This window comes from Amblyomma maculatum, chromosome 4 (genome assembly GCF_055883805.1).
Source record: "Amblyomma maculatum isolate TAMU_Amacu chromosome 4, ASM5588380v1, whole genome shotgun sequence".
Taxonomy (NCBI): domain Eukaryota; kingdom Metazoa; phylum Arthropoda; class Arachnida; order Ixodida; family Ixodidae; genus Amblyomma; species Amblyomma maculatum.
Window position 1 is genome coordinate 144,195,802 of NC_139347.1, and position 144,179 is coordinate 144,339,980.

At 45.3% G+C, this 144,179-nt stretch overlaps 2 protein-coding genes, 1 long non-coding RNA gene and 2 pseudogenes across 3 annotated transcripts; 1 reads left to right on the forward strand and 4 right to left on the reverse strand.

Annotated features, from left to right (window-relative positions):
* Positions 1 to 10,637: 10,637 nt before the first annotated feature.
* LOC146193242 (uncharacterized) lies at positions 10,638 to 15,988 on the forward strand. The gene is made up of 2 exons (XR_014706418.1): positions 10,638 to 10,781; positions 15,638 to 15,988. It is a non-coding gene; the product is annotated as an uncharacterized LOC146193242 (long non-coding RNA).
* A 3,576-nt stretch (positions 15,989 to 19,564) lies between these two features.
* On the reverse strand, positions 19,565 to 96,030 carry LOC146193243 (uncharacterized; annotated as a pseudogene).
* LOC146193244 (uncharacterized) lies at positions 25,199 to 28,294 on the reverse strand. The gene is made up of 3 exons (XM_084602624.1): positions 27,900 to 28,294; positions 26,681 to 26,775; positions 25,199 to 26,069 (listed from the first exon to the last, which is right to left on the reverse strand). The coding sequence occupies exons 1-3, from the start codon at positions 28,038 to 28,040 to the stop codon at positions 25,277 to 25,279; spliced, it is 1,029 nt and encodes a 342-aa protein (XP_084458750.1). The 5' UTR covers positions 28,041 to 28,294; the 3' UTR covers positions 25,199 to 25,276.
* Positions 96,031 to 96,063: 33 nt separating the features above from the next.
* Positions 96,064 to 96,830, reverse strand: LOC146193245 (uncharacterized; annotated as a pseudogene).
* A 32,878-nt stretch (positions 96,831 to 129,708) lies between these two features.
* Positions 129,709 to 130,572, reverse strand: LOC146193246 (uncharacterized). The gene has a single exon (XM_084600508.1). The coding sequence runs from the start codon at positions 130,555 to 130,557 to the stop codon at positions 129,709 to 129,711; it is 849 nt and encodes a 282-aa protein (XP_084456634.1). The 5' UTR covers positions 130,558 to 130,572.
* Between the last annotated feature and the right edge of the window lie 13,607 nt (positions 130,573 to 144,179).

Here is a 144,179-nt window from a genome sequence, read left to right on the forward strand (position 1 = left end):
CATGGACCCCGCGTGGGCTGGATGACATCGTCGCGAAGCATCTCTTTCACTTGGCGGGTGATAGCGGGCATTCAGTCGGATACACTCGGTAAGGTAACTGTCTGAGAGGTGGCACGGTATCATCCGTAATAATGCGATGCTTGAAGAGATCGGTTCTGCCAACACGTGAAGAGTTGGAGAAGGTCGCCCGATAGCACTGGAGAAGCTAGTTCACTTGGCGATGCTTCAGTTGAGAAAACGCAGGGTTAATGTCGAAGCGTAAATCGGTGGTAGGCCTCTCCATCTAGGTCAGTGACATCGTCGCATGTCCAGAGGCTTATCGAACATGCGTGATACCACAAATATGGACCACTAAAGTCCCAGTGCTTAAATGCTGGTGCTCACCGCCAAAATTTGTGAGTAGGACATCTGCTTTGCCGTCTTCGAGGAGAATGACTCCTCTGGCTATAGCAAGACTGCGTTCGAAAAGCAAGATCTGTTTGTTCTCCACGACACCTTCAAAGTTTCGCAGTGTATTCGCAGCCAGAGACGTCATCACACTGGAACGGGGCGGAATAGTGACGGGATAATCAAGGATGTGCAGTGCTCTTGGTCGCTCTGAAGCACTGCGTATTGCGTTCTCAGTCGATAAGGTCACTGACTTAGTCTGCAGGTCGATAACGGCTCCATTCTCTGCTAAGACATCCATGCCAAGGATGACGTCGTGGGAACACTGGACAAGTACGACGAAGGTTGCTAAGTACGTTTCTCCTTGCACTGTTTTCCTAGAAGTGCAGGTACCGGTCGGCGTTATCAAGTGGCCTCCAGCAGTACGAATTTGTTGGCCTGTCCAGGGTGTAGTCACCTTTTTTAGGGTGGTGGCGAAAGGCCCACTAATCACAGAATAATGGGCGCCGGTATCCACGAGCGCTGTCACGTCGGTTCCGTCCACTGAAATGCTCAGGTCGGCGGTTACGGCTGTGGTGTTGCCGGAACGTCGCAGGGTCCAGTCACGGCTGCGGTGTGGTACTAGATCATTTCGTGTCGTCGGAGAACTGGAGCGCCGAGGCAGCGGATCATCGTGGGGCGCGTCGTGTCGTCGTGAAATGGAGTGACCATCCGGTTGCAGCGTGCGAGGAGCTTGAGAATTTCGTCGATGAGCAACCTTCCCTCCAAAGGTTGCCGCTTCTAGTTTTCCCGACAGGGGCTAGGAGAGCGGACCCGCGTCAGGCCGGCATTAACACGTGTCTGTGAGGAGTATTCGCGCGGTGAAGGCGACCGCGAGTAGCCATAGGGCGATCCGGATGCTTCAGCCAAGAACGCGTCAATGGCAGGGGGCCGTTCACCACGCTGCGGCTTTCGCGCCTCGGCGCTAAATCCCGGCAGACCCATTCGTCGGTAATAGCAATCACGGAACAGGTGACCAGCTTCGCCACAGTGGAAGCACAGCGGGCGTCTCTTTTGCGTGGACGCACCTGAGAAATTCGAGCGGGAGGTGCTTGACGAGTGTATGCAGGGGCTGCTTGGTGCTGATTGGGAGGTGGATAGGCACGACGAGTGACTGCGGCGTAGGTCATGGCCTGTTCTGGCATTGTCGGGAGAGGCTCAGGTGAATTGAGTGCCTGGCTGACCTCTTCCCGAACCATCTGAGAAAGGCTGCTGCCGTCGAAAATAGTTTTTGCAGCTCCTCGCGTACGACGGCCCGTATGGTCTCGCGGAGCACGTCAGTGCTACCAGTGTCGGCTATGGCGGCGGAACTAGGGATGGACGGCCGCTTGTAGTGCTTAGATCGCATCTCTAGCGCCTTCTCAATAGTAGTGGCCTCGGTTAGAAATACCCCGAGGGTCTTAGGGGGATATCGCACTAATCCAACGAAGATCTGTTCCTTAATTTCCATCATGAGATAGCGTACTTTTTTTTTCTTCGGACATGTTTGAATCAGCGCGACGAAATAGCATCGTGATGTCCTCGAAGTAAACGAGGACGCTCTCGTTAGGGAGCTGAACTCTCGTTTGTAGGAGCAGCACGGCGCGTTCTTTGCGAAAAGCGGTGGTGAAAGCTTGCAGGAAGTGGTCCTTGAAGGAACTACACGTTATGATAGTAGTCTCATGATTTTCAAACCATGTACGAGCTGCACCGTCGAGCGAAAAAAATAAATGTTGCAGATTCTGGATGTCGCCCCAGCGATTGTACTGGGCTACTCACTGAAATTTATCTAGCCAGTCTTCCGGGTCGTCGCCGGGAAAGGTTTGAAAGAAGGGTGTCTCCCGCGGCTGCTGCAACACGACGGGGGGGGGGGCAGTGGTATCTACCTGCGTCATTATAGGTGGTTGTGTTGTCTCCGGAAGATAGTGGCGGTCTCGCAGTACGAGAAAATTGTAGAGGCGCGAATTCGAGATCAAGACCTCGAGGCCGTCGGCTACTCTGATGGGTAGGCGTAATTAGATGGTAGGAGATCCCTGAGGGCTGGAGTCTCGGCTGGTTGGAGGTGTTCGGAGCATGGGTTGCGTTACCCAGCACCTCCACCAGATGTCACGGTATGAAGTCTGATCAGAAGTCACCGCGGGATGCAGGAGTCACAGAAGTCACAGTGCGGCAGGAAACTAGCAGGCCCGCTTAAATAGAAGAACTTCGGTTTTTGCGCCTTCTAGGTGGCACACGCTCGCGATCAGCGCAGAGGGAAGTCAAAGAATGCGCCGTGTCAATATAATATCTACATATATATAACACATATATAAATAACTAGCTGCGGGGCAGCTGGGTATCTCGTTCCATAATTCGTTCACGAAGGGAAGATGCCGTATGTGGCGAGTTTGGTCGTTGAATATCCGTAGTTTTTGAAAAAAGCATTTATGCAGGTACCAGCGCTGGCGCCGAAAAAATGGTGTGCGATTAAGTATAGGCCCGAGGTGCTCGTGGGGAGCACAAAAGGGTGGCCTAAGGCTACGAGCATCACGTCGTTGCTGTACCAGCTCATGTAATGTGTTGAGCTGAGCATTTTGTTTAAGTGCCACGATCGGTAGGATGCGGGGAAGGCAATTGTTTGTTCCATGGCCTCGCTGTTGACGGTTTCTAAACGATCCCATTGAGCTCTTGTCGAGTGCTTGAACTGTGCTTGATAAATGGGGCGTGGTAGCAGAAAGACTGTCACCGAATGCCGTGCAGTGGGGGAGTTAGTACGAATTTACGGGCAATGTGCCTGGCTAGGCTGAAGGTCTGGAGCGCCTGATTTTTAGCCTTAGAAAGTCAGGTGCCCTCGTTTCCGACTGATGGGTGGAAAACCCCCGAGTTTTCAGTGTCGTGTGGTTTTAGATAGCTGCAGACGGATTGCTGTCGCAGTGCGTTTTCGGTGACAACAGGGGTTGTCGACTGACATAAACGTAGTATTTCCCGTAGCAAGATCAAGGTCGTTAGATTTGACATATGATTGGCAGCAATATCCGAGACACTCAAGGGAGACAGTGTGGCCGCTGCTTGAGTCAACTGGTCATGGTGGGTGCTACAGACCGTAACATCATCAACATAAAGCAACATAAAGCAATAAAGCAAACACAAATAACGTAAATGATGTTGATGTCTGTACCGAGCCTTAGGGTACATCGCAAGCAGGGACAAAGGATCCGATGGTGTAGCTACTAACTCTTATGGCAAATTTTCTTTCTTCAACGGAAGATTTTACGAAACTGCGTACCCTTAGAGGTAAATGCAGCATACCAATATGATTCAGAATGGTAGCATGGCTAATGTTACAATATGCTTTTTCCATATCCACGGCGAGAAAGTTACGTATTTTGAGACTGCAGGTTAACGACACTACTTGCGAGTCCAAGACAGCCAGCCCATTACAGATGGACGGAAGCCAACTTGAGCGGGGTGGCAGAAACCGAGCTGCTCCAGCTGCCCCGACAATCACATGGTTAACTTTTCTGTCACCTTGCACAGTGTTGACGTTACAAAAATAGGCCGGAATTCGCAGAGGGCTGTTGGGGGCAACCCTCGTTTTGGAATAGGGATCAGAATGGCCAATTTCCAGGTTTCAGGCACACAGCTGTCTAGCCGTAGTTTGTTAAAGGTGCCCAAAAGTTAAATGAGCACAGCATTATTCAGGTTCTTATATACTTCACGCTGAATGGCGCGCAGACCGGATGATATCTTCCATTTAGCCTCATCTATTGCCGCATGCAATTCAGATATTGACAAAGGACCGGCAATGCCCAATCGGAAAAAACTACAGAAAATTTTCTGATGTTACGACAGAATTTTTGTGCGGTTTTTGACGGGAAACTTGTTGTGGCAACAGAACATTTTGTAGTGACATCAGAAATTTCTGTAGTTACAACAGAAAAGTGCTACAGAGCTGCAGACAACAGAAACATACTATACAGAAAAACTACAGAACTACAGAAAATTTTGATGGTTGCAACAGAGCTGCGGGATATTTTGTCGTATTTTTGACATAGTTCTGTAGTTTTTTTCGGCTGGTTACCCTTGGTGTAGGCTGCTGATGGCAGTTTATATGCTAGTGCTGAAATCCCTGCAGCGTTTGAAATGGTCGCTGAGAAAGCTTATCCCGCTTTCTCGGCCTGAAAGCGAAACCGGCGAGTTTTTTTAGAGCGGTCGCTTAAGGTTTCTGAGCCAAATCGATTTCAGGTTTCTGAGAGTCTTCATCTCTTTTAACTGGAGACAAGATTTTAAATAGTGAAGCAAATAGACGTTTTTGCCAGTTAGCAAGACAGTGCAATAACACCGATGTTTCGGGCAGTTGGTAATGATCCATATTAAAACCCATTCGCAGCACGAATAAAACAACGACAGGAAAAAAACACACACGACAGGACGAATGCAGCATTCGTCCTGTCGTGTGTGTTTTCTTCCTGTCGTTGTTTTATTCGTGCTGCGAATGGGTTTTAAAATATGTAGCAAGACAGAAGGCTGGCTTAAATGCGCGATTGTGTTTTTAGGTGGCAATATGCTTTGATCACTTCTTTTGCTGTGGTTTTCTGTGTTGTTTTCTTGATTTCGTCCTTTGTCTATTTTTGGGCTGTGCAATCGAAAACTAACCACTTCCAACCTTCACCGCTATCCATCCTTCTTCGCTGAATTATTGCCTATAAACGTATTATTGCACCTTCCCAGGCAGCACAAAGCATTGGGCCAATGTTGTAAGTACGACGGCAAGCAGTGGCCCTACATTGGGCCGGCCTAACCAGCATGCTCCCAACATAGGACATGCCAGTCAACACAATGTCCAACAATGGCCCAGTCTAGCCAGTGCTCTCCCAGTGTTGGCGCTGCCAGTAGCCAACACTGGCTAGCTTGGGCCAGGATGTACAGTGAGTTCCCGATATTGGCACTGCCGTACATACAGAATGTCTATGTTGGACCGAGATTGCCGTTGTTCCTCCAATAATGGTCGCACGGGTTTTAAAACTGGCTATAATGGGCCAAGCTGTCCTGCCTTCCTCCGTCATTGGGTTTTCCGTTTTTTAAAACTGGCTACAATGGACCAAGTTGTCCTGTGTTCTTCCGGCATTGGATGTTCCGGTTTTTAAACATGGCTACAATGGACAATGTTATCCTCTGTTCTTCCAGTATTGGATGTTCAGTTTTTTAAAGATGGCTACAATGGACCAAGTTGTCCTGTGTTCCGCCGTCGTTGGCCGTTCCTTTTTTAAAACTGGCTACAATGGACCATGTTGTCCAGTGTTCTTCCGGCGTTGCCCGTTCAGTTTTTAAAACTGGCTACAATGGACCAAGGTGTCCTGTGTTCTTCCGACGTTGACCGTTCCGTTGTTTTAAACTGGCTGTAAGGGACCATTGCAATTTGTCTTGTGTTTTTCCAGTATTAGCTATCCCTGTATGAAAACTGCCCACGATGGACCACTTTTTCCCCTGATCTCGCAAATGTCATTGCCATCCTAAAAACGCAGCTTTAATGGGCTGCCGAAGTGAATATTTTCCGTTGACCATTCAATCAAAACAAATTCTCCATTTTTATGGTTGAATACACGTGCGCTGGACGCCAAACCGCGGCATTTAATTCCGACAACATTTCAGCCGATCGTTCGGACCTCACCAAGTACCACGTACGGGACGACAATTACTATAACGCATTCAAGCACGTACCGCTGCAACTGTCTGGATTCGTCATATGCGGCGCACCTTTGGGGGTCAGCTATATGTGTTTATGGTTTTAGCCTATTGGCATGCATGCAGATTTCGTCGCAGGCGCATACGTTTGTCGCACAATTATATCTAATGATAGCACGACCGTGCGACCACATATGTATACCCCAGACCGGCTAGCACTCACGACCCAATATGCCTGTATTGGACGCCGATTAAATCCCTGCATCTATACGTAACCTATAGTACAAATCCAGTTGTCAGTGAGAACGCGCATAAAAACGAAATCGTGTCGCCATAGCATGTTCATGTGACATTAAATTAGTGATTAGAAGGTAGCTTTTTCATTGCCGAGAAGGAAAACGTTGCCTCAAGTTGAAGGAACAAATGACCATTTTCTCAGCGATGTTTTTGTTCTAGTGCTTTTGTATTATCCATAAGGAACTACGCGCAGCATCGTCTGTTTACCTGGAGAAAGGACTGAATACGATGTGTGTACTTTCTAGACGCAATCACTGGAAAATGAAAAGCCGGAAGACTCGCGAGGTTACCATTTTAGTTTTGGGCATTCACACGGTGGTAAAAAAAAAATGACAGTTTTTCGTGCAGACTGCGAGCATGAAGGCCCCGGTTATTTTATATGGCGCACAACATATATATCGCCAATAAACAAAAAAAAATAGTTTTTTCCGCCTATTAGTTTAGAGTTTGACCATTCCAACCGCGCTAGGCGGTGGAAAAGGAATAAAAAAAAAACTGTAAAGGAATGAAAATAATGTGCGCTGTCGAGTCATTCGAAAAAACGAATGCAGCCTACAAACACTGTTTTAATGAGGCATGCAGTTTTCCATGCCCTTTTCAATTCTTTCATTCTACTAAAATGATTTGGAATACGTTGCTTGCTCATTGAACGTTATCGTCTTTTTGTGCAATCCGCGTTAAGGTGAAGGTGATTGCGAAAAACGTCTGTGTATTGCCTGATGCCACAGCGCTTCAGGACCTCGACGCGCACAAAATTGATTCTGAATCATTCATGGCTGTGTCTGTCACCGTCGATTTGCGAAGTCGAGACAAAACATGAGCGAAGAAATATTGTTACAGCTGGAGAATGATGAGGACGAAGTGGCGCGCTCGTTTGTGGAAGGTTAAGAAAAAGAAGTGCGTCGAATGGGCGGCCCTCGTAGCCTGGCTCCTTGGCTGTTCCTCAATGTATATATCTTTAATCCTCTTTTGTAAATATATTTCTCCATGTTACAAAATTATATGCCAAAATTTAAAAACCTTGAACAATTCACAAATTCCGTAGAATGTTCAGAACAGCGCGGTGCGCTATAATTGGACAAAGGCTTTATCGATGTGGCCATAATTACTTGCGCAACAAAATTATGCAAGGTGTTTTAATGGTTTTGAAAGCTGAGGTAGTGTAGAATAGGTGGAAAAAGTTCAAACAATGTGAAAACTGTTTTTGTTTTCCTAAAAATTTTCAATGTTCGCTGTTTTCTGTAAATTAGCGCGATCGTATCTCTGTATCCAAATGTCATAAAAATATGAGCTTTAGCTGTTTGCGGATAATTATGCTGAGAACATATTGTGGAATTATTGCTGCTCTACCATGAACCTTTTCTGAAATAAAGGCCTGCAAATTAGGAAAATTTTCGTTTCCTGGGCCGATGTTTAGAATTTTTATAAAAACATCTGCTCATACCCGAAAAGCGAACATTAACTGAATACAAATAAAAACATGTATGTATTTAGTCGGATAATTTTCAGCTAGCTAACTTGAGCATAATTTGTATAATCTATAACCAAAGTTGGCCAGAATAGAAGAGAAGCTCGGAACTCCACCTCTTTGGCATTATTAATCAGTCATCACGCAACAGTATATAATATTTTGAAGTAAATATAAAAGGTCGAACGACCATCCTTTGTTCGATCACAGGTGGCGAAAAGGAGGGGACGCGCGCATTTGTCGATGCACCAGCTGTATGGATTTACGCAAGAATGTGGATGGAGAATGGGGAGGCTTTCTATTTTTTTAGAAAATGTTTGTCCGTGGTTGGCTTGAAGAAACAATGCGTTTGCGAACACACAAAACAAAACTATTTATTAGAACTCGACTCGAGCGGTGCGCGCTGGCGGCCGCTCATCGGCACGGTCCGAAGTCACGGCTGGCCGGTGCAAGCAGAAGAGGGCTGGGTAAAGGAGGAATGGAATGTTGAGAGGGTCGTTGGTCCTTCGTTCCCACGCGCAGCCCTTGCGAACACAACACCGCGGCGGGAATCACGCGCTGGTTGAGCGGGTCGTTGTTCCCCCTCGCCTACGCGTCTACGTGCAAGACACAACAGACAGCATCCCCAGCTGCGCTGCTGTGCGGCCTCCTCCAGAAGCGTTCATTTCAGAGCTTGTTGGAGACGCTACAAGACTTGTGACAGCTTCTTCAACCTTTCTTTAATTTCTTCCCTCATTAATTTTTTTTTTCATTGTGCTGTGCATAATTTTCTCTTGCGCCTATACATGTCCATGTGCTCCGGTTGGTGCTTGCTACATATCAGTGAATAGCTGAGCTGTGAAATGTCGCCGGAGTACGGATTACAGCAACGGCGGGATACCATCGGCATTATCAGACTCAGTGAACGCCGTCATCTTAGACCGTGAGTATATATCTTTGCAGCATGCCATTGCTTCATAATTGGTTCTATATAATCTCCTACCAGTCCCAAATGTTCTCTTTCCTTATTCTCCTCGAAACAACTGCTGCGAAGCATGACTTCAAGAACTAAGCGAATTTTCGTCCGGGTTACGTGCAAGCAATAAGTGCGTGGACTTATTTGCTGGCTGCGATATGAATAGCATTTGCGCCGAAAATAGAGGAGCCGTGCGTAACAGGTGTGTATGCCACCAACACGTGACAGAACACTGCAGGCAGCCATTTGCGCAGTTTTTTGACTGTGCAGCGCGCCGCAATCAATTAGTAACCAGATACTATGCGCCCGGCTTTGTACATATATTTTGGACAGCCTCTCTTCTGCGCGCAGGAAGCCATGTTGACACAGTTTTTGGATTTTGTTAAGAGTTAAGGGCAGTTTTTTGTTTTCAGATGTACAGACGAAGTTTTGAAAACTGTTCGTGCCGTCTGTGCAAGCGGATTTTACAGTGGGGCAGACATGTGCGTGATGCCGCTTGATGACTAGGCTATAATTAAGTCATAATGAACCTCCACTTTTATAATGGTTAATATCATATTGAGGAATTGAAAGCCGTGAACAGCGCAAGTGAGCCCCTTTTCAAAATTTTCTTAATCGACGCCCCCCTTCTGAGCACGTGCCTTCAGGTGAGGGCGTTATCAGAAAGCGGCGACAATAGGAGAGCGATTTCGCAGACGCGCTTCGAGGGCGGGGGAAAATAACAATACAAGCAAAAAGGCACATCAGCCGTGTGTGCACTGCGTCCCTGTCACTGCAAAGTAAACAACGTGCACGCGGGACACAATGTACAAAACATTGACGGCCGGTATGAGGCAACCATATCGTCCGAAATATTGCTCGCGAAGCGCTCGATGACGGCGCGCACTTTCAGGCGAAATGGGACAGGACTTCAGGTCCGCCTGTTCGGCAGTTACAGCTCTTTGTACCTCACGTGCCGTACCGTATGCATGAAGTGCACGCCATAGCCATCGTGCAAGAATGTTGAAACCGAAGCAGCGATCCACGTATTCTAATTCTATAGGAAATCATTTGGGAGTAGAAAAGAGCAACTTAATATGATGTGCATGGTTCTTTAATGAACGATATGTATAAATGGACGGTTGAATAGTTACAGTAATGGAGTGTTCCGCTAGAATTGTTTACGGCCGTGACCGCAATAAACATTACTCATATTGCTCTTAGCTTTAAGCTCTGGCATTGATAAGCCTATCTAAAGAACCGACTGGCAGTGACAGGTTGTTTACAGCTGTTGATCAAAAGGTAGGCCATCATGCTATTATTGCAGGCATATTTGCTTCTTTTTGTACCCCTGTTTACTAAAACTTAATTTTGTTCCCCATTCCTAGGGACGCTGCACCTCTTACAACACTCACTGTTCTGTCACTTTTATTCAAGTATACAAAAAGGAGGAAATGCGCATGCACTCATAGGATAGCCTGTCTTTCCGTTAACAGCTGCAAATAACACGCCACTGCTCCTCGGTACTTTGGATGAAGTTTTCAATGGGGTTACCTGAGATGCCTAGCAATTGCTGTAATATTTATACCAATCACTGCAGTGAAACAGAAAGGTAACACTGCATCACTTTAACTGCTGCATGCACCTATAAACGTGCCTTAATTTATTGCCTATTCTTATAGACGCAGGACCTCTTACTATAGGCTTTGTTCAGTAAGCAACCGTCTTTCATTGCTTCAATTTCTATCTCTCCACCACTTTCTTGTTGCTCTGGGTGTGATCATTTGATTTCATTGTTCAAATCATATTGTTTTATCATGTCTGAATGATTTAGCCTGCACATACATGCTTTCATTTTTTTAGATGCGCATCGGGAGCGTTTTCTACGTAGAAATGGATCGATTGAGTTGTATCACTGGTGCGAAAACCGACAACCCCCCGAAGATATGTGTCCTGTGGTTGGAAGGGCAATAAAGAAGAAGAAAATCAGCGGAAAAGCCTGCCTAAAAAAAGGTAGCACTGCATCACTGTAACTGCTGCATGCACCTTTAAATATGCCTTATTTTTATTGCCTATTCTTATAGACGGTGGACCTCTTGCTATTGGCTTTTTGCAGAAAGCAACCGCCTTTCATTGTTTCAATTCCTATCTCTCCACCACTTTTTTGTTACTTCGAGTGTGATCCTTTGATTTTATTGTTCATATCATATTATTAAATCGCCGGTAAATGATTTCGCCTACACATACATGCTTTCATTTTTTTTTAGGTGCGCATAGAGAGTGTTTTCTACGTATAAATGGATCGATTAAGTTGTATCACTGGTGCGAAAACCAACAGTTCGGTACCCCCAGAAGATTTGTGTCCTGTGGGTGGCAGGGGTATAAAGAAGAGGATAATCAGTGGAAAAGCCTGCCTAAAAACTTACAAAGATGGCGCAAAAGCGAAATGCTGATCAGGGTTAGAGTCTGATTACTTCTGTTATCCCATTTCACTTGCTAGGTGATGTGACATATATGAAGCACCTTAGTATAATTTGTGGTATACTCACTAAAAATTGTGTAGACATAAACTTTTTTCTCGTTCAATTATTTTGAGTGACGCACGAATTGGAATAAAACGAAGTCATCCACACGTCTAATGCCCATAGACATTAGATGCGTGGATGAGCTCATTCATTGTGTTCCTATGTGAGCATGCAATAGTTTGTCGAATATATTAATATGTTAAAAGTTGATTTTTTTACTGTTAACCGGAGTAATACATATGCTCCATATCATAGCATTATTCGCCTGTAGTTTGTATCTGCTCTTTCCTAAATTGTATTCTACAAAGTATACGTTTGTCATCTCGTACGTCTATTTAACTAGCGAACAATTTGCAATCGAATCCCTTTTGTGATGTTTCAGCTACAAATAATGTATGACAGTTGTGACAATATAGGTAGCTTTAGGTATAACATATAGCGCGAAAATCTTTAATATATGCGATGATATCTTTATTCACCGCATTGGCTAAACCAGACTGTTGAAGAGACGAAATGAAAACAAATATGGATGTCTTCGGACAGGAACAGTAATCGTGGTGCCATGACCATTTTTTTAATTAAATTTTCATATGTCGTGGGCTAATGTCTCGACACAAAGGAATGACCCTTAGGTTTGCCAGATGCGGCGTAGTATTCTCGAAAAAAAAAAAAAAAACGCTTATCACTAAAGCTGGAAAACGCCGTTTTTGTCGTTTCAAAAAATTGCACGTTTGGAGGCCGGCTGGTTGCGTAAAATTTTGTCATCCACTGTTTTTTACTCACCGCATTTGGGTAACGTTTACTTGTATAAGAAGTATTAAAAGTGTGTTTCATTGATGCAGTTGATTTAGTAAAAAATCGCAAACTTTGCTTCAAGAACAACGCGCTACAAAAATGTTAATGTTCAACCTTACATACTGGCGTGACGCATTGCGTTGTTTGCACTAAAATATTCTGTGTTTATTACGCAGGTCATATTGTTAATTTAAGGCAGAATTTGGAGCTCTAAGCTGCTATGTGTGTTCTCTGTAACGCCACCAAAAGTATTATGCTGGAAAGCGATTTGCTTAAGATTGTAATTATAAAAATTACACATTGAAAAATCATCTTCAAAAATATAGTATTGTTAGTGGTGGTCAAAGCTGACAAATGGAATAATATATTAATAACCTAGATTGAATACTATTGCACCTAGCAATAAAAAAGAATGCAGGACAGAGAAAAAGTTCAGCCTTCACTTGCGTTCTGCCATGAAATTGACAGAAATAGTGAATTAATACCATTTTAAGCTATATTAAGTATTTGTCCCAGAAGCATAAAAACGGTGTTAAGCGCTGACAATGTTTTAAATTTTACTTAAGGTAAAATGTAACTAAATTAAGCAAATACTAAATTGAAGTTTTGATGCCTATTCCATAAGGGGGAGCCATATAAGCACATCTATAAAACAAAAACAAGCATTTTTATATTTCTAATATTACATTTTGCAGAATTCAATATATTTACTGACTCAAATTAACAAAGTACTTTGCATTGTTTCCACAGATTTTGATAAAAATTGATGTTGCGGCCGTTTCTTCAATTCTAATCAGTTTTTCTTATTTTACCATTTTCTTACTTTTGTCCAATTTCAAAATAATATGCAGATACACACACAAATCTAGAGCTTCAAATTTTTTCAGAAATAAAGAATGGAACCTAGATAATGTAGAAAAATAGTTTCTGTGCCAAGATATTATTGGATCTTGCAAGAATGCAGGCTGAGTTTGGCCATTATCAGCACAAGCACTCGGTTTAATATTTAATGTTATATTTTTAAACAGTATAACGCAACACTTTTTAGTCCGTGATATTTTTGAGGTACTGAAGATTTTTGAGAGGGATTTGAATGAAAATCGAAGATGATCTTTTTTTAATTGCAGCAAATTTGCCCTTTACTGCTGTTTTCGAATTCTGAGCAATTTTGATGCGTTGTGGAGAACACACCTAGTGGTCTGGAGCTCCAGATACTGCCTGGAATTAAGAACATGCGTCAGGAAGTGAAAACATATTTAGTGAAACCAACTTAATGCATCATATGCCAGTACATAAGGTTAAAAATGAATATATTTGCAGCGTATCGCTCCTGAAGAAAATTTTGCGATTTTTTAATAACACAACTGCAAAAACAAAATAGGTTTCTAATAGTGTTTGTAAATATATAACCTGCATATATTTAGTGAGTAAAAAAGAGCAGATGACAAAATCATGGCATCCAAACTTGCAACATTTTGAAATGGCAAAAACAGCGTTTTCTACCTCTAGAGATATACCATACAATTGTTTTTTTTTTCGAGGAAACTACGCGTATCTTGAAAAACTAAGGTTAATTCTTTTGTGTCTAGATACTTGCCCACCACATATAAGAATTTCATTGGAAACGAAAGATGGCCATGGGACCTCGATTATGTTTCTTATCTAAGGCACCCATAATACGCTGTGAGAAAGCCAATATCAAGGGCATTTTTTTAATATGCCATATTTCGAACGGTTGTGCCATCTCAGAAAATTAGAAAGCTAGGCACACCTTAGGTGTAGCCAGCCCTCACTTTCTGTTACAGCTGCATTTGCTAAGCTGAATTAATGCGTTGATTACTTTATTTTAGCCACGAATATAGCGCTATTACGTGTCAATTTTAAAGAAAGGCCGCAGTGACGCGATTGCTGTAAAATTTGTAAGTGAAATCTGTAAACCTTACAAATCTACCCATATATATGATCTCTTGCAGGTTTTACTCAAGCTACATTACACCTGCTGCGCCCCATAGCTTGAGCCAAGTGTTATAAATAAACCATTAGAAACAGACGATGGAAACCGGTGGTGCATTGCTGGCAGCCACTTAGGACAGCGCAGAAAATTTTTATTTTTTTATGTGGGGAAGTGAGGTTATTCGCTTCAAGTACTAAATATTCACTTTAGACAATAAATAGGACTTACAGAGTCGGTGAGCACGTTCGGAAACCCCTGTTTCAATATTTGCGGTTAGAAACCTCATGTGTACCTTTTTTTCCAGCTGTAGATAAATTCCGGGTCATGTAGATACCGAAACCGTTACCAGCCCATTCGCGCACCTCAACTGTGCTGCTCACAACATGATTTTGAGCGGACAAAACAACCTGCCGCTAAGATTGCTAGCCCCATGCATGAGTAAGGGTGATATGCTGGCGATGGTTGCTTCGCGTCGGCCCTTTGGCGCACATGAAGGCTCGAGTTACAATGAGCGCGCTGAACTTTGCAATGCGGATAATGGCTACAAAGCGGTAAGGATATAAATGAGTTTAACAGTATTTTTCAGCTGTAAAATACAAATACAGTCTTGTTGGACGATGTGCTGGCGCGGACGAAGAAACCATAGGCAACTTGTAGGTCTAACGCTACACAGGGCTGTCGAGCCAAGCCAAGTCCTCAATTGTATTGTCCGGGAATCAGATTTCTGTATTTTCGTGGTTTCCTATTGTATCTGGCGTTCAAAATGCAGACGTGAGGGTTCTTTATCACAAATAATCAAACGTGGATTGTGCCGGTACTCTTCAAAGTAGCAACACCATTTATTGTGTAAGTCATTAATCAGTAATTTAGGTAAATAATGTCAATAAGGATTCCAAACAAAACCTTTTCTGTGGCGCTCAAGGTAGCTTCCAGCAATATATATCTGGTTTCCTTTGCCTGGCTCCGAAATGTTTTTTTTTTTATCCCTTGGATCAAATTTGCTTGGACAAGCAGTATATGTGTAAAAATGATGCACCTGTGAGCTACCCGTTTAAGTGAGCTCCCGTTTAAGTGAACTACCCACAAAACCAGTCAAAAGCGTATATCAGCTAACCAGCGGCCAGTGCAGCAGTCGTGGGCTTAGATTGCTTGTGTATATTATATCTAGCCATTTAAAAAAAATGAAAATGGTCGCCGAACATTCTCTTGGTAACGATTATTAGTATAAACTGTTTGCACATCGCAGAAAGCGTAGGAGCGGCAAAAAACTAGCGCGCCAGTCATATGCGGAGACAGCCGATAATCAAGCACTAATTCCTAGCGTGGGATGAAACACTGGCTGTCTCAGCCGTATTGCTGTGGAGGCGATCAAAATGCAACAGGGCACATGCTATGCAATGTATGTGCGTCTTTCATCCTAATAAACCCAAGGCAGCTGAAACTAGTCTGGAACTCATCAGTATAGTGTTTCTCATTGACCATAAATTTCGGTACATGAATCCTGGAATTTTCTACATTTTCCTAAAATAATGCGCGCGATTTTATATGCCTCGTAATAGTGTTGTAAATTTTGTTTCCTCATTGTTTTTGTGCAGGTGCCATTTGCGAAAAAGTTGGGGTGGACGATTTGGAGGCACACGCATTTATTCGCAGGTGGCTGCCTGGTTCCTGTGACAGGGGGGGGGGGGAAGAAAAAGGCGTTATGCTAAAACCTCCCCTGGCGAACCAGGCATGCCACCTGTGAATGCAATTGCAGGGTCAGCCCCCTCACTACGCCTATGAGTGTGCCCTCCAGCTCCCTGGCCCCTTCCACTTCCCGAGAGCCCGCCCTGCCCTGACCAACCCTGCCACTGCCCCGCTAACTGCTGCTGTGTGTGCCCTCAGCGCTGGCTAGTAACAACTGCCGTCTATAGTAACAATTGCAATAAATATTATCTTTTTGTGAACCATGCCCTTGTTTTGTGAATATCTACTGGTTGCTCATGAGCAACAATTTGAATTTATATGGCCACTCCTATTTGAAAGGCCATTATTGTCCCAGCAAGTTCGATGGGCTGTCACGAATATGGCTAGAATGAAAAAGGCTGCATTTTATGGCCTGCACAGGCAGTGCCACATAATGTGTAATCTTGACATCATCAATGGCACATGAATGGAGTAGCCGGTGTACCCATAAACCATTGGATTAATATTGGTATCGACAATATGCGGCATGAATGGAGTAGCCAGTGCACCTGCAATGGCTAACCATTGGTATGATATTGGCATTGACAATGGGCCATCAATGGAATAGCTGGTATTAAACAAATATTGGTAATACAATGATGGTATAATGCTGGACAGTATTGGCAAGAATCATGGTGCATGAATGGAAAGTCTAATATTGTGCCTACATTGGTGGCTCCAGCTTGGTTGAACACTGGACCAATCTTGGAACGAAAGATGGGCCAAGAATGGAGAATGTAGTAAAATGCCCAAATGCCAATATCAGTCCAATATTGATGCCATTCTTTTCCAGTGATGAACCATTGTTGGACCAATGCTGGTGTGCTGCTTGGGTTGCTGTAATTTTCCACATTCCGTAGGGCCACAGTGAAAGTTTTTCGGAGACCAGATTAAGTGCTTTGACGAATTCACACAAATCATACGCGACTTTGCAAAAGTGAGACCGAACAGCAGTGGATTACAGGCGCTCTAGACGGGGTCATTTACAATAAGCTGGACAACTGAAAATTCTTCGATGCGAAACTTAAACATATTGCTCTTTGTTACCTGTAGTCGCGAATGAATCAATTAATTACTGCAATATCTCTGACCTCGTAAGGATGTCGCCGAAGTAAATTCGGTGACATCCTTATAACCCGACGTTTTTTTTTTCTAGTGTTCGCTAAATCTTTAGTATAGAGAACAAGAACCCGCTTAAATTTCATTCCACGGCTTATAATTGTATAAAAACTGAAACGAAACTGTGAATTTCTAGATTACTTTCTTTAATCTGATGAGTAGTCTTCTGCCGATGCCACTGCTGATCTTTGCACAGATGTTCCACTGTGTGATAAAAAAGCGCTTAGGAATGTATATCTTTCCTATGCCTGCTATGAGGCCATTAAGAAAGGTGAGCACTTTGTGACTTGTGTGGAATGCTACCGAAATATGACACAGGGATGTGGGCAGCATGTGGAAATAGGGGTCTTCGAACAAAAGGTGCTGAAGCAAGAAAACGCCTGGAATTCTTGACACCTGTACCAAGGCCTCGCAGTAATTATGGCGGCATACTTTTTTTCTAGCCCCTTAAAACAGCTGTCTGAAAAAACGGTGGCAAGCATCGCAAAAATGCTTAGAATATTTGAACCTTGGAACGTATTGTCGGCAACTTACAATAATAGAGTTACGAATGAAGGCCTTCAAGGACAAACACGATGTCCGATTTGGCTTGTCAGCTTTTGTCAGTCCTCTGAGGCTCTGTCTGCTCCGGACACCAACCAACATCGTCATTCTCCATAGCGCATAGCGACTCATCGTCTTTGCGGCCGTTACAATATGTCAACTTATGTCTTACACATACGATAAATTGCTAGAGCCATCCAGTGAGCATAACAGCGACATTTAAACTCTGAGTGAAAGAGATGCCATCGCGACAAATTGACATGCCCAGAACTCGCAATTGCGCCGTGAGCTGAATAAGCCATCACTAAAGTAGGTGACGAAGTATCAAACTTCGTGGAGTGTATTTTGAAGCTGCAGGAAATCGGTTGTAACCAGTTAATTAGCTTTTGATGAAGCTTTGAGTCTGAGAAGTAACATCGATTGCTTAAACTGCCGTTCTTTTCAAAGGCACACGACGTGTGTAGTCCTAACATATTTCGCGAAACAATTCGGAAGCGCTTGCTGCATTCAAAGCGTAAATGACGTAACAAGTACAATCTCTTTTTCGTTTTTAATGACACGAACACTGATATCAAAAAATTACTGCAACCCGCTAAAGGGAAGGATTGCCATTTATTTGTCTTTTATCCAACAATGCGGATGATTGTGTGTTATATATGATTATTAGCTGTCCGAATGACTGCGATGCATTACAGGATGATTTGAACAAGATTGCTGACTGGGGCAAAAAAAGGGCGATGTGTATTAACATGCCAAATTCTGTAAATTTGTGCGTCAAAATAAAAAAACACGAATTTTTTACGAAATCGATAGAATTCATATTTCTTCGGTATCCAAATACAAATGCTTGGGCGGATACATAACTTCTAATATGAGTTGGTGACGTCAAGTTGGCGACATCATGTGAACTACGTGACTGAAAAAGCTGTCGCTTCTTGCTTGCCTCAGGTGTAACACCAAAGAATTTCCTCCAGACGTCAAAGAATTACTTTTCAAGGCTAACGTCCGTTCAGTTTTGGACTATGCATGTTTGGTGTGAGACCCTTGGCTTAAGGTAGATATGGGCAGACTGAAGAGGGTACAAAGTCTTGATTTGCGATACGTCAGAGACTTCAGTGTTTTAGGTGCAAAGGCTATTTGGGATGGCACTCTCTATAAAAACACCGATATAGGTTGAGCCTAAACTTCTTTCATTGTATTTATCACAGCAAGACTGGCATTAACCGTGATTTGCCTATTCATGCTCCAAACTATGTTTCATTACGGCTTGACCATCCATCAAAGGTCAAGAAAACTAACAGTAAATGTGATACATATAAGTTTTCATTTTTTCCAAGATCGATTGGAGACTAGAATAGGCTGCTCGAGGAAGTAGTTTCAATTATGGCGTGCGAATAATTTGCTGCTACTTTTTAAAAATGCTATTCATGAGTGTACGGCCTGTCGCATTTTCATCGTGTTTTTTTTGTGCATTTTTGGGACATAAATGATGTTTAGTTTCCCCTCCCCTCTGTAATGCCGCTTGTGGCGCTGTGGATATTACAAAGGGATACAATAAATAATAATAAAATAATAAAAAGTTAGTAACTAAATAAAAATAACTTGGAAATGAACGCACTCATGAAGAGCTCACGTCGGACTCCGGACTCAAAGACGAAGCTCGAGTCGGCAGCACCATCCAACGCGGCCATGCCGTGCGGTCTCCTGACATCTCATAACATGTCGACCAGTGAGTGCAAAACTAACCAATCTGAGGCATGCACCTGATTTTTCCCCCTCAATGCCGACGTCGGCAGCACCGGATTTTCAGAAGAACGGGGCTCCATGTTGACGGTATTGCGTCAAATCGTTAAACATTTGCCTATCGCATTGATATTTTGTTGTGTTCACTTTACTTTAGCCACTTATCTGTCAGATAAAACGTATTACCTTCTAATTCTCAATTCAGCTCTACTGCATATGAAAAAGAAACTTTATTATGCTATCAAACCTTCATTACCTGTTCGCTTCCTTTATTAGTTTGTCTTAATGAGCATTTAAGTTGCCTCCCGCTCTCCTAGCAATACGTGCATTTTGGAACACGTACCTATACACTACGTACTACGTACATTATGTAGTACGCGGTGTTGAAAAGAAAACCAAAAATAAATTATTTGTTACAAACATCTTTACTTCATTAAAAGGCATCTCTTGATCTTGGTTACGCATAAACGCAGTTTATCTGCGGTTAGCACCCCACGCTAGCAGGAACTGTCGTCATGCACACAGTTTCGCTTTCGTAACTTGATCCTTCTAATTTCCTACATGTTCCATTTATTGGCACGTCGGGATCATCGAAGTTCTGCGAAAACAAAGAAAAGACATGCGTTTCTGAAAATGTATGGAAACCATTCAGTGTCATTTAAGCAGTTTAATAATATAACCTCTTCAGACCCGCTGTCATGATAGCACTTTCGATAACGCTTGAATGAAAATTGGATTTTTTTTTACGAAGTATAGAAAATGCAGTAGCCCGGAACTATAAGCAGATAATTATGCCTTATAAGGCCCTAGCCCTAAGCAGAAAGCACAAGTGCAGACATACGTTTACAACAGCAACACTGTGGGGCAATCTTTAAAAAAAAGACATTCATCAGTACAAATAGGGAAACCAATGCATCCATCGAAGCATAAAACACGACGCATCGCATGAAACAACACAACAGACAAAACCTGAAACAAAACGAATCGAGCGAATTCATATTGATGAATGTCTTAAAAAAATAGTGGAAACATTTTAACTTTTGACATGAGTGAACAATTTTGAAACTTTGAGATAAGGTTTGATGAATAGGATTTTATTAAGACCGAAACACAATACGAGGTTGTCTGTACACCATACCTGGTTCCAAGGCGAGACGCAATAGTTTATATACAAAGAAGCATATATCATGTTTAATAATTGTTGCACTGAAAGAACTGAGATTTTTTTTCATTTGCTTGTTAAAGAAATTCAGAAGTTGGCAGTGAAATATTGCTGTCCAAGTTAAGTATTTTAGATTTAAAGTACAATTCCGGAGTTTCTTTTTACATTCGAATATTCTAGTAAAAATTTTACTCTAGGTTCTTCCCTCCGTCCTGACAGATTATACAAAATTTGGGCGGGGTACGATATTCCGTTCGTGCGCAACGCGACTTTACACTATGGCGGTTTCATTGCTTAGGTTTAGTGTATTTCTGCGGCCAACACTGAGTTTTTGACGCCACAAACAGTATACCGGCGTTACTGTTCACTTCCCGGGTGAGTCTGAAATTGTCAGGCTAATATTGAACTACCTCAGACATGTTATGCACTGTGTCATGATTCCCATACTTTATTATACCACCCAACGCACGTATGAGTGCTTTTTCTAGTACTGAGTGTGACGTCACCATTTCGTCAACTGGGACGTCGTTTCTCTCGGTGAAAGCAGTTTCGGTTTCAATTTGCTGGTTTTCCTGTTTAAGAATACTTCTAATTGGCACTTCTAAAGACGATTTTTTTTTGTGTTGGAGTCGGGACATGCCGAGGAATGTAATTCAACCAAAAACACAAAATTATGGAGAAAAAAAAACACCCGAGTTGCTCTTTGAGGAACTAAGGCCATGTGTGGACTTGTGCTCCTAAACATCAGGTGGCATCAAACGTCTATTTTTTACAGTGAACAACGAGGTAAGATTTTATAGCTATATTTCGCAGCCTAATCTTTTTAAAGGGAAATGGGGTAAGGATTTATGCTTTTGCAGGTTAGTTTGAATGAATGGAAGTAGACGCGACCTCTTTGAAACAATGTGGCTCAGCATTTTTTTATATTTCTTCGAGGAATCCTCCAACTTTATTGACTGTATTTGCAGTGTCGATATATTGTCATGCTCTAGGCAGCAACTGATGTGAAAAGAGTGGAAGCTACTGTGTGGTTAGAAAAGAAGGCTGATTGGGCACGTCCCGAAGATCCGCTGTTACATGACGCTGGTGTGCTATTGTGCTGTCTTCTCCTTACTGCTGGTTCCTCTCTTGTCTGCTAGCCTGACCATTCGGTGCTTTGAGGCCATTAGACATCGGGGTATTTGTCAGTAGTTGTTTTAAAACAGAAATTAGGGTTAATGTTCAAATAGGTCTATAGTGTCTCAAGCTTCCCCAAATGGGGGTTCGGCATCCTGGTTTGCCAGTCTGCCGGCCCAAAGCTTGGACCTGGCAAATTTTGGAAGGAACGTAGTAAGCATAATGCCGGTGGCATATGTACCAATTGAGGATGGAGCCCTGAATTTGAAAAATCCAAAAATAATCCAGGAGCAGCTAAAGGATGTCACCCCCACTACCTAGAAATCTCTGAGATGCTGCCGTTTGGCAGGAGAGGTATTCTATGTAAGTCCTCGAATATACAATGTGTGTCGTACTTGCTTCGAAGCACAACATTTGCATCACTGCCAGTAGATCATTTTATACCTGAAAAGCTGGCATGTTCAAAAGTTATTATACGCGGCGTGAATTCGTCGGCTTCTCCGCAGGAAATGATCGAGGAATTTAACGAGGCTGACGTCGGCATCATATCACAATTTCGTTGCAACAGAGATGCTCGTGGCTTCAGGGTGTCGACGGAATCAATGGTACCGACGTTTGCCGGGGCTAACGGTCCAACAAAGATTAAGGTATGACCCATTATGTACCGTGTTGATCCCCTTCAGCCTCACCCTTTGCTATGCAAATACTGGCGATTTAGACATAGCAGCGAGGCGTGCAAATCCGCAACACGCTGCAGACTCTGCGGAGGCAATCATTCATCTGACATTTGCACGTCTGCTGTGGTAACTTGCACACTATGTAACGCAGATCACTCTGGTGATGCTGATACTTGCCCAAAACGTGCAGACGAGCAAACTGTTCTTTACATCATCCAGAGCAAAAAGTGTTCTAGGACAGATGCCAATGCACAGCTAGACCAGAAGAGGAATTCATATGCAGATTGTGCAAGTACACTAGGTTTGGATGTGGAAGCAGGCCTGACAAGATCGGTTCTCTGAGCTGTAGAGTAATCACTTGAGGATGTCTTGTAGCGTATGTTAATCACGTTTAAAGAATCTGTGTCACAGGTCATAGCTACGAAAATTGGCTATACCAAAATTGCAGCTTTGCAAGTTGGCAACCCTGTCATAACTGAATGTCATGTACGGTTGCTAGGGGATTCTACCAAGACGACACCTACTTCTTTTCCTTCCATGAAAGTGCAGAGTCAGGTTCCTGCGGATACCCACATGTCCTCCATTTGTCCTTTGGATGTAGAGATGACACGTTCATCCCAGAAGCGCCGCGGTTCTTCCTCTCCCTCAAAATCAGCCAATTCTAACACTGAAAGTCAAAAAGGTTCCCCTAATCTTAAGAATAACACTGATGTCTTAAAGGAGTCTGTTCCAGCCTCCCGGATTTTATATTTATGGCGGGGTTAAAAGTACTACAGTGGAATTGTCGTTCGGTTGCATCTTCGTTTCACGATTTACAGATTCTTATCTCAAAATTCAACCCCGACATAATTTTACTACAAGAAACTTGGCTTTTGCCAAACCGACCATTTTCTCTCATATATTTCAGAACTTTTAGATCAGATCGCACTAGCGGCCGGGGTCGCGGCATGCTAACGTTAATTTCATCCAAAACATTTCATCGGGCGAAGGTGTCGCACAAATTTCTACGACAAGACTGCGAACTGCTTGCAGTTGACATCGCAATTCCACAACGCACTCCTCTCACTATTGCAAATGTCTACTTTCCAGCAGGCGTCCGTATAACATATTGTTTAGGTTTGATCGGTTTGTGGGGTTTAACGTCCCAAAGCAACTCAGGCTATAAGAGACGCCGTAGTGGAGGACTCCGGAAATTTTGACCACCTGGGGTTCTTTACCCTGAGCTGACATCGCGCAGCACACGGACGCCTTGCTTTTCGCCACCATCAAAAAGTGGCTGCCGAGGCCGGAATTCGATCCCGCATCCTTGGCAACAGTAGTCGAGCGCCGTAACCACTGCGCCACACGGGCGGCGCAGATTGTTTAGGTGATGTATTGAGTTCAACCAACAGGGTGCGAGCGATTTTAATTCTCACCATGGTCTTTGGGGTTGCCGTTCAGATATATGTGGGCAACGGCTTTGGAACAAGGGTGTCTGTAAATGATGTACGTTGCTGTAATAGTCCAGGCATAATCTAAATGCGAGCAGCTTCTAGGTCAGTAATTGATTTAACTTTAGTAGCATATAGATTAAGAGTTTCATCATGGGCTACGGAGGATTGTGGTACATCTAGCGACCACTTCCCAGTTACGTTTAATATAGTGTCCGCTCCCTTTAGAATAATTACTAGTGAACAAAAATTTGTCAAGTATGAACTCTTTAAAAAACATGTGAATTCCTCTTTCCCCTTCATAGCATAACTTGAGCATTCTGAACGTGCTCAGCAAGAACTCTCTTCTCTGTTAGATGCGACTGAGCGTTCAGTGTTCACTGTGAAATCGTCGGTCTCTAACAAAATGTTGTTCCGATGGCAGAACGAAGAATTTGAAAAAGCATACCGTCGTAGAAAAGCTGCATGGAAGAGCCTTTCCCATAACAAGTGTCCTCAAAATTGGATAAATTATAAATTTTATGCGGCTTCATTAAAAAAAAGCTATTCGTATAGCTAAGGATGAGTATATTACTAATATGAATGTTTATCTCTCTAATCCAATTATTGAGAAGGCATTGTATAGATTCACGGAACGTAACCAAACTTCATCTCCACCATATGTAACCGAGTCAGAGGTGTTATCAACCCATGAAGCAAAATATAAACGTGAACAGTTTGCGAACGGCCTTGCTATTCGATTCCGTCACTTCGACGGTGGCTGCTCTGAAACCTGCAGCTCCTGGGTGCGACCGTATTACAGTCGCTATGCTGAAAGCTTCAGTTCAAGGCCACAACTCGGAAGTGTTGAATATTGAAAATGTTTTCCTGGAAAATGCTTGGTTACGTGAATACTGGAAAGTTGCTAACATTATACTAATCCTCAAAGATCCGAAAAAAAAGGATTTGATTTAATCATATTCTGCCGATTTCTCTAACTTCAAAATTAGTGAAACTTATTGAACGCATAGTTCACCTGCGCCTCACAAACCATATTACAACTCTGAATCCATTTAGGGATGCACAGATTGTGTTTCGTCAAGGGTGCTCGATTTGGATGGCTCATATAAATTTGGAGAGTAGAATTAGGTTTGCAATGAAAAAGAAGTCTCAGCATTGGTCACTTTGGATATCGCCAAAGCATAAGACAGTGTAGAACATTCTATGCTGTTGAATAAAATAAACGAAGTTAGGCCACCTTTTTCAATTTTTGCTTGGCTAAAAGAATTCTAGAGGAATAGGAGATTGTTCTGCACTACAGGTTCTTTATCTTCTAAAACATATTACGAAGCAGAAGCGTTCCTCAGGGATCGGGGCTATCTCTATTGCTTTTTAATATATTAATGAGGACTATTCCTGTCAATCCAAAAATAGAAGTGTAGATGTGTGCGGATGATAATGCCTTTCCCACTTTTGCACAAGATGTTCATTCTTTATACCGGTTATTGCAAGCCTGCTCGAATGCCCTTGAAGTTCGGGTGGGTAAAGTAAAATTAATTCTTAACGTGGAAGAAATCCTCAGTACTCATTTTCCCAACAGCACACCTCCTTTATATCTCCCTTTCGTATTGCGGTTCACAGTGTATCGGTCGAGACGGCCAGTGAACCAACAGAAGCCTTTATTGCAGAAGGTACAGTGCTTTTATAGCTGAAGGGGGTGTGGCAAACAAGGTGCGTATCTTAATCTTGATGAACATGATAAACGGTCGTGCCAGGCATGGCACGTGCGTCATTCGCGATACATCTTCCCTCCTGTGCAGAATAGATGCGAAGCACTTGGTTGAAATTTCGGTCGTACCGCAGGCGTTGGGGTGGTCTGGTATCTCTGGTGGATCGGCGCAGTGGAGGAGCCTGCGGAGCTGTCGAGCCCACAGACGGTCCAGTCGTTGTCACTTGTGGCGGTGCCTGTGGAGAGGTCCCGGAGCTCACAGACGACTGTCCTGTTGCAACGGGTGTTGTGGGTTGCAGCGCTGCACTTGGTGGTTCGCTCTCCGAGTAGCCACATTCGGTGGCTTCTTGCTGGAACAGCTCGCCAGTTCGAAGTAAATGCTGTCTGTTGCGTCGTAGCACGCGGTGGTCCTCTGTAACTACTTGATAAGACCTCGGTGCAACTGTTCCGGCTACTTGAGCGCGGCGATTCCATGTCCTTTCCCTCACCCTCACGACATCGCCGGTTTTGAGCGGTGGTAGCATTCTGCCTCGAGTGTCTTCCCGAGCTCGTTTGAACACCGGTCTGCTTGGCTGCAGCCGGAAGTCTCGGAGCCGCGTGCGAAGTCTCCTTCCCTGCAGCAGTTCACCAGGGGAGCGGCCATCTTCGAGCGGAGTGGATCTGTAGCCGAGCAACCCGAGCCAGAAGTCCTCCTTTGTCTCATCCGTTTTCTTTAGGATCCTTTTCACTATCTGGACCCCCTTCTCGGCGAGTCCATTCGAGCGCGGGAACTCTGGGCTCGAGGTGACGTGGTCGAAGTCATACCTAGATGCAAAAAGAGCAAATTCGTAAGACGAAAACTGGGGCCCATTGTACGTGTGGACTTCAATTGGAATCCCGTATCTTGAAAAGATGGCGCTCAACTTCTCAATGACTGCACTGGATGTTGTATGAGTCAGCTTTTCTACTTCCGGGAAGTTGGAATAGGCATCAAAAACGGAGAGGTATGACCTTCCTCCATGTTGAAAAATGTCAACGCCTACACGGTACCATGCATGGTCCGGTGTAGGTCTGATCATAAATGGCTCGCTTTGCTGTTTGTAAGCGTATTTTCGGCAAACTGCACAGCTCTGTAACAGCTGTTTTAGATCGGAGTTCAGCCCCGGCCAAAACACTAGGCCTCTGGCTCTTGCTTGGCACTTGTTCAAGCCCATGTGCCCTTCATGAATGCGTTGCAGAACTTCCTTTCTCATTGACTTCGGAACTACAACCTTCGTGCCTTTAAGTACAATTCCTTTAATCAATGACAGCTCGGATGCGAATGGCTTCATTATGCCCAAAATTTCACCTTGACCATTAATATAGCGTATCACCGACTGCAAGTCCGGATCTTTTGCCGTTGCGTCGGCCAGACGGCCCAGCGTTTTTGCGCTTACCAGGTCTGACACGACTCCAACTGCGTGGACTTCAACGTCTTCGGTGTCATTTGGGTAGTCCTTTGTCTCTGCCCTTGGAGCCCTTGATAGCATATCTGCGAGGAAGAATTTCTTGCCTGGTATATACCGAAGGTCAAAGTCATAAGGAAGTAGCCTCAAAAAAAAAAAACGTTGAAGCCTGGGTGACATATTACTGATTCCTTTTGTTGCAACACCAATCAGCGGGCGGTGGTCAGTTTCGATTACAATCTTGCGTCCGTACACGAAGTGATGAAATTTTTCACAGCCGAACGTTATCCCCATCGCTTCCTTTTCAATCTGCGAATACCTCTGCTCTGGGCTGGTCATTACACGCGACGCATAAGCGACCGGACGCCAGTTTTCCCCGTGACGCTGTAAGAGTGCAGCCCCCAAACCATTCTTTGATACATCTGCCACAATTTTAGTTTCCTTGGCTGGGTCAAAAATAGCTAGGAGAGGTGCACTGCTAAGCATGTCGCAGATCGTCCTCCACTCACTAGCGCGATTGTCGGTCCACTCGAACACAGAGTCCTTTTTGATGAGGCTGCGGAGAAGCGTAGTACGTTCCGCTAGATTGGGCAAGTACTTGATGAAATAATTGGCTACTCCTAGCATTCTGTGCACCGCTCCTTTGTCCGTTGGGCACAGAGTCTCCCTCAGTGACTCAGTTAATGCTGGGTTAGGCTTTATTCCATCCTGGCTAATGACATCACCCAGGAATTCAATTTCCGTCACGCCAATCTTGCACTTTTCGGCATTGAAAGTTAAGCCGGCTTTTTCTGCCACCTGCAGCACGTTTCGTAGGCGTGGATCGTGTTCTTCCTTAGATGCGCCCCATATCAGAATGTCATCTATGTATATTCTTACACCTTGGCAGCTGTCAAATATTTCTGTCAGAATTTTCTGGAATACTTCCGGGGCTGATGAGATTCCGAACGGGAGCCTTAAAAATCGGTAGCGGCCGAATGGAGTACCGAACGTGCATATAGTTGCTGTGGCGTCATCTAAAGGTACCTGATGAAACCCAGACTTTGCATCGAGGAGCGAGAAGTACTTAGCTCCGGCTAGCTCAGCTTCTATGTCCTCGCGTCTCGGCATCTGGTAGTGCTCTCGCTGTATACACTCGTTGATGCTTCTAGGGTCCATGCAAACACGTAGTTTCCTGTTTTTTTTTTTTCACGATAAACAAGGGGCTCACCCAATCTGTTGGTTTCTGGATCCTCTCAATGATGCCACTTCGCTCCATGCGCTCCAGCTCCTCCCTCAAAGGCTCCCTCAGCGCCAAGGGCACCCGTCGAGCTGGCTGAACAACAGGCGTCGCATCCTTTCGTAGGACCATTTTGTACTGGCGGCTCACGCAGCCGGTTCCCTGAAAAAGCTGGCGAAATTCATTCAGAACGTCCTCACTGCTGCTGGCGGTGGTGCTTCCTGCTTTTACAGCGTCCACAGCACGCGACACGAGATCGAGGGACTCGCTTGCTAATAGTCCCAGTATGGCTTGGTCGCCCTTTTTCACGACGTAAAAGTTAATGTCTTTAGACCGGCTGTTCACGATCACTGGTATTCTTGCCACACCGAAGTGCCGAATGACACCACCACTCTATGATCGGAGCACCGAAGACCTCGGTTTCAAATCGCCTGCCGTTTTGCACCGTCGGTAGATAGAGTACGGTAGCAGGTTGGCTTGGGACCCCGTGTCCACTTTGAAATGAACTATCTGGTCCGCCACTTTTACCTGCACTACCCAGTCTGCCTTGGCGTCAATGCTCGAGACTGTTACATCGAGAATATCGAAGCTTTCTTCTTCCTCGCCAACTTCTCTGATTTGCGGGCCCTTTTTGCAGCACGCTGCGAAATGGTTAGCACTCCCACACACGAAACAAGTTTTGCCGAACGCTGGACAACTGCCGGGTATCGCGTGAAAACGGTTGCACCTGGCGCATTTTCGAGATTGCTTCTTGGCTAGCGGTCCCTGCTTATCGGACTGTTCCCAGGCTGATGCGTTTTGTACTGCTTGCCTCGCTCTGTGAACCTGCTCGGACTGCTTCTTGACGAGCGCTACATGCTTATCAGGCTGTGGCCCCCAGGCCTTGTTTTGTAGCGAAGCTGCTTCCTCCGCTTTGCAAATCTGCTCAGCCTTGACAAGCGTCAAGTCTTTTTCCTTGAGCAATTTTTCACGCAGTTTCGAGTTGTTAGTACCAAACACTATTTGGTCACGGATGAAAGAATCGGCAAGCCCCAAAAAATTGCAGCTTCTCGCTTGCTTCCTTAGGTCTCGCAAAAAATGCTCAAATGGCTCCCCTTCGCCTTGCACTCTTGTCCGGAATATGTACCGCTCATAAACTTCGTTCTGTTGCTCCTGGCAATAATCCTTGAACTTCTTAACACCGGTAGCGTAGTCTTGCTTATTCTCGCTCTCGAGGAAAGAAAAGTTGTTCAATACCTCCAGTGCGTCGTCTCCGGCAGTGCTGAGCAGCAGTGCTGTTTTGGCAGCTTCGGATCGGGGCTCTTTTCAAGATTCTGTCGCTTGCAAAAAAAGCTCGAATTTCTGCAGGAACAATTCCCAGTTCTTGGCGATATTCCCCGATAGTCGCAATGGTTCAGGAAGCTTCAGCAGTTGTTCCATCGTGGTTTGTCCTCAGGTGGCAGGTTCCCAACGTGATCCCACTTCTGACACCATGTATCGGTCGAGACGGCCAGTGAACCAACAGAAGCCTTTATTGCAGAAGGTACAGTGCTTTTATAGCTGAAGGGGGTGTGGCAAACAAGGTGCGTATCTTAATCTTGATGAACATGATAAACGGTCGTGCCAGGCATGGCACGTGCGTCATTCGCGATACACACAGATCTCACAGGTTGAATCCTTTAAGTATTTGGGCGTATTATACCACTTTCAATTAGGCTAACGGCCTCATATCAAATGCAATTGCCTGAAAGATGAGCGAGCGCTTGGTCGCCTGATTACATTTAGCCATAAGAAATTCGGTATGCGCAGGGATACTGTTTTGTTTCTCTATAAAACGTATGTGAGACCAATTCTGGAGTTCGGCTGTGTTCTTTCCTCGGGCAGTCCTAAATACAATCTACGACCGCTGATGCTACTGGAGAGGCGCGCTTTACGACTATGTTTGGGGTGGCCAAAATCTGTTTCAAATGCAGTCCTCTATTTAGGGGCCCGTGTACGTGACTTGAACTCTCGGTTTGAGCTCCTCACTGTGCGAACCTTTTTACGGGCACTTGAACATCTGTCTGGAGTGGCTTCTCTCATTTTTATTACACACCAAGCTCAGTTTTTATATTATCATTGGCCGCAATATAGCAAGCACAGTTTGTATTTACTCAGTCCTTGCTGTCCAAAATTCTAGTTTCGCTTATTTCAGTAAGACGGGTTGGCATTGTTCAAGCTACTTCCGCACTGTTCTTTGATCAGTCGTTGCCATCAAATGCAAAGAACTTGACTACCACTGTAATAAATGGCAACCTTCAAGATTATCTATTACGGTATCCCAGGCAGCACACCAACATCGCACCAATCCCGGCCCAACGTCGACAAAAATTGGTACCAACATTGGCGTAACACTGGCTTTTTGAGAAATTACTACATTTTTATATATTGGTCCGGCTTATATGCCAACATTGCACCTGTCTTGGCACTGCCAACATAGGTTATCAGCTGGCCGTGCCCCTAGTGTCACGTATTGGCATGCCACTAGTAATCACTGGCACATCTGACATTGGCAATAAACCGGCCGTGCCGCTAGTATCATGGTATTTATTGGCATGCAACAAGTATTCATCGGCACACGTGGCCTGCCACTGTTAAGCCACCTTTAGCCATGCAGTTATTTCACCCTTGCCCTTACTGCTGCCATTTGCTTAACTGTCACTCTGACAATTGTGGTTTTCTTATGCAGTCATTTCCCAATACCACCTTGCATGTCATCTCCCTAAGGAGCCATAAAAACCATGCAATTAAATGAGGCAAGCAAAATATTTTCCGAAAACATTTTATTGAGAGCTCATATACATGTAAATGCCACAAGGACATCAGAGGGCCAAATGCAGTGCAGGAGGCATTCGATACAGGGTTAATATGGGAGAGGCTAGTAGGTGTAATTGGAAACAGGGTATAAGCAGCACATGATCAGGTAGTGCAGGTAGAGGTGATTGGGTGCAGTGTGCATTGGTCATGATGGAAGGGGCTGGACATGTTGAGCAGGGTTGATGCACCATAGCCTTCTAGTGCGAGAGGTGTTGCAGGAATAGGAGGCTGAGCATGGGTGCATTTCAGGGCAGTGTCCACCATGGATGGAAAATGGCAGTGGACTGTGTTGAGCATGATAGTTGGCAGTGAAGGGTCAATGGATCAAGTGATGAGGTTGAGGGGGCGGGGGAAGCACATGGCCCAGGAAGTAAGCTGGGCACCCCGCAGGAAACAACCATTCAGGAACAGTTTGTTGAGGAGATTGGTCCGTGGGTCTTACAAATGACATCTGCACAGAAGACAAGCATATATCACAATAAGATCTAAACTCACCTTCTCAACACTTATCCAAACACATATTTGAAGTCTGGGTGCTCTATACGATTGAGTACAAAATACAGTACCCTGCTATAGTAAAACCCCTGATATAGTAAAGTGAAACTGAAGTCCCAGTTCATTTTCCATAGGCAACTGTACATTTCCCCCCTTTATAATAAAGATGTTTTTGGTAAAAATCGGTTAAAGTGCTTCTGGCCATGGCGACGACTCCCGCGCACTACCTAGAGTCGCAAAGCCAAGACTTTTTGTATTTGAAAACAGAACAATAACCCCGAGTGTTCGTTTAGGTGGCTTTACTACTAGCCATAGCACTAGTCAGATGAGGGAAAGCGCGCAGCGCGAAGAAGAAGAAAGTAAAGCTGTCTACAAACATAGCAAGGAGGCAGCGTGTTCCATTCAGAAAGTAAAGGAGTAAACGTGCAGCAAGAAATAGGGAAGGGAAAGAAATCGGTCAACATACACTGCAATGTGCAGTACAAATCATGAGGCAGTGGTGGCAGAAAGTGGAGGTGCAGTGAGTAAGGTCTTACAGCACTTGAGTGCCATGCGAATTTATCACTTATTGCCTTTTAAAAGACAGAAAGAGCAAAAAGGGACACCATGTTCATGCAAGGCTTTAGTTTTTACGTGAAATCGAACTTGGTTGCATTCGTAATCACGTCTTCATGCTTCAAAGGTAATTCCACAAGATGTAGAGAAATTTTATAATGAAAAAATTACACAAAGAGATGATAAAAGCGAGATGGAAGGTATTTAGGTTTTTTTTTTTCATTAAGCAACAAGACGTGTTCAGTAAGTGCCTATTTAACTACTAGACAGCACTTTCAGGACCATGTCATCACACACCACTGATACAGTAAATGCCATGATATAGTAAATATTTTTGCTGGCCTCAGTTGCTTTACTATAAAGGGGTTCTACTGTATATATTGAAGGCCTATTGCCACACATTCTTCTTTTAGAGCACTTTGCGACAGGTTTCTGGACATGCAAAGGCATGCAGCATCTTATGACGTAGGGATGATAAACCTATATGCAAAATAATATCCATTCCAGATACAAAAGAAAGATATTTGGAAGTAAAAACCTGCTTCCGGCAAACCGATAACTTCAGGTAGATGCTTAGTGCTCATATAGAATTACAGTTCCTGAAAATCTGATGGTTCAGGCTCCAGAACTTTTAATTTTTAAAAAATTCTTAAACATTCCTGCAATAGACAAGATGGATTACTAAGCATGCAAGACTGGATGATATTAAAGAACACATTAAAGAATATTTTTCTGCAGTACACCAGTTACAGGCACGCATACATTACTGCGGCCAGAATAGAGAAATAATTGCCCTGACAGAGTCAATCAAGCTATCTTCAATCAGCTAACTGAGGGAGATGTGTAGATCGCAGATATTCTCAAGGCTGTGTACGCATATAATATTCTCAAGATAACCGTACCATTTCAAGTTCCAGCTTTTTAGTTTTCACAGCTTTATTGCTTGCTGCATTCTACTATAAACAATTGCCTTAATTGTAATGTACCAAGGAATAGTTTTCATACAGTGCTCATTATAAATTAAAGATACCAGAACAACATGCACACAAACAAGAAAAAAAGAACGGGACAGAGCGCCATTCACAACTGATTTATTGTGCAGAATAAAGTACATATATATCTCATTGCCGGCATATGCGCAAAGAACCCATTCAGCATCATGTAGTTTAAGATATGTTCAAGGAGCCCATGCCTCATACCACAGCCTCTTTCTCTGAGAAAGCATTTCTTGAACATAGCTTATGTTAAACTACATGATGCTGAATGTGATGTAGCTGAATGTGTTCCTTGGGCATGTGCCTGCAGTGAGATATATATGTACTCTGTTCTGCACAATAAATCAGTTGTGAGTGGAACTCTGTCCCGTTTTTTTCTTGTGTGCGTGCATTGTTTTGGTGCCTTCAGTTTATAATAAATAAACACGAACAAGCCCAACAAGAAGTTCTAGTAATCATACAGTGCATGCTTGTTCAGCTAAAAGTATTACAGTCAGCCTGCAATGAGCAATTGAGCAAGTACTAGAAATTTACTTTGCATAGGCAGGAAAATGTTATGCTAGATCTGAGTACAATGATATTGTACTTCCTTATCAGCTAGCAGCCTACCAGGTATGCATTTTCCCTCATCACAGCTAATCATATGGCCATACCATCGGCAACCTTCCACGTGCAAGATTATATTCATTTAGGCATACATGGGTGATTTTATGTCCAGGTAACAGGTGTGGTGCTCGGGCATCTGATTTCTTAAAACCAATTCATAGTAGTTGTTGGTATAGAGAATAGTAATCTGCCTGAATATCTGAGGCCAAATATGATTTTCATTGCTTAAGCACACCATAAAATACAATGCTTGATGTGACTATGGGATCATAAAAAAACGATACATCTACCATAACAGTGATTTTTCACTTTCACCCTATCACAATAAGTTCCTTGAAAAACCAGTTTAATCCTGAGCTGAAAAGTTGTTTCGCACACATTTTACATTTCAGTATCTATAAAACGTTGCTATTTTGTGAATATATTTCAAAATCAAAATTTCTTAACAGACTCACAAATTGTTTTTTTTTTTTCAAAAATGGACAATATTTTGTACTCAAATTAAAAATAAGATTGTGTCTGGAGAAATAGTACTGTTTGCAGAACAAAACAGCACATACGCAAGAAAGCACCAATATCACTCAAATTTAATGTGCAATACACGAAATCACCTAAAATTACAAGTACAATAGCCCTGTTTACATGGACTCGACAGCACCGGGTTGAATCATCGTTGAGTAAGCAAGGTCATCATTCTCGACCCGGCTGATGTCTACATGAACTCGCTTTCTAGTGAGTAAGTATCGTAGCAGAGCGTTGCATCGAGATTCGAAGTTATTGTGCAAGTTCTTACTCGTATTTGATCCCATTGCCTTTTACTATCGAGAGCTTCGATTATTTTTTATCGTTGATGAGCGCTAAAAAGCATTCATTTCGAATGACGCTCGTCGCCGCTCCAGAGGCTTTTTCATAGCCCAGAGTTCCCCATAACTAGACTCCCTGACTGGACAGCGTCTACATGCCTTTAGATAAGCGGGTCAAGCGAATTAACCTATCCCCTGCAAGCGAGTTAACGCAACCCGCTCCGCCGCCTATTTTACTCGACCCGACTGTGTATACATGAACCCCACAACTGATTTTTCACTCGACAGATGTACTCGACCCAATACTGCCGAGTTCATGTATACAGGAGTGGAACGCACGTGTAACAAGTAGCAATGCTGCTAAGAATCCAATCTGCTTTCTTCTGGCTCCCCATCCAGTTTTCTAAAAAAATATCTTGTCTGACAAAGGAGGATATTTGGAGTTAAGCAGCTAAGCAACACAAGATCCATATGCTTGCTCTAACGCATGACTCCTCAGTGCACTTACAGTTGCAATTTGCTTGGTCATGTGGCAGTTCACTAAACCGTCTGACTAGACATGACAATCAAAAAAATAATCGGCGGATCATTTCTACTTTTATTAAGACATGCAAAAGCTTTTTGGTTGTTGACATAGCATTCAGAGAATGCGGGAGTTTGGCAGTTTTATACGTCTTATTTCGTTTGGCAGTTGCAAGAAGATGTAGAAGAAATATGAGTAGGGAATATAAGGGGTGACAACATCCCGAAATGAAACTAATGGACTAATGATCTACACTGTGTATCTTAAGTGACGTCACTGGTAACATCAAACACAGAAAATCGTCCTTGAGTATGACAAATTTGAAGCCAAGGAGGTGAGTTGGTTGTGGGCAAGTAATTGGTAAAGGGCAGTCCTCCTGAGAGGTAGGCGGCAAGATCACTGCCACCCATTATGGGGAAAGCCCTGGCAAGCATGCAGGCAAAGGTGCACATATATAAGAGCAATAAATGCACAAGGAATGCACGCCTGAATGAGCAGCTGCACTAATAATTTCCTTTTGTCTTGCAGCCCACCCCTCCTGCACTGTAAGCAAGTCTGCTTTGTTTTCCGAACACAGAAGCATATGCAAAAACAAACAGAATGTCCTCTAAAATTTACAAAATTTGCACGAGTATTGCATGATGATCTCCTTTCTGCAAATGTCTTGCTCTAGGGTTACAGAATAAATTCATTGCAGCTGCGAATAAAGCGAGTTGGGAGCTAATGGCAAATCTCAATGGCTTGGGGAGAGAATTGATTATAATTGTAACTTTGAGCAAATAGCCTGGTTTAGCTCAAAGTAATATTACATCTACAGGACTGAAGCCAGTGTAGGCAACCAGAAATGTACAAGCAGTCAATAACTGCATGTCTGTATGAACAAATACATACAGTGCAGGTAGCAGTAATGAAGGGAGAGTGGAAGGCAAATAACCTGAGCAATACTTAATGGCTTTCTTCTCTGAAACCTCAATACAGGCTTCCTGCGAATTTTTGTAATGCAAGCATAATCAAGTATGCTAAATATTCCATCACTTAAAGCACCTGCTCTCCCGTGTTACGCAAATGACAACTACTTCGTCAGTTCAACAAGCTATGTCTGTTATTGTGCTATTACACCACAGGTTCACTCAATCATGCCTCAACTTGAAATAGCCACATACTGTTGAAATAAAGCAACGAAATATAGCACCAGCTATTAAAGCACTGTCAGGGACATGATGGATATTATTTTCTGCATACTGTGGGCAAGACTTCTGAACAAGTAAGTCTTGAGCTAAAAAGCTAGAAAAAGTCATATAGCATGCAATCATATAGCGAAAAGCCAGCAGAGCCTTTTTTAAAGCCTTTATATAAAGCAAAACAAAGGCAACGTGTCATACCTACCGAGGCAATGCTTCCTTAGACACAGCATGTTTCATGGCAAGGCTCCCACAGTTGTTGACAGGTTATGCAGCCCCAAAATGATGATGATGTTGTCTGCCTCACATTCACGCAGCACTCCTTTGATGGCAGATGATTGCTTGTGCAAAAGCAGTGCGATGATACAAGTGGAGCAGTTGGACTGCGGGCGTTATAGAGCAAAGAGCCCTAAATGCAAGGAATGAAAGTCCATTAAATCGATGCCTCTATATCATGATAAAAGCATACCACGGCTCTTCTCTGTTTAGTTCATCTATAATTTAAATTGAAAGCTGTCTCAAAAAAAGTACTAATTGCAACTCTATGTTACACATGGTATAACATAGCTGTGCCAGGGCGGTGGGGCGATCAGTTAGCATAACGACCGGAAAATGCATACTGATGTTTCATGCATCTTGATGCCAGAGCAAAGTGTCATGGTGCGGAGAACAAAATTAAAAGCATGCACGGGCGCCAAACGTGTGCTACACAACCGACGCGACTAGAGGTGTGCACGGGCATAAATTTTGAGCCCGAGCCGGGCCTCATGCTACAAATCCGAACCCGGCCTGGAACTGAAATTGTCTGAGCCCACCCAGCGCTCACACTGAAGGCTCCCGCCCTGCTGGACATGCTATAACAGACCAGTTGCAAAACCTACAAGTCGGCTTCCCTATGAGGCAGGAATTCATGCACAGTGACGACAGAACCTGATTCAGGGATAATAGTTAGGTGCAGTACATGCATCTACCACAGTCCACGCTGCTTGGGATGCAGTTCCCCACGCACAGGCCATTGTCAGAGAAAGGTTTTCAGACATTCTTAACACTGGAATAAAGGGGGGAGCACTGTCACCCTAGGGGTGAAGAAAGAAAATTTAGAAAAGGGACACTAACCGGAGAGGGTAATAGCGGGGCGACAATGGGCACGCGAATGATACTGTGACGAATGGACAAGAGGTGCGGGAATTACCCTTCCCGTCAGGCGATGTGCTAGTACTGTACCCAACTATTACCCCAAAGTCTATGCCACCATTGTGCAGGAATGTCTGCCGCACCGGGAAGCTGACGTGTAGGTTTTGCAACTCATCTATTGCACCTGAAGCAACGATACAGAAAGAAAAAAATAGGCCACAATTCCTGGCGATGCATCGCGCGACGACGACGATAACGCCTGTCGCTGCCGCTAGTGCACATCGCACAGAGCGAAGGACCTCAGCGACAGAGACGCGTTTTCAGCCTTGCTTTGTTAGCGCCGCCTCTTCGTTTAGTAAATGAGTATAGTTACGCTATATCCAGTTTCTTGCACTAAACAGCAACACTGATGAAATTTCTTGAAAAGCGTCGAGCCCCCCCTCCCCCTTCTCCCCCTCCCCCCCCCCCCCCCCCCCCCCCCCCCGCCCCCCGAAAAAAATGGTCCCAGCGCAGCGGCGTGCTACTATACTGCGATGCAGACATGAATGAAAGCAGTGGCGTTTTTCTGCAACTTTCGAAAATTAGCAATATCTAGCCACACTAGCTTTTTTTGTTTTGCAATACTACCCTACCAAGCTTTTACTAAACCGTCTCGATGCTCTCATATATGCACGGATCAGACGAAATGAGCGTCTGCAGGATTTTCGCTCATACCGGACAAGGGAAACAAACTTTTCATGCAAAAAAAAAAACAAAAAAAAAACAACGAAGGTGAGTACCCCACAGCCTTTTGCGATTGGCTGCCTCGCGAGCTGGTTCCAGCATCATGAGCGATTTCTAAAAACCCAGAACCTGGGCGACAGCGCCGAGCGGCAATGCTTTAGCGGTCCTCAGCTCACTGCGCATAGTGCTGCCGCGCGACTCATGCGGTTAGCGTTTTCTCGCACCAGACACGAAAATATATGCTTTTGCCCGGACTCCACCGACTCCGCCCGAGGTCACCCGAGCGGCCGAGCCAAGCGACGGCTATACGCCGTTCCAGCGAATGTAACGCCGTGAATATCCGAAGTTGGCTTTTAGGGCTACAATGCTACGCAGTTGTTTACTTTAGGAAATCAGTACTCTGCAAAACAGCAACGGTTTAACTTGAAATAAGCTGCAAAATGATCGGAATCAAGTCGCGCATACTTGAGAACCACTTTTGAAAAGTTAACAACGTAAGAAATATGCTAAAAGAAGACAAATCTCCCTAGCACATGGCTTACGCAGCATGCAGCAAAAATGAAATGTAAGACAATGCTTGTAATTTAAAAAATGCTCAATCTAAGAGGCTAATATTTTGCTCCAATATACACAAACGCTTTATAAAACCTGAAGAAAAAATTTGACAACTTACATGGAATATTTCTTGAAGAAAGAAGCATTTTCCGTGCGCGGTGCCACCGAACGTCGAGCCGAGCGAACGAGCGGCCGTTGGAGGGACGAAAGAACGGAGCGCCCTCTTTGAAACAAAATACAACTGCCGCCGTCATGCCGGCTAAGCGATTGTCGCGTCATCCTTCGAGCTTTTTAGTAATCGCTTTTTCAGCAGATCGATGGTCTCGGTTTTGTACCTCCGTTTAGCAAGCGTTTCCTAGATGACAGGACTTGAATCAGCCTTGAACGATGCGCTGCTGTTGCTGCTCATCTATGTAGGGCTCTGTGCCAGCAGCGAAGCGCGTCGTCGCCCTGGAGAGGCGCCTAGCTGTTTTGTTTACAACACCCAAACCTGTTCAAGTTGTATTTTGTGAATGCTGTGTTCTACTACGAATAGTTTGCTCACTTTTAGCATACCAACGAAAATGCTTTCATACAATAGTGCTCAATCGAGTGGAATATTTCAATCACCCTGAAATGAGGATTTGAAGCAAGTTTGTTGAAAATTATTGAGCTAAGCATCTCAGTACCACGACTTGCCACCTCTTTATAAGGTAGTTGCATACCATGCTTACATTTTTTCTCATATATCCGCACCGTCAGCATCATTCTATCTGCTAGATTAGTCGTTTGTTGGCCCGATTCATTAGGCGCTTGTTTCTTTCTCAGTTTAGTTTCTTGCGTATATTTTATTGGCCAAGAAAATGCGGTAAAAGCACATTTCTCTATGCAACCTGTTGTCAGAGCCCGGAAATGTTTGAAAGAAGTCTCCAGTCTGTTAGCGTTTGTCTTTTTATTACTGCGCAATTCCTTCCCCTGGGCGGCGGCCGTCCGCCCCTTGGACCCTGAGTGGTGCGTCGACCCGTCCACCGCTTTGGCGCACCTGCATGGATTTCGACGCGCACATGCAACCTCGGACCTTGCTCGCATCGCATGCGGTGAGAGAGTGCGATCCGGGGAACGACAGGAGTGCGAAGTGCGCGAGGACGGGATTGAGCGGTGCATCAGCATGGAGAGCAGGCGCTGGAAAACTGCGAACGAGCGCGTGCGAAACAAACATGTGTCATTTTAATCCAGTTGTTAATATACCCATTGTACCTTTTCGTGTTTTATTCGTGTTTCCAGTCTTTTCTTTCACATTTAATTTTTCGTTCTAATGCGAACAAGTCAGTTTACATGTGGGTATCTTCTCTCCATACCCAATATTTGTAAAAAAAAAAAAGTACCTTCCCCGCGGACGCCTGTAACTGTTCCACAACGGAGGTAGTTAGAGAATAAATAAGCTTTCATACTGAATTAAGCTTAATTGTAAAACAACGACTGCTTTATTTAGTTTTTGAACTCTACAGTTACTCCTTCTTGCCATATGTAGCGCAAGCATTGTATTGCAGTGAACGACGACGGAATCGCGAAATTGGGGGTGTGAATAAAGGCGGAGAAACGTTACAGACTTCTTTTTTCGCACTTGTGCGAAAGAAAGAACAAACAAACGAGAAATTCTAAAATTATGCTATCCATGCACTTGGCATGGCGTCGAATCAAAGTTGTTCTGCTTAGCTGCCGCTCTTGTATACTGGCCGCTACACGAAGCTATTTTGTGTTCCTATGAAATTCAGTGTGACAAAGCCCCCCGCGGATATAATTCGCGTTTCAAGTTCTTGTGAAATGTGGAAGCCGGCCCGCCGCCGTGCCGCGGGGGACTCTATACCTGGCTCTGCGATCATTTTTGCCACTGCAGTGATTTGAATATTCGCGGCTTGTTTAGCAAATAGCTGGCGTACTCGTTTGCCGAATGAGTGTTTCAAGATAATCATAGAGCATTTACCAGTACCGTATGTGTGCGATATTCCATCAGTGATTATTGCGCCATGGTCATTGTAGCCGTATTTTTGATTTTACACATATGGAATGGTCTACTCTTGCAAAGCCTAAGACGTCAGTTACGCTAGCTGCACGTATGTCAAATAGGTATATGAAAGAAATAGAGCCTTAAAGTATAGCGGCTGACGCACTGCGTCGTAAATTCCCGCCCGGGCGGCGGCCGTGTGCACCTTGAACCACACGTGGAGCGTCAGGGCCTGCGTCTTGGATTGCATCGCGCAGCGTGTAACCCGACAACCCCACCTGCAGAGCGCATCCACTCGGGCAAGTCGGCGCCGCTGTTGCTGGCGCCGTGCCTCAATGTTTTACTTCCTTTGTTTGTGATGTTTTCAATGCACCCTAACAAGCAGCGAACAGAGTGTCCATATTTCGGCGCGAGTGAGTGCCCTCAGTGGACTGGAACAGAAGTGCGCGGTGTGTCGTCAACAACAGCGGACGCTTGAGAAAAAACTAATGTGCGAACGAGTGCGATGAAGAAAAGTGAAACTGTAACCCAGTTATTTGTTTCAGCATAACCTTAATATTATTCATACTGAGATTGTACGTGCAGTGTTTTCTCTCCATTTTTTTCTAATACTTCACTTCTTAGAGCGACAACGAAGCAGGAAGCGTCAGTACGATTTGCCATATGTGGGAACGTTCATGCATGTGCGGACCGACGTTTAATTTACCGCTCAATAACCCAGCTTTAATTTAGATCACCATTGTTGAATCGTTTAAGCGAAAGTATGTGCTGCGATGCATCGTATTCGTATAGCTTGAACGGCCAAGTGTATTTTTAAAGTGTATTTCGATGGAACCGCGCTCGCCATAGTCGATCTGAGTCACGTACGAGCCTTAATAGGCCGACGCTTATCGCTCATTTTTGCATCGCACTGCATGCGTGTCCTGCGGTAACCGTCTGTTTGAAGCCACTGTTGTTAAAACTGATACACTCGGGGGCAAAGAAATTTGCTAAAACTTTTGGAATTCTCTTCACCCAGAGCAGCAGGAATTGCCACGGGAGCAGCCATGGAAGAACCTAGACCATTGCTGAATAGAATACAAAAAATAGCAACCATTGCCTATGCACGATATATGATATGTTTTGATTCTTTCTGATCTCTCGGTCGGCGTGGAGCTATTTATCGCCGCCGCCGCCCGGAGCAGCAAACGGTGGTGAACTTATTTGATGCCGTTGACCGATCGTCGGTCTCATCCAAATTCGTCACAGTATACATGTGGATTGATTACAGTGCCAGCTTAAGTCAATGAAGATCTAGTGTAAAAGAACATGGTGTAATCCCAAGCAACATCAAAAACAGCTAGGTGGAATTAAAGCAAACACGACGGAAACCAGCACCGCGGGACTATAACTATTTAAACACAAGATTTCCGAAGCATTAAAAATTACAAAGGTAACTTGAAAACATCGATTATAACAGCACAGTTAACGACTCCAAGTATTAAATGAGCCTGCCAACCGCAAAAGCACGCTAATGCGGTTTCCCACGGAATATTTCCAGCCACATGCTAATTTGCATCTAATATTGACCAGTAGGTGAAATAGACAAGACAATGTTGACTAAAGTGTATGCCAATGCATCTGGCGGGACATGGTAGCAGAACTAACAGTATTGTCCAGCATATGCCATATAATAGTCAACGTCAGTGGAGTAATGGCTAACGCTGTTCGATATAGCCATCCTTATGAAAGGGCAATGCCAATACTGTTGATATGTAAGGTATGCCAGTGTATATCCGACATTGGCGGGCCATTGTAACAGAGCTGACATTATTGTCCAGCATATGTCGAATATTGGCCAACATCAGTGGACTGACGGCTAATGCTGTCCGTTATAGCCATCCTTATCTCATGGCAGCGCCAACACCGGTGATACGCCGGATATCCAGGCCCATCGTTGCCATCCTTGTATAATGGTACCACCGATATTGTGAGAGCATCGGATATGACGGGCCAATGTTGTTATCATTATAAATAGGTACGAACAATATTGGTTACCAATGGAATCCTCAGGGCCAGTGTTGGACGTGTTATAGAATGGTACAACCAATACCAGCCATAAGATGGCAGCGCTGGGCCTACATAGGGCTGATCTCTGCCAACTCACTGACAATATTAGCCCGGGCTGTTGTGCTGCCTGGGATCCACGACACGTAGCTTTTTTTCCCCAGATGCCTCACAACGGGATGAAAAAGCAGCAATAGGCATTTACTCCCAAGCACTCGATTGTAGTTTTTCTGTATAGATTTCAGATTACACACAAATATTTACTGCTGAATTACTTGCAATTGCCTTGGCACTCCAAAACATTCCCGCTAACGTTACTCACGTAATCATACTCTCTGACTACCTGTCAGTCTTAGCAGCTATACAAATCCCGAAAATGCGTCTTTTGAAACAAACCCTGATGTTTTTCTTCGGTTACATTTACAGGAAGTACGTTTTCGGTGGGTTCCGGGGCACTGCGGCTTTGCTTCTAATATAATGGCTGATTATTAAGCAAATTCAGCTCTCAATGGGCCTCTTGCCGATGTTGTGCCGAATAATATTTTGCTAAATATATCCCGTTTTGATCAGTTTCAAACGTTAAACTCCTTGAGCCATGAGCCACTCGTTGCGACTACAGATTTCAAGCATTTAAATTTCTATTGGAATGTCCGATGTTGTAACACGAGGCAATGTTAGGGCTCCGTGACGTTCATGTGTTGTAAAATTCCTTGCCTCAATCTTTATTTATGTCGCCATGGGTTCACGCCCTCGAATCTTTGTGCGTCATGTGATGACGTGGAATGAATTGAACATTATATCCTCTCCTGCCGAAGCTATGCTACTCACAGAAGAAATTATTTAGAAATACCTCTTGCTCACCTAGGACTGCCATTTACAGTTCCTGTCCTCCTCTCCTTTGGTGCAACCTTCAACGGATATGCCCTAAAACCGGTGTGTGATTACTTCACCATTATAATTTTGCTACCGGAAGATTTGTGTGTTGGCGCTGATCAGTCTGAATGATATATCTCTTTCTTATTATTCTCATTATTTTTAAATTTTAGCTCTTTATTTATTGATTTCTATTCCTATCGCCTCCAAATTCCAAATTACTTCAGCAGCGCTAAATCCTAATGATTACGTTATCTATCATACAGTTAAATCAACACCATGAATTCTAATTTTTCACCTACAATGAATTCTGACCAATCCCCCACTGTGGATATGTGCCATATACACCGAAGGTGAAGAAGGAGAAGAAGAAGAAATGTGAAGGACGTTGGCCTGGCTGCCGTTTCTGCCGCAGTACCATTTACCCATCATCTGCTCTTATCATCTGTGAATAAACGCATCCCGTAACAATATTAATAAATACCAAATTAGGATTTAGTATTCACGTCGCCGGCCTGCTTTTTGCCTACCAGCCTTTCAACCGCTTGTTGCTAACTTCTACTGCAGACTCATTCATGCTTCTTTAATTATTTCTACGCCCTAAGGTGGGGTGAGGAAAATAACTGTGCCCACCATGACACTTGGATAGAAACTGTTACATTACGATATAAGGTGCTTAATTTTTCTACTGATCACACGTAGAAGAAGATTGGTATTCTTGTCTATGCTTTATTGGTAGCTTCGCGTCCTAAGACAACATTATGTGCGTAGCTTCAAAGTGAATACAACTGCATCCTAATGTCTCATAGAGCACTTCCTTCCTAATTTATTTTTCTTGTTTCTATATCCACCTAGAGTGGTTTATTTTTAATTCAATTTATTCGGCTTGCAGTATTCTTTACTCTACCGTCCTGCTTTCCTACATACGTGCTGGTTATTTCCTTGGTCCTTTTCTATCACTACAATTACGTCCATGAACTTGGGGTATAATATTCCCACAGCTTCGCTGCCAGCCTATTTTAACGTAGGAGTGACAATGTCGTAAACTATCAACGTACAGAGTTGTAGGACTAGAATCAGCTCTTTACTTAGCTGATAGCGCCCGCAAAATAGCTAATAATCATGGCGGCGGCGATAGCACCAAGCGTGCTCGGCGGTTGTCGAAAAAAGAATGCCTGTTTCACTCGTCAGCGCTATCTTTAAAATCAGCTAAGAACCATCTAGATAAAAGCGTAAACGGTGACTATCGTAACGTGTAACATTGTAAAAGCGCACGCGCGTGGCTGAAGTCCTTCCGGACGGACACATCTCGGTGCATATTCCGCGACAAAGGAAATGATAATTCGACGTCTCGCAAAACTTGCCTGAACAATCGAAGAGTATATACATAATCGATCAGTGCGCTAAAGTCACAGTGATAAGGCCGCAGGCCGGCGGCCGTTTGAAAAAAAATTAGAAATTTTACCGGTTTGAGGCACTATTCTTGTCCATTTTATTGAGCGGTTCTTCGTATAATATTTTGCTCTGAGCTTTCTATGCTTCGCCAAACACCCACGCCATACTGCCTAGTTTTTAGCTTTGCCCTGAGCTTCACGTAGCCCTCTGATTTATTTTTAACAACGATTAAACGTCTGCGCTCAATACAAAAACAGCTTTCCCGAATGTCCCCACTGCCACTTTTATTGCTTCCCAAATACCCTAGCGCGTTTACTGCGATGTCATCCGTTACTTTTATTTATATGGCATTGAATACCTGATAAAGTTTGAAACCGTCTTATTAGCTGGACCAGGTAAAATTAATCTGAAGATACTAGTGAACACTAAGCATATCACTGCTCAATACTCTTCATGCAGTCACATCAGACAGGTTTGCTACCAGACGATCCGAGGATGGGGTAAGTCGTCTCCGTGCACATATCAGGTGACAAAAATTCCCCTCTCAGCTATCGCTCCATTTTCCTTGCCAGTGTGCCATTGAAACTGGTGGAACATGTTTATTCTTTTCTTATGTATTTCTTGGATCTAAAATTTTTTCCCTTCACCATTTTTCTTAATGATTTGCTCACCAGCCTTGATATTACCATGCAAACCTATGCCAAAGTTCTCGACTTAGCGTAAGCAATCGATAAGGCTGTGTATGATCGTATGTGCCTGAAATTTTTCAATTTAAACCTGCACTCCAGTGCATTTGACTGGATCAAAGTATTTCTTTGTAGTCGTTCTCAGTTCTTTTCAGTTAACAATGTCAACTCAAACCATTATCAGCAATGTCAGGCGTTCCACCTGTCCGTTCTGGGCCCCTGCTGTTCTTAATTTGCATCAACGACTGAGCCCTCCTAGTTTCATTCCATATACGTCTGTTTGCGGACGATTGCGGTATCTTCCAGCCTTCTACTAACTCATCCGAGACTTACATAATACAATACAATCATGGTGCCATTAATGAGTAATGAATCCTAGTCAGAATAAATGTAAAACCGTGTCGTTTCACCACCGCCGTTATTCTCTATTAATTTGCCGTCACATTTCCGGCGTCCCGATTGCTATAGTACCATCGTATATGCATTTGGGCGTGTCTTTGTCTTCTGACTTAATCTGGCATGCACTTGCAATGAACATTATCTCATCTGCTAACAAACCACTCTTTTTTTCTGCCTCCTGTTTTTCAACCGTCGACCTCAGATCGGGCTATTGGCAAAAATCTGTCCATTCGGCGGACAGAGAGAAAACTGCATTTATTACACCCGATGGTCTTTACGCATTCAGCGTGATGCCATTCGGCCTCTGTAATGTACCCGCTACCTTCAAACGATTCACGGATACGATACTCTACAGTTTAAAATGGGAGATGTGTATGTGTTTCTTGGAGGATGTCGTGATTATCGGGAAGACGTTCAGCGAGCACTGTGACCGTTTAGCTCTTGTGCTGGACTGTACACGCAAAGATGGCCTCGTGCTGAACTCGAAGAAGTGTCGGTTTGGAGAACACCAAGCACTGTTTCCAGTACACTCGTCGATAAAGACGGCGTCTGACCTGATGACGAAAAGACAGCATCGGTTGTCTCCTTCAAGCCACCCCAGTGCGCCAAAGAACTCATAAGGATGTAGCTTTCGAGAGGGCATCTCAGTGCGACTTTGCCTTCCGCCACCTGAAATTTCACCTCACGTCGCAACCTGTGCTCCGCCACTTCGATGCTTCACCGCCCACAGAAGTGCATACCGACGCAAGTGGTGTTGGAATTGGCGCGGTTCTTGTCCAGCGCTGCGACAAGGAGCACGTCGTGGCATACGCTGGTCGCTCCCTTAGTAAGCCTAAGCGCAACTATACTGTCACCGAAAAGGAATTCCTCGCTGTCGTTTTCTTCACGCAACGCTTTCTCTCGTATACTTATGTACGCCCGTTTACCGTTGTCACAGACCACCATGCTCTCTGCTGGTTAGTTAATCTCAAGCACCCATGTGGCTGCCTTGCACGATGGGCCCTACGGTTACGAGATATGACTTTACAGTCACATACAAAACTGGCCGTAAGTACCCTGACGCAGACTGTCTTTCGCGCCTTCCTCTTCATTCGACGGAGTCTGATGCCGATGATTTTGATAACTGCGTCACGGCATTATCGCAGCTTTTTCTAGCTTCCCACGTTTATTGAAGAACAACGAAGGGATCCCATCTTGGAACCTCTCGTCGCAGCGGCTCAAGTTCTGTCAGGTGTACGTCAATTTTGTGTACCTGATCGCCTGGTCTGGAAGAAAAACTGTTCCTCTACAGGTCCCCGCTTCCTTATGGTTGTTACAAGGAGCCTATACCATCCTATAGTACAGCCCATGCCCGACGACCTTAAATCCGGTCACCTTGTAACTGCGACAACGCTCCACCGCACCAAGGAGCTCTTCTATTGGCCGAAAATACGAACTACTGAGCGGTATGTCGGCAGCTGCACCCAGTGTCAGCTAAAAACGTCCCACAAGCGTGGCAGGGGGGAACATTCACCCCATCACACCACCCCGTGCACCATTTGAGCAAGTGGGCGTTTGATCTCTTCGGCTCCTTTTTCCTATCCCATTTTGGGAACCGTTTAATCATTGTTCGCGTGGACTACCCCGATCGATACTGTGAGGTGGCAGCCGTACCCGCGGCCAACGGGTATCAAGTCTCCTTTTTTATGTGGCGGGCGATAGTTCTTCCCAACGGACCACCACGAGGTATTATCAGCGACCGTCATCGCCAATTTAACGCAGACGTCGTGGAAGAGATGTTCCGTTCATATGCCTGTCATCTTCGCCATTTTTCGCCTTATCATCCCCAAACCAACGGTCTAACTGAACGCACCAACCGTAAGATAACCAACATGCAGTTCGTGTACGTTGACGTAAATCGTAGGAACTGGAACAGTGTACTACCGTTGATTTCCGTTCAATTCTAACAGCGTCATCCCGCATCGTGGTGCACGCGCTACTAAATTCCAGAAGTCTATTTTTCGTGTACACAGCTCGCGGCTGAAACGACCTTCCCAGCAGCCTTGCCCTAGTCTCCGACCCTGCTCATTTCAAGACCGCCATCGAAGAAGCATCATCTTTGTAATCACCGTGAAAAAAACTATTGTTAACCGCCATTCAAGTGCCCACCCCTCATGTAATGTAATGTCATGTAATTTCATCACCACCCGTCATGAGACATTCTTCCTGCTACACTGGGCACCATTTCCTACTGTTTACAGCCACCAGTAGTGAAGATACCTCGGTCGGTGAGATAATCTGCTTTGCCGAAGAATCTCACCGGCTTGCCCAACCTCGCAGCTTAGTGTCCCAGGATCGCTCGAAAGCACGGTACGATGCCCACCAGTGTCACCTGATTTACTAGCCTGGAGATTTCGTCTTGCTGTGGCAGTCTACCGGAACGCAGGGTCCGTCACAAAAGCTGCTGTACCACTACGATAGACATTTGTTTTGTTTGCCCAACTTAGCGAGCTCAATTATCGTATTGTTAGCCTCACCAAAACCGGCCGTCGCTCCGCGAAAAGTGAAGTCGCACACGTCGTTCGTTTAAAGCCTTATTGATCACGCGATTATGTTTACGTCGCCCAGCGGGCTTCGGCTGCGTCGGGGGAAGTGTGGCCCAGAAACGGAGAGAAGAGAAGATGAGGTCTACGAAGAAGCGGCTCGTGCTGGGACTCGCAAGTGGACACAGTTGGGTCTTTGACCTTCGTCATGCATCAGATAAAATCTCGCTCGTAACAATATATATATATATATATATATATATATATATATATATATATATATATGCAGATCAATTAAAGGGAAATGAGGGTGCTCGTTATAATACATGAAGGAAAGAAGCCAACAGTCGGCGAAGGGCAGCGTTGGGGATGGTACTTTGTCTTTTTTTTTTTTTTAAAGGTTTACTTGGATAATCACCGAAATTAGTAATGTAATCTGTTAGGGGAAAGATAATTAAACACAAAGTAGAAGAAAAAACAACGTGCCGATGGTGGGATCCGAACCCACGACCTCCGAATAACGCGTCCGGTGCTCTACCAACTGAGCTACATCGGCCGCTTTCCCCCCTGCTACTTGCTTGGGTATTTATGTTGTCTGTATACGAACCTTGAGAGTGTTCACCAGCGCCACCCTCAACCATAGCGGCGGACGTAGAACGTCCTTTGTTACCGCCAGCGTCACGTAGAACGTGATCAAGAGCGAGGGCGAAAGCTGTGCTAGAACCCTCTTACGCTACCTATGGCTTCAAGACTGCCAGAACCGAGACCCCCGTGAGCTACATCTTTCCCCTAACAGATTACATTACTAATTTCTGTGATTATCCAAGTAAACCTTTAAAAAAAAAAGACAAAGTACCATCCCGAACGCTTTCCTTCGCCTCGCCGACTGTTGGCTTCTTTCCTTCACATATATATATATATATATATATATATATATATATATATATATAAACTTGAAGTAGGTGACACACGATGAAAAAACAACACTTTAATCCGACGTTTCGGCCGGGGTCCGGCCTTTGTCAAGGAATGTAGGAAGAAGCTGTCGGTTCCCATTTCTTATATACATGCACAATCGAAACACGTGACCAGCCACTGTCAACAAATAAACACCAAAATATCAAAAACAAGATTTCACATGCGTGATGTAATGGCGGTGCAAGGTATATAGACCGAATGACACGTGTTGCGCTTAGGTCATGCATCTTAATATGTTGCACAAAGAAAAGAAGATATATCACTAAAGAGACTGTTGTCACTATCAGGGCACAAAACAAAATATCGCGAGGTTATAATGGGTGGAGTACATGTCACATGTAATCCTGCAATATTCAGGAGGGGGAGGGGGGGGGGGGTTTGATCAACTGAAATATGATTCTCATTGGTAGGCGACAGTAGCAGATAACACGATAGCAGTAGCAGATAACACGATTGACGTGTTATCTGCTACTGTCGCCTACCAATGAGAATGATATTCCAGTTGATATATATATATATATATATATATATATATATATATATATATATATATATATATATATATATATATATATATTATAGAGCGAAGTGTACGCTCCATTTAAAGAACCATTTTATGGTACTCGATGTTTCAATCAGGAGTGCGCATGCAAACGATGCACGTAGGTTTTATAGGGGAAGAGCGGAAAAAGAAACAGGTGGCGGAGAGGTGTAAAATTGTATTTCAGTGGTGGGTGGGGTAAAAAGCAGGTGCAGACGGGGAGCGAAAAAACGTGCAGGTGGGGAGTGCGAGAAAAACAAAAGATGGCCCATGGAAGGAAGGACAGTAATAGGTCTGACCACAGGCGAGGAAAGCAGGAATTGTGTGGCCTTCATTGTGTGTATGGTGGGGGAGGCTGACATTCTTTCGGTCTACTGGCAGTAAGCCTGACTTGGCAGTTTGGGTGAGTTTTCTGGAGAAATATAGTGGTAATTGAACTTTGAAGTGGACAAAGAATACCAGGACACTCATTTATACCGGCCTGTAGGGCGATAAATTTAAAGTACGATTCTCGTTGTTCCCGTTCGCGGTTGCTATGGAAGCCGCTCTGGAGCAGAATAACTTTAATTTGTCGAATTCGTGACTTTTCTGTGGAAGGTGTATGGACAGGGGAGGGTGGGGGAAAGATTTAGTGTGCGCGCAATGGTTGTTGAATCAAATTCGGAAGGGGTTCTCGGTCTGGCCTATTGCATTTGACACTCGCCACACTCGAGCATATATACCACGTTCCTGGAGTCACAATTCAAATTTCCGCGAATGGAGTGTTTAAATTCAGTGTGTGTGCTCTTTGCCGTGGTCGTTGTTTGCATGTGTTTCCAAACTTGGCATCTATTCTTTCCGCATGGCATGAAACCCAAGGGATCTGCTTTATCGACAGTAGAGTGGGCTACATAATTTTGTAAATTATTTGCTCGTCTGTATTAAAACCGCGGAACCACAAAAAATTTTGGAAAGGCGACCACTTTGTTCGATGATGTTAAAGTGTTTTCTTATTTTCTTTAATTTTGGGAAGGTTGTTAGCGAAAGTTGAGATCAGATTTGAGCGGTGTTCATTTTGTGCTGCCGGCCGGCCTTCCCCAAATGTTCCATTGCGATCAATTATTCCCGATTTTCGGATGGTATCATTAGTAATAGGGGGCGGATAGTGTTGGTGTTTCAAAACCTCCCGAATGCGGTTGTAATTTTCCTCAAAATCTTCTGAGCGTGAGCAGATTCGTTTGAATATTATTACCTGAGAGCAAGGAATTGAGGTCTTGCAGTGGCGCGGGTGGCAGATTTAAAAAAAAAAATGGTATTGTCGTTTGTCCGTGGGTTTTCTGTAGACATTGGCGGTTAGTACGCCCTCTTCAAATTGAATAATTACGTCGAGAAAGTTAATTTGAATGGACGAGTAGTATGTGTGAATGAGATGTTGGAATCAATGTTGTTAAATGAGGTAATGAATTGGATGAGTTCGGGCTCGTTTTCTGTTCATATTCTATATAATTCATATTCTATATATATATATGTTCATATATATAATTTCTGTGTAATTCATTTTTGTTTTGTTTGTGTGTGCATTCAGAGACAATTTTTTATTGACTATTGATTTTCATCGTGTTCTATATTGCTAATTTTTCGTTTTGTATTTTCCACTCCTATTACAGCCCCTTATGGTGGCTGACAGTATTAATAAATGAAATGAAATGAATGAAATGATAAACATAACGTCTAAAAAGCGTTTATATAAAGCTGGTTTCTTTGGGTACGAGCTTAGGAAGTCAGATTCCATGCTCATGAATATGTTGGCATAGTTTAGAGCCATTTTCGTTCCCATGGCTGTACCACTGGTCTGTAGGCAATAAGAGTTGTTGAATTCGAAGGAATTGAGTTTTAGAACAAGATTAACGAATGAGGCGATGGCGGTTGGACCAGTGCAGTTTGGGGCTTTGTGTTTTTCATATGATGTGATCAGAGCTTGGATTCCGTCCACGTGCGGAACGTTCGTGTAAAGGAACACCACGTCAAGGGACACTAAAAGGGTACCTTTGGGGACAGTAATCACGGACAGAAAACGAGGACAAACTAATCCATTTAATTACCTCATTTAACAACATACATCCCAACATCTCGTCCACACATGCCTACTCTTCCACTCACGTTACCTTCCTGGACGTATTAATTCAATTTCAAGAGGGGGCACTAATCACCAATGTCTACAGAAAACCTACGGACAGACAACAATGCCTTCATTTTAAAAGCTTCCACTCGCGCCACTGCACGATATCAATTCCTTACTTTCCGGTAATAAGTTTCAAACGAATAAGCTCATGCTCAGAAGATTTTGAGGAAACTTCCAACCGTATGCGGGATGGATGTTCTGAAGCACTAGCACTATCCGCCCCCTCTTATTGATGATGCCATCTGAAGAGCAAGATTATTTGATCGAAATGGAACATTTGGGAAAGGCCGGCCGGCTGCACCTAATGAACACCGCTCAAATCTGATGTTAACGCTCGCAAACACACTTCCTAACATCAACAAAATATATATAAAAAAAAACACTTTAACGTCGACGAACAAAGTGATCCCCTCTCCAAAATGTTTCCTGTGCTTCCGCGGGTTACATACAGACGACCAGAACATTTAGAAAATTATGTAGTCCACACTACTGTCGATAAAGGAGATCCTGTGAGTTGCATGCCGTGCGGAAAGAATAGATGCCAAGTTTGCAAACACATGCAAACAACTACCACGGCAAAGAGCACACACTCTGATTTTAAACACTACATTCGCGGAAATTTAAATTGTTACTCCAAAAACGTGGTATGCATGCTCGAGTGTGGCGAGTGCCAAATGCAATTCATAGGGCAAACCGAAAACCCCTGCTGAATTCGATTTATTAGCCATCGCGCACACGCTAAATCTCTCCCCCAGCTTCCTTGTCCAAACACCTTCGCCAGAAGGTCACGAATGCGACAAACCTAAAGTTAATCTGCTCCAGAGCGGCTTCCATAGCAACCGCGAACGGAAACAACGAGAATCGTACTTTATATATAAATTGAATGCCCTACAGGCCGGTATGAATGAGAACCCTGTTATTCTTTCTCCACATCAAAGTTTAGTTGCCCCCTAAATTCCTCCCGCAAACTCACCCAAACAGCCCAGTCAAGCTTACTGCCAGTAGACCAAAGGAATGTCAGCCTCCCCTACATACACACAATGAAGACCCCACAATTCCTGCTTTCGTCGTCTGTGGTCATGCCTATTAGTGTTTCCTTCTGTGTGCCGTCCTTTTTTTTCCTCGCACTCCCCACCTGCACTTTTTTTTCACTCCCCGCCTGCACCTGCTTTTCACCCCACCCACCACTAAAATACTGTTTTACACCTCTCCGCCGCCTGTTTCTTTTTCCGCTTTCCCCTATAGAACCTACGTGCATTGTTTGCATTCGCACTCCTGATTAAGGCCGTCTGCTGGTCGAAACATGAAGTCCAATAAATTGTTTGTTTACATGAAGCGTACAATTCGCCTTATGATTTTTAAGCGCCGAAGTACGTTATTTGTATATATTTCGGGATGTTTACAAAGTGAGTTTTGATTCGTCCGAACAATTTCACTTTGGTTTCTGCTAGAAGGATTTTTGACAGTGAATGGCGGTGCAGTCTTGTGCCAACCATGCAGAAAGAAGGCGAACACGTAGCACGTGTTTTATTGATATATTTGCAGTTACCCGAAAATTATGAACCATTCTACTGCAGCCCTTTGTCATCGCTTATTTCATCGAGTGCCGCTAATTCAAGCATATTGCCCATGTTTCTTGAAGTGTGTATATGGCTCTCGTTTCTCGTTAAACCCTAAACGCTTAGTTTTTCCCTCTACAGAACATGGTAGCGTGTAATTACATTAATTACTTTATTCTCTGTCACATATGTCTATGTCATTTTCGCAAATTTCTTGCGAAAATAGTTACTACCCAGAGCAGTACAAAAACTATACAGTACCCTACAGTAATGTTTAATGCCAGAAGCCTTCTAGCTCAAGAAGATTGTTCTTGACAGAAGCCGCTAAATAATACAAACAATCCTATGTACGCTGACGTATACAAGGCATTAGCGGCGACTCACAATGCATGAGAAAAAAAAATGAAATCCGATATCAAGACATTTCTTACAGGAGTGTTGCTGTATATCATCTTAGCCCATAAACTGCCTCTCTGTATGCTGTGAACTGTCTCTGGCCTATGTATGACGAACCCCTTCATTAGATACAAGATCAGCTGACGGCTCCTTCATTTGGCCCTACATAGATAAAATAAGAGATATCAAGGGACGGTTTGCTGACCACAATAATTAGGAGGCGAAGCTTGAAGAAAAAAATCTTCTATTGCATGCGCTAAGCACTTGGAGAGGACCGATGGGGAAATTACACCCTAGTTGTTTAACAAATGCATCAAAGTACTGTACCAAATGCATGAATGACAAATATTTTTTTTCATTATTTTACGTGGACGCAGCAACATACATCGACAAGGCTAGACTTCTCCTCAAGGCGAACTACTCGCAGATAATCCATGACACCTCTCCCTCTCACGGGATTCACCGTATTTATGAAGAAATCAGAAAACAATTCAAGGATGCATGCTAACGAATTTAATGGTTCTGCCAACTGTGCACTTTGAAATGCCCCCGGGGAACCTAGCTGGAAGCAGTTAAAGGCCGTAGCTTTCACCTACTTTTAGATGACCCGGCCCTCTTAGTGGCAGGCACTATTAGGAGGTTGCGTGGCTTTAGGAACAAGACTACTTATCACTAAACACAAAACACTGTTTACATAAAATATGAGAATTTTTTGATGCTCAAGCATCTTTATGTCGCCAATAAATAAGTTAAATTTGTGTACGAGTGAATACTTTCAGCTCACTTATCAAATATAGTAAATTGACGATATTTTATTATATTTAATTATATGACCTCCTGTTAAGGTGTTCGTTGTCTGTCTCTACTTGTGTAGTATGAAGAGAATGTGTATTAAAAGGCTTGGTAGCGCTATGTCCAAAGATTTCTCGCGGAAGAAAGAAACCAGCCCCTTTTCTCGCCTGAAGCATGTGATTTTTATGGCATGTTGCGGCAGAGCCTAAAAGCAGCTTCTAATTTTCACGCACTTGGGCATATTCAAATCATCCGACATTTAATGATTTGTGGCAGATACACACGGCGATTTTCAGATCTTAAATAATGTGCACTTCGATAAAGTTTATAGTGTAAACTTTTCTCCGTTTCGTGCCTAAAATGAAATTTACCTTCGTTATTTTGGGGCCTCAAGTGTTCATTTTTAGTGCCAAACAATCTGGCACCCAGTCATCAGCATATAATATATAGCTTTACCTCACTTTCTTTACGTCTAAATCCTCGGATCCTTTTATTCTGAACCAGCTGTAAACAAAATAGCTCCATGCAGGTGGATAATAAAAAACAACAAAGGCGATAGCGGACATCTTTACCTATCAGACGATCTTATCTAAAAAACTTCTGTTAACTGCTATTTTACAATTACGCTAGTAAACCATTTTGCGTAAGCCATTTGAATTCACTTTATTATGCCTGAGCCTATAGACACCATCCGCAAATGAAGAGCCATATTTTTTTTTTGCAATCTGGTGAAAAGCCTTTTTCATGTCTAGTGTCAGCATTTAGATATGACATTCAAACGCGTCACAACATTCCAAATGCTCCAAGCTACAAGATTATTTGTATAGCCGTCCTTGCGGCTGCGAAAGCAGGACCGTCGTTGAAGAATTCTGGACCTGCATCTCCAGTTATCGTGCTGGGTATAGCCACGCTGTCGCCGATGCTTTTTTATTTCTTCGTTTTTATCGGGGCTCTTAACAAATTTCTCGGACCCAGCGGTTTATTTATTTATTTATTTATTCATATACCCTCAGGGCCCGAAGGCATTAAAGAGGGGAGTGGGAAATATACATTAGTACAGGGTACAGTGCAGCATAAAACAACATAGGAGAAACAATAACACGGCGAAAAGTGATAAAAAAAGAGGATTGTATTCAAGTAATGAAGTATTGGGTGTTTTGGTTCTATGGATGATTTGGGTGATTTAGGCCTGACGTGGCAAGTACCATAATGCGTGAGCAGCTGTGTGGCGAGATATATGATCGCTGACATAATTTTCGAGTGTGTACAGAGGTGCGCCTCCGCCGGAACAACGTGAGGACCCTTTTCGCGATGATGCCGCAAGGCGCGAGCTATGAGCAGCACAGATAGCAGCCGGCGCCGCCGAATAAAGAGCTTTGCCATGTGTAACCATGCTTTAGCTATCTCTTCACAATATTTTACTGGAAGCTAAACCAGAGCTAATTTTTTCTCGCATTAAACGACAAGTACGGGGTGCCCAGCGACAAATTACTAATCAAACTACGAGTGCAAAAATTAATTTTCTTTAGGTGGTAGCTCAGCCACTAGTAGCGATCGTGACCAGAGTGGTGGTGACTTAGGTTGTAGACTGCTCGCCCTTTTATTATCAACTCTCAATATCACACACATAAAAACTAAATAAGTGGGAGAGAAAGCCCGCACCGAATCAGACCTTATCGCAGGCAAAAACCAATTGAAAAGAAAAGAAAATGGGAAACTCTCCAGATGTAATTTAGGAAAAGCTAGTTCGAAGAAAAAGTAAACTATGACTCAAATGTCGGGCAGCAAAAGTGGCTTTTAGGGCAGAAATGCCCCTCTACAAAATGAGTCATTACAGAGCCGAAAACAAAAACGCAAGGCTGGGAAAATAACTTTTTCTTTCTCTGCGCCATTTCTAAGCATAACCTCATCACTGAATCATATTCTTTACAAATCGCCCCCGCAGAAAAGAGGAAACATCCTGGTGACTCAAGGAGACGAAAGGATAGCGGGATTGTAATAGGACTTCGAACGGTCGACGTGAATGATCTCACGCCCATGACGATGAAGGTGCGTGGAAGCGGCTAGCGTTCAGTTAGGTAATTGACAGGAGAAGACTGTTGTAGCACAAGATTGAGTGCGGGCTGCTTAGCGATAAGCTTGCTGGACAGACTCGGTGGTGCCGAATGGAGACAGATCTATACATGAACACCGGGAAAGAAATTTTGGGCAGAATGACTGCTGTTGCTCTGCGCTGGCTTCTGGGCGCGCTCTTCCAAAGTAAGCGAACGAGCCAGCTGGCAGCAGTTTTCATTATGCAACTGCTGAAAGCAATGTCTACTCGGAGATATTAGGACGGTAGGGGAGGATGATGTCGAGTACAGACGAAGGTTCATGGCCAGACAGCAGAAAAAACGGTGAGAAACGGGTAGTTGCTTGCACAGCGGCGTTGTAGGCATATTTTACAAAAGGGAGCATCTTGTCCAAATTGGAGTTGTTAGAGGCGATGTACTTGGACAACATTTCATCCAGTGTTCAATTGAAGCGCTCTTTGAGGCCGTTGGTGAGATGGTGGTAAAGACTGGCTGTTCGGTGGATGGTTTAACATTCGTGCTGGAGCATTTCAACAGTCTCAAATAAGAAAAATTTGCCTGGATCACTCTAAAGTTCATTGAGGCTCCGTGACGCAGAATGAAGTGGTGAACAGAAAAGGAGGCGATATTGGAAATGGTGGCGGCTTGAGGTATTGCTGTTTCAGCGTAGCGAATAAAGTGATCGACAGCCACGACGATTCGAAAATTCCCGGGGGGCGTCTACGGCAGAGGTCTATGCAAATCGAAGCGAACACGATCAGATGGTCGATTTGGGCATGGGAGAGGGAATGTAGTACACTGGGTAGGAGCCTTGGGACGCTTGCAATCGGCGAGCGCGCGCACATGCCTACTGACCAAGGTATACATACCGCGCCAGTAAACTCGTTCTCGCAGCGGTTCATAAGTCTTGAATACACCCACGCGGTCACACTGGCAATGGTTATGTTGAGATGCACAGGTATCACTACGAAGTGGCGAGGTAGGAGGAATAGCCACTTATGGCCATCTGGCATATAGTTGTATTGATAGAGGAGACGGTCACGAAAGGCGAATTCTGTGTTTGACGACGAACGAGGCGAAGGGCCGACGAGAGTGACGAGTTCGTGAGAAGATCCATGAGTAATGCTAACCACGGGTCCTCGCGCTGTTCCGAAGGAAAGTGGTCAACGGACAAGGAAGGCAAGGCGGAGCTGGAGGCAGGGGCAACTAAACGTCAGGCGGCACCGGCAAACGAGATAAAGCGTCTGTGTTTGAGTGCTTGCACCCTGAGCGATGGATTACTCGGATATGATACTCATAGGGTCGAAGCGAAAAGTGGCCAAGACGGCCGGTGAGGTCTTTCAGTGAAGACAACCAAAACAAAAGCGTAGATGTCCGAAACAAAATCGAATGGGCGCCCGTACAATATGGCCGAAACTTCCAAAGCACCCAAACAATGACTAAGCATTCTTTTTCTCTCACTGAGTAACTTGTCTTGTCCTTGGCCAAGGTTCAGCTTGCGTTTGCCATACCATATTTATCAACGCGTGGTTTTCATTGGGCAAGAACAGCACCGAAGGCAGAGTCACTGGCATCGGTGTGCACTTCGGTAGGCGCAGCTGGGTCAAAATGGCGCAAAACGGAGATGATTTAGGTAGTGTGCGTAATTTTCTAAACGCCGTATCGCAAGCAGGCGACCAGGCGGAAATATAGTGGTGGCCGCCAAGAATTCGCATCAGAGGTGCCTCACCGGTACGCGTGCCGGGGGTGGGGAAGAGGACGCCCATTTCCGATGGAAATAAAAGTTGCTCAACCAACCAACCAACGATGGCAAAGGTGAGAACGAAATGCCTAAAGTACAAACACAAGCCTCCAAAATCAGTAGTTGCATGATAGAGGTTGGCTTTGTGAACGCAGCCCCAAGTCAGAGTTAAGATAGATCAGGAAGGATGACATCCTTTCTACACTTAGCACGCTAAAATGGTAACATGGTGAAAGGCGAGATGGCACTTTTCAGATTGAGGTGCAGACTGGCGTTGCGAAGACATTTAAAGGCAGTTTCAGCTCGAACCAGATAGGTAGCGAGTTCGGACGGAAACACGACTATATCCAAGTAGCAAAGACATGTGCACCTCTTCAAACCGCGGATAATATTGTACATCATGCGTTAAAATGTGACGGGCGCTTTATAGAGGCCAAACGGTATGACTCCTGACTCATAGAGCCCGTCGGAACTGACAAAAACTGTACTGGGCCGATCGTACGCAGCCATTGGGAATAGCCCGTAGCCAGATGGTAAATCGACTGAGGAGAAAAATTTGGCTCTATGTAGAGAACAGCGCAATGTCTATGCTTGGTTGGAGAGAGATGTCCTTTCGTGTGATCACATTCAGGCGGCGGTAGTCCACACAGAATCGAATATACCCGTCTTTCGTTTTGGCTAAAACGACTGGGGACACCCAGAGGCTAAGCTACTCGGAAACTGACTGACACCTCTACTGAGCATCATGTTGACTTGTTCATCAATCATGCGGCACCCCAAAGGGGAGACACGATCACGTTGGCATTATGGGGTGTGCGTGCCAATGTAGATGTGATGACTATAGTTAGTGTCCGACTCAAAGGGGGTCACTGGATGTCAAACGAAGCACGGAATCAGTTGAGCAAATCGAGGAGCGTATAACATTGGTCAAGAGAGAGGGCATATTCGAAGGCTTTCTCGAAGACAGCCGTAATTGATGATGATGGCTTAAGGGACTGATGATATCGGAGAGTCTATCGGCCCAGGCCGACAGAGGCGGTGGGGTGGAAACAAAGTGTTCGAAACGAAGAGGTTCGGCATGCCCAACGCACTCAACACGTTGTAAAGTGATTTGGTAGTCAGAATCGTTATTAATGGCTGGTTCGGTGCGGCCACTTCGTACACTATGAGTGGCACAGGGAAGGGTAGACATCTTCACAATAATAAAGGTGAAGATGGAGTTCAAGCACTGTACACGCATGACAAGAGACGCTATTTATAGGCACAATCGCAGCAGATGAATGAGGATTATTATTAGCATCCGCAACATGACAATTTGCTTCCTCGGGAACGTTAGCGGTGGTCGGTGCTCTGCACAGGGAACAAAGCATGATGTTGGCGCGAGCGCAATAAAATATGGAGCGATGGCGACACAGCAGGTCCCACCCTAAAATATAGTTGCGAGCGCAGTGATGCGGAACAATAAAGTTATTAAAATATGGAACATCCTGAAACGTGAGTCAGGCCGTGCATGTACCGAACGGGTTGATGTGCTGTACAGTGGCGGTGAGCAGTGAAACCCAAGAAAGCGGCAGGACAACCTTTATTAACAACCGGCACAATCTAGTATCAATAACGGACACAGCAGCACCAGTATCTACAAGCTCAAGGGTACAAACTTTTTCAATGGTAAGCTCGATTAAATTGGACGGTCACGAAGCAGGACTTTGAATGGTCGACAAAAGCGGAGTTCTTCCCTGCAGAATTGCGTCTAGTGATTTGGCGGGAAGGGTGAGGTAGGACGGCGAAGCATCGGTAACGGCGAGCGATAACTCGGAGAGGTTGAGTGGTGCGCAGGAGAAAAGTGGTTGTCAAAATGCGACGAGGCTGAAGTGGCGCATTGAGAGGAGACTGCGGCTGAGTATAGGTGGCCAGACAATGATATGAGATGTACGGGTCTAGGAGACACCGGCACAGGCGTGCAACATGGCCAGGGAGGCCACATGCGAGCAAACCGGCCTGTTGTCGGCGGTTCGCGAATGGTTTTAAATAGGCGACGCACGGCGTTGAGTGAAAAATGCCCGCTGGGGCGAATCCTATGATAGAAAAGGCGTAGGAGAGAGTGATCATGCGTTAAATTGACAAGTTATAGTGGAGTGGGTCCTGGTGTCGGGAAATCGAGTGAGTGGAGTGGTATAAAGGGCCTGTTGTCGAGCGGCCGGAAGCGCTTCGGTAACTTTTTCCTGAATACCATGACTATCTTAGGAGCCAGGTTTCGGGCGAATTGCGGAATGTTTGGAAGTGGCGACAATTACCGAGCAACCTCAACCCAAACAAATTCTGATTGCTTAATTAAGGGCGTAACTGATGGCGGCAACAGAAGTCGCGTTTGTTACTTTGGGTTCATCATCATCAGCCTGATTATACCCACTGCAGGGCGGAGGCCTCTCCCATATTTCTCCACTTAACCCGGTTCTGTGGTAGCTGCATCCACTTGACCCCTGCGAACTTCTTAATCTCATCCGCCCACCTAACTTTCTGCCGCCCCCTGCTACGCTTTGCTTCCCTTGGAATCCAGTTTGTTACCTTCAGCGACCACCGGTTATCCTCTCTTCACACTACATGTCCTGCCCATGTCCATTTCTTCTTCTTAATTTCTACTAGAATGTCGGTAACTTGAGTTATTTCTCTGGCCCACTCTGCACGCTTTCTATCTCTTAATGTTACCCCTACCATTTTTCGTTCCATAGCCCTCTGGGTTGTCCTCAACTTAAGTAGAACTCTCTTGGTTAGCCTCCACGTTTCAGCCCCATAGGTGAGTACAGGCAAGATGCAACTGTTGTATACTTTCCTCTTGAGCGATACCGGTAAGCTGCTAGTCATAATCTGCGAGTGCTTGCCAAATGCGCTCCATCCCAATCGTATTCTTCTTGTTATTTCCTTTTCGTGGTCCGGATCTGCGGTTACTACCTGTCCTAAGTAGACATATTCGCCTACTACTTCCAGTATTTCGCTACCTAATGTAAACTGATGTTCCCTCCCGAGGCTGTTGAACATTACCTTAGTCTTCTGCATATTGATTTTTAAGCCTACCTTTCTACTTTTCCTGTCTAGGTCATCAATCATTATTTGCAGTTCATCCCCCGAGTTGCTTAGCAAGGCAATGTCATCAGCAAATCGCAGATTACTGAGGTATTTTCCATCTACCCTTATTCCTAACTGCTCCCATTCCAAGTCTCTGAATACTTCCTCTAAACAAGCTGTGAATAGTACTGGGGAGATTGTGTCTCCTTGTCTAACACCTTTCTTTATGGGAATTTTGTTAGTTTTTTATGCAGAACTATGGTTGTTGTGCAGCCACTATATATATATCTTCCAGCACTTTCACGTAAGGCTCGTCAACCCCCTGATTTCGCAATGCCTGCATCACTGCCGAGGTTTCAACTGAGTCAAATGCTTTTTCGTAATCAATGAATGCTATGTATAAGGGCTGGTTATATTCCGAGCATTTTTCTATCCCCTGATTGATGGTATGAATATGATCGATAGTAGAGTACCGTTTCCGTACTTTGGGTTGCCGAGGTACAATTCGTTGTTGACGAATGTCATCGTAATTTCAGCACATGGTTACTACATCAACAATGGATAGGAAATTTTGGGCCAAAAGCTTTTGGAACGTACTTTCGTGGATACCCTTCCAGGTGTGGTGAATCTTGTCGGCTTCAGCCAACGAGGTGTTTGCACAAGAACACAGATCTAAAATGTCTTCGATTATGCTTGTGAACGTTTCTCTTGACTGCTGCGCCCTCTCACGCAAACAGTGCTCGGCGCGAACCTTGCGGAGCTCAGGGCGACCGAAGACATCCGCGAAGCGAGCTTTGAAGGAGGCACAAGTTGGGATGTCAGCCTTGTGATTGACTTACCATACCTGCTACTTTCGCAAGATAGAAGATTAAGTTTCTGAGTTTCAAGATGTCCAACCACTTATTGTGGGTTCGTACGCGTTCGTATGACGAAAGCCAGTTTTCCACATCCTGATTGTCTGCACCGCTGAAGACAGGCGAGTCCCATTGGCGAAGCACAACGCAGCATGGAACAGAAGAGGCCGAGGACGCAGGGCCAGATGTGTTGGTACGGGAGTCAGCTCATCGAGGTCGGAATCCGGTAACTGCGGAGCTCTATAAATAATATAAAACACGCGATATCCACTAAATGTTACGCGGGAGTCTAGGCATTGGAAGAGGTCAGTACCGGAGCGGTGACGGGTTAGCTTGTAGACTGCTGTTCCGCAAAAGTACTTCTCTGTCTCAGCCATCTCTCCACCTATCGTCATCACGGCGCAACGTCTCATTTACGCTTAGATTAACTTCCAGTGCTAAATGCCACAGAATGCTACTATCTGTCATAATTTTGCGAGAACCACTTCAATGAAAGTTATCTCCAATTTTGAATTTTTCAGTGGGCACACCTCTCGTTCGTTGGCCTATGAAATTAATTTTAGGCTTATTTGCCGTTTGGACAACTTAGAATAATCTGTAATAATTACAGTGAAATTGTGAAAGTTGATAAAAGGTTTAAAGTTTCACGTTTTCTACCTCTTATGTGGCTTATGTTTAAAAACAAATGAAACATGTTTACTCCAGATTGCAGCACAAGAAAGCGCAATGCGTTTATTTAATAGAAAAACGCTTCAGTGTTATGCATCATAAGTGTGGTGTTCACAAATTTGTTTTAAGTATGTGACTAGGTGTTGCTACCGCTTGCAAGCTTAAGAGAGCGGCCATGGTCTTCCGAACATGCGGGTAGATACTTGGGCTTGTTGGTACATGATCGAAGGGAACAAAATGTAGCGCACCAAGACAAGGACAGAGAAAGAATACACACACAGCGCCAACTTCCAACTAATGTTTATTCAAGGAAGAAAGCATGGTGTTATACCACCGCGTATCACATGCGCCAAAGAACATGCGCTAGCAAGTCATGTCACTCAGATACGCAATCTCCTTTGGCAAAAACGCGACAGAAGGGTTACTAATACAATCATCTTTCAAAAGAGTAATCCATTCAGCTTCAACTATTTCACTCATTAACCGGTTTTTGTGCACTTTTAAAACCATACTTTTTTTTCAGGAGAGGAATACAATTGCAAACACGGCAATGAGCCGACAAACCTTTACCACACCTATTACCGACATCCAGGCCATGCTCACGAAGCCTATCATTGAGGCATCTGCCCGTTTGACCAATATATTGCTTGCCACAGGATAGGGTATTTGATAGACTACATTTTAGATGCAATTAACAAATTTTTCTTTATGTTTCTTTGTGCAGTCTATCACCTTCTTGGCTTCTGACGAAGTTTTTGTGCATAGCTGACTCAACTTATTCGGAGCCGAAAAAGCCACTCTAACTCCCGATCGCTGCGCAACTTTTTTCAGATTATGGGACAGCCTATGAATGTAAGGGATGACGGCAATTTTTTCTTTCTTACACGGGGCCTGTTGACTGACATCCGCTTTTTTCTGGCATACTTTCTTCAAAACGCCTTCGGCCACGGACACAAGAAGATGGGAAGGGTGCCCGGCACATTCTAGACGCTTACACTGTTGTGAAAAACTGTCATGCATGAGGTGCGGGCAAGATTTCTTCAGAGAATTAACAAATGAAAGGCGAGCAATGAAAGGCAAATGAAAGGCGAGAAACGACTCAGCCTTCAGGATCTTGCAAACTCTAATGCCATGACCTTGCGATGGGATGAACCCACCGAAGAGCCACCTCACTTCATCCGGAGGCTGAGTCGTTTCGGCTAGCTCGCCTCTAGCCGCACAACTGCACAAAGAAACATAAAGAAAAATTTGTTAATTGCATCCAAAATGTAGTCTATCGAATACCCTATCCTGTGGCAAGCAATATATTGGTCAAACGGGCAGATGCCTCAATGATAGGCTTCGTGAGCATGGCCGGGATGTCGGTAATAGGTGTGGTAAAGGTTTGTCGGCTCATTGCCGTGTTTGCAATTGTATTCCTCTCCTGAAAAAAAGTATGGTTTTAAAAGTGCACAAAAACCGGTTAACGCGTGAAATAGTTGAAGCTGAATGGATTACTCTTTTGAAAGAAGATTGTATTAGTAACCCTTCTGTCGCGTTGTTGCCAAAGGAGATTGCGTATCTGAGTGACATGACTTGCTAGCGCATGTTCTTTGGCGCATGTGATACGCGGTGGTATAAAACCATGCTGTCTTCCTTGAATAAACATTAGTTGGAAGTTAGCGCTGTGTGTGTATTCTTTCTCTGTCCTTGTCTTGGTGCGCTACATTTTGTTCCCTTCCGAACATGGTTTCGATAATGCATGTCTATCTACTCCTGGCTGCCTGCTGGTCGCTCGAGCGCAAAGTCAGCCGCTAGTTCTTTTCTCTGCTTGTTCTGGGCAATTCCAGTTGCAGACAGAATCCCTTTCTTTTTCTTTGGCTGGGCCGTTTCATGGCTGCGCGCAGGGAGCCAGGCTACAAGTTGATTTTATGCTGGCTGCGCTTGGCTATGCTTTGGCAGCTACCAGATTAGACAGAGAGGTGATATGAATGTAGGGAACGCGCGCGGCGATTTCCCATGGACAAGATGGACGACGGAGCTCCATGTGGTATTTTTCTCGATCTCGACAGAATGGTAGTCCATCATTCGACTTGCTACTTCCGTCTGTTCAAATGGTGTCTTTTAAACTTTAGCTCTCTGCTTTTGGGAGGGGGGGGGGGGTGTGACATCGTATCGCGTATCGCAATTTACAAGCTTGGGTGATCGCTGCATATTGCATTCAGTGAATTCAGATTAAAGAATATATTACAGTTTCCACGTCCATGATGTGAATATTTTACGGTACTGTTCCACGACTTTCGCGAGGGTGGCCACAGAGCAAGCTCCCAGTACTGGCTCTGTAGGATGACAAGGGAAAACTTCGTCCAGACGCAGTATTAAGCCTCAATAATGTCCTGAGCCAGGGTCACCAAGTCCAAGTGGTCCGCTAGCTGGTTCGAGACTAGCCAAGGCTGCAACGTTAGCGGTGAATGGTGCGGGATATGAGGGGTCTGAATTGCAAATGAGCAGAGTAAAATGTAGCGTTCTAAATCAGCGGAAAACACGTCATCAGCGTCCGGAGCATGATGCGACCGTGTACTTTTTAATTTTTCAGTGCCGTTTAAAGGCAGTCATGGTTTTTAAAATGTTCAGAAGTGTATGAAAAGTACCATATGCATGAACCATCATTCTAAAATGAGAAAAGCTTCCCAGTGTGGGCCATATCATGCATGCAGGCCAACAAGCGAGACAACGTAGTCATGCCTTTCATGCGAGTACTAGCTTTTATAGCAAAGGAGTAGCTGCCATGCCATACCCATGAATTATTAAAGAATTAATCAAAATCATCGTTATGGTCAAAATGTTTACTTAAAGTACAAAAACATCAAAGTGAAAAACGATGAGATGCTTATCGAGGATAGGCATGCATTTTGGTGGGCGACCAACAATAGTTGGGCTAAACAATTCCTTATTTTTTCCGCTGAAGAACCCTTAGCAAATCGCTGGAAATACAATAGGTGCATCTTATAATTTTGAAATTTATGGCACATACGCCTCCACCAAGGGCCGGTCCAAACACTTCGCGCCGGCTGAATCACCAGGATCCCTACTCTTTTCCCCGAACACGGCGCTACCAAATACGGCTAAACGTGGGTGCTCCATGTTTGTGGTTTTGCACAACACGCCAAACATCTGCTCTAACAGACGCCGATTCTCAGAGAGGAGAGGGCGCTGTCAGTACAGAGATGAAGGAATCAAAATTCTGTGATCACGCTTCATACCCTTCACTCGGGAGAATCAAAAAGCACGTCATGTAGTTTACTGAACAATGCGAACGAAATTCCTCACATACAGCGGCAAGTGAAAAACAGTAAAGTATACACGTAGTTTTGAAGACATCTTGAAGCACGCGTGTACGCTTCATAACCCATCAAAGTCCACAGGCTTGCGTCGTCCCCAAGCTATAGCGGCTATTTGTTATGCCGTATTCAGCCTCCCATAATAAATCCATGTTGTTATTTCGCATACCAGGAAACTATGTCTGCCCCAAACGTGCGTTGCAGCGACACTCCGCCGCACCAATACATCGGTGAAAAACGTAACCGATTTATATGCAAAAAACAGCTTGAGGCGGCTCTCAAATTTTACCTAGCTGCCGGGGTTGAATAAACTTGCTTAGACGGTTAACGGATTCCGGTGACCACCAGCGCATGTGACCGCACTGCCGCTTACTCTCAGAAGTGAATTTTCTTGCAGCCAGCGGGCTGCCCGGGAAGGGTAAATTTGACAGGCCCAATGCAGTGTGAAATAACAGGCCTAACGTTTTCAAAACAAATGGAAGATGGTCGAGCGCAAAGTCTGGATCAGTTGTTCTCGATTGCCCTTGGCAGTTGAGACAGTTTATCGATAACGTGTCCGTTTTCGGTATCACCTGCAGCAGCGGATAAAACAGTCACAGCTTCTTGGGACATTACTACACCGATTGCTTTCCCAAACACTATCGAGCTATATCTGTGCACTCGTATCGGCCTCGTCTCACGCCCTTCACCAATAATATCAAACCAATATTCCCGACGTCGACGTTCCACATTTATTATCAAAAATAGCTTGAAATGGGGCGTTCAAATTAGGAAGATAAATTTTGGGAAACGGAAAAGATTCACCTTAATACTAACGCGGGAGCGTCTTCAACACGGTCTTTTCATTCTGCGGCTCTCAAAATATTTGCAGTTAGGCAGGTGTTCGAGGAGAAGAAGTTGCAGTATCGGTCTCATTCTTCGCTGAACGGACACACTTATTTGCAAATTGGCTTGTAGGCAAGCAAATGTTCAGCATCTGCTAGAGTTCCCAGTGGATACCTGACCCGCGCCGTAAAGATAGAGGCACCGCCTGCACTATATGTCGGCCTTTTCCTGCCACGTTGAGCACACTTCCAACACCTCGCGACAAAACCCGCGTCACAAATGAGGTACGGCGAAGGTTTTTCGACTCAGCAGCTGTATGCGCCCTCGCGTAATGTTCGCAGAAAAGACATCGCCGTCATGGTAAACACAGAATGCAAACAAACCCTTCGAAATATCCAGTAAATAAATAAAAATATTAATTCAGTTTTCAATTAACGCAGGTTAGTATTTAGCTTCAATGGGGAGTTCGAAGTCGTGAACAAAAAATGCGATATCAATTGATGAACCCGTTTCATAAATTCCTGCAGGTTGATAACATCTGATGCATTCTTCTGCAAGAAACCACTTCTAAGCGCAAGAAATGCACAAAACCCTTGGTTCAGAGGCGACGTCCGGTGATGACATCTGCAGTCCCAGCGCCACTGAGCTCAAACTGCAAGCGGTATTGCAGCTCGTCATTGACACTATCTTGCCTTGCAGCTTGGTGCAGTGAAAAAGCCAATCATTGCCAACTGCTTGGCTACTATTTTTAATAGAGACGGGGCGCGATAAAGGGCATGATGTATTACTATAGAGCAGGCAGTTGGAATTTGGCATCATAGCCCCTACATCGAGCCATCAATGAAGATTTCGCTTCTACTGAGCTTCATGCGGGTCTCTTGCGCTAGGTTTCGGTTTCATACGAACAAACACTGGATTTCCTTTCTATAGAGGGCTTTAGAGAGTTTTCTTTTTTTGCATTTCATAAACTTATATGGCACCATCTTGTTCGCGGCTTAGGACTCACCACTGTAAGAAACCATCTAACGGAGACCATTAAAAAGTGCTCGACGAACCTATAAAGAGTATACGCCGTCCATCCAGCACATCCGTAGAGGGGTGCTCCTTCGCTGAACACAGACTGGCCAACAGCTGTCACCAGCAAGGCTGTACCTTATGATCCTGCACTAACCCATGCCCCAAGTTGTCGGCATGCACGGCCTAAGACATGACTGAGCATGTCCTGTCCATTTGTTCTGCATTCGATGCTATCCGGTAGAGAACACTTCACGCTCCGGGTGGGCACCCACCTGGCACCTTGGGGGAGTGAGTCGATCCGCCATTGTACTACATCGGACCCACGGACACTCTACGACTGTGGCGAGTGTTCCTGGACTACTCAAAAAAAAAAAAAAAGACCTAGTCGCTTCTTTGCAGAACCGACCTCGGAACCACCCAACATCGAGGAAGAGGGAAGCAGTCCCACCCCCCCCCCCCCCCACCTCTATAGGGGCCATCGTTTCTGCCGCAAGGTTATAAGTATTTATTGTACACATAAATACGTATTCAAAAATTTGTTAGTAGATTTTAGACATTTGTTTTATAGTTCGAAGAGGCTTCCAGTAAATTCTGTTCGTCACGCCTTAGAGGTAGTTCCTACAAATATTTTCTCTTTCGAACTCTCTATGTTTAGATATTTTTATTTAGTGGTCGCTAAAACACTGTTAGCTACGGTTTATTTCGCATTAGTCAGTAAGCCTACGAGATGACGCTACGCGCAGCAGCACCAATTCTCCGTATGCCCAACTTCTTCAGAATTCTTTCTCCTCTTTTACTTCTGGTGCAGCAGATCCGAGATATAGCTATCGCGTATTATAAAGAAAGATCAGGAGGATACGCTATCTGCATTGTTTCTTTCCTTGATTTTACGACGTCGCTACACTGCAGTGGAATATATTAAATGGAGACGATTGGATACCATGCTGGTGCCAGCGTAAGAGCACGAAATGCAAGCGTTTTTTGAAGTGTCGGTACAGTGTGGGACCCGCGATGCGGAGGAGCTGTCACAGCACCTCAACTAATTGCACCCCAACCAACCAATCATGAAAGCTTAGGGCCATGAGCTTTCACAGCATGTCCCTGACATCGACAACCCAAATGTGAAAGATTCTTACCTGGCATGGGGTGTTTTCTTCTTCATAATCAAATCCTTTCTCTCCTGAGGCTCCAGTGCATGTGTACGCACATCCAAGAGGATAATCGGAGGTATTCTGAAAGAAACACAGATGAGAAAGCCGAACGTTGCGTACTTGAATAAAATATAAGCACACACTCCAATCGCCTTTAGTTCAAGTTATAAATGGTTCCTCTAAAGCTAATCTCGGTTGTCATAAAAACATTATGCAGCAAATAAACGGACACTGGAAGAGCGATAACCATTTCTACAACCTAGCTAATCAATTTTCCTGAAAGTGAAATGATTGCCTGTAGGAATAGTGAAAACTTTTATTTGTAGAAGAGGAAATTGAGCGAATTAGTGCCGTCGATACTTGTGAATGCTAGAAAATGTTCCCCTAAATGCAGGAACTTGAGGGCGACCCATGTGCTATTACCTCAACTAAACTGTTTTAATAATATCTAATTCACACAACCTTCATTAAGCACAGAATGAATGAGGTATTCCTGCTTAAATATTTCAGAAAACATCCCCAGCTGGCGACGTGTATTACAAACAGCCCCAGAGTAATCGTATGATAGACTGAATTGGTTTTGATCTGTTTGTAGTTAAGATAAGGTAGACATTCGACTTTATTCAATTATAAGATTTAGTACTGACTGGGCGTGTCCCGTAAGGCGGAAGACGCCACTGCTTTTATGATCTGGTAACGAAGGCAGTTGTAATGCCTAGATGCGTTGTACGATATTGATTTTTATATCATTCTGAATAGTCTAAAGCCTCTGACGAGTCACATTCATGCATTGCAACATACCTCGTTAAATCATATCTGGAAATATTTTCTTTCCCTGCTCTAGCCTCCCAGCGGTCGTTGTATTGCGTATGCAAGGCTCACACCCTCTGAATACACGGCAGTTGCAAGGATGGGTGCGTCGCATATTACCTGGCATTTTCATTGAATGCCTGCAAACACTCTGAACATTGCTGAAAGGAATGAATATCGACTTTACATAATTACTCCGGAGCTGAACGCAATTGGTTACTTGTAATTAATTACATTTTGATCAATGCTGTCATTTATTTGATTACTTTTTCAAACAGCAACGTTTTGGGCGATTCACTTATGTTTCTTTTGTAATTTATTACCTGTAGTCAATTGTTCACAAAAAAAAAGCAACAGGGGTGAACCGTCTCAGTTAATGTAATTGTGTCAAATTGTTCGTCCGCACGACAGTGCGCATGACTACATGACCATATACGCCGTCAATGGAGACGTCCACCAGGTTTTCACGGAAGAATTGAAACAAAGTTAATATCTTTTATAATTATAAACCAGAGTCAACACCCTTTGTTCACAAGAAAATATCTGCGAACCATCTTTACAGCTTTTCAACGGCTGTCTCAAAGCGCTCACAAAGCAGCGTGGCACTTCGTAGAGGACATAGAACTATTTTCGTAACTGCGAGATTGTGCGCAAGTTTTTCGAGCAATATTTACGTGTGTATTGACACTGCGAAACTTTACAAGACCTTAGCAGAGTCGGCACACTATATATAGTAGCAGATGAATGCTGGAAACAACAAAGGGGGACATTAAACGTGAAGACCACAATTGGAAAGTTACAAGCGAAACAGGAATGTAGAGGTACAAAAAGTGTAAAAAATTGAAAGGTGTTATTCAAACATGTTTTGTGATGTTCGTGTTATTGTATCATTAGCATGAATATTCCAGTCTGCAATCGTTAAAGGGAAACGGAGCACACATATTTTTATTTCATACATATAATAATGTACTGTAAAATTATGCCATTACCTTGTGTTATACCCAGAGGATAATGATATAATATCCATTGCGTCATTGTTTTCTTTACCTTAATTAACTGACAAAATAATTTTACGTGACAGATGCGGTGTCTAGGAGAGCATGAGCAAGCCATTTTGAATAATAGCAGTATGTGGCCATATGAGCTGCGCTTAAACGACACTGCTTTTTTTCGGTAACCCACACACTTTACTATCTCCATTGCTTGCAGTCTTGCTCCTTGTTTCAGGCTTCTATATATCCAATTACCGATGTCCCTGTTTCAAGCTTCTATATATCCAATTACCGAGGTCATAACACTAATCTTAGTAGATCGCTCCTGCATGTTTGAGAGACAGAAAGCTGATTTGACATGAGGCGCCATCTGTTGATCGGCGAGGCAAGCGCCATCCCGGCCGTTTGCGCGCTTGCCTCGCTGCTCAAAAGAGGGCGCGTCATGTCAAATCAGCTTTTTGATTCTTTTCTACGAAAATTATGCACACCACCGAGAGCAGTTTTTTGTCAATTCCGGAAAATCTAGGCAAGTACGATTTTGAATCACTTATTAAATAACGTAGGTCATATTTCGCTACTTTGTGAACGTTATTTCAGCTCGAATAGTGTAGTAGTTTTCGCATATGATTTTTTTAAAACCCGGGCCTCAAATATTCAAGACCCTGCACTTTCTTTCTATCCTCCTTCTTGTCACTAGTGCACGAGCAATCCATTTACAATAGTGTGCTTACGCGTGAGTAGAAAGTTCGCAAATAATTATACGGTTCAAAACACTTCAATGAGACTGTGCAGTTAATTGTTCTCAGAGTCACCTTTAAAAGATTCTCAGCCTGAAAAACACCAATGCTTGAGCATTTAGCATTTATACACCTGCCACTTTCGTCGTACCAGCTGAAAGATGGAAAAGATGGAGCTCACGGATTACGTATTTAATTATTGGGTGTGGTTTGCATTAGTATAAGTTTTTAGGCGTGTATAAAGGCAAGCAAGTGTTCTGAAATGTAAGTGGTTAATTGTGCAAGGTGGTTGGACTTTATGTTAAAACAGCGCTAGAAACACGGACAGTGTCTTTCTATCTGTCCGTGTTTCTAGCGCAGTTGAAATTTAAGTTTTTTATTCAACAAGGTATCTCCTGTATTTGCTTTTGTTTCTTTCTTGAATAAAAACAAAGCAGAAAGGCTGGTCCAGTACAACACATAATAATGTACCTTTACCTTCATGATTGCAAGTAAGACGAGAAACCTGACCTCTGTTTTTAGATGAAATTATAAGTTCACACCTTCAACGACAAAATGTTCCAAACCATATTTTCTTGTCAACACCCTTTGTATAATCACGTGATCACCACTTGCATGAAATATTCTGGACCCAAATGTATCTTTTCAAACTTTCAGAAAAACTTAATTTTAAGGAAAAATAGAGTGGTGGTGTAAAGGACAACTTGTGGATAACAGGAAATTAACAAATGCGCATGCAGAAATGCTCTACTTACACTTCGATCCCTAGTCATATCCTTGCATCCTTTCTTGATAGACGTCACGTGGCAACTGCCGCCAACACACGTACCGTATCTTCCGTTACCATTCTGTGTACCCCAAAAAGAACATGCGTGAAAAGGTTTAGATGAGTGCTTAGTTGGTTTGTGGGGTTTAACGTCCCAAAGCAACTCAGTCGATGAGAGACGCCGTAGTGGAGGACTCCGAAAATTTGGACCACCTGGGGTTCTTTAACGTGTACTGATGTCGCACATCACACGGACGCCTTGCTTTTCACCTCCACCGAAAAGCGGCCGCCGAGGCCGGCATTCGATCCCGCGTCCTCGAGAACAGTAGTCGAGCGCCGTAACCACTGCGCCACCCTGGCGGGGTGATGTGTGCTTAATACATTGTATAAATGAAGATATGAAGCATGACCTGATTTGTATATATTATTGTGCTGCAGCCTTCATGCACGTCATTTTCTTTGCATATCATCAGAGAAACAAAAAATAGTTTTACCATTTAAACTACTTGTTAGCTGCGAGGATTACACAGCAAAACCGGTAATATATGAGAAAATCTTGTAAATAAAAACAATACAATAAATGCTCAGACGAAGTTACTGCCAGGAGGAAACCTCACTTAACGTTGATTGAAAATAATTAGGAAGAGCAAGAAAATAAAAAAATGGAACAAAATACTGCAGAGATCCACTCTACTGAGAAAGTAGCGAAACTTGAGATAGTTATCGAACACACATGATCAAAACAATGCGCAGCGAGATACATCGGAAAGCAACGTGAAAAAGAAACGAAGTAAGGTGACAAACATTTAGCAGGTTGTGCATCGCTAGCTCACGTTTGTACGAACAACCGTAAAGCCGCAGTCCACCTCTAACTGCGCGAGGGATGTTGTCGGGAGTGGACAGCCGAGTGCAACCTTGTGTGGCAGCACATCTAGAAGTACGGAATGTTCGTCGGGGCTATATTATTCAAGCTTTTGCAATAGTAGCTGCTCGGTCGTGTTCGCGGAAAGCAAGAAGCCATTACTTTTCATTTGTGAAGCGCTACTGCAGGTAATGCAAAACAAAATCTGGGAACCAGGAATGAAATTTTGCCGCTTCCAAAGCAGGGAGGCGCGAAGCGTGGCAAGCAAGGTTCCGCAAAATCAGGTATTTTTTTTTTCTTGCGATACGATCAGCCTAATTCGTATCGTCTAGCAGTAGTAACAATTGCATTCATGGTTCTGGGGCTTATTTCGATGCTGGTCTCCTAAAATAAAACCTTATCCCGGACACCCGACTCGCCCACTTTTACGCGTTGAAGTCGTGCGTGTTTTAGGTGGTAGCTTTAAACATGACAGACCCGCATGTAATTAAAAGTATATTATTTTAGCCAGCTCGCTTTGATAAATTAAAAATTACCACCACAAGACTACAAAATACAGAGAACATATTAGGCCTTGTATATCTATATGCCTGCGTCAGGTCCAAGATTGTGTCTGGAAACAGCTGAGCTTACACGTCAAATTTCGTGATGAGTTAACCCAAGCTCAAATCTTTTCAATCATTATTAAATGGGTACTGAAGACGAAGGAACTCATTTTACACTCTGGTACATGGGCTTGAAACCCTCATTAGTTTTGCAACGCCGCAGTTTCTTTTGGAACAAACGTGGAAATCATTAGATGTTAGTGTCTCATGAACACATTTATTTTAGTTGACTATCAGCGGCTTGTGCATATCTAAGGAAGAATGTTTCATAATACACACACACATTAAGCCTACTTAATAGCTCCCGTATGCTCAAATACTAATAATCGTAGTGTAACATTTGCGCTATAATCAAAGGGAGAGATTCTTTTTACTCACATTAGAGGCCTCACTCGCTGATATTCAGTTTTGTCATATATATATATATATATATATATATATATATATATATATATATATATATATATATATATATATATATGAATATGCAAGAAAGTAGCAGGAGGGCAGCGGCCATTGTAGCTCATTTGGAAGAGCACCGGACGCGATATTCGGAGGTCGTGGGTTAGGTTCCCACCATCGGCACGTTGTTTTTCCCTCCCCTTTGTGTTTAATTATTTTTTCCCATAAACAGATTGCGCTAGTAATTGAGGCGATCATCGAAGTAAAAATTAAAAAAAGACAAAGTACAAGAGCCAATGCTTTCCTTGGCCTCGCCGATTGCTGGCTTCCTTCCTTCATGTATTATAACGAGTACACTCATTTCCCCTTCATTTATGTGCTTTATGTGTGGATCACTGCCTTGTCGTACCGGAGGGGCTTGCGAAACTCAATGAAGTCATGAGCCCTGCTGTGTAGGGCCACCCAAGATAGACAGGTCACGCCAGAGAGTTCGGACAAAATGTGATTCACTGGACAAGGTAATGGCAACCCACTCCAGTATTTCCTGCCAAGAAAACCCTATGGCCAGTCACAATACCATTAATGATATGGCGCCGGAAGATGAGCCCCCTAGGTTGGAAGGCGTCCCACATGTTACTGGGGATGAACAAAGGGCGATTCCTAGTAGCTCCAAGACGAATGACTCTCTTGGCTAGAGCCAAAAGACGCTCAGTTGTGGATGTGTCGGGAAGCGACCGGAAAGTCCGATGTTGCAAGGAGATATATCACATAGCAACATGGAATGTAAGATCTATGACGCAAGGTAAACTGGATGTCGTCAAGCGAAAAATGGACAGATTGAACATTGGTATCTTGGGTATCAGCAAGCTCAAGTGGACCGGCGACCATTATGTCTTTTATTGTGGGCACGAATCCAAGAGAAGGAATGGGGTCGCTCTCATACTAAACAGAAGAATGGGCAAAGCAGTGCTAGGGTACAACCCCATAAACGACCGAATGATTTCACTTCGGATCCAAGGTCACCCTTTCAACATAACAGTTATCCATGTCTATGCACCGACCACTACTCCTGAAGAAGCTGACGTTGAGAGATTTTATGCGGACCTACAATGCCTTTTAGACCGCACCCAATCATAAGACGTCGTTTTTCTCATAGGAGACTGGAATGCTGAAGTCGGGAGTGAAGAAATATGCGGAATTGCAGGCAAGTTCGTTCTTGGTGAGACAAATGAAGCTGGGCAGAGGCTAGTAGAGTTTTGTCAAGAAAACAAACTAACCATAGCGAATACTCATTTTCAACAGCACTAGAGGCGCCTGTACACATTGACTTCCCGGACGGTCTGTACAGGAATAAGATAGATTATATTCTTTGCCGGCAGAGATGGAGAAGTGCTATACAAGCAGTAAAAACAAGGCCTGGTGCCGATTGTGGCACCGATCATCAGCTTCTTGTTGCCAAAATTAAGCTTCGATTGAGGAAAACACAGAAAACTAGAAGACCATTCAGGTATGATCTGGATCAAATTCCATCAGAATATGCTGTGGAAGTGAGGAATCGATTTCAAGAATTAGATCTGGAAAACAAAGAGCTCGAAGAGATGTGGAATGATGTTCGTGATATAATACAAGAAGTTGCTACTAAGGTAGTTCCAAAGCAAAAGAAATGCAAGAAAGCAAACTGGTTATCTGAAGAGGCTTTGCAAATAGCTGAGGAAAGGAGGATGGCAAAAGTTATGGGGGGAAGAGAAAGATACAAGGTTCTCAATGCGGATTTTCAGAAAATAGCAAGGAGAGAAAAGAATGCCTTCCTGAACATACAGTGCCAAGCAGTTGAGGAAAACCGCCAATTAAGGAACACAAGAGCTCTGTATGACAATCAAAGATATCAAAGGAAGCTTCTGTGCTAAGCTGGGCGTGATAAAGGACAAACGAAGCAAGGACCTCACTGAAGCCTCAGAGATAAAGAAGAGGTGGCAGGAATACACAGAAGAACTGTGCAAGAAGGACCCGAATGTGCAAACTCAACATAAGACGGTTGTGATTACTGAGCTCGAGCCGGGCGTCCTGAAGAGTGAAGTTGAATGGGCCTTAGCCAGCCTTGCTAAGAACAAAGGTAGCGGAATTGATGGCATTTCAGCTACGTTGCTTCAAAACTTCAATCATGACGCTGTTAACATTCTGCATACATTATGTCAGAATATTTGGACAACCCTGCAGTGTCCACAGAATTGGACGAGGTCAGTTTACATCCCCATTCCAAAGAAAGGCAGTGCCAAATATTGTTCCAACTACCGCACGATCGCGCTTATTTCACGTGCTAGCAAGGTGATGTTGAAAATCCTCCAAAGTAGGCTGCAGCAGTATGTGGATCGGGAGCTTCCGGACGTGCAAGCTGGGTTTCCCAAGGGCAGGGGAACTAGAGACCAAATTGCCAACCTTCGCTGGATCACGGAAAAAGCAAGAGAGTTCCAAAAACCCATCTACTTCTGCTTTATTGATTATGCGAAAGCGTTTGACTGCGTAGATCACAGCAGATTGTGGCAAGCTCTCCAAGAGATGGGAGTTCCAATTCACCTCATCTGTCTCCTCAGGAACCTGTATGAAGGGCAAGAAGCCACATTTAGAACTGGGCATGGTCTTACTGATTGGTTTCCTATTGAAAAAGGAGTGAGGCAAGGCTGCATACTGTAGCCTTGCCTATATAACCTATATGCAAAGTGCATCATGAGGAAGGCCGGTCTGGACGAGTCTTCAGCTGGAGTGAAGACTGCTGGAAAACGTATCAACAACCTTAGATATGCGGATGATACCACTTTAATCGCAGAAAGTGAAGTTGAACTCAAGAGACTTCTGATGCGCGTACAAGAAGAGAGTAAGAGGTTTTCTGCTTAAACTGAATATTAAAAAGACAAAGATCATGGCGTCTTGCCCTATCAAGTCCTGGAGCATCAAGGGACAAGAAGTGGAAGCTGTGACAGATTTTCTCTTCTTGGGCTCCAAGATTACCTCGGAAGGAGGCTGCAGCCATGAAATTAGGAGACGCCTGCTTCTGGGAAAGAGAGCAATGGTTAGCTTTGACCGCTTAGTAAAGAGCAGAGACATTAGTCTGCTAACCAAGATCCGTATACCTCGTGCTATGGTCTTTCCAGTTGTGATGTATGGATGCGAGAGCTGGACTGTGAAAAAGGCTGACCGCCGAAGAATTGACGCGTTTGAATTGTGGTGCTGGCGAAGACTCTTGAGAGTTCCTTGGACTGCCAGAAGATCAAGTCAGTCGATATTGCCGACCATAAACCCTGACTTGGTTGGTGACTTGGGTTTGGTTCCCACCATCGGCACGTTGTTTTTTTCTACTTTGTGTTTAATAATTTTTTCCCTTAAACAGATTGCGTTGCTAATTGAGGTGATCATCGAAGTAAAAATTAAAAAAAGGACAAAGTACAATCCCCAAAGCCTTCCTTGGCCTCGCCGACTGTTGGCTTCTTTCCTTCATATCTGCCTTCCGCAAATTCTTTTTCCTCAAAAACGCCCCTCCTTCCGCAAAATTGCACTCTTACTTCTCATTTATTAGACTTCAGCTAGTATATGCATGCATAACATGGGATTCTAACAGTAAGGAAATTATCAACCGCCTTGAAAAAATACATAGAAATTTAGTTCGATTTATAATAATTAAATTCGCAAGGTTTGACCCTCCCTCTCAAACAGTTATAAAAAATTCTATTCCCACACTTGAATCCCGCAGAAAAATGCTGAGGCTTGCATCCCTTAATTCTCTCCTGATAAGTAGCAAGCTGGCAATAAACGCCACAGAATACATCACCATCCTGTTTTATTAACACCCTATTATGCGCGAGCTGACACGTTTAAGTTTTCGTTTCTTCCTCGGACAATGTCAGACTCGAACAATATTTTACAGATGGTTACACAGTGAGGCCATTATTGTACAATTCGTATCACGTTTTACTGCTGTTGTCGTTTGCTCTTGGTCACTTGCATCTATGCCCCCCCCCCTTCCCTGCGTTGACCCAATGGTCTTCAATATATATACAGTGTACAAGTGCAAGACAAACGTTAGGGTTCGACTCCCATCATCGGTGCGTTGCTTTTTCCTTCCGCTTTGCGTTTGATGTTCTTTATCCCTATAATAACCATAAGTCTAATTCCTGGCAATTCCAACAAGGTAAACAAAGAAAAAAACTACGTTAGTCTTGCACTCGTCGACTGTCCACTCCTTTAAATTTTTTAATAACGAGCCCCTCAGTTCCCTTTCAAATGTCTCTTAATATTATATGTGCATGTGTGTGTGTGTGTGTGTGTGTGTGTGTGTGTGTGTGTGTGTGTGTGTGTGTGTGTGTGTGTGTGTGTGTGTGTGTGTGTGTGTGTGTGTGTGTGTGTGTGTGTGTGTGTGTGTGTGTGTGTGTGTGTGTGTGTGTGTGTGTGTGTGTGTGTGTGTGTGTGTGTGTGTGTGTGTGTGTGTGTGTGTGTGTGTGTGTGTGTGTGTGTGTGTGTGTGTGTGTGTGTGTGTGTGTGTGTGTGTGTGTGTGTGTGTGTGTGTGTGTGTGTGTGTGTGTGTGTGTGTTATTTCAGGGCATAGATTACTTAATTCGCAAATATTGGTCAAGAAAGTGTGAACCACGGCTGATATACTTACGAAGCACCAGGTACCATTCCTATGATGTCCAACCTCTTTTGTTTCCAATATACAGGTGCAGTTATTGACGTGTCCTGTAAGCACAACCTGAAATGCATTGACGCAAAGAGTGATGGGCTCACATCAGCCTCTCTGCTTGCGCACATTTAAAATGATGTAAGGGCACCGAAAGATTAGTCCTAAGAGTGTTTAACACTATGATGCGCTTAAACTAAACCTGCTTTGGAAACTTCGTAAATACTTACCGTTCTTCCGTTGTACGGAACACTTATCCATTCACGTGGGCAGGTCTTGTGAATGATTTTTGATGTCATACGCACACCATCCATAACATTTTCGTCCATTGGCAGTCCGAATCCTATGCAGCAATGCCGCAGAATAATGAAAATTACCCGTTACTGTCACTATAAAAGAAGAATAAAAATTATGCTCGTTTTTGGCCGCGTTCCCGGAGAACGAATTGCGCACAATGCACTAGGCGAATTCGATAGTATTACCGATCGCTGAATAATGGAAGTTCCAACGTGCCCGAAGCTGAGAATATTCGCATAACGGATGTCAAATAACATGAGTAACTTTATGGTTTTGGTACATGTGCCATCAGCCATGAATGCAAGCAAAACAAAAGCGTCAGTATGCCTTAGGTTATCACGCCTCCTTCGCCTTAATGGCGAGGGCATAAATAAAGATAACACGGCCGTTTCAACGATGCTTCCAATATTCTTTTTTATAGCGAGAGCAATAAAACGCGTTCATAGCGTTCACTGCACCATTCATAGGTATCCAGCCAGTCATCGACGTCTTCATCGCGACGGCCACCAAACAGCGGCGGGTCGCGTTGTCGTGTGGGCACTGTCAGAGGGGGTGGTGTAGCCGAGGTAGAGGGTCCTTCCGGTTCTTGGGTACTCTCGGTAGACATAACGATGGTGGCAGGTGGTAAACATTGACCGGAACGTAGCTCCAGCGAGAGGCAGGGCACAAAACAGCAAGGAGATCAAGTCTCACCTCAACCACATGTTGAAGAAGGCCAGGTCGAGACGGCAAGTTCGAGATTGCAAGGCAAGGGATGCCGTGTCTGGCGTTTATTCCGATGGACAACCGAGGCGCGTCCCGCCGGTGGCGCCCCGGGATGATCAAGATAACGATGGTACGTACACGTGAAAGAAGAACATCCTTGATACATATTTTTACATATATGAACCTAATGAACCTAGGAAACTAGGAAAAAGGAAGATGAGAGAGCTAAACTGGCGATGGGTACTCCCGAAGACAGAAAATAGACTTGCAGGGTGCTGACGCAAGGCTGTGGAGAAGAAGGTGCGACAAAATAACACAAAATTAACGATAGGTCTCATCCGCGAAACCTACTGATTTTGGTTCGCATATCCTGGCACTGCTGCGTTAGGCTTCCAGCGGAATAGACTTCCAGAGAGCATTGTTCAATATAAAGCATCCTTCTTGTTGCAGCATTATTACGCACCGTCTAGTTGCAGCGCTGAGGCTTCGAATCAATGTTGGTGCGTTTTTTTCTTCATCCGTTTAATGTTGCTGTATGTTTTCTGAGTGGTCATCCTGAATTTTTCGGAATGTTTTTATATAAGGCCTGGAGTGAGAGCAGCCCACGTTGTTCACTTGGGCGCTTGGCGATCTAAAATAGCTTTCAGCTGCTGAAGTCGCGTGCGCTAGGCGATTCCATGAGCGCGAACTCCGGCGATAAGCGAAGCTTCGAGGGTCCGCATGAGGCACGGAAGGCGGTTATATAAAAATATATTGTAAACTCCTTTTGCCTTCATATAGGGACAGCAGATTTCTGGGAAGGAACATTATAGGATGGTGGCGGGAACGAAAGGAGCGGAATAAATCAGTATGAATTGTAGGGGGATTATAGAGAGATTCATTACTCGGCCCCTGTTCGTTGTAATTTATCGCTTTCTGGACTCGCGGCATCAAATATATTCATAGTATGCATTATTAAAGTAGTTGCAGCAGCAATCCAGTCAAAACATCGGGAGGTTTCTTAGCTTCTCTTTCGACCCTGAAGAGGTCTTCTTTCCTGCCTGGTGGGCAAACCCCTCCGAAATAGTGGCACCTTTTTTTTCGTTTTTAGCACCAGAAGTGCTGTCTGGTGGAGCACATCTCTTCACGATCTGGGGATGTCTGTGCGCAGTGGGTGGCCGAAGAGCGCACACGGAGATCGTCGGCATTTCATATGAATGCAAGCTTTAGTCTGTATGCGTATTTGTGCACGTTTGTGTGATTCTTATGTTTGTTTTTGCCTTTTCCTTGTTTTTAAGTACAGGTTTACATAATTGGCACAGCAGCAGAAAACTCTAAAGCATGCATGAACCAGGACAAAAAATGACGAGCCTTTAATTTGTGCGTTTCAATACATTTGCGAAAACGATAGGTACGGCAGAAAACTGCCAGTACACGACACGATGCGCTTCACTCATCAGTAAGGGACAGATCAATAATTTTAGCTTATGTCAGTACGTCGTCGGAAAAGTAAAACGACAAGCGTAGTTGAAGAGGTGCCTGGTATCCGCGAAGACAAGCATGCAAGAGGTTAAACATATATTTCTGCTGCTTTCTGGAGGGTACATTGCTATATCATTTTGCTGAGACTATGTTCGTTGCCTAACCGAAGGACTAAGCTTGTTGGTTCAAAATGTCGTACTCTGGTCTGTGAGCCTTTAAAGCAACTCAAGTGGCTGAAGGTAACCATGTTTTGTACACGGGTAGCCTCATGTTACAGCGTCGGCACATTACACAGCTCAGGCATCAATCTTTTTTTTTCTGGCCCAAAAGTGTATTTCACTCGGTGAGATGAGACAATTTATCTTGAAGAAGCGAAACAGCTAAATTATGCTCGCTGAAATCGTGCGCATGCCCTAAAATTGATTTCAATGAATGGTTTTGCTGCACTAGCTGCGAAAGACACTGCTATTTTGCTGATTTGTTGTATGCCCATTCTGTACAAGTAAAACACGAAGCAATGTGAAAGTGATTCGGCGTCGACAGCACTTTGGAATTTTTGTTTTGCCGCCAGCAAGCACGCCTACACGCTGCTACATCGAACCATCCCGCAACGGCTGCAGTACGACCGCCGCAATTCGCAGCTTGGTGGCATGCTTCTCGTGGTGCGACCAGTAAGCGTTCAAAAGCATTAGAGGAGCGTCAAAAGAAGATCTCGTTGTGCCGATGGACATCGTGTCAAGAGCTCAATAGTCTCTCCACCGTGCACCACACGGAAAGATTTTGTAAACATCACGAAGGTACTGAAGTACCGAAAAAAAAATCTCTCAGCAAGCATCCCATACGTCAAATATATGCACCGTATATTCGGAGCAAAATATGTTATTCAGTACACCATGTAACCGTCACTCATCTGCTATTTCTTTACTTTGACCTCAATACGTCATGACATGAAAAACAGCAAGAAATATGCAGAACCGTTACACATCCACACACTTAAATGTGAAAGACAGAAAGCAAAACAGCTAGAGAGTTGCATAGCAACATGGCGCAGAGAATCAAAACAGATGCGTTTCAGTTTTTATCAGTGATTAGTACGCGATGCTGAATGCTTGACCTGTCCTTGCCCCGCAGATTTAGCTACAAGTTTTCTCTGTCACTGGTACGAATAAGAATGAAATTAACTTTGAATAAATGCAAACACTCAAGTAAAAGTTCGTTTAGGAGGCGTGCATACTGGAAGGAGAATATTCTTGCTGCAAGGGGAAGATCCCTTGCCGAAGTTTCTCTTTAATCCTGTACAAGCTGAGAGAAATTCGGATATGATACTGCTCTTGAACAGCATATTAACGCTGCTTCGCGAATGAAGTTTAAGTTTTCTTGTGTTATATTCTTGTGCACGAAATTTACAGCTAGAAGCAATATTGTCACGGGTTCCATCGCTACCCGGACGGCAGTCCAGAAGGACAGGGTCACAGGATGGGGTTGAGGCACAGGAGACAGAGAGCAGGCGCTTGACCAGGCAAAAGCAGCGGCGTCCCAGAACCACGCGCACTCCGCAGAACTTCGTCTTCTTCTCCCTCCAGAACTGACACAGTTAGCGCGGGTTACAATATGGGAGGGAACACGGAAGCGAGTGCCCTTCGCATTTCGTAAACCGCTGGCATCAAAAAGAAAACAGGAATGAGTGGCACCAGAGTCATGTTCGAGAAAAGCCAAAGCTTACATTACATGCGCCTTTACCGTTTATTCTTATCACAACTAGGCGGCAGAATGTTGCCATGCGTGGAGGCCATGAGTTACCATGATCCCTTTCACATTGTCTCTATCTGTACAAAACAGCCATGGTCATACAGCAGTAAAAAGATTCACTGATATTTTCCTCGCTACGGTGGCGTAGTGGATAGAGGGCTAAACTGTTGAATCTAAGAACGCGGAATCAAATTGCCTCCGCGATGGCTAGGTTTTGATATCTAAAGATGGATAAGCTAGACGCCATGCACTGCGCGATGTCAGTAAACGTTAAAGAATACTAGATGGTTGAACATTTTGGAGCCCTTCACTACGGTGTCTCACATAGCCCGATCGCTTTCGGACCTTAAAATGTATAAGCACTATGAACCATTGTGAATGTACCGTCAAGAATGTGGGGAACCTGGGCTACCCAGGGGGCTCTCGAGTGCCTAGTGGGTAATTACAAAACTTTGGTTCAGTCTCTTTTTCACGACAAATGGGTGGCTAGGTCCGGAAACGTCGCAGAAGATATTTAAGCTGATAAAACTCTTTGCCCAGCCTCATTACATAGCCCGTTAGCTGACGCGAGCCACATGCGGATATAGAGTGTGAAATGTCATGCCGACCGCTTGAGGCTGGTGACGTAGAAAAAATTTACAGTTGCACCAGAAATTTCTTGCTACTCTTGCAAGGTTTTGTAGTACGACACTGCTATCCACATGGTACACTTCAGCACAAACTGCCTTTTATCAAAGTAACTTATGTATAGGTGTCTGCAAAATTAAAATAACCATGAGCTGCAGAAAATTATTAAATTTAGTAGACATGATCGGCTTTTTTAAAACCGTATACACAGCACCTAAATTGCATAAATGTACCACACATGCTAAACATTCGCAACGCACTCCATAAATACTTACAGAAAACAAATAATTAGTATTTGTGTTCCAAACCTATTCAGTGTCAAGTCTTTTGACGCATTCATTTATTTGGACAAACTGCGCCCTTGACTGCTTAATCAAATATTTCTGAATGCAGGTCTGCCATGAATTTGTAATTAAGGCTTGCCTCTCTTTGAAAGCATCTGATGGCGTATATTTCGATGGCAAGTGATTTGTGATGCCAGATACTGCTACGGGTCGAATCATCGAAGACAAGGCAGCTGACAAAGTGTGAGTGCGCATGGCGCGTGCGACCAAGTTTTTCAGCCCTCACTAGCCGCTAATTCATTACCATGAGTCCTATTTCATCTCTCCCCAACGGTGACTACTTTAGTTGCGCCTATTTCTGATCTCTTACTGCGCCAAAACGTTACACTGCCTCATACCATCGCTACAATCAAGGGGAACACTGTGTCACTGTCGTTGATTCGTTTAAGCTATTTGGCCTAAGCGCTTCCACCTGGCATATGCGTGGCGACTCTCTCACCTCTTGGCTCCTGTCAAGTTGCCCCATTGGACACTGACCATGCTCCAGCTTCTGCAGAACCTGCCCCCGATCCTACTCCAACAGACGCGATCATGGCAATGATGCCCTCGCATCTGCTCCTTGGCCAATCTTGTTAAATGCGCGCACTTCTAGTCCTTTTCCATCATTTTCTACCTCCGTAACATCGCCTTCGACCAAGATTTTGCTGCCACGCACCGTATCGACACCGGTGACGATCGTATCCTCAGCCGACCATACGAGATCCCCATGCAGAACGTCAGGCAATCCATTCGGAAGGCGAAAAAGTGCTGGACAAGAACATTATTGAGCCCTTTCATAATCACTAGTCTTCGCCCGTCGTCTTGAGCAAGAAGATGCCTCGTGGCGCTTCTGTATGTATTACCGTCATCTGAATAAGATCACTAAAAAAAATTCAATTCGCTTCTTTGAATAGACGATGCCTTGGATTGCATTTACGGAGCCAAACTTCGCTGTATTGATCTATGATCTGACTATCGACAAATTTCAGTGAATGACCAGGACCGGAGTAGGACTGTGTTTGTCATTCCGCATGGGCTATATCAGTTTGTTATGCCTTTCGGCATATGTAACGCCCCAGGCGCATTCCAATGTAGGATGATACCTTGATGCTGGAATTTAAATGGTCTACTTGCCTGTGCTGTATTTAGACGATGTCATCGTGTTTTCACCGACGTTTTCATCCTACATGGCAGACATTTCTAAAGTTCTGTCACTCATCCGCAATGCCGAGCTAGAGCTCAACTCTTCAAATGCCATTTCGTCCGTCGTCAGCTCAATATACTAGGCCATGCCGTCGATGCTACGGGAGTTTGGCCCGATTCAGGCAAGATCCAAGCAGTGAAGGACTTCTCGGGGCCCTGTTCGTGCAATGACGTCCAATGGTCTTTGTTTCTACTTGCTTAGGTTCATTCTAGATTTTGCCGACATTGCTCAGCCACTCACATATATTCAAAAAGAATGCAAATTTTTTTTAGGGGGGGGGGGTCCTCCCTAGGTCATTACATGGCCTAGATTATAAGAAAGCTTACCACCGCACCCGTCATGGCCCTATTTGATGTGTCAGCTCCTACAAAAGTCGGTACTGATGCCAGTGGCCATGGCATCGCGGTCATCCTTTCCCAGCGCCAAACCTGGGACTCATGGTGTAATTGCCTATGCCAGCCGCATCTTTTCTTCTTCAGAGTAAGGCTACGCCATCACTGAATGAGAGTGATTGGCCCTTGTCTGGGCTGTTTGAAAATTTCGACCCTACTTTAGCGACAGGCCGTCCAAATTTGTCACAGATCATTGCGCACTGCGCTGGCTTTCTCTCGGAAGGATCCTATTGGTCGCCACGGGTGTTGGGTGCTACGACTCTAAGAAAATGCTACACTATGGTCTTAAATTTGGCCCGTTCGCAAAAAGAGGCCGACTGCCTCTCACGTTACCCAGTTGCCCAGACTGATACTACCACGAGCGCATGCGCCATTGACCTGTTTTCTCTATCACCATTTACAAATACTTGCGAAGAACACCGTCGGGATGCGGAGCTCCTCTCCATCACTGATCGGCTAATGTACGCCCAATCTGACCCTTCAGTGCACTATATTGCCGCGAAACCTTCAAAAATGTATTTGTTGTTTTTTTAACAGCCGCCGGCATACAGGCTTATCACTCTGATTCTGGATCGCGTATCAGTTCCGTAATTTTTGTTTGTTAATGCTCGATGTCGCGAATCACACCTTTATCAGTTTCGTTGTAGCGCAAGATGCACCGAGATCTATCTGGAAGGTTCCGGCCACTTGGGTGCCTTTCCACAATGTTCCAGCCCGTGCTGGTAGCTGTTTGCGACTTTATCTAGATTGTTCTGTGCAGCCTTTAAATTGAGCATTGACGAGTGTGACGGGCATTCTTTTGTTCGACGATCGACCAGCACGTTTGTTGCTATTCCCGCCGCCGAGTTGCTTAGTTGTTTTGCGGGCGCAAGTCAGCCCAATAAAGAGGTAATTTCAGTACCATCAAGCCTGTGTCTTCATTTTTGTCATCGACCCTGATCACCACCACGTGACAATATACCACCAGAATCTTCCACCTACTGGTGATGAATTTATCTTAGTTGTCCCCAAGCACATAAGAAATTTTTCTTCCCAAACTTCATGACCCCTGACGACTGGCCATCCGGGCGTTACTCGCACGTACGACCGCATCCGTCGTCGGTTCTTCTGGCTCGGTCTCGAAGTTCAGTGCGCCGTTGCGTTGGTGCTTGCGATGTGTGTCAGCATCGCAAGCAGCCTGAATCTTCTCCCGATGGCTTTCTTCGGCCCATCGACATCCCCCCAGATCTATTCTACCGTGTCAGCCCGTACCTTCATGGACCCTCTCCTTAGTCCACTTCTGGCAATAGATGAGTTTCAGTAGCCATAAATTATGCCAGCTGGGACGCGGTAACGCGCACCCCCCCCCCCCCCCCCCTGGATATTGCCGCTGATGTCGCCGACTTTCTTTTTCATGACGTCAATCTTCATACTGGAGCTCCCCGCCAATTGCTCACTGACGTTGGCCGGTCCGTCCTTTCACCAGTTGTGGACAACATTCTTCGTGCGCAGAAAATTAAAAACAAGTTGACCACAGCTTACCACACACAAACTAGCGGTCTCACTGAGCGGCTTAATGGCACTTTTACTCACATGTTCGCCATGTATACGTCTCCTGTGATCACCGTGACTGGGGCATTGCCCTGCCTACGTTACATTTGCATATAACTCATCCCATCACGACATTGCCGGCGACTCTCCGTTTTACGTCTTGTATGGTCGTGAGCCTCATTTTCCGCTTGACACATTGTCCCCCATATTTAGACTGCGCCTGTGAAGCCATTCCCTATGTCATCCATGCTCGCCAAGTTGCCCGTTCCCGCTTGCAAGCTTCCCAAGCTTCCCAGCAAGAGCACTACAACGGCAGCTACGTCGACAGCTCTTTCTCACCTGGGCCCTCATGTTGCTGTAGGTGCCTTCTCACCCCGTTGGGCTCTCGGAAAAGCTTCTTTCTCGCTATGTGGGCCCGTATCGTGTGCTGCAGCCAAGTCAGCCGTCACCTACGAGATTGAACCTGCCTTCCCCGAGTGAAGTTCCCGAAGCGTGCACTCCGATATTGTCCACGTCTAGCGCTTTAAGCCCTAAAATCTACAACAGTTGTACCTTGTTTTAACATTCGCTAAGCAGCAACGCGACGGTGCTTCTGCGCCCGGGGGCCATGCTAAGGGTCAAATCATTCAAGATAAGTCAGACGAAATGTGTGTACATATGGCGCGGACTCAGGGCCTGAATACATTACAGAAGTCTGTGTTCTGACGTCTAGTTCGCCCTTTGGTTGTCTCTCGCTCGGTGGGAGTGTATCAGTGTTTACGTGGTGTAAATGTCTCTTGCTACGTAAGAATATACGTAACAACGTAACTTGACGAAATACGGTGAATGGCAATGACGCTTTTTTTGTTAGGGTCAAGATTTATTCAGTTGATTTTTTCAGTACGATTCAGTGAATTTTTGGATTCAGAATACATGGCCCCTACATTTACGATGACCTGTTTTTTTCTAGCAGTTTTTCGCTCCCATGTTGTCTTGGTGCTGAACTCCCCCATACTGGGATTAAAATTTTTTGCTTCACTTTCGCGACGGGGAATGGAAGCTACGGCTTTTTAATCCTTTCTTACACGAGCTGCACAGCTTGATTTATCTTCTTCCTTATGTTCGCCCTGATCATGCTACACGACGTTACCAGGATCGCCATACGCAGTTAATACTAATAACAAGCCAGCTTCAACATACTTCTTTAACTGCATTAAATGGCAACGCAACCAAAAAGGACAATTAGCGGCGGCACAATATATATATATTTTTTTTCAGATATCATCGGGGAGGTGAGTACAACAGGTTGGTATTACAATAGACTAGAAAAAACTTAGTATGGTTAACCCTGCCTTGCGGCAGTGCTACACTCCAAGCTGAGACCAAGGAAAAAAGGGCTTCGCTGCGTTTTTTTTTACAACACACACCCAGATAACACACATTCTGCTCGGCAGACCCCAATTCTTGCCTTAGTTAACAGGTGGTGGATATATTCGTATCACTTCGCAAGTGCTATCAGAGAAAAAATGCATAAAATATTTGAATATAACTCTAATAACCTGCGAAATCAGGTTCGAAACAAAAGGTCTGTTGCTATGAATCTGTTGATCTCAAGTTTTAGCTGCAATGTGACACTTTTTGTGAGCCATGGTTGAGGTTTAACGCTGCTTAAGCGTGGTTTTAGCTACCTAAAGCATCCGCTGCAGTGGCTCCGTAGCTAACACGATCAGCTACTGAACCCAAGTATCCGGGGTCGGACCAGAGCGGCTCAAATCCGCTCCGATAAGATATTTCTTTTAGTGTTTAAGCCGTGCAAGAACTCGCGGCGAGTCGTTGGTAAGTCATAGGCATTTATCACTCTCCATTCGGGGCAAACTTGAGACCGGTCGGGGAGACTCGTGTATTGGAGCTATTATACTGAAACTGGTATAAATTACCAGCGCGAGACCATGTAATTGTGAAGTCAGAAAAAAAGCTCAGCCAATAAAAGCAACGGCATAAGCATTAGGGGATTTTTTTAGGCTCTTGCTCTCGCGATTAGTGCATTCGCACTAAAAAAGATGCATTAAGCGATAACTAAAAGGGAAAGGTCGACGGGCGGCTCACTTTGCTATAGGCGTACTAACGCAACGAAGTGCCAGATGTGCTTCTGATGCTCTTCATCCCAGCCTAATGCACCTTTCTGGTATGCTAGTGTCCAGTCATTCCTGTTATGATCACTGTATTATAAAATATTGTGGAACAAAATAGATTCTGTGCGTGGTATAACGGGCTTCAAAGGATCAATGCATAATAAAAATACTCACCCGCACTAATAAAGACACTCACAGCAGACAAGACACCGAAAAACATCTGCAAAAGGGAAAAAAAAAGTATAGGCATAATTAAGCTGCATGTTCAGGCTATGAAGGATAGAGTTTCACACACACTGATGATGTTTCTTTTTTTTTTTTCATTTTTCGTTCCGAATTCATGTTTTACTTTGTAGCTTTTCAATGCAAGTAGTTTGACGCACACCTTAGAACAAATATTTCATTTTTTGAATACTTTCTTATTATATTGATCACTGCACAATAAATTTATAATTACCGTCATCAATCACTGGTTCTTCAATCAGAGCAGTCTAACACCTTTGAAGGCATTTTTCATTTTTATAATATTTCAGTTATTTATTTGATCAATTACACACTTAAACATTTCTTACCTGGCATCATCAAACATTTGCTTTACAATCTCATCTTGACACATTTTAACCCCTCTGTTTGGTTATCAATTTTTATTCCTTTCATTCATAAAATGTTCAGGTAATTACAATTATTTATTAGTTGGCCGTTGCCTATCACACACCAAATGGCCATCAATCACTAGAACAATAATTCGCCATAATACGATTATTTTTATGCAGCCCCCGATTATTTCCGACACGCGGTGCCTACTGAGCCTACGGCTTTTCAACCCAACGAGCTTATAAGCTACCGCTTAATAACGCTTGCTGCACTATAGTTCGTTTTACGTACTTCAAAGGAATTCCGCTTGTTTACGAAATGATTACTCGTCCTTTCTAGGCGCGCCGACGCTTTTACAGGCATTTTAGAGCCTTTCTAAGCAGAGACTAGAACATTGCACCTTTAATGTACCTCTGGTGAATTCCTGGGATCAAACCTGTCAGCTGTTTTCAGAAGGAAGGATACAACCATTCTTTTTGCAGCCCCAGTCAACATCAGCAAACCAATGCTGTTAACGTGCAGCTTCAAGTATACCGTGTGGCAGAAATGCTGACTTCTCGCTGGTAGCCACAGTGCTCCTAAGCAAAAAACTCTCAAGGATGCAAAGAAAGAGTAACATTTAGGGACATTTTAAAAATTTCGTGTTTGCCCCGAAATATTCAGAGGGGTTGTGATCGAAGTAAAGCATCTGTAGTTAAAGAAAGAATTGAAGTTAAAAGAAGAGAAACAAAGTTTTGAGGCTATTAAATGCATGATATAGGATTGCTGTATAAGCTCGCCCACGCCCAAGTACTGGATGCAACGGAAGCTTCGAAGATATTTTAATTCAGCTCCAAATAGCGTATAACCTCATTTCTCACGATCACGACCTATCGCTGGGGAAGGTTAGCGACGTCACAGCACAGCAGCGCCACGTACTAACGCCTTGCGCCTAGGCGGTCTGTGGGCTGACCGGCAGGTCTGAAACGATAGACACTCTCTCTGAAACGATGGACACACCTGCTGCTAACCTCTGATTAATATCCATTTAATTACCTAAGACTGACTATACTTTATAATTATCGTAGATGGTTGATTAGACTGCAGGAAAGTTCGATTTTTTGCCAGTACAATGTGATATCACTTTTTGAAACCAACAAAAACTTCATTTGCAAAGCCCTACAGCGCGGGGACATCCGCAAAATGTTCTGCACTAAAGCCCTAAAATAAGTGCAGGGAACGCGAAGGATGCAAGATAAAGACGCCACGTCCAGTCAACATTGAATATCTCTATCTGTACGATACACCAGTGCAGCCGAAGACACGGCTCATACGTACATTCAATGAAGGATAGCCCTTAAAATTACTGAAGTGTTCAATTCGCCGCTGTGTGCTTCGAAATGCCGCGGCAAATGACCGGTAAGACAGACAAGATAATGGCGTACGAATAGCTTCTTATACTGCACCCAAACGAAGACGTCATTGTAAAGCTGTTATCACATACGGCGACATTTAAATGCGGTATGCGCAGCTGCTACCGCGCGAGGATGACACCGCGGTGTCCACAACTTTGTATCTTGGGGAGCAGATGCCTGCGAAAAAATTAAAAGGCTTCTAGGTTCAACTGCGATTCCAATGACATGAACTATTTTTGCTTTCTTGGGAAGGAACCCAATTATATTTAACTATCAACGATAGCGCGCAAAGAATGTATTCCTGTGATATATAATTTGCTCTATGAGTGACGTTGGAAGCCATTGTTTCTTATATCTCTTTTTCAAATATTGGATGCTTTGGGGTAAAAGACCTTTGCTAGGCTATTCACTTTCGACGTTAGGCGGGTTCGGGTGTTTCATGTACGCGTTTTCCGTCCCAGGTGTAGTTTCAAGTTTAGCAATACCAAGAGCCTATTAATATATGGCCGAAAGCCCTCGAAGATGAGCAGGTCATATGAGGCTTTCAGGATGCCACCAATAAAGTTTCTGGCGACTGATTACTATTTTGTTGCTGTTGAAAATATAAATTTGTTACTCAAGTCCCCCTGTTCAGTTTACATAAACGGGCAATAGTCATGCCTCTAGGCGAATCTTACGTCGTCTACACCTGAGCTTACAATCCACAACGTATGGGAAATAACGTGCACAAAAAAACGTACGAAAAAATTCATTTTTTCTCGCTGTCATGATCTGGCGTTAGCATGAAATGCCCTGCACAAAATCCACAGAGAACGCTATAGTGACGTATATTTGTGCGTAGGCGCACTGAGATCCAACAGGTCGTCCCTTTGCTTTGCAAGCCTTACCCTTCAACGGTTTCTATTTCTAAACCTACTGTGTCTGTGAAATTTCTCGCGATTAGCTCCAGACATTCAGGAGCTGCTATCATCAGCCACTTCTAGTCTAAAGCAGGAAGTACCCCATGGCAGTGCTGGTTCGGCACTGGCGCTGAGGAACCGGCAGGCTCATGCTATTTTGCGCGCTCGCCATTCCGCACAGTTTCACGTGCTATCACTTCGCAAGCTTGTTTTCCGTCCGTGAGATGAGTCGAACTGTCCAAGTTGTATTACTTCCTTCATTTGAGGCTTTATAGGTCTGCCCTTTGCGACATAGGTCAGTGCCGCATAGATAAGAAGGCGAGGTCTGTACTCCGCTGACTAAAGTACTGTGGTCGGAGAAAAGCGTGCTGCTTCTATACGAAGCGGCGTCATGACCTAGCAGCCTAGTTGCCAATAGGTTTTTGCTGTGGGCCGTGTCCTCTAATAAAGTTTATTACGCCGAAAGTCTTTGTCCGCCGAAACTGTATTTGTTATTATGGACGAAAAAAAGTCCAGTGCATCTTTTGAGGCTACCTGCGCGGATAATTTCTCCATTTAATATGTACGCAATTCGTCACTGCAAGAGACGAAGCAAGGAAGCGATTCGACTTTAGCCTAATTCTTCTAAGGTGTGAATTTCGTTAGTACGTACATTTAATTTTACTGTGGACTGCACGCAGTACATTAAGCTTCGAAACTACATTGGTATTTTCTTCAACTACGCGTCGAAAGGCAACAGCGTCCGCTATGTGGACCCGATCACGATACTAGTTATTTTTGCCAACTGTTGCGTTGGCATATGCCAAACCAGTGAGCACATTTTCTGTCACTCTTGGTAAAATCTTCAGAATAGATTTTGTTGCCGTGATTAGTAAAACATGCATATTTGCTTCAATTTATTTACTTGCCGTCCGAGTAACGCTAATATAGAGCACTCATCAGATATATTTACAATCTTGTTTGTGGCACCTGTCTTCTTTTCTGGCTTTCGTCGCGCCGTTCGCAGCTAGTATGCGGACGAAACAAGCACGTAGAAAATAAGAAGTATCTGCTTTTATTGTATGAATTACTGATTCTCTTGAAATGGGGCCTAAAGCACATATAATAGTCTTTCAACGACTACTGGTCGGGAATATGCTCCGTAAAACTATGGGAGGGCTTCATATACCTCCAGCGACTAGGGGGCGCGGCTCCACTGGGCAGTGAAGGCATGGAGCTGGGTGCGATTGCGACTTAGAAGGAAGTCCTTCAGCTGATGGTTAAATTCAACTCTTAGTGTACTTTTCGATATTCTGGTAACGTAATCCCTGGGCGTAAGAGCATGCCAAGCATTTTGTACTCGCCAGCATGCTGTTCCGGCTAAAGAGACGCGACCAAGAAAACTCTCGCTGCTCCCTGCCCCCAATGTAATGAATCTGGCGATGAAAATGGAGCAGGCAATAGCGGTGCAAGAAACTCCTGACTTCAGCTCTAGCTTGAAATAAGGGCGTGTTTGTAAGTAAAATAAATATATTTATACCCAAATAGCCTGTGTAGCGTCCCTTCCGCGGCAGGTACACAAATCGAATGCGTTGTATTCGCGATTGATTTCAGTGACTGCGGGGAACGAATCATATAACCAGGTTTTAGTGAATGAAACTACGGCACATTACTGTCCCATTCCCACTGATACGAAGTCGAAAATTGTGCAAATCGCAGTATGCTCGTACAACTGGCGAAAACGCCGGTGTTACCCGCTCTACCGAGCAGTAGGGGAGAGTCAGGAGGAATGGGACACTTTTCACAAATATATTTTTAGCTTTTTTATTTTGAATACAAACAGATGTTTTATAATTTAAAATATAAAGCAAAACTTGTTGCACAAATTCTGGGAAGCAATGTTTGCTACCTCTTCAAGGGCAGCTCTAAAAAAACAATTTACAACCACCAAATTCTGTCCCATTCCACCTCCACCTTAGGGTGGAGTGGGACACCACTTGGGAGGAATGGGACATGTGTAATGTTGTAGTGACAACTTCATTAGCAAACATTATAAGCTGATAGTTCGACTTCAAACTTGAAGCAGGGCTGCAGGCGCTTTGTTGCCCCGACAGTAGTCGGCACCGGCAGTTTCATAACAATGTCGGTGATTGGTACAGTTGCTCTATCTTCGTGAAGAGGAAAGTAAAACTGGGAGCTCTCATCTTTCTTTCGAAGACACCGGACACTGACGTCCAACTTCTCACAGCTCTCGACTCTGCCCGCGTAATAGACGACAGATTTTTTTTCACAGAACCTGACGAGGACAAATTCACCTTTTCCACTCTAAAACCTTCATTCGGCCATTCGACCTCAGAAATTTCGTGCCTCTCATCATCGACACTTGACATGTCACTGCCCGAATCATCAAAGGCAACGACAACAGTTTCTTCGTCACTCGAAGAGCTTATATCCGTTTGACGACGCCGTTTCATTTATGGACGAGTAGTGGCAGCAATCTTAGCTGCCTTTGGTGCTCTTTTTTTTCAGACTCCGCCGCGCAAACCTCTCCGCAGTTGCTTGTTCAATGGCACGTTTCTCTGGGGTATCTGTAAGCACTTTGGTGCTACCCTTCTTCCTTCCTTTTTGCCCTGACTTGCGTGGCGCAGCCTTTGGATAGGGCCTGAGGTCGCTTGGAATAATGCGATTGGAAGAAGGAGCTGACGTCGATGCACCTTCATTGGCCGTGGGCGTGAAGACATCTCTGAGGATGATTCGAGCAGCGTTAGTGTCCGTCTCGGAGTTCAGAACTTTTCCTTGAAGGCTTGATCCATCCATTTCACATATTACCCCGCCGGGGTGGCGCAGTGGTTACGACGCTCGACTACTGTTCCCAAGGACGCGGGATCGAATCCCGGCCTCGGCGGCCGCTTTTCGGTGGAGGCGAAAAGCAAGGCGTCCGTGTGCTGTGCGATGTCAGTGCACGTTAAAGAACCCCAGGTGGTCGAAATTTCCGGAGTCCTCCACTACGGCGTCTCTCATAGCCTGAGTTGCTTTGGGACGTTAAAACCCCACAAACCAACCAACCAACCATTTCACATATTGCGGTAGCTGGCTGTGGTGACAGCACTTCGCTAGGGGAAGCTTCAGGTCTGTCAGTCACTGAAGACATCATGTAGTCGTCCTCAGTGAAGGGCTCGCTATTGAAAGGCCAAATACCTGTTTTGTGGAAACCCGAGATTATATTCTTTTGTGTTACCGTTGATATGTAGGCGGATCCCACTAGTTCTCCAACGCTGTATATGGAGATGGCCTTCCCTGGATTATTTATAAGCCAGTCATTGCATGCAGCGTTGCAGCGAGATTTGAATGGTCCATACACAGATACACCAAGTGGCTGCAAGCGGTGGCTACAGTGTGGAGGAAAGGTCAGCAGAATGATGCCACTTTCTTTGGCCTTGTTGATAGTGTTGATGTTGACATGGCTTTCGTGATTGTCAAGGATTAGAAGAATAGGTCGTTCCTTCGAGCACTTTGTATGTGTCACAATGTGCTGTAATGCCATTACAAACAGCTCGCCGGACATCCATCCTGACCTCCTTGCCAATCCAAGACTTCCGGCTGGGGCGCCCTTCAGGAAAAAATCTTTAAATCTCACTCGCGGAAAATGAATACCGGTGGCAGAGCATTTCCTATGGCACTGACAGTGCATAAGACGGTCACCAGTTCACCGCATTGCAGACGTGACCTGGCCAATTTGTTTCTCTTCTCTTGCTGCGATAATCTTTTGCGAATTGTGGGCAGTTGTGAGGCCTGTTTCGTCGCAGTTGTAGATGCGGTCTGGAGTTAGCTTGTGTCGGTCGTAGACGCCTTTCAGATTAGAAAGGAAAGCATCGACGTTGTGCTTGTTGAAGCTCGTTGCCCGGCCAAGACTGGTGGCTTCCGGCGATCGAAGCGACAGTTCAGGATGACGGTCCATAAAGCCCAGAAACCAGTCTCTTCCAGCTAACTTGTTGGCTTCCCATGATGATGGGCACTTCCGACTTAATGCTGTTGCAAACTGGTATGCCAGGGAACGAACTTGCATTCTTGTTAGCCCATTGTGCATCTTGCTTGCCTTCAGCAAATATTCTTTCAAAAGTACTTCATCTTCTCCTGTGAAGACCATACCGCAGACCAAGTTGGAGTTGAACAAAATACTGTCTCTCGCACTACAACCCTTGTACTTCTGTACTGCTCGACCAAGGGCTGATTTTGAGATTTTAAGAGCTTCTGCTACGGCCCTTATACTTTTGTTTCTTTGCAAACTAATCTCACAGCATCCAGCATCAAGCTGTTCGTCGTTCGAACCCTCTCGGGATGCTTTTTCTTGTATACCCTTGGCATCTTCCTGAAAATCCAAATGGAACAATAGCATGCAAATGTAAACAAGCACCCTCACAAAACTCAAAAATGTCGACTTTGTCTAATTTGTTGCGTGCATTAAACAGCACTACAGCTGTAGCCAACTAGTTATGCCCTTCTCCCGGGAGGCTCACGTTTCAAATTGCGTCTTTATTTCCCCATTTGGAGTGCCCTAGCGTGAATTTTCATCTAACCAGCATATCTTCAATCTCATGCCATTTTGATGGCACCGAATAAATATTACCTCAAAACATGAAATAAACAAAAATAACTCTTTTTTAGGCTAATGCGGCTGAGCCTTGCAGCAGAGTCGCTAGCCACAGCACTAGTCGTATTGCGGGAGGAATGGGACAGCGTCCCGTTCCTCCCTCGTCTTAACTGTCCCATTCCTCCCAAGCAGCATTGCACCAACAAAGAAACGTTCCGTTGCTAAAGTTCTCTCCTTAGGCCCAAACATTTTACTGCACGAGGCACGGCACAGATGCACCTTCTTGGACAAAAATTTATATTAGCGACCTACGCGTTCTCTAAATATGATAAAGCTGTGACTGAAATAGCAGATACTTACTTTTGACACTTGAATTCGGCGATTTCTTATCGGAGCAACTTCCACACGCCACAGAAATCGGCCATTACGCACAGGCTATCCATATGCTAGTGCCACCTCGAGATTATTTGAAGAACTTTTTTGAACGAGTTGCTAGAGAGATACACCAGGGGTCCCACTCCTCCAACCGTCCCAGACCTCCCGACTCTCCCCTACTGGAAGGCCACCGGCAGTTGTAGTTCGTATTTCTTGCGGAACACATTTTAGGCTTTCTGAAATTCTGCAAATGCTAGCCGAACATACGGCTGTATAAAATGGTTTTTTAGTAATTGTCGGGGACATATTGGGGGGGTAAAAGCAGATAGAATCAACGGGAAGCCTCAGTCGCACATGGCCTTAATATTGCTATGTGGTGACAAGCAAGAAGACGGCACAACAACTAGTATATTTGTCGTGCTGTGAAAACACATGAAGCTACTATCGGTGTAGCGGATGAAGCATGATATATAATAATAATGGACCTCAGCTTTCGTTTTACAACTTCTGAACATCAATAATTGTTTTTCACAGCTAGTAAACAGCGGTAGCGCCGCGGTGCAGTCATGGCCATCGGCGCACTTATTGTATAAATATGGCTCACACTCGGGAAGCGCAGAACGTTGCGCAATTATCCTTAAGCACTGTTTCGCAAATTCATGGAACATTTGCAATTTGCGAAACCGCCGGCAGAAAAACGCTTGAAGAAGAGATCCAAATTAACACCACGGGGGTCATAGCAGACATGCGCTGTATATGTGGACGTGCCCAAGAAGAAACGGCGGTGCTGATAGCAGGACACCGCGCCGGCGCGCAGGCCTATACTCACGCCCGACTGATCTGAACTCGACGACGTGGTGCACCGGTGACGGTGTACGCTGACATCGGCGAGCCGCTGACCGTCACCGTAGTGTGACAAGGGCAAAGGCGGCAAAGAAAATTTGTTAACGATATGTCAACAGATATCGGCCGATGAAATACATGACCACACCTTTAGCGTAGCGAATATGCGCTCGGTGTTCAACACAGAGGGCGGTTGCATTTTTGCTTCGTTCTGCAAGTTTTGCAGTCGCCGGATAGAGTAGCATGTAAGCAGCAGACAAGTATATATATATAAAAAGAAAAAGACGATGAAAGAAGTGCAGGACACAGTGCCGACACAAATGACGATGAAGGCTGGAGGTTCCTAGCCGATCAGCGGTCGCGTTTCACTAGCAGCTCAGTTTTTCTTCCCCGGAATCCTTCTACGTCCTCCCTTGCTGATTTCGGCTCCCCCTCTACGTTAACAATATATTCAGAGACATTACAGCATTCGCGCCTTGAAACGCAGACATTCCTGAAGCCCGCTAAGGGTCTTAGTAAATCAGAAGTGTGTCACCTTCGAAGGTTACAAACTATGTCATTTAATATTCCAGCAACACTTCACGGCATTGAGCCCGAATACTTTTTGGCGCAGTGCAAATTTTGTGGCCAAAAAGCAAGCTTATACCATATGGTATGGGCTCTTCAACAAATTACCAGTATTGACATAATAAATCAGCCAACGTGGGAAGGCTGGAAGGCGGCCCTGTCCAGCTCGAACCTCGAGGAACAACGAGCCCTCGTCGAAAGAGAACGGGCAGCATTTAGCAACGGTGTCCAGGACTAGGGACCCAACCAGCCTCCCCTTAATCGGAGCAAATGTCAATAAATGTTTTCATCGTCATCGAGGCGATGGAAAAAACAGCGCCTAAATAGCCTTCTCCGTCTGCGGATTGCGCAGCTCACGGAGGAATCCCAGACATACGCCACCAACCTAACACAACAAAATTGGCAACAGTTTTGCGAGTTATTGAGAGGAACGCTGGTAACGTCCCGTACTTGGGCAATCCTGCGGAACCTCATGGACCCCTCTAAATCAAAATCCGCATCTACACGGACCCTGAAGCGTATCGCTCACCGTTTTCCAGGGGCGACGCCACGCTACTTCAGGCTCTTAAGGACAAATACATCGGCACTAGCCAACACCACCTAGACTACTACAAGGCCTATGAAAGCTTATGTGACGTCATCGTAGTGAGATCGTACTGAAAGTCAGCTTCACCCTACGCGATTGCATTTTTTTTATTCATTGCTGCTCTGGACCTACCTCTTGAGATTTTTAATGCTAGCGACGAAGAGGGTTATACTTTTGTTACCTGTGTTATCTAATATTGCCAATCTTTTGAATTATATGATCAGTTTGACACAATCCACCTGGCATTAATTTCAATGGCAGAAATGAAGTTGCGAGGAAATTTTCACCTTCATTCAAAGTTACTTGAATAAACATTAAGACAGGCACAAACTTCATCTGAGAGCACATTTTTTGTTTGATGCATAGATAAAGCTAAGAACGGTCCATTCCTGTCAGTTGTGTCATCTCGTGTCCGTTGTTTGTCTGCATGTCTTTGTCGGCTCGATCGCTGCTGAGCCTCGCATACACTATATATGGAACATCGGCTGCAACGATGACTAATAAACTATATATATTTTACCGATGCCTGTGTGTACTTGTTTTAGTATGAAATCACTTCTAGCCTAGCAGATGGATTTTACCAATTTCAGCTTTCAATTTGATATAACTCAGAATGGTGACCAAGTCGTGAATGCGAGGTCGCTTTCACGGAAGGGCTGGTCACAAATCTGTAACGTAAATATAAAAAAGCTGCTTAAGCTAGGAGCCGCTATTGTCATGAGTATATTAACACAGCGAGCAGCTAACTCGACTTTGAACCAGTCATTTACTACGGCAACTACGATCACGTGGCCACTAGCGAAATAAAATTGTTTCAATATGAAAATAATTTAGTTTCCAAAACAATTTTATTCCGCACTCAAAACAGGCTGAACGCTACTCGATTGCGATGCTAGCTGTGCTGTCCAAATTGTGTGCTCGATATAGGCACGCCTCGCTTTAATACACTTTGCTCAATGAAATAGTGGTGAATAGCCGCACGAATATTAGGAAGCAAAAGAGAACGCTTCCTTACCACAGTGCACTTCATTGGTAATAAGCTTTTTCCATGGCACAGCCTTTGTCCGCGCTGCATTTTGAGCCGAGTCCGACGAAAACTTGTACACTTGCGCTTTGGATGAATTGGTATAGTAGGAGCGGCAGTTTAGCGCCCAGACATTGTAGATACTTTGCTCGCAAGTGCGTATGCAGCACGAAGTAGGAGCACGGCAAACACAGGCGGAAAACACGCACACTCAGGCGCAATCGTTCCAGATCGCCTTGTTTGCGTACGCTTGCGCTCGGCGCCGCCGATCTATCCACAGATCTCACTGTCGTGACGTGGGACTGGTGAAAAGGGGGACTTGCTCTGGCCTTCTCTTCGTCTAGGTGGTGCTGCACCAGCCCAGCTCCACGTTGCTCTTTTACCTACGAGGGCGAGGAAAATCCGGCACTCGATGCTCCCGTTTCTGAAGCCGAGGTGTATGCGGCAGTTCGATCATGCACCCGCAACACGGCGGCGGGAACGGACAAGATCAGCAACGCCATGATCCGCAACTTCAGCAAGGCACAAATCAGCGACCTCACCAAGTATCTGAACGACTCGCTGTTGGGGAAGAATGAAATTCCCTCTGAGTGGAAGCGCTCGGAGATAATCGTAATTCCGAAACCGGGCAAGAAGCCGGCGGCCGAAATTCTACGACCCATATCACTTACCTCGTGCCTGGGCAAGCTCTACGAGCAAGTCATCCAGACGCAACTTCAACACTGCATAGAAGATAACGGCCTCTTCCCTCCCTCCATGATCGGCTTCAGTTCAGGCCTGTCCACTCAAGGCGCTTTTCTTCTCCTCAAGGAGAAGTTACTTTCCAACATTCCGAGAGGAGGCGAGCACCTCATTATGGCGCTAGATCTAAAATGCGCGTTTGGTAACGTGTCTCAAGAGGCAATCTTCTCCGAGCTCAATAACCTAAACTGCGGCGAACGCACCTTCCGATACGTCAAGAATTTTTTGTCCAACCGAACGGCAACGATAGGAATAGGTGACATGAGATCTGATCTTCAAGACATGCCAAACAAGGGCACGCCACAGGGATCGGTCATCTCCCCGCTCCTCTTCAACATCACCATGATTAGAGTCGCAAGGGCTCTGCAGCAGGTTCCGAACATTGGATACACCCTGTGTGCTGATGACATTACGATCTGGAACACCACCGGCTCTCTAGGTCAGAAAGAAGAAACACTTCAAGCAGCAGCAACCTGAGTGGAAACAGGCTTTTCGATGCGGGCTCCAATGCTCCGCAGATAAATCTGAAGTCATCCGCATACGTGGCTACCACTATACATCACCAGGCAATCTTAGCATTCTCCTGCATGAAGTCCTAATCCGCGAAGTGCCACTCATACGAATCCTGGGTCTCTGGCTCAAAAGCGATAAAAAAATAGACAACGTGCTCCACCTCCTCAAGAATAAAACACTGCAGATCTCTAAAATGATCCGCCGGGTGGCCAGAAACAGAAAAGGCATACGGGAAGAAAACACGATCCGTCTGGTGCAGGCGCTGGTCTTCAGTCGCCTCTCCTATGGACTACCTTACCACACCCTGCTCCGAAGAGATCTCAACAACGTAAATGCAATGATACGTGCAGCTTACAGGAACGCGTTAGGCCTCCAACCATACACCTCCAACGTCAGATTGGAAGCTCTTGGACTGCCCAACACATTTGAAGAGATTCAAGAGGCTGTCCTCCTGTCTCAAAGGGTGGTGGTGGTGGTGAAAAACTTTATATTTGGGAGCCTTAAGTGATTACATGCTAATGACGGGTCGGCTCTTGGCTGCGTGTTGTGGCCGGAAGCTGGTGCTTCCCAGCGACACCCAAAGCCCAGTCTGTCAGCCGCTTTTGAACGGCCGGGTCAGAGCTGGACACCGCAGCCTCCCATCGCTCGAGGTCGGAGAGTTGCCAAGTGGCTGGAGGGTGGAATTCCGAGCATTTGATCATAATATGCTCAAAATCAGCTTTAGGTGCCCCACACAGGGTGCACTGCGGCGAGAACAGTCCTGGATGGATCAAAGATAAGAAATCAGGGGATGGGAATGTACGAGACTGAAGCTGGCGCCACGTCACCTGTTGTAGCTTAGTCATAGATTTATGAGGAGGAGGGTAGATGGTTCGTTGATCACGGTAATGGAGAGAGATTTGGTGATAGGATACCATGCGCTCGCGAGCATCTCCCCAGGCAGTGGCAGTCCCTGCTCGGCTGACGTATCCTCGAGCAAAAGAGTGAGCTGCTTCGTTGCCTGGGTGATCCGTGTGAGCGGGCACCCATATTAGTTGAATAGGGTGTTCGGGTGGGGAGAGGGAGGCGAGGAACCGGAATGCTGAGGTAGAGATCCGACCGTGGGCGAAGTTCCGTACGGCGGATTTAGAATCGGTAAAGATGGTTGTGGCTCGGGTGGTAGCTATGGCAAGGGCAACCGCCGCCTCCTCTGCCTCCAGAGAAGGGGAGGCAAAAGTTGTACCGGCCGCGACCAGTTGCAAAGAGTTGGAAACAGCGCTGAGGACGAACGCTGGGCGGGAGGGGTATGAGGCAGCGTCTACGTAAACGGTGTCTGGCTGGAAGCCATTGTGCTTGCGAAGAGCTTCTGCGCGTGCCTTGCGGCGAGTGACATGGTGCGCTGGGTGCATATTCTTTGGCAGGGGATGCACCTTAAGAACGCGGTGTATCGCAGGGGGAAGTGTATGTTGTGCAGAGCAGTGACCGGGAGGTGAGAGATGGATGCGAGCAAGGATGTTCCGGCCGGTGAGGGTAGATGATAATCGCTCCAACTGGGCTGAGCGGTGGGCTTCCGTGAGCTCAGTTAGGGAGTTATGGATGCTCATGTGAAGAAGGCATTCATTGGAAGTGTAGCGGGGTAAGTTGAGGGCGGCCTTGTACGCCTGTCGGATAAGGGCGTTAACCTTGTCTTCCTCCACCCGCGTGAGGAAAAGGTAGGGGAGCGAGTACACGACACGGCTCAGGACAAATGCCTGTACCAGGCGTCTGAAGTCATGCTCGCGCATGCCACGATGGCGATTGGCTATGCGGCGAATGAGGCGGATAGGTTGGATGAACCATCACCGTCAGCTTAGTGATGGTTGCGGTATTCTTGCCAATGTTTTGTATCAGAATACCAAGAATCCTGATGTTGTCCACTTCTGGTATCCGGGTGTTGTCAATTGTCAAGAAGATGGGGGTAGGAGGGCCTTTGTCTGTACGACACCTAGGAGGTCGGAGTATGACAAGCTCCGATTTGGTAGGGGAACAAGCCAAGCCGACATTTGCGGCAAAAGATACTACAATGTCTGCTCCGGCCTGCAATGTATCTTCCATGGCGCCAATGCTACCTGTGGTGGTCCACAGTGTAATATTATCGGCGTATAAGGAGTGGGACAGGGCAGGGATTTGGTTGAGGGCGTGTGCCATGGGGATAAGGGTAATATTAAAAAGCAGTGGAGAGAGGACAGAACCCTGTGGGGTGCCAATGCTACCGAGTTTGAAAGATGGAGATGAGAGCGAGCCGATGGTGATTTCTGCTGTGCGATGACTAAGAAAGGCGGATATGTACTGGTGGACACGCGAGCCGACTTGAAGCGATGAGAGAGCATCTAAAATGGCTGCGTGACGGACATTATCAAAGGCCTTTGTGAGATCTAGGGCGAGAATTGCTCGGGTGCGCTTTGCGTGGCGGGGGTGAAGGACATCTTCTGACAGTTGCAGCATAACATCCTGCGTGGAGAGATGTGGCCGGAAGCCGACCATTGTGTCAGGGAAGAGGTTGTGGTCATCTATGTGGTTCTGGAGGCGTGCCAGCACAACATGTTGAAGGAGTTTGCCAAGACAGGAAGTTAGAGATATGGGTCGGAGATTCTTGATGTCGAGTGGTTTGCCGGGTTTAGGGATAAATGTGATACGGGCGTGTGTTCACTGGGCCGGAAGGGTTCCCGTGCGCCAGCATTGGTTGAAGAGGTCTGTGACCGCATCGACAGACGGGTCATCCAAGTTACGAAGCATCTTATTTGTGACTCGGTCCGTCCCCGGAGCTGATGTCCTGAGGCGGTGCATCGCCGCCCTGACTTCAGCTGAAGAGATTTCCTCATCAAGGATAGGGTTGGGAGAACCGGTGTAAGAAGGGAGGGGGGTAGAGGGGGTTGTAGTGACGTACTGATCTTTTAAGGTCTGAAGGAGGGCGTCATCGTCTATGGGAAGCTGATGAATAATGCGGGTAATATTTTTACGCTGTGGCCCAGGATCAAGGAGGTAGCGTAAAAGCGACCAGGTGTCTTTAAGGCTTAGATTACCACTCATGTGGTCACAGACCTACCCCCACTGCTGGCGAGTGAGGTCCCTTGAATAAGCTTCCATTTCTTTCACAAAGCGGGAAATTCGCCGTTTGAGGGTGCGATTATGCTTTTAGGACAGCCAGCGTTTCTGAAGGCTGGCGTGTGCCTCCCACATGTGGAGAAGGCGACTATCCGCAGCCGACGTGTCCTCTGGTTCCGGGATAGTGGATGTCGCCGACTCCACATCCTGTGTGAGAGAAGCCACCCAGGCCTCCAAGTCCACAATGGTGTCCGGTGCGTTTTGCCGGATGCGGCGAAATCGATCCCAATCGACCACGCAGGCCCGATTGCATTTGGGTGGGGTGAGGGAAGAGATGGAGAGCTCAGTGCATAAAATGTAGTGATCACTGCCTAATGAGTGAGTGGTATTAGTCCAGCGGCTTTCTCAAACGCCTTTTGAGAGAGTCAAGTCTGGGCTTGTGTCGTGCTGAACGCTAGGTCCGATTCGGGTGGGACAGGAGGTGTCGTTGAGAATAGAAAGCCCTTTGTCCTGAACGAAGGACAAAATTGCCGTACCCTTACGGCAGTTTTTTCGGTAACCCCAGCTGGTATGGCTAGCATTGAAGTCGCCAACCACTAGTAGGGATCCTCCCGCGCTAACTGTGAGGGCTTTCTTGTATGCGCCAATGAGGGGGGCAGGAGAGCTCTTGGGCGGGCTATAGAGGTTGAGAACAAAAAGGGTGTGTGCTTTTCGTGAGCGGGGTAGGAGTTCCAGCAAGAGACCGTCCACGTCATCCACCTCAAGAGTGTGTTCGACCGCGGTCAAGTTGCGGTGCACCAACGACGCTACCCTGGATTGAGGCTGGGTGGAGGGCTCGTAAGTAGTATAGTCGCGGAGCTTAACCGAAACAAGCGTCTCCTGCAGCGCTATCACTGCCGGTATCTCGCTAGGGGATAGGGTAGATAAGTGAAGTTGCAGATTATTCCGCTTTGTGCGGAAACCTCTGCAGTTCCACTGCCACACGCTAATTCTGTTGGGGTGTGCCGCCATGTTGGGTGCTATCAGTAATAGCTAAAGGGATGGGTAGTACAGTGCAACCTCTGGGGAGAAGCTCACAAACTTGGGTTTGGATTTGAGAAAACGAGGCCTCTTGAGCACTTTGACGCTTCTCAATAGCCTCTAGTCGTTTTGCGGCGTTCGTCATCCACTTCTGGGTTTCGGCGCGGAAAGATTGTACCGAGCGTTCCAGGGACTACATTGCCATCATAAGGAGGGCAGTCTGGTCTGGCACTGATGGCTCGGAAGGAACTACCCCAGTGGCTATCTTGCGTTTTGCGGGAACGCCACGAGCAGGCGACGTAGCGCGCGAAGAGGACACGGAGGGGGGAGAGTTTGAAGGAGTTTTGGAAATGGTGGGAGGTACTTGGGTTTGCAATACTGCAGGGGACTGCTCTCGCCTTAAAAGGAGTTGCAGCTGCCGTTTAAGCTCGGCAATTTCTTCAGACTGTGTTTTTAACTGAGCTTTAAGTTCCGCGTTCTCTCGCTCGAGCGGGGAAGACTGCGGCCTCCAGCTCACCTGTTTCGTAGATTCCTGGACTGTTTGGCCCGGGAGTGGCGGGAAGGACCTCGAGCGGCTTCTGCTGTGGCGATGGCGGGATCCCGTCTTCGAGCGGCTGCGCGACTTCGAAGACGATCGAAACCGGCTTCTTGATGGTCGAGATAACTTGAGAGTTGTCTCAGGAGGTCGAGCATCCGAAAGCGTTATTGGCGGTGTGGATTTTTGGAAGGAGTTTCCTGAGCGTTCGAAGCGCACTTTGCAGCGTTTGGTCCCCGTGAAGTGGGCTTCACCGCATAAGATGCACCTGGGCGTGCAGTCCGGCGTTTGCTTGGGTGGATGGGCAACGCCGCAGCGGGAACACAGGTCAGTCTTCTCCTTGGGACAGACGTCGGCATGGTGTCCAGGCTTCCGACAGTTGAAGCAAGCTTCAACTTTTGCCTTGAATGGGTAGCAAGAATAAATAGTGCCGTAGAAGTTCAGTTGACGCGGTACCTCCGCGGTGTCGATGAACGTGACTAAAATTGACTTGGTCCTGCCGAGCTGCCGGGCGTCGGCGATGGTGAAGTACTTGCTCTGATTAAGGGCCACAAGGTCTTGGAAGATTTCATCTTGCGTATGATTGTAGACGGCTTTGTAAATAATGCCTCTTACGGCGTTGTCGGGGGCCGCGACATAAGCTTTTAGGGGGTACATCTGGTCGTTGAGGCGAAGACCTTGCATGTGGACAAACTGTTTCATTCGAGCTTCGGAAGGTGTGCTCACCGTGAAAGAGTTGTTGTGCGGGTTGATGAGCAACTTGTCGTTTATTCTCGCTTCGTGGTAGTCGACTACTGCTTCAGCACAGATCAGAGGCAGAAGTGCACCTCCATTTATTAGGCGAAGATCCAAGCCCCCGCCCGGTCGGAAAACAACCTTGTAGTCCGATGTCGGCAACCGGGGAAGAGGAGCATGCCTCTTCAGCTTGAGAGTGGAAGTCTTGCCTTTCGGCGCGGAAGCAAGGTTGTCCGAACTTGCCGAGGCTCCAGCAGACGCGGACGCGCCGCTGTCTGAGGCTTGCTTCAGGTTGGGGTAGAGCTTGTTCCGGGCCCGCACCGCACGGGTCCAACGAGGATCGTTATGAAATTCCTCTGGTGAAATATCTTCTCCTTCTACACCACCTTTCATCTTGAAAGATGAAGCAGTAAAGGAGTTTGGGCGATGAGCAGCCGGCGGCGCTAGGCCTGACCGGCAAATGTATGAGCCCTTGGTGAGCTAGGCCTGACGAGACGTGCTCGGCACGAAGACGAAATCCTCAAAACATGAGCAAATATGGACGTAGATTGTCCGAAAATGTCTCAAACTGGCGCTGAGCACCTTCACTGACCGATTTGATGGCGATCAGGTCATTTCAGGTTGTATTTCAGCCACGTAAGTTGAAAACCACAGGAGCCGATGTGAAATACGTCCGCAGCCTCCGAACGCCGAGCGAGCAACCCTGTCTCAAAGGGAACGCCTGCTGTCAACTGAGACAGGCCGGCTCATTCTCGAGCGCGTTGGCTATCCATCGGACGTACAAGCTATCCAGTCAACGACTAACATTCCTGTTCCGTACCGGCCAAGAGTATATGTCGCCCCGCTGCCAAAGGACATGTCTTCAGTGCACAACGAAGGCAGAAGACACGCCCGAGTGAATTATCTTAAGCGTGCAGTGGAACGCAGTCCGAAAACTGTCTATGTGGATGCCGCTCTATACGAGCATACAACGAACGCAGCAGCAGCCGTGGTGGTGGGCTCTTCGTACACAGAAGTCTCCAGCATGTCCATCCCGCAGTGTACTATCACAGAAGCGGAAGTGGCGGTGATCGTGCTGGCCATTACCTACGGAGACGCGACCAATCGAGAGCTTCACGTAATCACCGACTTACAAGCGGCGTGTCGGCTCCTTCTTGCAGGCAGAATACCTACAAAATTAGCTCCCTTCACAACTAACCCATTGGCTACAAACTCCCGGCTCTAACATCAGATCACTTGGATTTCGGGGCACTCTGGATTGGAAGGTAATGAGGTCGCGGATAGGCTAGCTCGAGGTCACACAAACGGAGCGGCCACCAATCCCGCGTTCCTGTCCCAGCGACTTACGGCGCGCGACTTAAGTACCTACGAGAACAACGTAGGATTTATCACCCTCCACACAAGGGACTAAATGCACAAGAATCGCGGGAATGGAGACAGCTCCAAACCAACACTTTCCCCAATCTACATCAATACAACATAATGTTCCCAGAACACTACACAAACATACGCCCTTGGTGCAACGACCAGCCCAACGCCTACCACTTCACATGGGGGTGCACAGGCCCCAAACTTCTGCGCATAAAGATGCACCATTCGGAGGCGCAGTAGGAGGCCACTCTGCTATGCTATGATCTAGAGACCCAGCGTAGGCTGGTAACTCAGGCAAGAGCAGCAGCCCAGGCCACTGGGGTCTTCAAATGAAGACTCCACTCACTGCCCCCCGACCCCCTTTTTTTTTCTTTTCTTTTTCTTTTTGAAATAAAGTTTTCTCTCTCTCTCTCTCTCATCTACATCATCGGGCTGTCTTGATCGGACGAGATTGTGTTTCGCAAAACGACCGTCTCGCATCACCGATCGCAGTCTTCAGTCCACCGAACAACCACAATAACCCCATTTCAGTATATCATTAGCGTTTTTATCATCTCTTCTACAATTTTCTAATGAACAGCACATCCTAACCTAATACGGCAATCTGGAGGCATTTACAGTGTTTGAATGCAAATGCAACCCGAAATATGACGGTAGCTGGCAGCTCCGGCGGCTCTTGATGTACGTTGGATGTACGAAGCAGCATTGAATGACTCTGACCATATATTGATCGACCCTGTGAGGTACTTCTATTTGCTTCGTACTTATTCTTCAAGTTGTCATGTATTTAAATATTTGCAAATCTATGGGTCTAAGCATGCATTTTCAGTTTTAAAATGCGGCAGAGCGTGCTCAATTCTATCAGACATTTGTCACATCACCATGTTGTGTTAGAAATAAAGAGTAACGCATGAACAAGTCCTTCTTTTAGATTTTGTAATAAATGTCCAGGATATGCATAGGTCACGAGCGTAGATGATTGAAAAGGTTGCTTCATCATAACAGCACAGAAGGTGTAGACAGCGAAATGTGGGGTCGCATACAGAAGCAGGGCAATGACTTTCTACAGCTTTTTAATGAGACCATTAGCTTGATAATCGCGCAAACCAACAACGCCTGCCTTCTACATGGTCTTGCAAAATGAACCAGTGTAATTACGAAAGACCGAAAAGAAAGTAAGCGCACACAACGACTAGTTCCAGTAGTTAAGTGTGCCTCGCTTTTTCAGATCCTTCCGCTTACTCTCTCTTTGTGCGCCCTTGTACATATTATAACAAACGTGCTTATTTTGTTCTATTCTTTGAGACCCATTGCTTAGGTATTGATTTGCTTTAGAACACCACATAGCTCTAGTTTAGATCAATAAAATGGTTTTGCTTTAGCACATGCTTGCCTTATTTGTGACGTTGCACGATTATCTGGCGTAGATGTACTCGGTGCTGTATTTTATGTTTTTTCTTGCTTAACTTTATTTTTTTGCATTTTAATTGAAGAAGCTGACATGTGCTGATGAGTGGTGGTCCGAATAATTTCTCATGTTAGAAGCAGCGCTATATTGCACTGTTGTTGTTTGCGTCCCACTGTGTTGTTTCACAAGAAAAAAAAAAGTCTTCATCTTGTGGTCACCGGGACGATTCGCCGAGAACGTGAGAGTGGCTTGACATTTTTTGGTATTGTTCAGCGTCTTCTTGATGTGTAGCATGCCGTGAAAAAAATGCGTGCCAGAGGAAACCATTGTCGTCGGCAAGAGCAACGGATTTATGGAAACCAGAGAGTAATAATAATTGGTTCACAGGGAAGGAAAGAAACAATATCTGTCACACTTGATTCTTTGGGCACCTGACCGCGCCGTAAGGCAAGGAAGGAAGGTGGGAGTTAAAGTGGAAAGAGAGAAAGAGGAGCCGTAGTGGAGGACTACGGAGTAATTTCGACCACCTTGGGATCTTTAACGTGTGCTGACACCGCACAGCATACGGACGCCTCTTCGTTTCGCCTGCATCGAAGCGCAGCCGCCGCGGCCGGATTCGAGCCCGGGTACTCTGGCAGAGTATTCGGGCGTCTTACCACTGCACTACTCCGGCGTGGCTGGAAACAAGAGACAGAGCGCTTTTTCTGCATCTGCCGGGCGACAGAAGGAGCGTGGATGCATTTTTTAAGAGCCGCGGCTGATAACCGTGAACGGAGAAGTATTTACCATGTAAAGGTGAAGTGAGCTGCTATTAGCAATTTTAGCTTCGGAGACACGATATCCAATCACAAGAGTAATCATTCCCAAGCTAGGCTCACATTTGAGCCACAACTGCAGGAAAGAAGACGCTGACCGCACCCGTTAAGTCAGCTGCGCTGAGAGGAGGGCATGAGCAGGACTTTTCTGTGTATGTAGCATTGCATAGGCAAGCCTTTTTATATATCGAAAATCATCCAGGTCTAACTCAATTACGAAAAGAGAAACTCTGGAGATATCGAGTGTTCTAAGGTATCGGAGTAAAAAGTCTCTGTATCGATGCCGGAGCTGGTACGGATTGCACTCGGGACATTCAGAATAGACAAATGCTAGCTCTTATGGTTTCTTCTCTAAAAGAAAAAAAAGCCAGAACTCTTGAAACAAGCTGCTCCTTTATTTTAGTATGTGTTTAATGTTGATAAGCTACACCCCGGCAGTGAACATGCCTGTGAAGAGGCATTTGAAGATTACCCCCTTCGATATCTTCAACATGTGTTGTGCCCGCGGGTTCTATCCTGTAGCATAGGGCCAAGAAAATAAACGGAGCGCAATAACGTATGTCCACAATGGCGATAGAAACACCTTACATTAGAGTCAAGAAAACGCTCTCAGCGCTGTATTTCTCCTGTTTTGTGGCCGCTCCTTTATGGCTCTTCGTTCTTTGCAGGCGGCTGCCTTACACTCTGATAAATGTGTAATGTTGAAATAAACATAAAAACAAATGCTTAGAAAAGAATCTATCAAACGAGGCGCGCGAAGTTTACGCAAAGTCGGTGGATTGGTCAGCCGATCCTAGTTCCACAGCAACGTCAGAATTACCAGTGAAATGGTCAACAACAATAACAATACTGATGTTCGCATGGTCGCCCTACAGTTTGTCAGTACACTGGCATGCGAGCGAAACCTCCATGCCGATGAGGGGACAGCTTCAATGGATGCGCCATCTGTGCTTTATCTGTATCTTAAGTATTCAAAACTAGCGACTCTTTTTGTGTGCTCGGAAATGAACACTCGTTAGCGATTACCTTTTGTCTGGGTCTCAAATTTTTGTCGCTGCCAGTTTTGAGTTGAGTAGATAAAGAGAACCAGCAGAAATTGTGTGACAATTCAGATGCCGCATAGAGCAAAAGAATGCCTTTTACAGAGTGGAAATTGTCATCGACTGCAACTGTGGGAACACTGAGCAGCATTCGAAATTTGCTGATAGCAGAAAAGGTGAACATTAATCTGTAAACCAATGTTAGCCGGTGTGCCCAGCACTATTAAATGCGGCCAGGAGAAATAAACGACACATAATTAGGCAGTTTTGATTACTTCAAGTATTCGCAACAACATAGTCATTAATATAACGTTTCAAACGTAAGTACTGGTCTCGTGGGAGAAGCCATATACAAATAGCGGAATGTGTAGATATTATATGTTTTCTTGACAGCAGGGCGCTCTCATGATCGGGGTTTCGTGCGCAGGTATTCTGTTCCGCAGATATGCGAAGTTGCAAGCAATGCTCCAGACGCGAAGGAAAATCAAAAATTAAGCCTGGTTTTAATGCGGTGGGATTACTACAGGCATTCCTGTATTTCGCTGGGGTAGATGTGAAGTCTTCTACAATCAGCCACTCAGAAATAAAACCTCACCGTCTGTGGGTTTCGACCCCAGGCCGAGGCAGGAAGATAACCTTCGCTGAACTCTTCGTAAGAAATCTGCGGCATTTCTGTATTATTTTCAATATGGCATTTATGACAACGAAAAAATGTTCTATATACATGACTTTGTACAAACTACAAGAGCAGTGATATCACATCAACTCTGGGCACATTATTAATAATGAGCAGTTTATTTTCCATAAAACAGAATAAAGGGCTCATGGTAAAAGCTGTGCTAAGAAAGGCAGCTTGAAATAAATAAGCAATAATACACTGAATACTAAGCATTTCAGAACACAACCCTAACAAGGAGCACCATTCCGGCTAGAAATCTGTCTGGATTATAATTCCTTGAAATGAAGTGCCATTCTACTAAGTAGCTTTTTACAAATACAAGGAATTCACAATTTCAGTCCATCATGCGCGTTTTCAAACGACTGTTAAGGCTAGCATAAACAACTTGTGTAAAAGACCCTCAGTAAAGTGCAATTCAGTGAGATATTTTAAGGAATGAGAGGTCAAATAAGCGCTTTTTGTCAATGTCGGCTGCAAGGAATCCCAAAATAATACTGCAAGGTGTCACGGTGTAATATGCACTGTGAAACTACCTGTTGGGCATAGAGGTGGGCAAAAGCAATATCGCCTGATCTTACAGGTCGGAAAAGGTTATCGCGCCTTATACTTTCAAAAGACGAAATCCAAATAACAGTGGCTAACAAGTTTATGAGTGCGGTGAATATAAAGCCATGTGCAATGAATAATGTACACTGCAGATAATTTTAGTCGAAATAAACTGGTTTTGCAAAGCAAGCCTGATGTTTCTTGTAGCGTGAAAGGAGGATGATATATATGACATTCCAGTTTCTTATGGCCGTTCGTTCATCGGTCAAACGGACGGTGTGTTAATGAACGACTAACGGCGCATGCAGCTTCTGTGATACCTTCAGCTTCGAAAGAAAGAAACAAACATATCCCACAATGTCCTCATTTTCAAAGTGATAATGGAGGTGTTGACAAGATCAGCCTTGTGTGCAAAACATACAGTTGGTGAAGCAGTGATCGTTTGAGGAAGAGTCTTCAGTCGGTAATGAACCCATCTGTTAATGCCCCTGTTACACGGCTGGTTTAAGCATGGTTACGCTCGACAAAACGTACCGAACCTAATCACGGTTAGCCACCAATCGCGGTTCGCTGTTGTTGGACAGCTCACCGCCATTCTAGGTTACAGCGGCCATTTCCCATCAAGCAGATCCCTTACGCCGACGCGAGAAATAAGGTGTGCTAAAATTTGTTGTCAACCGGAATACTGAGCTAAATATCACAAATGATTAATCTTTGGGGATCGCTGACCGTTGAGTTGCTGGTAAGAGCATTAACCGAGATACTAGTCAGTTTCTGCTTACAGCTTAAGCCAGTGCATCGCGGCTCATCCGCTTTGTTTGTAGGCTAGCTTTGCGACTAATGCGTCGCCAAATATAATGACATTGTTCATTTACTATGAAAGTATTAGACTCAAATTAAGGCCGTCTTAGGAATAGACCATCTACAATAGCGCTTATCAGTTTCGAAGCCCGGTCGGCCATAACTTCGAAGCGAAACAGTTTAGGACTCTCGACGACTATAGGGTACCGCACACGCCGCCGTTGTCCGCCGCTTTCGCGGGCTTTACCGCCGCGGAAAAATGTAACGTAGATGAGCCAGCTCGGGGCATTTGGTGCTGAAAGCTTGTGCATTTGCACGGTAGAGCTGAAACCGCACATTTTTTGACGCTCGTGCAACAACACGCTGCAAAAACTATGCTGCAGAGACAGGACGCAGCTGAGAAACAGTACGCAGTTGTTGCACCATTGCCCTTACTCAAACATGTCGGAGGGGGGGGGGGGGGGGCGCAGTACACATTGCCTATTTTATATCCCCGTCTTGAAACGTGATATCTTGGGCAAATGAATGCATTGAATGCATGCGTATTCGGGCGGCGCCGATGAGCACCTTCCTTAAAAAATGAGCTCACCCCGCAAACGAAGGTCGCCAAGCAAAAGCCGCGGTTAGTTGAGCAACTATGGTTTGGTCCACCGTGTAACACGGACAAACCACGGTTTCCGGTAATCCCAGTTACGCTTGCCGGCGTCAATCATGCACTGCACAGACGAGCACAGGCTGCAACTGCACTGTGCTAAGCCAATATTTCTGAACGACGGATCTTAAAAGAATCGCGATAAAGTCACGCGCGAGATGATTGAAGCCTTAGACATTCACCACCCCGACTACTTATCTTTTCGATAAGTAGGCGGGGTGGTGACTAAGTATTCCCTCGGCGGCATTGTTAAAGAAAAAGAGATTGCCCATCTGGAGAGAGAGTTTTTTTTTTTTTTTCGTCGTCGCTTGTCTACACGTGCCGAAATTTATGCTGGTGGTGTTTGAATAGGCGTGTGCTTGCTTGATGTGCCTCGTTTTACTTGTGTATCTTCCCGCGTGAGATTTTAACGGTAGTATAAGACGTTTAATTGTGTTCAATGAGTAATGGGTTAAGGGCAGCGTTGGTCGGGTCCTTAGTCCGGGACTCTGTTGGCTGGTGCCGCTGCCCCAGCTCTCGCCAGCAAGGTCCTTTGTGTCGTAAGGTCGGAGCTTGACGGGGCCACCTCCCAATCCACCAACGTTGTTTTTTTTTTTTGCGAGGTATATCTTGGCTTTCTTGGCAAGCTCATACCATATGGTAGAGGTCTGCTTTCTGGCTGCAAAATGTGAACTCAGGAAAGAAAGTACCCGGACTAATTTTGTGCAGTCTCGATGGGCTGTTGTAGGACAATGTTCGTAAACGTTAATTGCTAGTAGCGCTCATGTTTCGTTCTCTTCTTTTTCCTGTCATAAGAGCGAATTTTAGTTATGCGGAACATTCAATAGTGAGCGTGTAATTCGACAGATGGCGCCACGTGTATCAACATCGGATAAAAATAGAAAGTGAAGCAAGATAAAATGATAGGATAATAAACTGAATGTTATTGTAATTGCAAGTTTGTTCGGAGTAGGGGGTTCAAATACTTCATTTTCCGGCATAATCAACTTAGTGGCAGACGTTTCAGAAGGAATAATTTTGCTCCGGCGAATATGCTGTAGCTCGATAGCAGTATTTGCCGCGTTCTTAGCTGCTGTTATTGCAGGCTCTTCTTGGTATCAATTGTCCTTAAGCCCACTCAAAGGCGACCATAACCGAAACACTCCGGTACGCTGCAGAAGACCTGCGTAGGCTTGTTTAGGTATAGCCACCGCACATTCTGCAGAGCGATCATTTTACTGCCGGAAAACTAGATGAATAAGTGGTTAATTATGCACCCCAAATTTTTGCAATTCAATCAGATATACTTTCTTTGTGTCTTGTTTTTCCCCTTATGGCGAGCGCGAGGCTTCTCTTATTCCCCTTTTAAATTTCAATGCTCATTCGCGAACCTCATTGGGTCAATGCCCATCGATTTCTATATCACTGAAAACTAGCGGGTGTCAGTGGCCGATCTCCATCGATTTCAATCACCTTCAGCTCATTGAGAATTGAAACTGCCCGTGTGACAGTGGTATCAGATATCATCGAAGTACACGGTGACGGGTCGCATACCTTGCAGTAAAATGTTCGATTTCTCTCTAAATATGGCTGGAGCCGAAGCTGCTCCAAATATAGTCTAGCGTGTAGGAAAAGGCCTTGAGGCTTGTTTATCATCACAAGCCCAACTGGACAGGCGTCATGCTCGACTGCTCGTAAGCGTCTTTCAGTGTACCCTTGTGAACCTTTGGCCTCCTGATGTTTCGCCCACACGTCTTGGCCTCACGGTGAGGGGTACTTTTCCAGTACTGTTGTGGATGTAATTGTTACTTTGAAATAATCTCCCCATAAACACATGCGGCTGTCTTACTTGAGAACAGAAACAATAGGCGCTGACCATTCTGACGCCCTGACTGACGTGATGACACCTCTCTTATATTCTTTGCAACTCTTCTGGAAATTCATGTCGAAGCGCGAAAGAAATAGTCCGCGGCTTAAAACAATTTTAAGACTGCATCTTTGTTGAAAATGATTTTTGGTTTCACACCCTTCAAGTCGTCCTGAAAATATGTCTTTTATTCATTGAAGATCTCATCAACACTTGTAAGTGAACCCAAAACACTCACATCATTAGGTCAAACTGTAGCTCGTTGATCCAGTTTTTTCTGAGAAGTGTTGGACAGCATTCAGACGCTGCAAACAAGAGTGTAGCATTTCTTCGTCCAAACCTGAGAGGCACAGTAAGCTGTCCCCTAAATCTTTTAAGTCGTCTGTAATAATTTTTCAATATTAAGTCTGACAGCTCTACTGGGAGATTGGCATTGATGTTGGATTGCAGTTTCAGCCATTATGGAGTCACTGATTCCCGAGTGTCCAGAGCATTCGGAGAGACCTGCCTGCATTTGCAACACTGCTACAGAAGGTTAAACTGTTTGCTCACACCTCTCGTATTAACCTGCGATATAGCTTCAGAAATGTGCCCACTGCACTGTACTGACTGCTTTTCCTGCCTTTGCTTGCTTTGCTTATTTAACACGTTCTTCTATTTCGTGTCTGTTGTTCTCACACAGCGGCATACTCTTGCTGAATGTGTTCCATTGACATTTGACAATGTGGCATACTGCTGCATGCCAGTATGCCATATTATCGACACATTGTTGTCATCTGGTATAAAATATAGGCAGAAATGAATTTCCTTCCTTTTGTAAAATATTCCTTGTGTAAAACAGAAAGTCTACTATGCATCTTTTTCTGTGATCTTATTTATGTGTTCATTTTACGTGATGTGTATTTTTTCACCATCTACAAATGTAATGCGTCTTTGTCTCTGCTGCTGCACAACAGTCACAATTGTCATACGTTAACCTAAATTAATCTAACATCAAGTTATATGAGGTGTGTTGTTTTTAGCTATTATATGTGCGAAAAGCGTTTCTAATTGTTTGGTTTGGTTTGGTTTTGGGGTTTAACGTCCCAAAGCAACTTAGGCTATTAGAGATGCCGTAGTGGAGGACTCTGAAAATTTTGACCACCTCGGGTTCTTTACCGTGCACTGACATCGCACAGCACACGGGCGCCTAGATTTTCGCCTCCATCGAAAAGCGGCCGCCGAGGCCAGTATTCGATCCCGCGTCCTTGGTCAAAGTACTCGAGCGCCCTACCCACTGCGCCACCCCGGCATGGTCGTTTCTAATTGTAGAACAGCGTCGCAATATATACGTAGTCTTGTTAAGAAGACTAATACTTAAATATATACTGCAGCATCAGTCTGAACTACTTTGGGACAGAGGCCTTGTCAGGCACCAATTGCCTTTAGCTTCTGTTCCTGCATCAGGCATTGTATTTGTCTGCTGTCAAAAGTAACATAAATAAATAAAAAAAACAGTGGGGTTCTTCACGGCGAAAAATAGCTTATCTTCTGTTTCATCTGCGCTCGCATCGCGGTAGGATGCGGCTGATATTCGGTCATGTTTCCAGTTTGCATCAACTTCCATTTGTCAGTTCTGGCTGTCTGCAGCGCAACAAGGATATTGACTGCTGACGCGAAAGTCAGGTTCAGCTTTTTTAGCAGGCTCTGCTGCATTGGCGCGTATTTAATGCCTAAACGCGTCTGTCCCGCAGCATGTCAGTAAGAAGGGCGTCAGACTCACATTTGCGGACAACTTTTCGCGATTCGCGATTGTTGAACTCAAAAACGGCAGACCACCACGAAAGGTTTCGGAATGAAGTCGCTTGGCAGCACATTGGAAATACAGTCTGTCGAGACTTGATCCAGCGTCTTGGGCGTAAGCAGGCTCCGCAGCAATGAGCATGTGTTATGTCCGCAGCACGCCAGGAGCACAGAACTTTTATTTTCCTTAGCGACGCTATTGGCGTCAAAAAATGCCTTCACTCGCTTCAGATACTCGGTCCGGGTTGCTCCTTCCCCGCGGAACGTCTTCGACGCTCCGTGAATTGGCATAGTTGAAAAGAATTTAATACAATGCCGGAAACAGGTTTGTATCAGGGTAGTAAGGGTCAAGCATCAAGAATGCCAATGTCAGTCATTAACGTGCCCTGAGAAGTCGCGGGAAAAGGCAGCAAGAAAGTTGACAGTAACTACACATCCCTAGCAGGTTACAAATTTTAAAATTTAACATGACTTCACTTCAATGACTTCTAACTTAGGCAACGTCTTTTATTTGGCTGTGAACCTGTGAACACTTTCCCAGAGGTCAATGATTTCCATTTTTTGGCTCAGTTCGCATAAAATTTACTCTTAAAATATTACTGTTTCCTATTTATTCGGCAAACGTAGACCAAATTTAATTGAACGAGGATGGATCGAAAGAAAATGGGAATACGTTGAGCAATCATGAACGAGATGACGGGCGTTGTTCCTGTCGTTCGTGTTTGTTCTCCTCGTACCGCTTTCGTTTGCGCTGCCACTTTTAAATATGAATCACCCCCTAGCCCACCTCTTCATGTTAACCATGATTTGTTGTTTCTAGGTTTGTCAAGATTCAGCACTGACATTTCATTTTCTCTCGAAATTATTTCACGGAATGGGTAATTTAGGTTTGGACTTTTGCTGCACCGTTTTTTGGTTTTGAAATTACTTCACGCCTATATGCAATGGCGGTCAGCTGCCAGTCGAAGCTTAATTTCAAAGTTTACGGAGTGTAATACAAATAGCTCCCACCAGGACATCACAACTCTAGTCCCCTTCTTTTATGCCTCTCAGAACATTAAGGGAGATATATCCGCGAGACGGTTGTGTGACTGTATTGCTGACAGCGCCCTTTACTATCAGAATTCTACGGACTGCTGAATGACATATCGAACGTCGAGGAGCGCCGCCCGGGCAAGAATGTAACATTCTCTTCCTGTGTTGAGTCTGATTTAACTTTCCAACTCTGGCGTCGAAGCAACTTAATCGGCAACCACTCGTAACAAACGAAAAGTGCACTTCAGTATATGGTTCAGATTTCCTCCTTTCACGACGACATAGCGATGATAGTCACAGGTATCTTAAAAATTATGGGTGTCCAACATATAATAAGACAATATTTATTAAACCTTAAATTCCCATACAAACAATCGCTATTCCACCTCTACTCTCCATATCGGAAACATTTGAAGCCAATCGAAGAAGTGCCCAAGGTACCGATTATCAAAAATGGAGGTTCTCATCTCATCTCAACAAGAAATAGCCGGTTGTGTCTGCGCTGTACCCCAACTCACGTAGGTAACTTAGCCACATAAGCAAAATAGGCGCAATAAGAACGCAAGGGGAACGCCTTATCAGTTACGAGGAGTAATTTAGAAAAGGAAATTGGTGGTGGCGTAGCTTGGTTAAGCCTGGATATCAGAAGCGAAAAGCTTCGGCGATGCCATGGTTTAGCTTGTGGTTCCTTGGCGTAGTTATGGCTTACCTTGTAGTTCACGGTTGCACCTTGTAGATATTCCATGCCTTATCATCACGGTAAAAACATTGATTACAGCCGTATATCACATTACAATGAACATTATTCCGATTCCACATCATAATCCCCGTTACACCTCTGTATGGACGTAAGCACAGCCCGGTGAAAGCAGGCGGCGTGGGCTAAAGGTCAACTGGCGGGGTCGCGGTGTGCGGCGGCAGCGGCGGCTCCGACCACCTGCGCCTCTCCTGTGACGTCACGCGGTTTGTGCATGCGCACCTGTGACCTTTGTTGCGAAAGCGATACTACGCAAGGTCTAACCGCTCGTCGCTGTGTGCCGTGTTCATATCCGTGTCTATGACCGTGGTAACCTCGCAGGAGCTGCCACCTTAAGTCTCCCGTTTCACATGGGACGTTTATGTCAGACTCAGCCTGCCAGGACCCTTGTATTCACGTTACCCTATAGGCCACTAAGGCACGTTCATACGACTTGGTTAAAGCGGGGCATTATACTCGAAGTTGACTAGCCTAGTGAAGCTTCTCGCTTCACAAGCAATAAACGACGGGACTACACGGATCTTTCTGCGCTATCTCAAATAGCTCATAGAACTGCTAACTAGCGAAACTAAACTTGGCTACTTCTACAGCTACTTCCACTTTTACGGATTACTTCAGCTATAACTTGACGATCAAAATTACGTCAAAGTCAATTTAACATAATTTCTAAGTTCACCGCTTTTGTAAGAACTGACATTTGGCATCGCTGGCCAATACTCTTACTTTCGATTCACGAGGGCCGTATGAGTAGCACAAACCCAATGCGACCTACATACAGACCTGTCCTGCTGATACAAGAATGGAGCCACTGGGGTTGCCGACATCGATGGCACTGTAGCACTCGTCACAACTTAAGGTCATGCTAATAGCACCCATGAGCTCACGGAGGTTGTCATATCGACAGCAACAGATCATGTAGCGCACTACACACTGACCAATAATTTAAGCCACTCGGTAATATTTTTGAAAACATCGCTGGTATATGTAGATATTTCAATCATGATAGCTTAACTCCCACTGCAACATAAATGATGAGTCATGTCTGCTGCATCCGCCTGCTGCTACTATTTTCTGGGTGTCAGGACAGTTGGCTATTCCTGGTAACAGGCGGAACCTCTCGCATGCAGAAGAGCGACATAACGATGTTCTCACGGGTATTGAGAGGTTCGGAGTGTGTACTGAGAGTATTTAGAGAATCACCACACTCTCGATAAAAAGCTGCCATGTACCAGTAGCTATGAACTATACCTTTCCCTCACCTTATATCCCACCTGCCTATAATCTCACCGACAATTCTCCGAAATTATGGCTTTATATTTGCGTGGCTTTATATTTATGTCGTATGGTCTTTCAAATAATGTGGCTCTTACGACTGTAGTTTATGAATATGCATACGCATAGAGTATAACCAAGATCAGCGAAGAGAATCGCAAACTTGAGCCATGTCCAAATCTTAAGGCAAACTGGAGGTTAAGTGTCCGATGGGATTTTAGCAGAGCCATATGCAGCTTTCCTTTGTCACCGCTATCTCTAAACGAAGCCTACTTATATCATATGCCTTGGAGTTTTTCCCGAGTTTCCTGATACCTTCGCAAGGTCCTCAGGTGCATCGCCACGACTACTTCCCTTGTGGTTCGGATTTTGGTTTACAGAGATGAGCTGGTAGTTGCTTCTTGTGATACCTTCAGGTCGGGCAGCTGTCTTAAAGGTCCCCTGAAATGCTACTTGCGGTAAACGCCTAATGCAAGAATTCCATAGGGTGGTTTTTATGAGTATTCGAGCCAAATTTGAAAACTGCGTAGAGCCGATAATTTGGAAAAACTATTTAAAAAGTGCTCCTGGCGACCACTCACAACGGACTGGGGCGACGCATCTCCGTGTGCGAATCTCCCCACTGATGTCAGTGGGGCTGCTGGGCGCCCGTTCATTGGACGCTCCCAAGTTGCGCGGGTGGTTCAGGACGTGTTAGGGTGCTGTCGCGGACCTTTTATGTTGCGCGCCAGCATGATTTCATTTGAGAGGGGAAGAAGGGGCGTATCATTTTATATTGCGCATATGTTCGATGCAAATAAAGCTAGGTTTAAAATTTTGAGCTGTAGAAATAAGTGATGAAGTACACGTTGCTCGGGCGCGTTTTATAATTTTAGTAAATAGCTTTTATGAGATTGCCCTCGCCGGGGTGGTGCAGTGGTAAGACGCCCGACTACTGTCCGGAGTTCCCGGGTTCGAACCCGACCACGGCGGCTGCGTTTCGATGGAGGCGAAATGAAGTGGCGTCCGTGGACTGTGCGATGTCAGTGCATGTTAAAGATTCGAAGGTGGTCGAAATTACTCCATAGCCCTCCACTACGGCTCCCCTTTCTCTCTTTCTACTTTCACTCCCACCTTCCTTCCTTCCCTTACGGCGCGGTTCAGGTATCCACAGAGCAAGTGTGACACATACTGCGCCTTTTACTTCCTGTGAACCAATTATTACTATTATTATTATTAGGAGCAACCCAACACTACACTGATCTTGGGAGGGAACACGAAAAGGGAAATTACCTACAGTTAATTTCAAGTTAACACCGGGATTTCAAGGCAATAGTGTCAGCTTGCAGCATTTTTTGCATTTTAATAAAATTTCTGAATTTGAATTTGGCAGGGCATTTTCCAAGACAGTCATACACTTTTCAAGACAAACAGCATGTACTAACATTTGCTGTGTTCCCGTGCTTTTTTCAGGGTCCTTTGCAGAAACTGCCGTAAGGAAAACGAAACGAGAGCCTGATTAGTGTACCAGAATGCTATTTGGAAAATGTCATGCAATTTCAAAAGTTGTATTTTATAAGTGTCAAGATTTCCAATATTTTCGGGATTTCTTAATCATTGGCATTTATATAATCACCAATACGCCATATGCAGCTACAGCAGCCACGCCTAACAAAGATAATTTCAGCACACACCACAGTGAAATTATGGCACTGAAACAGAAATATATCGGCTGAACCTTTCTCAAGAAGATATCTACTCGGCACTATTACAGAGAGTTCCAATAAAATCGGTGCGCCGTCTGGGAAATTCCGAAAATATCCGCATTGTGTTTGTGACAGAATCTGCGCCAGAATACGTTATTCTTGGATATACAAGATACCGTGTGCATGAATACATCCAAAAACCACGACAATGTGGTAGATGTCAGCGCTTCGGCCATGTGACTACAGCTTGCCGACTAGCCTTGCGCTGCCCACGCTGTGGGGGAAATCATGACCGTACCACGTGCCCAAGTAACATCCCCATTTGTCCCAACTGCGGAAAGCAGCATGAGGCAACGTTTTCCAGCTGCACTGCCTACCAAAAGGAGAAACTAATCTATAAGTACAAGATATCCAACAATACCGACTACAAGTCAGCAAAAGCTGCTTTAATTGACCAAAATCAAATCAGGAGTAGTCATCACAGAAAAAAACCATTGACGGGAAAGAAATCACAAGGACAGTCACAGAAAGATGATGCTGGTCATCCGAGAATTGATGACGTGGTTGAATTTCCTCCTCTTCCACAACAATCAGAGGTTCAACAACCATCTGTACCAAGCCCACAAAAACTTACTGTACAGCAGCCTCATTCGAGGAGTGCATCCCGGAACCGCTCATGCGAAACCTGTATTCGCAGAAACTCTGACATTTCTAGTTCCCAACTGTGCTCACTTGTTGAGGCTGTTCGTGCTTTTCTTATACCACTCTCCTCGACGGTGGCGAAAGCCATCCTTACAATTCTTGATTTCTTATCTCCTCTCCTGGCACAATGGCGGTAGCAGACAATCAGTCGTCTGCTCCACCCAGCGTGCAAGCCATCCGAAATAAGGCCACCATCTTTCAATGGAATGCCTGCAGCCTCCGCCCCCGTCTCTCTGACTTTCGACACTTCGTCTTCAAGCATCGTTTCCCTATAATTGCTATATCAGAATCTCGGCTTAATACTACAATCCGTCTCTCAGGCTACACAGTACTGCAATCAACAACTGGTACAGACCTCAGTAAAGTTCTTCTGGCTATCCGGAAAGACGTCAACTTCATCCAGCATCCCATACCAACTGATCCACATAATGAGTACGTTGCAGCCACTTTAAAGTGCATGAACATGCAGTTTACAGTAATTACTGCCTACATACCACCTCGTGCTAATTTCAATATTGAATGCCTACAAGATATCATGCGAAGTACCCCTGTGCCACACATTATAACGGGAGATTTCAACGCACATCATCCTGCTTGGGGAGACGTCAGATTGACAGCCAGAGGCCGGCAGCTATTCGACTTCGCACTTTCCAACAATTTATTATTTCTCAACGACGGCCAAGCAACTTACTATCAAGGAGCACGGTCCAGTGCTCTTGATATCTCCATGATCTCTGCTGATCTGTCAGCTTCAACAACCTGGTCTGTGGACATCGAGGCTCATGGCAGCGATCACCTACATACATATATTGAGGTTTGTGGCTTTTCTCTCGCCTCTCAGCGGCATAAAGTTCGCTACACGAACTGGGACGCTTTCGCTGATGCCGTAGAAAAGCAGGATCTGTCGAACTTAAGTTATGACTCCTTCATTGCTGCAGTAGCACATGCTCAAACATTGCACACGAGAGTCCTCCACCTGCCAAAGGTGTACTCAGCTTTTGACGCCGAATATGAAAAACTTCGAGCAATACGTCGCAGAGCAGAAAGACGAGCGCGCAAGACACTTTCTAGAGACGATATCCGGACTTCTAGGCGAGCACAAAAACACGTTCAACGCCATTTGGACTAGCTAGAAAGAAGGAAATGGACATCTTTTTGTGCAAAATTAGATCCTAGAAAGCCACTATCTAAAGTGTGGAGTATTGTACGAAGCTTAAGAAGTCAGCCTTCACAACTACATCCTTTCGAGTGCGTGGCTCTAAATGCCAATACTACTTGTCTTCATGTAGCAGAGACTTTCTGTTCAAAGATGATTGCTTCATTAGCAGCTCCTTCACTGCAAAATGTGCTCCCCACCTTTGTCCCGTCGCCCAACACTTCTTTCCTAGACGAACTGTTCACTATGGAAGAACTTCAAGCTGCGCTAGCAGTTACCAACAAAAGATCTTGCCCAGGGCCTGACCATGTTAGCTACACTTCGCTGTCGCGTCTTGGAAGAAAAGCCAAAACTCAGCTGCTTACCATCTATAACAACTCTTGGATAGCTGGCAGCCTTGTAGAGAGCTGGAAGACTGCGCGCGTAATACCCGTTCTTAAACCTGGTAAGCCATCAATTGATCTAAACGCTTATCGTCCTATTGCACTGCTAAGCTGTGTTGGGAAATTGATGGAAAAAATGGTTCATTCACGCCTTACCTGGAACTTGACGAATAGGGGAATTTACCCTCCATCAATGTCTGGCTTCCGAAAAGGCCGAAGCAGTATTGATAATGTTATTGCTCTTACCAACTGTGTCAGGCGCAGCAATGCTGAGCGGTCTCTAATTATTGCTGTTTTTCTTGACGTTAAAGGAGCATTTGATAATGTCACGCACGAGGCGATTCATTCAGCCTTGCGTTCAATTGGCATTGCTGGACGAATGTATAACTGGCTTTCTTACTATCTTCGGGATAGGACCATTTACATGTCAACGGATCAAGGTGACACGTCCTTACATCATGTGTCTCGTGGCGTTCCTCAGGGAGGGATTTTAAGTCCAACCCTCTTCAATATATCTCTTCTTGGTTTGGACAGGTCCTTGCCACCTACTGTTCAAATCTCCCTCTACGCAGATGACATCTGCATATGGTGCTTCGGAAGAAACAGGCGCATTGTGCATGCTCGGCTACAAAAAGCAATAGTTGGCATTGCATTATTTTTAAACGAGCGAGGTCCTGTTATATCTCCAGAAAAGTGCGCAGCAATTTCATTTTCACGACGTGATCTCTCCCGTTATGTACTGAAAGTTGCTGGCACTCCCATACCGTATGTCAACCATCAAAAATTTCTACGTGTGACCTTTGATAGGTCTCTTTCATGGTCACCACACGTTCAACAACTTAAGACCAAACTCTCTTCATACGTATCTATATTCCGTATGCTCTCAACGACCAGAAGAGGCTGCTCTACCGACTCCTTATTACGGCTTTATGGAGCACTTTGTGAAGGTCTTCTGCGTTATAGCCTCCCTGTTCTTCAAGGCCTCTTGCAGTCAAGCATTAAACTACTTGAAGCCATGCAGGCCAAAGCTTTGAGAGTGTGCCTTGGTCTTCCAAAAAACACTTCCACAGTGGGCACTCTGGCGGAGAGCAGACGTCTATCTGTAACCGTGCTGATACCGCAGGAGCTGCTTCGCGCCCTGCTGCGCTTTGCACGTGAACCTACCCACCCGTTTTCAGAGCAAAGCATGACATCACTCTCCAATCTACTGCCTGCGCAATATCAACGTGCCGTACTGTCATCTTTCCCACCATGGAGGTTTGCTTCATGGCAAATTTCGACAACTATACCTGGCATCAAAAGAAAAGCCCACACCCCAGGACCCGCACTTAAATACTTCGCCCTTGAGCACATCTGTGCACGCTACAGTCATCATTGCCACATCTATACTGATGGCTCTGTCACAGCTATTTCTTCATCCATCGGCGTGTGGATACCATCAATGCACACCACTATCTCGGCAACACTCAGTCATCGCACTTCAGCTGTGGCTACTGAGTTAACAGCTCTGAGAGAAGCAATTATATATATTCTACAACAACGCCCAGCAGCATGGATTATCTTCAGCGATTGTCGCGCTGCACTACAATTGCTTAAATCATCAAGAATTCAGGAAGAGCTCGTCATTGACATGAATAAGCTACACACAGAGGCCTATGACCTGAGTCACAGCATTGTGCTACAGTGGTTACCTGCTCACTGCGGCATCGCGGGCAACGACCTCGCAGACGCCGCTGCAGAAGAACTAAAAGATTCCACAAGGACAATTTCAATACCATTCTCACGAAGAGATGCAGCAAGACTTGTAGCAACTGAATCGTGGCGATTGCAACGCTCTCTGTGGTGTGACCCGAACCATCAATATCGACGTCTACACCGAATAGATCCCACTTGCGTCTTTCGAATTCCTCACAATTTGAACAGGTGGCATCGAAACTGTCTACACAGAATCCGCTTAAATGTGTCATACACAAACTACTTCCTACATAAAATAGGCATAGCGAGCAGGCCTCTGTGCTCTACATGTGATGTGTGTGAAAATTTTGAACATTTGGTAACATCCTGTCAACAATTTACTGCACATCGCAGGACACTGCGCAATAATTTAAGCTTACCTAAAGAAACAGCCTTGCGCCTTGAACATGTCCTGGGTCCTTGGTGCGACGGATCGTCTGCTGCGCGAGCTACCAAGGCCTTACTAACTTTTCTGAAGGACACAGGGTTGATTAATACCCTTTAAAACTCATCTGTGTGTGATTATGTGCGTATGAAAGTTAACTTTTCTTAAGGACACAGGGTTGATCATTACCCTTTAAAACTCATCTGTGTGTGCTTATATGCGTGTGAAAGTGTGCGACACCGATTGTCTTTTTTTCTCATTTATTTCCCCTTCCCCTCCCACAATCTGTCAACCTCATCCCTCAACCCTCATCAGGAGTAGCATGCTAGGCTTACCACCAGGCAGACATCTCCTGTTGCCATTAAAATATATATATATCTCTCTCTCTTCCCGTCGAGAAGCGCTATTGTCAAGTGAGGAATGCCTATTGTCCAAAGGAGCCGGCAGAGTGACACGTCCGCTGACGTACAGGACAAGAAAGAAGCGTGACGAATACCGCCATTAGAGGAATTCCCGGGAATGCAGGAAAGACTTGCAATTGTCGGAAAGGGACAATGCTGGGAGCAGTATGTGGCGCGCACGTGCACTTGGGTTTCTGAGAAGGAAATCCACTTGCCGGAATAACCATCTCGGATCTCTTGCTGAAGAATAGAAATGTACCTCCTCGCCGTTCCCAAGCTCTACCTGCCAACAAGTGACCACGCCCACCGAAACAATACCGGACCAGTCAGTGCATCAGACCATCAGTGCAGTGATGTGTTCGATTGGATGCCGATATCTGAGGGGCGTGCCCTGGAACTGGTTGGTCAGCATCTTCAGAGAGGGGCTGGATATAGGGGGATTTACGGATGTTGCAGAGCACGAAATTGCGCTCTGAGCCCTGGGTAAACGGCTCATCCAGACGCTTCTCGCTATGAACTCTTAACGCTTGCCATTTTGCTGATATACCCTTAATTTTCATATATATACGTTTTCTCAAAGTGCCATTAAACATGCTTGTATATATTTTATCAACTTCGAAGAATCAATCCTTCATCAACCCGGAGTCTCTGCACGCTACCAAGTGAAGGCCGGGTCGACTTAGCCCCAGCGTCACGACAGCGCTTCCAAAACAAGCATGGTGGGTCGACCTTTTATAATTCAAGATTCTATATATTCTTGCATGATGACTGAAAAGAAGAGATCTGCAATAAGTTTTACTGCCAAATTGTTTTGTTTAGGCACAGGGAATTAATAAGGAAGAGGTAGTGCCACGCTTACCATCTATGATGTTTAGTACAAATTTGGTTGTGAATTACACAAGATATATTACAGTCACGTAACTGAAAATCATTTCAATATAATATGCATGTTTTGCAGTCGATACATTTTCGCTTTTGTGTGTAGTGTAGACATTTTATAAACTGTCTGGATAGGGTTCTAGGAAACAAAATTGTCTCTATTTTGCAGGCCTTTATATATAAAAAAAGTTTATGACAGAGCAGCAATAATTCTACACTACGTTCTCGGCATAGTTATCTATCAAACAGCTAAAGCTTATATTTATATAACGTTTCGCTACATAGATACGATCGCATTGCTCTAATTTCAAGAAAACCGCGAACAATTTCAGAGGAAACATTTGTTGTCGTCTAGCTCTGGTTAACCCTAGTTGAATTGCGAAAGCAAAGATGTAAGCTTCTTTTGCAGTTAGGATAATGGTGCTGATGACCTGCTGACAATGAGCATCCTGCAATGGCCGTGGTCCAGATACGGTCAAAAGGAAATTTTTGATTTGCAGCGGCGACCTTATATCCCCGTAAGAGGTAGGACGCGAGACCCCCTGTAGATAGAGCCAGCCTTAAACCTGGCTGAAGTGGCTGAATGAAACGAAGAATAACAAGGCACTGCCGTTTATTTACCAGAAAAATATGGAGGCCGCAAAGTGAACACATCATTTCTACTGCAAAAATGAGCGGGACGCGTATAACTGAAGAAAAACAAAGCATGCTGTATACATGCAATATTTTTTCGCATCGCCACTAATAATGAGAGCAACATGTTAAATGTTTAAAAATTGAAAATACAAAAATTCTGTCCGGCAATGAAGTACTACATGTACGCACCCTCAGCAGCACAACATCAGCAATAAGACAAGCATAGCTTGAAGTTAAACGCATTTACTTCACCTGAAATAGACGTGCCTGGTGCTCTAACGCCAATACATGTATGAGCAATTGGTATATGACGAAATGAGTTAAGCAAGTTCGTATTTTAAATGTAAGGGCAAACAAAGAGGTAGAAATCCGGAGGCTCTGAGCCTGTACGGTGTTGGCTTGAAGAATATCAAGGTAGTGCTCTCATTCACACAGCGTGCGCGCCGCTCTCAAGAACTTCGTTCTCGTCGTTGGCCTTCTTCGTGGCAATGTAAAACCCCTCTATAACGAAGCCCCTCCACCCTGCGTGCATTCCCTCCAACTAGCGTGTCCTATACAGCACCCAGGGGCCCTGGAAGGTGACAAACGTTTATTGGTGACAAACGTTTATTGATCAAAAAGGGGTAGATGTATGCATCGACCGGGTCTATGAACATCCAGCCCTTACAGATACTGGGTGGGGTCCCTAGTACGGGACCCCAGTGGCGTCGGCCGCTGCCCGGGCGCGCTCCACCAAGGACTTTTGGGCCTGTAGGTTATAGCAGCCGCGCAGGGTCGCCTCCCAGTCCTCCCGAGTGGGGTTGGGGTGAGGAGGAATAGCTGGGTTGGATGGGCAAGCCCACACCATGTGGTAGATGTGCGAAGACTTCGCAGAGTGCGGACAACTGCCCGTGAAGGAGGGATTAAAATGTTTTAGTGCTGCCGGGCACAGCAGAGTGTTGGTATAAAGATGGAGTAGAAGCCGCTCCTCCGTCTTAGATAGACCTTTACTTGGGCGAGGGTAAAGGCTATGACAAGATTTATAATAAAGAACAATGTCTTTAAAAGAATACGCGGGTTCGAATTCGAGATCCTGATCTAGGGGGTCGAGATGGGAAGCCCGGAAAGAGAGCGCGCGGGCGGCGGCGTCGGCTGCCTCATTCCCCTCGAGACCTATATGAGCAGGAGCCCATACTATATTCCGGTAAGCGGGGTCCCCGGTGTAGGTGCAATTTTGAAGTAGTTGGTAGGCTAGGTATGGCGCCCAGCCTTGCTCGACGTTCCGACAGGCCCCTCGCGAGTCGGAGATAATTGTTTTAGAATCAGTGTGGGTAGCTGCCAGCGCAATGGCGACCTCCTCCGCGTGGGTTATGTCACGGGCGCGGAATGTAAGCCCGTTAACAGTTTTAGACTGGTGGACCACTGCGGCCGTGTACCATCCCCCTTGGTGGGGGCCGAAGGCGTCCACGTAGTAAATGCCGGGTTTCAACCCATAATGGCGGCCCAGGGCTTCCGCCCGCGCCAGGCGCCGGCCATTGTGGTCTTCATGTGTCATGTTTTTAGGAAGAGGGCGTACGTGGAGGGCGCATCTCCCCTCGAAAGAGAGGCGTACACGATCTTCCATAAGGGTGGTATGTTGGATGTGTAGCCGGGCAAGGAGGCGGCGACCCGACAGTGTCTTATAAAGACGTGTGTATTGGTTGGTTAAGTGAGCCTCTCGAAACTCCCGGAACGTATTCACCATGCCCAGGCCCAGTAGACGCTGGTTGGAGGTGTTCACGGGGAGATCGAGGGCTCTCTTAAAAATTTTGCGCAAAACGACTTCGAGTGCATCCTCGTCTTGTTTCCGAAGGTGGAGGTAAGGAGTCGAATACAAGATTCGACTGGTCACGAATGCATGCGCCAGCCGCAAGGCGTCTTTGCACCGCAACCCCCCACGTTTGTTAGAAACCGGGCGGACCATGCGGCCCACCTGGTCCCCCACCTTACGGAGTTTCGCCAAGGTAGTGTCCGACCGTCTATGTTGATGAATAAAGAGCCCCAGTATCCGGACTTCTGTGCGTTCAGGAATTGATCATGTCTCTAAAAAGAGCTCAATTTTGGCAGTACACTTTGGTGAGGGGCGTATGTGTACAACTTCATATTTTTGAGGGGAGCATTGAAGGCCACAGCGGCGAGCATAACGGTCCACTATGGTTGCTGCTTGCTGCAGGTTGGCCTCAATATCTCCAAGAGAACCTTGCATGGCCCACAGGGTGATGTCATCGGCATACAGCGCATGCTGCACACCAGCGACAGCACCCAACTAGGCCGGCAGGTGCATCATAGCCGTATTGAATAAGAGAGGAGACAGCACTGCACCCTGTGGTGTTCCTCTGGTTCCAAGTTGGAACGGGCCATGTTCGGTGTCCTGGATTTTAATGTAGAATTGGCGATCTGTCAAAAATTGCCGAATGTATCGGAACGCGTTGCGTGCGCAACCGGTTTGTGAAAGGTGAGTGAGTATTACCTCGTGAGTAATATTGTCGAAGGCTCCTTTCAAGTCTAAGGCGAGTATGACCCTGTCGTTGTGAGGGCATTCGACCGGGTCAAGAACGTCCCGATTAAGTTGTAGCAAAACATTCTGTGCGGACCTATACGGGCGAAATCCGAACATGGAGTCTGCGAAGATGTGTTGATTTTCCATGAACTCGGACAACCTGTCACGCACCATCGTCTCCATTAGTTTGCCCGCACATGAGGTTAGAGAGATGGGTCGAAGGTTGTCCGTGTTGACAGCTTTGCCAGCTTTTGGAATGAAAGTGACCAGAGCAGTCTTCCAATCGATGGGGAGTGGCGCGTCCCCAATCCAAATTGAATTGATGTAATCCAATAAGGACTGGTAGGTCGGGTCGGGTAAGTTAGCTAGTAATTTGACTGTAATTTTGTCCCGACCCGGGGCTGTGCCACGTTTCATTTTCGCCAGGGCCGCCCGCAGATCGTGGAGCTGGAACGGCTGATCCAGCTCAGCGCTCTCCGAACCTGCATAAGAGTGCGCCGGTCCGCGGGGGTCCTGGGTAGTGAACAAGTATTGGTCCCGCAACTTGTGCGCTAGCTGAGTTCTGTTTACCTGAGAGCTGTGTATGGCATGTTGTAAATGTTTCTGAGTTTCTGTGTGTGTCTGCGTTGTGTCGATAAGAGCGCGGAAGAGCCGCCAGGTGTTCCTGCTGGACATCTCCCGCGCTGCCGTGTTGCAACGATCCACCCAGCTGGCGTCAGCGAGCTGGGCCGCATACTCGGCCGCCTGCTGGGTGAGCTCGGAAATTCGAGCCTTAAGTTTACGGTTATGCTTTTGTCGGCGCCACCGGCGGACAAGGCAATGCCGCGCTTCCCAGAGGTGGAGGAGGTGGTTATTCACGTCTGATACCGCCGCGGAAAGTTGAATTTGTGTTTCGGTAGAGCGAAGGCTAGAAACCAATTGTTCGGACCATGACTGGTAGCCTTGCTCGAGTATAGATGTAGCTGTGTTGTAATTTTTCCTAAATTTGGACCAGTCTGGGAGTCGAGCCTGTGTTGTGGGTTTTGCTAATGGTCTGGTCCGAATTGTAGTGTTCAGTATACAGTGGTCACTACCGAGTGTTTCCTCAGTGTTGACCCAGTCAGCATACTGAATGTTGCGGGTAAAGGCTAAATCCGGACACGTATCCCGAGTCACGGAGTTACCTATACGTGTTGGGTGGACGGGGTCTGTGTGAAGAGTGAGGCCCAACGTAGACGCAAGCTCCGCCAACTTGCGTCCCCGTTTCTCTTCACGGCGGTACCCTCAGCCTCGACTGGGGGCGTTAAAATCGCCCACAATCAAGAAGGGGTCCCGACCCGCAGCTTTCAGCGCCCGGCTGAAAAGGTCCGAGAATGATACATTCGGCAATTTGGGTGGGCAGTAGACATTTAGAATGTGCAGTGGTGGGTCCTGCTTGCGGAGGGGGAGGAGAGTGACCATTACATGGGAATAGCCAAGTTGAAGGTTCAAGTCGACCATATTTGCTGTGTAATTTTTATGAACGCATAGACAAGACGAGGGGTCCTGCTGAAACGTCGTATAGTTTGTTAGGGTGGCGCCTCTTCCTGGCTCCTGAAGGGCCACCACGGCGGGCATATGCGCCAAAGTTGAGAGGAAAAGCACAGGGTCGGCTCGCTTAGTGCGAGACCGTAGCCCTCGGCAATTCCTTTGAGTTACAGTGATAGGGGAGGCCAATTTAGATAAGGGGGAACGCCTACACCGAGGTTGTCCCGCCATGTTCAGGTTTTGGGGTTAGAGGAGGGAAGATAGATGCCCCAGAGCCATCAACCCGGGGCTGAAATTCAGCTCCTGGGAGGGGGCAGCTATCTTCCTCATTTTCGATGTCAATTTCTCGACGCGAAAATTTTGAGGGCCGGCTAGATACGTTTTTGAGAGGAGCGGCCCGGCGAGACGTGCGGGGATTCGCGACATGTTGAGCGATCATGGTAGGAAGGGCCTCCATGACTTTGGCAATGATACGCTCCATTGCCGTCCCGATAAGGGTCTCGAATTTGGCGTTAAGGCGGGCCTCAAGAATGGCCACGGAGGAGTCCGAGGTCACCGGTGCCGCCGCATTGCTCTCCATGGCTTCTGCTTGGGGGGCAGATTGTGGGGGAGGAGCAGTTTTAGTTTCAAGGGCTTCAATTTTGGCAAGTAGCATCTCGTTTTGGACCCGGAGAGAAGCTACCAGGTTATGAAGCTCTGCGTCGGCCGCCGAGCGAGCGTGAAGAGAAGGGGTGGGAGGAGGAGGCAACCCTACCCGAGCCGCTCACCTGTTCCTTTTTGGCCGCATTTGCCCAGGCACCCCTTTCGCCTTGTCTGAGTTGGGAGTGGGCTTGCTTCCCCGATCCGCCGTGTGGGGGTGGTGGTGGCGCTTGGTCGCCTTTGATGTCACGCCCGCTTGAAGACGCTTGCTTCTTGGAATTGGTGGCGTCACCGCTGGTGACGTGGTCCTGTTGACGTGGCTTCTTGCCCGTTGCGCCAGTTTTGCCGCCCTTTTGGGCAGTCGTATTGGTTTCGAGGCGGTACTTGGCGGTACAGTCTCTGGAGTTTGTGGCATGCCGCCACCACAAAAACAGCGGACTTTCATTCGCGCTCGGAGGCGCAGCCGCTAAGCCTAACGGCTGCGCCGGCGTCCGGCGGCTAGGAATCCACTCTCCGCATCAACATGGCGAACGCCCTGCCTCAGCGCGGCTACGATCCGGACGCCATGACCTGGTCGACAGTTCCTCAAGCTGGGGAACCAAATTCAGCACCATCGGACCAGCTCCGGGACTCAAATCTCCTCCGTCTCGTTGAGAGCCGCTCTCAGCGCCGTGAAGCCAAGATGACGGCAGACGCCAGGTTGACATCCGGCAAGTCAACCCCACCTCAGCACGACCGTGTCTCGCGCGCGGCCAAGGTCATCGTGGAGGCCCAGACCTCTCCACAAATTCCGCCCCGATCATCAAGCCCCGAACCGCTGTGGCCATCGGGACTGTCTTCCAATGTGGTGAGCTGGGCTTAGCCTTGCGTGCCTATCTCGGCGTGCAAATGGCGTCCGAACTCAGCTTCGTCGTTTCCCGCGAGAAAAATCTACTCACTGCGAAAACCAAAAACGAATACGTGGCGGACCGTCTGCTTGGTGATTTCGCGATCAAATCAGCTCAGGGAGATGTGTCACTGCGAGGCCATCTCAACCAAAATGGCGAAGCAATATGCTACGGCGTCATCACTGTGGCAAATCACGAAACAGCGTAAACCCTGAAAGATGGTGTCCAGTGGAGGCATGGCACTATCTTGGAAATTTGCAAATTTGGAACCTCCAATAAGGCTCGTCTTACTTTTGCCGGAAAAGTGAAGCCACGGACGGTGACCTACAACTCATAAATTGTCCAAGTGCAGCCCTACCTGCGCACTATCCCAGCCTGCGGTGTGTGTGGCACCGTGGGCCACAGAGCAGACACATGCCCAAATCCATTTCAAGATAAGTGTGGCCTGTGTGGACTACAGGCTTCTTTCGTCGAGGGAGTGCGGGCCCCTCATGAGTGTAAGCGGGATTGCGGGCGCGCGACCCCTGCGCCCACCCGCCACCGTCGAACAGCCTGCGGCATACTCTACGGGTCACCTCAACGTCGCGGTCGTCGAGCTTCCAGACTAGGCGGATGACTCCACAGGGACTGAGATGGATTCTGACTGCAGCTACACGCCTGTACAGTTGCGCCTCCTGAAAAGGAAGCTGCGGCGAACATCAACAACGGGTGAGTTACAAAAGAAGAATGCTGACAAGCAAGGGATATTTTCCGTGGCCTTCGTACCAACAACGGCAACGGCTAAGCTGAATGTTATAAATAAACAGCACTTGACCCAGTTTTTCGACCAGCTGGTTTATGGTGAAGTTGACGAGGTCAGAATTAATCCCTGAAAGAATGTCCTCACGGTGGATGTCAAATCCAGCCTACAGTGCACAAGCTGAAAGCAATTGGTGCGCTTGGCAACATGCCGGTCCGTTCCTTTCTTGCACATGGTAAAAAGACTACAGCAGTGTAATCACGGACGTTGACCCCGGGATAAGTGAAAGCGATCTCTGCGCGCTGATCAAATCTACGGCACGCATTGTGGATGTTCATCGTTTCGGCCGCTCGAAGTGCGTTAAATTAATCTTTGAAACTGAATCCCTGCCACCTCACGTTAAACTGGGCTGTGTGAGACATCCAGTGCGGATGTATATTCCAAGACCTGTTCAGTGCCATAAATACAAGATCGGACATGTGAGTGCCACTTGTCGAAACGAGGTATTCTGCCGTCGATGCGAGGACTGTCCTAAAATTCCTATACGTCGCCGCAAGCATTGTTCCCGACGCCGACAAAAGGAATCAGAAGGCAAGCCTAGCCGGGATAAGTCAATTTTACAGTTTATGTCAGCTCAGGTGAAACAACAGATTGCGCCTAATCCCGCTAAGAATACTCTGGCTGTAATGTCACACGCAATGTCACAGGCAGAAGATCAGACAGAAGCTGTTGTATTACCTGTCGCCTCTGACGTTTAGTGGCCTGCTCTACCATCAAAGGACACCGCCATGCCTAATCCCAGCTTGGTTGCCACACGTGCTGAAAATTCCGACAACCCCTACAGTCAGCAGGTAAAAGAAATGCTGAAACAGCTTGTTCGTTCAATGCGAGTGCTGCTCTCTAGCATCAAAACGCAAACAGCAAAGTTTGCTGTTCAATTTTTGGACGCATTTGAGCTGCTCTTGGCGGCATTGCAAATATTCACTATGGCGCAACAAAATAACGCCACCGCTGTGACGATATGCACTTGCGCCGCAGTTTAGTGATGCAATGGAATGCCCGAGGCCTGCATGGTCGGCTGACTGCCTTCCCACAGCGAGTACAGAAGTACCGCTTTTCTGTGATTATAATCTGTGAGCCCAAGATGCCGCCTGCTTTCCGCCTTTCTGGATATGTTCTGCTATGGTCTCGAGAAGCAGACGAAACTAACAAAGTGCTGGTGTGTGTGTGCGCCAAGACATTGCACACGTCCGTTATGCTCTACAACCCCAAAACACGAATCACTGCATCTTTTTGACATTAACCCTGATAGGACAAGTATGTTTTGTAATTTTTTTAGTCGATATTTATTGCCTCAGGGCATCAGTAGGATATGAGATGAAGGATGAATGAAATATTAAATGAATGGAAAAAGGTTGGCTGATTTTATGAAGTCCAGAAGTGAGCGATGATGAGGTCCCTACGGCCAAGTGACGTATGAGGCAGGATTGGTTGCTGAAAGGCCAGCTATGCTCAGGTGCCGAATTCGTGTTGGTTTGAGTGCTGGTAATTCCCACAGCATGTAGTGGATGTCGGCCTCGACATCTTCGTTGTTACAGATCGGGCATCCTGGTTGAGGATATAAGTGTTGGAAGTGTGACGACGTCCTAGTGACAGCTGGTGTAAGGGCGACACCGACCTGGATCCTCCTAAGCGCAACCTCCTCTGCACGGGTGAAACCGCGGGGAAGGGATATTGCACACGGAGGGATAAGTGCACGTGTGCAGCGCCGGAGGTGCTTCTTTCTTGACAAAAGGAGGGTAGCGTCGTCCACTTCGAGGAGCCGTGGGATTGATGCGTCTTGGTTCACTAGGCGGGTTCCTAAATCGGCTTGACTTTGGGAAGGCAGCAGATCTCGTGGGACCCACTCAATGCGTATTGATTGAGGGATGCGCGCCGCAAGCTGGTGGATGTCTTGGCAAATTTTAGGGCAGCGGCTGACACGTCGGAGAAGATGTACTGCTTGAAGTGCGTCAGTGCGGATGACAACGTGTGGTGTAGGGAGAATGGAAGCCACGGAGCAGAGTGCCTCCTGAACTGCCACGAGCTCAGCGCAAAAAGATGTAAGTGGTTTTGAAACCTGAAACGTAGTTGTCTGATTCAGGCTAGGTCTCCGTGGACAGTAGACGGCCGTTTTGGCTTCACAGCCTTGCAGGCTTCCATCTACGTACACTACTATGAAATTTTGAGGAAGGTGAGTATCTAGCTCTTCAAATTTCTGGCGAAGCAACGATGCCGAGTTGGCAGACGTTGGTCTGCGGATGTCAGTTGGCTTGTTGTCTCTTAACTGTATAAATTTCCAGGGAGGGAGTACTGGCGCAGGTGACTGAAGAATACTGTGTGACGTTGCATACGCCCTCAGTGCTTGCGTGGAATGTGACAAAGTGGCCTTGAGTCTGCGAGCTTCGCGGCGCTGCTGCACCATTTCCTCGATGGTGTTGAGCCGCGCATTCTCCTCTAACGCTATGACCGGTGTGAGTCATAGAAGGCATGTTATGGTCCCCATAGCTTCTCGATTTACGGCTTCAAGGCGATCCCATTGTGCTCTTGTAAGATGCTGGAACTGGGCCTGCTAAACAATACGCGGCTGCAGAACCGCCCTCACTAACTGGCGTGCTACAGACGAGCCAGCGCCACCCGTTCTAAGTGCAATTCGTTTTTTTAAACTCATAGTTTGAAGTGCTTGCTTTTTTGCCTGAGAAAGCCAAGCAGTAGCTGATCCTGATTGGTGAATTGTTAAGCCCAGAATTTTCAAGCTCGAACTTTCTTGTATTGGAGTGCCTGATAGAGAGAGACGGATTGGATTTGAGGTATGTTTACGGCGTCCCCAGCGGTTGGCGACTGACGTGTATGAAGTTTTACACACAGAAAGTTGAAGGCCAATGGAGGATGCGTAATCAGAGGTTGCGTCTAGTGTTGACTGAAGGTTGGCCTCTTGAGTGAGAAGATCATGGTGAGTGCTTCATACCGTGATATCATATGCGTATTGTAAAAACTTGATTTCAGGGATATCATGTAAGCGCTACGCCAATGGGATGAAAGTAATATTGAACAATGTCGGAGACAATACTGATCCCTGGCGCATGCCACTTAGTGATACGAATGAACCAACAGTGTCACCGCTGAGGCTTATTGCAAATTTTCTTCCGTCCAAAAATGATGCGACAAAAGTGCGTACTCTCGGAGGGAGATGAAGCATGTCAATGGAATTCAGGATTTCACTATTTACGACTAATTAAGAAACGCAACCTTACAACACAACACATGCAAAATCAGCGTAAATGCTCCTCTAAAGTTCATCCCAAAGATTCATGCGCATTTTCTTTTTTTTACCTCCCCAGTTAAAAGTAGTACTTTTTTAGTGCCTAAAGAAACAATCTTTTTAAGCATACAGCAGCTACGCCAGGCGCCCTTGTAATCCACAGTCTGGTCTATTTGATAAATAGCGGGCAACGTTTCCCAAGCTTGGGAGCATGAAAAGCGCCTTTTGATGGGGAAAGTAAAGCACAAGGATGCTCAAAGCAGAAAGCTGCGAATACTCTGAACAAAATAAAAAAATTAAATATGATTTTGCTAGGGTTGTCTAAATTCGCAAAATTTATAAGCGTGTGTTATTCACATTTAAACTTTTCCTTTCAGTATCCATCCTCATTCGCGTCAGGTATCGCGTCGCTCGGGTAGCCGAAATCAGACTCTGCCGACAGGAAGAAAATAGCGTATCCCGCGTTAGCCGCGAAGGCACATCACCTGCTCGCATAATTTCGAAGACATTGTAACAGCCACAAAGAGGTTGCAGCGCTATGTCCTATGGAAGAAGATTATGACCGTCGATCTCTTGCGAGAGGAACCATTATGGAACTCTTAGCTAGTGAGCTATTTTTATGAAGTTATCAACAACAACTCGTATTTAGCATAGTGCCTCTGACACCTCGTTCCTTGTGGACGCCTTCACTAGAAACAACATTTTCTGCGAAGTTTTGAAGGTTGAAGGCATTGCGAACGACGAACAACAGCAGCAAAATGTCAACAGATTTACGGAACGGGAAAGTGTCTACAGCATGTTTATATTAACGCCGTTTCGCTCAGGGTAATTAAGGTCAGGAATTTTCTTCTCTTAATAAATAATAATCTCGCCATGTTTTGTAAGCCACACATAGAGCATCAATAAGTTGCGCGGCTCCACTATCCATTTCATTGCTGTTAGCGCAGAAGTAACTGAGTAGGGCGGGCCAGTGATGAGACATGTGGCCTTCATCGCCTGTTGGGACCGTCGGCTTCCCAAATAATTACTAGTGTAAGCCAGGCTCCGGGAGCAAGATAAATAAGTACGTTTTGTTCTCACTCTGTTCACCTGGAAGCCGAAATGTTCCTATTTAAGCTTGGAACTCATGTGAACGCTATTAATTCTCCTGCTCTTCTCCTTTTCTTCATGGTAGTACTATTAAGCTTATCGATTTTATGTGGCACTCATAATTATGTGGGTATTTTCTTTTACTTGCACTTTGTTGTATTCTTGCATATGTATGCAATTGTAGCAGTAATGTTGCGTTTATATCACTGTTGTTCCTTTCAATCCTTGATCCTGTATGACTGAACCTGAGAGTAATATTTGTATTTGGACCGGCCACTAGCCTACTGCGCTATCGGTCCAAACAGTGTGTGTACATATCATTTGGTTTTGTCAATAAAGTTCCTTGAAAAAAAAAATTTGGACCAGAAAGTGAAACAAAGCGCCTGCTAAGCACTGTACTGTGAACCTTACGATGTATGCGCGCTCTGCAGAAGAATGCAGAATACCTGTAATCCTTCCTTCTGTGTAGTTCTTTAGCTCGTCGTATCTGTACGGCATGTCGCGGGGATAGTTGCTAATGTATGCTTAATTCAAACGAGGCAGAACAGATATGGTAGGAGACTGAGCACAGTAGAAAGCGCTTAGAAACATCGTTTCGTAATACGCGTCTCCTGCTTCGTAGTTGGTCGCATTTCAGTAGGCACTGCTTCTTTCATTTCTGTGGAGACTGAGGGCTCACTGGCATACCCTTATTTAGATGCGTATCTCTTGTTTCAAATACCTCACTCCAAGCTTGATCCTTGAGCTAAATATGATTGGTGTCATGGAAGCCGACTTCATATGTGCCAAGTAGCGTAACGCGCAGCCAGGCTTTTCAGCGCTGCCCGTTGCTGGCCCACTTGCCAAGCCTCTTCGTGTTGAATCAAGATAACTTTGACTCGTGGCTTAGTCACCACGTATACAGAAAAGTGGCACAATAAATGCACCATCCATCATTCACTCGAAACGGTTAATGTCCTTAATGCTGGAATGCTAGCAATTCGCGATGTCACTGAGGGATTTATTAAGACGTTTTTCCTAATTGTGCAGCTTCTCTGTTCGGACCGGCAGTGGGTCATGTGTGGAATCTGGATCGTAAATCCAGGGAGCGGTTTCATTTTCGTTTATACTGTATTTTTCAGTGCCTTTATTAAACAAAAACTTCAGTGTACTGTGAGGTTTAAACACAGTGAAGCTTGAAGCAGTCTTCCCATAACTTTTTCTTTTCATGAGGCGAATTTTTTTACTACTTGGGGATGTATAAATTTTTATTTCAGCACCTTAAGCAAGAAGTGTTAGTTGTTTAAGATAGATATGCAATGGTTAAATCATGTCTGCTAATACTGGTAGTGCTTTTGTCATATCCCTCAAGTAGATTTTGTACACAATTCCGTGCATTGTGAAGCGACACTTTCTTCTCAGATATTGACCTTCCTTGCGCAAATATCTCCGTTATGAGCGAATAAATCTCTCACATTAAAACAGGCCGCTTTTTTATGACAACTGTCGGAAATCTCTAGAACCTCTTTTACAAAGTGTGATTTTCGTAGAATATCTTCCACCATTTTCGTGATGCCGGATGTACACAACGGTTCTGTTGTTTTTCTAGATTACCTTGTTATGTGCATTTTAGACGTAGAAAATAACTCCCCGATACCCAAAGGGCTGATTATTAAATTTTTGACTGTAAACATTAGCGTTCTCATATAGTTTAGAACCTGTGAGAAATTTGGTATTAGCGTGGGCAAATCACCCCGACATGATCACTTTTCACCAACTAAAGAAATAGCTTCTTGAGGACGCTGTTTCCATGCAACGAAGTATTGTTTTGAATCGAATTACTATATATTGCCTGAAGTGGCTCATACTACACATTGCGGCTATCTTTAGATAAATGGTCTCTTTGTCACATCTACGGAATATGACTGATTAAACTAACCTCGCAGAGTGCGTCGCCTTGCTGGTGTTCGATGGTCTTCCGATGAAATGAGACAGTACACGAACCTTTATTAGCATTACGGACACATTCTAGGAACGCTAACAAGGAGCCAGATTTACATTTTATTAAAATACAGCATTTCAGGGGAAAGGATAATTTATTACAAAGAATTGAATTAAGGTCAAGGCATCGAAGTTTCCAGGAGCTAGATGCATAAATGGCAAAAAACAGCCAGCCATAACGAGCCAACCCGCACTCCGCATTTAGACTGATGTAGACGCCAGATGCTGCGTCATGGCATTAAGTCGCTATATCCTGCTACAAGTTAATTATTTCTAATAAAATTGTGCAGCCCAGTGGACAAATAAAATTTCAGGATTCGAAACGGCCGTGCTTACGAGGAGGCTGACGCTACCACCTAATGACTCTAATATGCAGGAAGATGATTCTGGTCCCTTTTCCCAATCAGAGCGCTTTTGAATGTCCCTGGAGGTAAATCGCAAGGCAATGATTAAAGAGCGCGTGCTGTACTTTATAATACGGAATCAAAGCTAGAATTGGCGTCTCCTAACAACCTCGGCGACGTTTCCACAAGAAAGCTTGCTCTAATATGCAGACCAGTTGAAGAAACCGGCTTAAAAGCACTCAAATCTTCATATACCACAATTGCAGGTTTTTTTTTTTTGTTTAACATGGCGCAAATTAAACAAGACACTTTGTGTATTAAGATTTTACCTTTTTTTTCTACTGGGCTCCTGCTACAAATCATAAGAAAGATGCTCGGCGTCAAAATTTTGCCTGCTACGAAGTCAAATATATCACACGTTTTACCCACCAGAGCCTTTACCATAGCAAACGCAACTGCCTAAGCGTACAGCGAACTAGAGAGAAGATATGAACATCATAGAGGCACCGGACTATGCTCTTAAAATCCATACATTTAAGTGACTCTAAAGAGTCTGCGCAATACCTAAAAATATACATTCGTACGTATAAGTTCTTGGTGCTGCTGTTACTAACAGCGGTGTAAGCACCGAATAAAATTGGCTCCGTCTTCGTCCTCGTTTAGCCAGGAGGTGTGGTGTTAGAGCGCGGTAAAGGGCTTAGTGAAGGCATGTCTCAGTTACCAGCTTCCACATCACAACCCGACTCTCGCTTACCTGTGTCTTCAGTGAAACTAAGAACAATATTAGATGCGTTCGGCTTCATTTTCGTTATTTCCGTGAAGTGTCGGCTAATGCTGGAGACTGCAGTGGGATCCAAGTGGTGGAAACGTATGAAGTTGGCGGCGCGTTTTGTTGGCTTTTGGATGAACAACCTGTGGCTGTTACGATGATGCGCTTTCACTACGTCTCAGAAGAAAATCGCGCATATTGTATGTCACTCCTGTCATGCTTTATCGTATACAGCAGTTTTGTTTTCTTGTCAGCATAATATATATATATATATTTGTGAAGCCCTTTTACTTTCAACGATGATATATTTTCATTACACATGACAATGGGATCCGTGCTGCATTATTGTTTTCGGCATTGCACGAGGGTACCTTGAGATTATCACAACACAGGTACCGAAAGCACAATCGTGTCATCCTTTTTTACTCGGTTTTAGGTAAGTGCCTACGAAAATGCATCTTTTAATTTATGAGTCACAAAATTCAAAAGGTAGATCAGTTAAAAACGTTTTTCTATTATTGAATTTAGCGCAGGAACGCAGGGACGCAGAGACAAAGTGGACAGGACAAAGCGCGGTCCTGTCACTTCGTCTCTACATACCGATATCCTGCGTTCAATGCTTGGCAAGTATAACGTTTCATTTTAGAAAGCACGGACACTAGAATGGATGGTGTGAGGTCGGCAACACATGAAATATTTTTGAGTTAGGTCAGCAAATGAGACCTCAACTTCATGCGTGAGTTTGAGGTTGAGTGAGGTCGTAACTTAGTGAGGTCGGCTTGTGAGGTCGAAATTATTGTTTCCCACAGCGATAAAATAGCCGGAAAAACACCTTTCATAATGCCTGTCGCGTACAACTTTTTGGCTACCAACGCGCACGTAACGAACAGTTTGCTTCTATGTGTTTGCGTTCGACACGAAAAAAAAGAAGGGGGGGGGGGGGGGGCGTAAAGCGCAGCGCGGCAAACGAGTGGGGTTGGACGACGGCTGCAGACTCAAAAGAAGGTGAAACAAGATTCCGCCACCATTCCGAGCGAGTTTGGGAAGTGATAAAGTCTGCGCAAACTCGAAGGGTTTCCAGACCCACCTAGGTATATCGACTTCTCGGGGGAAAAAAAAAGCTAGAATAGTAGAAAAGAGGGAAGCGCAAGATCCAGCAACCAAGGAATTGCTTGGGGAGGATGGCACGAGAGAGGAGGTTTCAGAGAGGCATATGCAAAGAACAAGGATGCAGAAGAGACAAGAGATAAATGGCTTGACGACAAGTCACTCCACGAAGACTGTATTTTAGTAAATAAAGTCTGTTTTTGCTATTGTATATGGTACGCGTTAAAACGAAGAAAGCAATTGGACGGTAGATCGTAGTTGTATCAGTACAATCCAC

Bases quoted from the DNA above. Each gene is read 5' to 3' on its own strand.
- LOC146193244 (XM_084602624.1), bottom strand. From the start codon at position 28,040: ATGGTCCTACGAAAGGATGCGACGCCTGTTGTTCAGCCAGCTCGACGG. The intron at 26,776-27,899 runs GTGAGCCCCTTG...TCTTCCTCGCAG, and splicing joins TCCAGAAACCAACAGATTGG to ATATGCTATCAAGGGCTCCA. The intron at 26,070-26,680 runs GTAAGCGCAAAA...TTTTGCATCTAG, and splicing joins TTGGAGTCGTGTCAGACCTG to GTATGACTTCGACCACGTCA.
- LOC146193246 (XM_084600508.1), bottom strand. From the start codon at position 130,557: ATGACACATGAAGACCACAATGGCCGGCGCCTGGCGCGGGCGGAAGCC.